Source organism: Saccostrea cucullata, unplaced genomic scaffold, assembly GCF_032062105.1.
Source record: "Saccostrea cucullata isolate Sc308-1 unplaced genomic scaffold, CSIRO_AGI_Scuc_v1 ctg4371, whole genome shotgun sequence".
Taxonomy (NCBI): domain Eukaryota; kingdom Metazoa; phylum Mollusca; class Bivalvia; order Ostreida; family Ostreidae; genus Saccostrea; species Saccostrea cuccullata.
The window spans coordinates 12,295-156,473 of NW_026921528.1; the positions used below are offsets into that span (position 1 = coordinate 12,295).

The 144,179-nt window shown below is 33.6% G+C and overlaps 8 protein-coding genes and 1 long non-coding RNA gene across 11 annotated transcripts in view; 5 read left to right on the forward strand and 4 right to left on the reverse strand.

Annotated features, from left to right (window-relative positions):
- The window catches only part of LOC134260195 (neuropilin and tolloid-like protein 2), a gene marked incomplete at its 3' end in the record, with an annotated part of 18,705 nt that extends 12,287 nt beyond the window's left edge, over positions 1-6,418 (reverse strand). Inside the window, exons 1-2 of the mRNA XM_062742783.1 lie at positions 6,200-6,418; positions 3,685-3,816 (exon numbers count right to left, since the gene is read on the reverse strand). Coding sequence (XP_062598767.1) covers positions 3,685-3,816; positions 6,200-6,377 — 310 coding nt within the window. The remainder of the gene's footprint in view (positions 1-3,684; positions 3,817-6,199) is intronic.
- Positions 6,419-17,046: 10,628 nt separating this feature from the next.
- Positions 17,047-30,042, forward strand: LOC134260203 (WD repeat-containing protein 75-like). Its single transcript, XM_062742790.1, has 19 exons — positions 17,047-17,174; positions 18,647-18,776; positions 19,112-19,177; positions 19,340-19,463; positions 20,388-20,482; positions 21,051-21,121; positions 22,253-22,357; positions 22,919-23,007; positions 23,517-23,672; positions 24,099-24,295; positions 24,714-24,901; positions 25,060-25,223; positions 25,702-25,888; positions 26,209-26,300; positions 26,678-26,764; positions 27,265-27,491; positions 28,662-28,784; positions 29,470-29,561; positions 29,792-30,042. Exons 1-19 carry the CDS (start codon positions 17,092-17,094, stop codon positions 30,030-30,032), a joined length of 2,517 nt encoding a protein of 838 aa, XP_062598774.1. The 5' UTR covers positions 17,047-17,091; the 3' UTR covers positions 30,033-30,042.
- Positions 30,043-32,802: 2,760 nt separating this feature from the next.
- LOC134260205 (perlucin-like protein) lies at positions 32,803-41,529 on the forward strand. The gene is made up of 4 exons (XM_062742791.1): positions 32,803-33,156; positions 35,353-35,432; positions 36,279-36,369; positions 41,235-41,529. Exons 1-4 carry the CDS (start codon positions 32,808-32,810, stop codon positions 41,444-41,446), a joined length of 732 nt encoding a protein of 243 aa, XP_062598775.1. The 5' UTR covers positions 32,803-32,807; the 3' UTR covers positions 41,447-41,529.
- A 5,578-nt stretch (positions 41,530-47,107) lies between these two features.
- On the reverse strand, positions 47,108-49,574 carry LOC134260199 (uncharacterized). The gene has a single exon (XM_062742787.1). The coding sequence runs from the start codon at positions 49,485-49,487 to the stop codon at positions 47,883-47,885; it is 1,605 nt and encodes a 534-aa protein (XP_062598771.1). The 5' UTR covers positions 49,488-49,574; the 3' UTR covers positions 47,108-47,882.
- Positions 49,575-58,663: 9,089 nt separating this feature from the next.
- LOC134260202 (tubulin monoglutamylase TTLL4-like) lies at positions 58,664-94,085 on the reverse strand. The gene is made up of 18 exons (XM_062742789.1): positions 94,010-94,085; positions 84,812-85,083; positions 81,414-82,728; positions 72,213-72,322; positions 71,168-71,428; positions 69,356-69,466; positions 69,015-69,091; positions 68,644-68,838; positions 67,791-68,002; positions 67,232-67,354; positions 66,982-67,080; positions 64,682-64,816; positions 64,105-64,245; positions 63,528-63,639; positions 62,949-63,159; positions 62,405-62,478; positions 61,918-62,018; positions 58,664-60,159 (listed from the first exon to the last, which is right to left on the reverse strand). The coding sequence occupies exons 2-18, from the start codon at positions 84,972-84,974 to the stop codon at positions 59,979-59,981; spliced, it is 3,621 nt and encodes a 1,206-aa protein (XP_062598773.1). The 5' UTR covers positions 84,975-85,083; positions 94,010-94,085; the 3' UTR covers positions 58,664-59,978.
- Positions 94,086-94,181: 96 nt separating this feature from the next.
- On the forward strand, positions 94,182-99,924 carry LOC134260196 (synaptosomal-associated protein 47-like). The gene is made up of 4 exons (XM_062742784.1): positions 94,182-94,230; positions 97,414-97,897; positions 98,376-98,910; positions 99,450-99,924. The coding sequence occupies exons 2-4, from the start codon at positions 97,454-97,456 to the stop codon at positions 99,788-99,790; spliced, it is 1,320 nt and encodes a 439-aa protein (XP_062598768.1). The 5' UTR covers positions 94,182-94,230; positions 97,414-97,453; the 3' UTR covers positions 99,791-99,924.
- A 1,137-nt stretch (positions 99,925-101,061) lies between these two features.
- Positions 101,062-108,916, reverse strand: LOC134260200 (3-ketoacyl-CoA thiolase B, peroxisomal-like). The gene is made up of 12 exons (XM_062742788.1): positions 108,619-108,916; positions 107,719-107,812; positions 106,936-106,990; positions 106,586-106,665; positions 106,427-106,469; positions 106,180-106,281; positions 105,562-105,642; positions 104,810-104,906; positions 103,488-103,578; positions 102,728-102,907; positions 102,170-102,371; positions 101,062-101,684 (listed from the first exon to the last, which is right to left on the reverse strand). Exons 1-12 carry the CDS (start codon positions 108,793-108,795, stop codon positions 101,606-101,608), a joined length of 1,281 nt encoding a protein of 426 aa, XP_062598772.1. The 5' UTR covers positions 108,796-108,916; the 3' UTR covers positions 101,062-101,605.
- An 11,495-nt stretch (positions 108,917-120,411) lies between these two features.
- On the forward strand, positions 120,412-123,915 carry LOC134260197 (xin actin-binding repeat-containing protein 1-like). Its single transcript, XM_062742786.1, has 2 exons — positions 120,412-120,536; positions 121,051-123,915. Exons 1-2 carry the CDS (start codon positions 120,428-120,430, stop codon positions 123,558-123,560), a joined length of 2,619 nt encoding a protein of 872 aa, XP_062598770.1. The 5' UTR covers positions 120,412-120,427; the 3' UTR covers positions 123,561-123,915.
- Positions 123,916-138,151: 14,236 nt separating this feature from the next.
- Positions 138,152-142,547, forward strand: LOC134260201 (uncharacterized). Of its 3 annotated transcripts, none has more exons than XR_009990486.1 (4): positions 138,152-138,234; positions 139,797-139,881; positions 141,499-141,649; positions 142,350-142,547. It is a non-coding gene; the product is annotated as an uncharacterized LOC134260201 (long non-coding RNA). The 3 variants fall into 3 exon arrangements; XR_009990488.1 differs by lacking the exon at positions 138,152-138,234 and adding an exon at positions 138,253-138,471; XR_009990487.1 differs by lacking the exons at positions 138,152-138,234; positions 139,797-139,881 and adding an exon at positions 140,854-140,912.
- Positions 142,548-144,179: the final 1,632 nt, after the last annotated feature.

The following is a 144,179-nucleotide window of genomic DNA, read 5'->3' on the forward strand; positions in this document are numbered from 1 at the left end:
AATCTCATTTGTCTGTCAGTTTGTACATTTTATTGACAGCTTTAACCTTGGTCATAACTTTTGAATAATAAGAGATACTGCTTTCCTATTTCACATGTACATTACCACAAAACTTTCTAAATATATTATGATTTTTTAACCCAAGTGAGACCTTGACCTTAAAGTTTTATTTACTTTCCAAAAAATAACATTTTAAATTGATCAATTTGAAAGAGAAAAGAAAGGGCATTCAAATTATACATGTTTATTACATGTGAAAAGACTTTTCTAAATATATCATTACTTTTGACTCTGTGACCTTGACCTAGAAGTTTAACCTACTTTTCAAAAATATTATATTGTATATATAAATTTTGATTCAAAAGAGATATGACTTTTATATTTGACATGTACATTACCTGCAACAAAATGTTTCAGAACATGCTATGATTTTACCCCTTTGACCTAATTTTCAAAAATTGATTATGATATGGGTGCATATTCAATGACATAATATGCCATAAATTATGGCATCCCATTCACTAAATCACAGAAAGCAGAGGACCACAATTCTTTGAATTTGCTTGTATAATCTTGATAGATGGAAACATCGTCATATAATGTAGATTCAAGTTTTTTATGCCACACCATGATTAGGAATACATGTATAGTTTTTGTCATGTCCATCCTCCACCCTTCCATCTGTCTTTCCATTGGGCTCAAAAAAACTTTCTAGATATTTTTATCAAAGTTCATATGTTGATGCATACTGATGTAAATATCCAACTGCAGCAATATTTTTTGACTTTGACTTTTCCTTTGACCTTCACGTAACTTTTCCTTAAAGAGGCTGGGTGGTTGCGGCCATTTTTAGACTATTTTGATCTCATTTAGAAGAAGAGCTCCATATAAAGGTATAATAAAAATGATAAAATGATCAAATTTTAAAACTAAAATTTATGAAATTTTTTTTTTTGACAAATGATAGTTGACGGCTTAAGATATCATATCCCCAAATTTAAGTTATAACCGGTGGTTAATAAAAAAATAATTTGTTGACCCCCTAGCCTCCTTAAATTACTGTTTAGCTTTATTTTAAAGAAACCATTCAAGTTGTGTAATGAAACTTTACATGATGATACATATTTATGTAAGCTTTACAATACTTCACTCTTTTTTACCTTGACCTTTCCTGTGACCTTGACCTCACTTTTCTAAAATTAATGTCTAAATCAGTTTTGAGTAAACAATTCAAAATATATTTATCAAACTTCATATGCTGATACATACTGCTGAGAGCTATTAATACATCAACTTATTTTGACCTTGAATTTTCCTTTGACCTTGACCTCACTTTTTAAATTTGTGTTTATCTAAGTTTTAAATAAACCATTAATTATAGTTTTATCAAACTTCATATGCTAATAGTAAATTCATACTGATGTAAGCTTTTCAACTGCAACATTTAACATTTTGGCCCTTACCTTTCCTTTGACCTCTCTTTTCTTAGAAAAAGTGTTAAGGTCAGTTTCATTAAATCATTCAAGATATTTTTATCAAACATAATATGCTGATAACTTCATCAAAAACTTCACCTTGCACATTCCTCTGACCTTGACCTCCATCCTTTTTTATTTGTATTTTGCTTAGTTTTAAAGAAATAATTTAAGACATTTTTATGTTTAGCATGCACTTATACATAATTTGGTGAGGATTTATAATCTATATCAAATTTATTTAGATTTTAGTTTCAATTCTAAAGAAACTGTTCAAGATATTTTCAACAAACTTAATACGCTAATACAAATTTTCCTGTAGCATGAGTGATATACATCCAGTGGGACATTCATGTCCTATAGACATATTTCTAGTTTTTCAAATCATAACCTCAAAGGCTAGGTCAGGCCACAATTAGACATTAAACATTCCGAAACCTTACTGCACATCTACATGACACCACCAACCATCTCCTCAAAGATGATTAGACTACTGTGTAAAATGTAAGAGGAGTTCAGGGAAGACGGGGCTTTTTGCATAAAAAAACGTCATTTTTCGACCCCCATTTGACCCCCCGGGGCAAAATCAAAATTCCGAAACCTTACTGCACATCTACATGACACCACCAACCATCTCTCCAAAGATGATTAGGCTACTGTGTAAAATGTAAGAGGAGTTCAGGGAAGACGGGCCTTTTCGCATAAAAAACGTCATTTTTCGACCCCCATTTGACCCCCCGGGGCAAAATCAAAATTCCGAAACATTACTGCACATCTACATGACACCACCAACCATCTCTCCAAAGATGATTAGGCTACTGTGTAAAATGTAAGAGGAGTTCAGGGAAGACGGGGCTTTTTGCATAAAAAACGTCATTTTTCGACCCCCATTTGACCCCCTGGGGCAAAATCAAAATTCCGAAACCTTACTGCACATCTACATGACACCACAAACCATCTCCCCAAAGATGATTAGGCTACTGTGTAAAATGTAAGGGGAGTTCAGGGAAGACGGGGCTTTTTGCATAAAAAACGTCATTTTTCGACCCCCATTTGACCCCCCGGGGCAAAATAAAAATTCCGAAACATTACTGCACATCTACATGACACCACCAACCATCTCCACAAAGATGATTAGGCTGCTGAATAAAATTTAAGAGGAGTTCAGGGAAGATTGGGCTTTTTGCATAAAAAAACGTCATTTTTCGACCCCCATTTGACCCCCCGGGGCAAAATCAAAATTCCGAAACCTTACTGCACATCTACATGACACCACCAACCATCTCTCCAAAGATGATTAGGCTACTGTGTAAAATGTAAGAGGAGTTCAGGGAAGACGGGGCTTTTTGCATAATAAACGTCATTTTTCGACCCCCATTTGACCCCCCAGGGCAAAATCAAAATTCCGAAACATTACTGCACATCTACATGACACCACCAACCATCTCCCCAAAGATGATTAGGCTACTCTGTAAAATGTAAGAGGAGTTCAGGGAAGACGGGGCTTTTTGCATAAAAAACGTCATTTTTCGACCCCCATTTGACCCCCCGGGGCAAAATCAAAATTTGGAAACCTTACTGCACATCTACATGACACCACAAACCTTCTCCCCAAAGATGATTAGGCTACTGTGTAAAATGTAAGAGGAGTTCAGGGAAGAAAAGTGTGACAGACGGACGGACGGACGGACGGACGGACGGACGGACGGACATGAGTAACAACAATATACCCGAACTTTCTTTAGAAAGTGCGGGTATAACAAATATAAATGTATTCACGATTTTTAGCTTACTTCTTACTTACTTCAATGCTCAATATTAAAATACAAAAAGGAAAAGTTTAAAATATGGAAAATGTTGCGGCAAATTACTGCTAATACCGTACTTTGTTCTTTGCATTAAGTACGCGGGATGGGGGTGGATGGGTGTGGGATGGGGGATGTTGTCCTCTCCTTTCTCCCATGAACCCAAACATTTTTTTGCGACTGCATGGTTGAACTTTAGGGAATATCCAAATTTGATTTACAAAAGTACCGATATGTTTGTGGAAAGTCCCCCTTCCATTCCCCCGCGAATTGGCGCGAAATAGGAATCCCGAGTTTTTGCATTTTTTTCTCCCTTTTTTGGATTGGAGTCCCAACCCCACCCTCTCCCCACTTTATAAAATTTGAAACATTTGAAGCATGAAGTTATTGGGAAAAAAAACTACCATATCCGTTTCCACAGAGTGTCTGGTTTGAGTTGGACATCGGTAACGTGCCGTTAATTTCCAAAAAGTCAACACATGTACCATTAACCTTATCAGCCAGGTCAAGGGTCACGATGACAAGGGCCTTGGAACCTGTTACAAAATAACAAAGTTTTATTCTAGATATACTCCGTAGCTTTAATGATGAATAGAGATTTTTCCTTTTTTTTTCTTATGTCTTTTTCAAAATGGAAAATGCTACACTTTTACACATTAAGAATAACCAGATAATACAGTGAGGTTGCCGATATCGAATCACTTAGTAAATTTGCTTGGATATTTCGTACCTGAGTTTGACATGTTTGAGTTAAATTCATTTTACAACATTGTTTGGTGGCACTATGTTTTACTTATAACATCATATATATTTTCCCAATAACCACTGATTAAATAAAAAATTATCGCTGTACTTGTATGAATGATGTTTTCTCCTTTAGCGGATCATTTTCTCCATTACCGAATCACGTGACAAAATAAAGCTGATTATTCAGGTTCGGGACCGTGTAAATTTAAAAAATACCCTTCTCACGTAACGTTTTACTATGCCTTAAAATATTCCACACCCCCCCCCCCCCCCCAAAAAAAAGAAAAGCTAGGAATTTTTTTTGAGTTGTTTGCATCCGACAATTAATGCAAAAACAACAACAATGAAATCATAGGGAAAACAAATGACTAATTGATATCAGAGGACGTAAAAACTATATGTGATGAACTGCAAACAGCCGAAGAATTAATTTTTGATTCAAGAATTGTACTCACTGAGCTACCGCGCCCCCTCCCCATAATTTTGCCGCTATTCATATATAAAATTTTTCGCTAAATATATAATTGTGCCCCCTCAAAAAAAAAAAAGTCCGATGACCTTTTTTTATGCTTGATTAATTAATTGTCAAGGAATTTTGGTGGTTGATAGTGCCTCCTCAACTGAAAATGTATGACTCTGCACCCCTCCCCCACCAACTGAAATTGCTTCCTACGAGCTTGGCTTCAGAGATACCTAAAGCTGAAAGGAACAATTATATTTTCAAAATGTCGAGACCCAACACCTAAATTTCCTCCAATGAGCAGAGAAAACTTTACAAATAATGATGTTGGGATTCATTTGCTGGATTTCTCCATTCCAACATCCACAGTAGACTAAATACCAGTATTGCGATTTATTAAATACTGGAATGGAGGGTGTCCTTTCACTTTATATGGGTTTACTTCAACTGTCCATCGTCTCTATAGAAACGAATAAGACAGCTCATTCTCCTCTGCTGCTTTCATGGTGCTCTTTCTTCCTTTTACGTGAAGACAGTGGTGGCATATATTCCATATAGGCAAAAGGCTGCAGTCTGCATATCATTTTCTCAATTAATGTGTAAGTTAAATCAAATGTTTACTAACTAGTATATGCTAAAAAAGAGGGGGAGGTATCACAAAACTCTGTTTATAGTTTATTTAGCTTGATGTTGAATTGAAAAAGTATTGTTAGCAATATGCATTTTATATTATACGAGCTTGATCTTGATCATGACAAGAAATAAAAATTGATTATTTGAAATAATTTTTTAGGGAATAGGAAAACTACAAACGTGGTATTGTTGGAAATAATGATTTAGTAGGGAAGTTTAAATTGCAAAGGGATAAATAAATAAAATTTCTAAATCTTAATTTTGTTTGGTAATCATGACAATTTTTATTTCGCTATCGTCGATGTCTTCACATTAACTTACATGCACATATACCACTGGGAGACATTCTCGAATCCACATGCTCTGCACTTCGTACTGATTTTGGCTGCTGATTTTGTTTATGTGTATTTTAACCACCTTTATTGTACGCTTTTGGTAGACATCTTCTGTTGTTTTCTTTTTATTGTAACTGGTTTGCAAAAAACCGCATATGCCATACGAAAAATTATAATTTGGACAGGATCCCTGCATGTCATATATTTCTTGAAACAGCGATTCGTTATTGGAAACCTAAATACCCCCAACTTTAAAGCGAATACTATTAATTTCTGATTTACAAATTGTTTGACGCTTTCAGTGCTTTTAGACACATAATTTTATTAAACATCTGCACCAAATTTGTTTACCTAGAATGTACGATTCACATTGGAGCGGTACCGAAAAGTGAAAGTAGTCTGCTTGCATGTACGCTTCTGGTCTGCGTCACAAAAAGCTTGTTCATGTTTATTTAAAAATTAGGACATTAAACGAGTTGAATTTAATAATTTCATGATAAATGATAAAAGCAAGAATAATTCAACATGACAGGGTAGGTTAAGCTAAGTATTGGACTTTGATAAGAAAAATACAGAATTTTCTTCTGAAAGTGATTCGTTAACGGGTGCGATTCGTTATTGGCAACCTCACTGTACCTTTTCACTTTTTGCGAGTCAATATAAACCCTTCCTGAAATGCATTTAACTTTGAATATACATTTTAAAAAGAAAACTTTAAAGTGAATGTAAATTAATTTGTAATACCTGGTGCTGAAGTCCATATCACTTCGCAATCTGTTCCGTTCGGGTAAGTAGAATCGTTTTGTGATACAATTTTACCACTAGGAATCGCATTTAAAGATGAATTTGAGCAACTCCCGTCATTGTTAACCATATAAAATGTTTGTGTGGTACTCGATACGATTGTTAAAGTGTAGGCCATATACGACGTTATAAGCAAGATCCGGCTGAATCTATCGTCCATATTTTTCAAGACGTGAAATCAACGTTGATCAACGTCAATTTATTATGACGTCATGAGGAACTGGCGGTAAATGTTGGATGCGATTTAATTACCGGCCGCCAGGAGGCGGTCGGTTATTGCCTGACGTCACGGCGTCAGGCTGTATAAGGATTGATAATTGCTTCATCCGAAACTAATAGATCATACCCAGAGAGCTAGATTTTGTACAAGCTGATTCACATTGGAAATCTTTTACCTGCATTTTAAAAGAAACTTTTTTCAGGGAAACAATGATTTTACTGATGCAAAATAATGCAGTATTTACTTTGTTTACTCTGTTTGCATGAAACAGATTATTCCATGTGATTTACCGTTTCAACGTGTCCGTGTATCTTTTTTCTGCATTTCTATACTACTGGATCAGTCCATTTATGTTCTACAAAAGGGGTGAATCGCTCTTTCGCGCCAAATATCACGAGTAAGCGATCTTCGCGCATTTTCTTGGATTATTCTATTGTATGAATGGGGGTGCTAACTTCCATGGAATTAAATAAAGTTTGTTATAATTGTAACCTCCATCTTCTTATGATTCAGAAATTCTATCTACAAATTATATCATTCTTAAAACAACATATGAATCGTATGTATCAGAATATGGACATGCAAAACAAAAGAAATGATTTCTCTCTGTTGGTTTATTCCATATTTTAATGGACTAGTCCAATCACCACAAACGATCGACGCAGTTCAACCAGGTTCCAGACGATTTGACGAAAGAAATTACCTGTGCGAAATCTTGGATTTCTTTTCCACAAAGGCCTAAATGTTGGTTTTACCTAATATTTCGTTCTCAAAAAATTATAGTACCCACGTTTCAGAAAAAAAGATAAATGAACACAAACTACATGTACTACTGTTTACTTCATTGGAGAAAATGCTTTCCCACAACATACGTATTTAGTTATATCCATTCTCTAGAATGTTCACAAATAATGATTTGACAACAGATTTCAGAATAGGTGTAGCTTTAAATTAAGATCCAGGGGTAGATCAATCTACTTGCAGAAAAGTCAATCGCATCTTCTCGGGTCGTCGAAAAACAAACTCGAATGTATCGACATCATCGGATGTTAAAAATTTCTACATTTCCTGTTCATAGTAAAAACGGAGTTAGAAGTCCCTTCTATAGTATATTTTAGATAATATCATTACATTGAATAAAGTTAACTTCATATTCCACAGAAAATATGTCTATATACATCATCCACGCTTTTATTTCAAAGTTTGTGTTAATTGAAAGCCTGGTTGCCCCCCCCCCCACCTTTAGTAATGTACCGAAAATGTAGTTTTAGAATCGGTACTAAAAGTTGTGGACACTGAGAAAAAATTTACCCCCCCCCCCCCCGAAAAAGGATTTTCGACTTCTTCTTTTTTTTTTTGCTTGTCATCTTTTTCAGGTAAGTAAAAATATTTTTTCTCTGGCTGCCCCCCCCCCCACTTTCAAAAACGATGCTACGCCACTGTATTTAAATTAACAATACATTTGTGGTCTCCTTCCCTAGATAAGGCCCGAGGAGTGGGAACGAGGAGTTGCGATTGGCAGAAAACCCACATACATTAACCATTCTGTTAACAACTCTTCAGAATGCAGCAAAGGCATCGTTCTTTTACAAGTTAAATAAGTAAATATTTTTACAAGGTTCTCAAGTAAAAAGACATACAGTGTATTTTAAAAACACAAAAAAGTATTGCTCAAAAGGTTTATCACTTCTCTTACAGATATTGATTAAGTCAGGCAAGCTTTTTGAAAAGCTGTTATTACTTGTATGATATGAAAGTTTTAAGTCGCCGTGCGTTTCTGCGGAGTTGGAACAATTTGAATAAAAAATATTTAACATTAATATAATAGTATATATTAAAAAGAGCGTCTAAATGTTTAACAAGAATGCACAATAAACATATATTTTTTTTTATAAAGAATGAGGTAAATATTTCATTCAATCCTGATTGAGAAACTTTGACATGTTTGATGTGCGGAGAAAATTAGGACATGTGTTGGGCATAGTCTAAAGCAAAGACCACGTTATGTACATTGCACAAGTTTACTTTCTCTATTTAAACAGGATTTGTTGTACGTATTTATTTTAAAATGACGTGTACACACGTACATATATTAACATTTTCAAAAATGTGGTTAAATGTTAGTTCATCAAAAGACCTTGCAGGCTACAGAATATTAAAAAATGTGGCCATTAGCAGACGAGGATAATGCACGTTTTACAATGTGCCAAGAATTTTCCCGCTACAACTCAAAGAAATTTGTAGTGGCGGATCTAGAGGGAGTATCATGTTGTAAATTTTGAATTTACTGGTTGGAGGTAAATGCAAAATTTACAACATGATAACTTTATTCACCTATTCATGCATTCACCTCCCACTAGTAAATTCAAATTTTACAACATTATAGGAGTATAGTTTTTACCTGTAAGAGAGAGCAAGGAGCCCCACATATTTGCTGCGTTTTTATACAATTAAAACTACACTTCATATCTAGTTGTAGATTACATTAAACTTTAGTTTTAAACTTTTAATATAAATGCCTCTTAATTATACAGGCCCACCGTTTGTTGACGCAGAGGGCCAGGGGTACTTTGCTTATACATGTAATTCTGAACATGCATTGTATAATTAAGAAAATCATGCAATGTCGTGCACAAGCGTTTAATGTCACGGATATATATTAACAGATAAATATAAGATATTTTAAAAACGGTTTATTCCCACTTAGCCAACATTTTGAAAAATCCTATTCCCACAAAGCCAACATTTTGATTTTTACACCTGAGTGATTAACAGGCTATAGTCTGTTTTTGTGAATGCTTTTATATGAATTACCTGAGAATTAATTCCTTTGGAAAATAAAAACAATGTAAAACTAGGAGACTTATTGTTCACAGAACAATAAGAGGTCTTTCCACCTTTTGAAATTTCTTATACTTTTATATTTTACTCTCTTATTTAATTTTAAGGGAAATAGCTTAAAAAAAGAAAATGAAAATTAAAAAAAAAAATTTTGAAATGACCTTGAACTTTGACCTTGATCAGATCTTCAAGGTCAAAGGTCAAGGGTCACATTGCAATTGACTCCATGCCTCTACGACTTTTAGTTCTATAGTTATAAGTTTACATTTTAAGTGCAAAGAAGTTAAAGGGCAATAACTCATAGAAGGGGTCATTAGACCCTTTAGAACTTTACAATGAAGGCGTGCCTAAAGACCCTTAAGACATAGTGAAGGTTTCATGCCTCTACGGTCTACGGTTTTGAAGTAGTAGCGATAACAATGTTTTTTGCATAAGGGGCAATAACTTTTGATAGGGTCAATCTTGGGGAACAAGAATGAAATCTTTGAAATAGTTTTAAGAGTACATATTAATGATGCAAAGACTGATTGCACATGTTAAAAGACAAAAGATATATAAAAAGAGCTTTATTTCTCATTTTTGGAATGACCTTGACATTTGACCATGACCAAATATTCAAGGTCAAAGGTCAGGGGTCACAATGCAATTGACCCCAGGTTTCTACCATTTATAGTTTTCAAGATACAAGGTTTAATAGAAAGTATAAAGAAGTTAAAGGGCAATAACTCATATAAGGGGTCATCGGATTCTTTAACACTTATACAGTGAAGTTAGGTCTAAAGACCCTTAAGACATTAGTGAAGGTTTGGTGTCTCTAGGGTCTACATTTTCGGAGGAGTAGCGATAACAAGGTTTTTCGCATAAGGGGCAATAACTTTGGAAAGGTTTAATCTTAGGGGACAAGAATGAAATCTTTGAAACAGTTTTAAGAGTACATATTAATGACGCATAGACATTAAGTATATGCTGAAAGACAAAAGAGATACAAAAAGTGCTAATTTTCTCATTTTTGGAATGACCTTGACCTTTGACCTTTATATGAATTTTAAGGTCAAAGGTCAATGAATCTTATGCAGTTGGTCCCATGTCTCTACGACTTCATGTTTTGAAAATTTTTGATTATTTGTAAAATTCAAAAACTTCCAGGGGCAATAACTCATGGATGGGGTCAACGAATGCTTTTGCAATGAATCAATGACGTGTCTACTAAATTAGTCAAAGACATTAGTGAAGGTTTTATTTCTCTATGGTTTATGGTTTCGGAGGAGTAGCGATAACAAGCTTTTTTGCGAAAGGGGTAATAACTCCAAAAGGGGTCATAGGTCATATACGCAGGGTCAACTGCGAAAATCTTTTATGGATAACATTCTTATGAACTTAAAATCTTTTCGATAAATCTTGAAACTCAAAATCACACGGCGGAAAAATAATAAAAAATAAAAACTAGGAGGCTTATTGTTCAAAGAACAATAAGAGGTCTTTCCAGCTTTTTAAGTGTTTCCGTGTCATTTGGGTTGAAAAAAAGAAGAAAAACGCCAATTAAAAAAAAAAAAAAATTAAAAAGTGCTGCCAGCAGGATTCGAACTGTGGACCCTCAGATTGCAAGGCGAACGCTCTATGCACTACGCCACAGGCTCCGATGAAGTTGCTTTCCGTAAACTAACAGTGTAGAAAAAAAGAAGAAATGAAAACACGTGGATTTAAATAAAAATAGAAATGCGTGAAGTTTTAAATAGTACAGAAACACGTGTATTTATTTGTTTGTGATGGAACATAGGGAGGAATAATGAATAGTTCTAAGAAAAACGATTGGTGAATATTGAAAATGGAGATTTCCTGTAAAAAAAAACATTCGAGTTTGTTTATAGTTTGAATAGATTGAGTTAATCATACAGAGCTTAAGATACATTCGAACTTCCGTGTCGGCACTGTGTTTACAATTTGTGAAAATATAGGCGCGTTTGTTTTGACAGATATGGTGAACTCATAGGTTAGATTAAATAATCATCTCTATTTGGATTGAATTAATAGTTATGAGCATAAATTAAACTTGAAATATGCATTTCATGAAGAAAACGGTGTCAGCGAGAGCATGAAAATTTATTTGATAGGAAAAATCCCTATTTTCGAGATTCATCCGATTAATATTAAATCTAAATAAATTTCAAATAAATTCCACATTCTAAAGAGAGCAAGAATATTTGGTATTAAAATGTCGATTTAGAGCAGGAGAATCAAATGCTATTAACAAAAATTGAAGAAATAGCCAAGGCAAGCTTTAATTAATTTTTATGCTCATCAGCACTTAAATTTTAGACAGAAAAAAAAAAATGTAGTTTTCGCCGATATTGAATAGAATTTCATTATACTTAAGAGACTCACCGTAAAACTCTCAGGACACTTTCTTTGAAGTGTCTTCTACATTTTAATCTGAATTTCATGTCGATGTGTTATCTCCTTTAAGCTGTACAAAATTTGTTTACGTCACTATTGATTTTTTTTTTATTGAGAAAGAAGGGGGGGGGGGGGATATAAGCATTTGTTTAAGAGAGAGTTGTAAATACCTCCAAGACCTTAAGCTTGATTGTGACCTTTGGGTCAATGGGGTCAAAGGTCAAGGTCATTCATCAAGGTCAAAGGTCAAGGTCATCAAAAAAAAAAACACTTACAGACTTGAGTTCTACACTTGAAGCTGAATCTAGGTAAAGGTTATGAATACATGTATACCTTTTTAACTTTTGAGAAAAGGTCAAGGTCTAAGGTCAAGGTCAAATATCAAGGTCAAAGGTCATTTTATTAAAAACCTGTAAATAAGCAATTTTGATACTTCCCAATGACCTTGACCTTTGACCTTGACCTAATCTTCAAGGTCAAAGGTCAAAAGATCTGATGCAGTTGGACCCATGTCTTTACGACTTGTCGTTAAGAAGTTTTTACTTCTTCGTAAACATCATAAACTTGCAGGGGCAATAACTACTTAAAACGGTTTACGAATTCTTTCACACTAATAGAATGAGAAGTGTACTAAATTAGTCGCAGACATTGTTGAAGGTTTTGTACCTCTACGGTTTACGGTTTCGGAGGAGTAGCGATAACAAGGGTTTACACTGAAAGGGGCACTAACTTTTAGAGGGTTCAGTCTTAGGGGACAAGCATGGAATCTCTGAAATGGGTTTAAGAGTACATACTAAAAATACAAAGATGTTTAGAATTTGGTTAAGAACAAAAGAGCTATAAAAAATGCTTAATTTTACATATTTTGAATGACCTTGACCTTTGACCTTGACCTAGATTTTAAGGTCAAAGGTCAAGAAATCTTTTGCAGTTGGTCCCATGCCTCTACGCCTTGTCGTTTAAGAAAAGATCTTGATATTCGTAAACGTTGCAAACATTCAGGGGCAATAATTCAATATAGGAGTTTACGAATCCTTTCGCAATGTTTGATTGGAGAGTATACTAAATCAGTCGTAAACATTAATAAAGGTTTGAAATCTCTGCGGTTTATGGTTTTGGAGGAGTAGCGATAACAAGCTTTTATTGCGAAAGGGGTCGTAACTCCGAAAGGGGTCAAAGCTCATATACGCAGGGTCAACTGCTAAAATCTTTTACGGAGTACATTCTTGTCGACTGAAAATCTTTTCGATAAATCTTGAAACTCAAAATCACACGGCGGAAAAATAATAAAAAAGAAAAAAAAAAACAGAAGAAAATCAATAGGTCTTTCCAGAGAAAGCTGGAAAGACCTAAAAAAAAACAGAAGAAAATCAATAGGTCTTTCCACAGAAAGGTGGAAAGACCTAAATATACCAACCAGAGGTAAAATTTGAGTCAAAATAAATATAAAATTAATTAAAGAAAAAATTAAAGTTCAATAATTTTTCAATGTAAAAAAAGTAGTAAAATTTTACCAGAGAATTAATTAATTAAATTTAATTTAATAAATAGAATATTAATATCATTTAAGTAACTAAAGAAAAAAGAAAAAAATATTTTTATTTTACCACAAAACATATTTTCATTGGAAAATAAATAAAAACAAGACACTCTGAAGAAACAATTATGTATAATCATTAAAAATGATTGTGTTTATACAATTAAACGCTGCATTTTCCGGAAATATGCATATAGCATTTCCAACATTTTTTAAAATTTCATTTCCGACATTTTTTTCTTTTCATTTTCGACATAATTTTGTTTTCATTTCCGGAATTTACCATTCAATGTTTTCTAAGTAAGTGAAAATGGCATTTTAAAAGTATTTCTTACAAAATATTGATAAAAATTTATATATATATAAAAAAAAAATCTACATATATATGCATACATGTAGCACTATGTCTAGGTAAAAGAGTTCAATGAGCATAAACTTTTTCACCACATCTGATGTGCACTAAATTTAATGTTAGTGACATCACCACACTTATGTTGAAGTCATTGGTAGATTTTAAAAACTCAGATATTGGATTTCAATTATTTATTTATGATTTTTTCTTTCAATATTTCATAAGTAAAGTCTTCAGATCTATTACCAAAAGTACTATATATTTATTTGAAAAATGTCAGAAATGAAAACAAAAAAAAATGTCGGAAATAAAAAGTTGATAATTACAAAAAATTCCGGAAATGAAATGCATAACATATTAACATATTGTACATAATATTACCGATCGATACACAAGTTTATAAGTATAAGTAAATTAACTTAGTTTTAATATTTATATTTCCAGATGAAAAAAAAAATAATGTAAGCATTTATTTTAGGTATCAATGTTCAGGTATATTTTTTTATAATTAAATATAATTCTTTAGAGAAAGAGAATTTGTTATTCATTTTATATTTTAAATAGGAAGACATCTAAAAAAAAATAGTGTTAAAAATAATGAAATATATTTTTTTAAAATCATAGTTTTAAAAAATTATTTCATATTTTTTATATGAACTATTTGCTACTTATGAGAAGAAAACATTTTATTTATTTTTTATATTATTCTTATATGAATTATTTACTGTTTATTTAGCATATAGCTAAAACAGACTATAGTCTACCTGTAATTTATTTCTTTTGTTCTCCACCTGCACCCCATTCCCACTTAGCCAACACAGATTTACCTGTGTTTTACCTGTATTTTTTCAAAATGTTGGCTAAGTGGGAAGACACCTTTAAAAACAGATCACCATTTCAGTCTTTAGTTGCTTCATAAAAGGAACAATTATTTGGTTTGCGGCCGATTTTTGACGCTTGCGTCAATATGTGTTTCTTGTTTATACTTTATACAAACTTCTTTGGGGGAGATTCCAAGGAAAAGAGAACCAGAAAACTTGATTTTCTAAAATATTTATTTATTCTCTTTTTTATTACAGTCTCCATTTTGATTTTTTGTGGTCTTTTTCTAATCAATTTGGTATAAATGTAGCTGCAGATCTGTAGCTCTCCGAAAAAATATTGACAGACCGGACTGTCAAAATATTTTTTCGGAGAGCTACAGTTCTGCAGCTAGATAAAAAAAAACTTTCCATATATTTTAAAACATGTACATAATCAAATGATGAAAGGTTGATGAAAACCATTATGTGAATATCTTTTTTTATGTTTTTCCCGCCATTTCACACACTAAGGGCTTATCCGGATAGTATATCATTACCTTTTGGCCGAGGCTATCCGCACGACGGTCGTGCCGATTATATTCGTTATTCGCACGACGGTCGTGCCGATTATATTCGTTAATCGCACGACGGTCGTGCCGATTAGAAATCTTATCCGCACGACGATAAAAAGAGAGATAACTCCTCTAAAATACCCACAACTTATTGTGCACACTGGTAAAACAAATGATAATGAATACAACAAAACTGTGGCAAAAAATAAAAAACTTCGTAATTAAAGCAACAATTTTGCAAAAATTACTATGCTACTATTACTTAGCTGCATAGGTAGAAATAGTCTTTGGACTGACCAATGGTTATGTACCACATTATGCACGTATAAGAGATTACATATTTCTTTTTCTTTAAAATAAACATTTTGTTCATGTAATTGTAATTCAAATGTTTTGTAAAATCAATAAATAAATCAATTTTCCAATTATATTCATCACTATGTTGCATGTCCTAAACATTAATTCAATGACATTCATAATTATTACTATACCTCTGATTTGGTCGAAGCCCATGTCCTTTCACTTTTTTCTTCTTGTTCTTCGGCCCGTGCTTACATTCATATTTTACAAATCTGAATCGAAATTTTTCATCATAAGGTCTTTTCACTTTTAGATTCTCGCTTTTTGTTGATTTGCTGTCTGTGATGGTGTATTGAACATTTTCTCTTTCGCAGTAGGCTTCTAAAGCTTTTTCAAAATCTTCATAAGTATCGAATGTGTCGCCTACATCCATCCCTTCCTCCATTTTTGCGCTATCTCATTTTCCCGCGACGGCATCCTCCGATCTCTCTGGCCAACTTCGGCCGATTCTGTACCTTGGGGCGGGCCATTGATCACCCGGGGAATTTTAAAAACGAGAATTGACGTGCAGTATCAAAAGCTATGACAAACCAGTACTCGAAAGATTTGAAGAATGATAATAATTCTAGTTCTGCTGATAAACAAAAGTGTATTACGGTTCTAATCTAAGTCAATTGACGTTTTAAACATTTGTCTTAATAAATGAAAAATTCCCCATGGTGCAGCCATAATAATAACATTGAAATATGGGGATTTTTTTTTTACTTTACGATATAAGAAAGGTTAAAAAGGTCCAGTGGTTGTATATTATATTTATCACAAAGAAATATCTTTCCCATAAATAAGTAAAGAAAGAGCGTGATATTGTGACAAAATATTTAATCAACATATTATGTAGAAATAACTCTTTTACTTTTTAAAAGGATTGTCTCAAAAATAACTCGAACTCTTAAAACATTTTGACTTCATTAATAGTCTTAAAGCGAAACCGTTCATATGTACGTGTTATATAACAAAAAACAACAAACATGTAGCACAATTTGTATAATAGCTGCAGATCTGGTCTGAAAAGGAAATGGGATGGATGACCCCAGAGGTACAGTGCCACACACTAATATATGACCCCTTGATTTTTTTTTTATTTTACAATTTATATTTATTACACTGTCTTTTCATGTTTTCAATGCGAAAAATTTAGTTAAAAGACTGAAGATAACCGTTCCATTCAAAAAATACTCCTCCATACATAATATTAGAGGGGTATTCGTTTGTGAACGTGGGTGTACCCAGAATTTTTTTTTTTTTTTACTTACCTGAAGAAGTTGACAAGCAAAAAAAAAGATAGAAAATCCTATTACATGGGGGGGGGGGGGGGGGTTTAAAGCTATTTTTTTTTTAATGCCACATTATTTTTATGATGACTTGCCATTTCACGCCATTTAACTGCCATTTTTAAAGCAAAACAGCGTGCACAATAAGTCATCACAATATTGTAGAGGAGTTCACAGGGGCCGGTAACATACCGTTTTTGATTTTACGTATTCACTATATATATACAAAAAAGGATCTCTTTTTGTATACATATAGTGATTACGTAAATTCAAATACAGTATGTTACAGGCCCCTGTGGAGGAGTTATCTCTCTTTTTATTGTCGTGCGGATAAGATTTCTAATCGGTACGACCGTCGTGCGAATAACGAATATAATCGGCACGACCGTCGTGCGGATAGACACTTCCTTACCTTTTTTAATTTTAGAATTTGGAAACCTCGTGCGCATGTCATTCAATGGCAGCCTCCATGCGAAAAAAGCATGGGCGAAGATAATTTTTCTGTTGTAAATGTCACGGGTTCTAGTATTGTGAAACACAAGCCTGCATTTTCCTCAGACTCAAAGTGAGTATATTTATTCAGTGTAGTTTACTTCTTGTTAATAATCCATATAATTGTGGGTATAAGAAAGGCGAAACGGAATTTACACATTTGTTTACATTTTCATTTTAACCCAATAAACAGGTAAACATCTGTGTTTGTTCTCTTACTGTTACACATCGAAAGGTAGACTGGGAGAGCAGATTTTAATCAGATTGAAATTTTTTTGGAGAACTTGAAGTCTTTTAACATTTTTATTGCTCAAATATTTCCATTTTATAAGACAAACCACAGGTACTTTGCAGGTCCAGCACAATCTCTTGATTAAGCTATATAGCTATATACACATTTATAAACCAAGACCCAAATACCTGTGAGGCAATCTTTACACTGAAGCTATTAAAACATTAATTCATTTGCTATAGAAATTTATAAAGTTTGACATTTCAGTTAGGGATGGGACGATATACCGATACACCGATACATACCGATATTTGCCTTCAAGATACGGTTTACGATACAAGCATTCAAATATCGGTACGAAACGATACACGAACGACCCATCCAAAAATTGAAAATGAAAGTACCTGTCCTTTGAAAATGGCGGCTTGTACGAAGTGAAGAGATTATTTTGATATTGAAGACACACTTTAGAACTAATAAGTCGTTGATTAGGGGTAAAATGTTTTCACTTTTAAGCAGGCTCGGGAGATTGGACAAGAAAAGTTCAGTATGAAATGCGTTCTATAATCTATACACAGAAAATATCGTTTCCAGAACATTTGATATTATAAATTGTTAATCTATCTCGTACTTTTTTTGTAATCTCAACTTTGCGACACACTTTCAGCAATGATGTAATAATAATGTAAATATGATCGATGTTTTTAAATGAATTTTTAGACCGTGTTCTCTGATGAAATACACAACTATTTGTAAACAAATTCTGAATAGTAATAATAGTATGTACATGTATCACTGTTTTGTACAGTTTTAGTCAATGAAATTGATGAACTTCAAGTATTAATTTCAAAGCAAAGTTAACATGATTTGATGTAGAATAATTTGTTGATTTAATGTCTAGACAAAAAAAATAAAATACTTATTATTTGGAATAGTTTTATAATTTATCATAATATCGAGATACGTATCGTATCGTGCCAATATATCGAGATACGTATCGTATCGCAAGATGTGTGTATCGTCCCACCCCTAATTTCAGTGATTCAAATTTAAATTTCTCGGTATGCATATTTTGATTGCCAAGGATATGCACCATTATCAGTCATGTTGTAAAGTTTGTGTGATCTGTCAGAGATTAAACATAATTGTACTAACCTGCTTTATATAAGATCTTGCCAATAAGAATAAAATTGGCATTTTAATAAAATGTTGTTTGAAATCAAGTATAAATATTTTATCAAAAGAAAGTAGTGAAAAAGTATATATCATTATCATTTATTGGTTGCAAAATCTTCCATGTTTCGTGTTTTCAGATGTTTGTTCGTGATATCTGGTAAAGACATCAAGGTTTACAGTGTGAACAGTGGAGAATGTATGCATTACCTGTCTGGTCACCATGACGAAGTCACAGGTGTCCTCGTCAATTCCAAGAATAAACTACAGGTGTGTATTTACAAATAATGAGTCATTGAGTTCTTGAAGGAAATTCACAGAAGACAAAAATTGATACTGATAAAAAAAAATCTCCTAATTAAGAGAAATAAATACTTTCTGTAATTATTAAAGAAAGGAAGAAAAAAGTTATGAAAACTAGGATGGTCAGGTGGATTTTTTTTTCGGAATTGTACTTACCTGTAGTAAAACTCATTACTAAATATCTTAAAGTCAGTGGGATGAAGAATAACATTTTTAAAATATCCTAGTGGTTGAAATACAATTTTTTTATTGGCAATGATTATTTAAAAATGTATAATTACCTGTATGCCTCTATTTCACAGCTCCTGTCCAGTTCCCTGGATGAGACAATAATTCTATGGGACTACGCAGATGGGGTCATTTTAAAGGTTTATTATTTTACAACTTGTAAAATTCAATAAAGTTCCAGCATTGAGAACAAGTTGCTCTTTTTTTATGTTCCAAATTTTCTGGTGTTTCTGTAAAAAAAAGGTTGAAATTAATATTTTATGGAAATGTCCATATTATTCAATATTGATTCTATTTTTCAGAGATATTCCCTTCATGCCCCTCTCTACGGCCTTGTTGGTTTTACAAGAGATGAGACAAATGTTTTTGTTATGGTAGGACGAAATCCACAAGGGATAGACACAAAGGACAAAAATTTCAAAGAATGTGAGTCTTTCTTTATGATGTATTTACAATGAATGCAAGAATGTAAAAAAAAAAAAAAGACTTCCATATTTTGTTAATTTTTTTAAATTCCTATTTTTTGCAAAATCTGAATATTGCAATTAAGTTTGTTTGAAGATGTCATATTTCAAAGATGAAGAATTCAAGTGCTCATTGTAATATTAATGAAAAAGAAATTCGGTTTGTATAACTTTAATCCGTATTGTTGTCCCACCCTACACCCAGGGGATATTAATCAAAATGTTTTAACAAGTGTTTTTAATCTATTTAATACATGATAATAAGTTCCATGTGCTTACTTTAAAGTTTACTGTATCATATTAAAATTCATTTATATATATATATATGTATATTCAATCAATTATTATTAAGAAATATCCTGTATGTGTACATAAATAGGTGTATTAAAAATTTAGTGCAATTACTGGAAATGGAACTGATGGTGTAATCATGAATTAGCTCACACAGATCAGGGCTTTATATTGTATTTATAAAATGATTTGGTAGTGGTTCTCATGAATTAGCGCATCATGTCGGCGCCAAAGCTGCTAAAATATGAAGGCTGCTTTTTAAGTACACATACAATAACCAAGAAAACGTACAGCATAAATTACCTAAATCATACATGTATAACTTACTGTAAATATATTATATTTGGCGTGTACAAGTCAGCATAGATTTGATTTAGCGCATTTCCTAATGTTCTTGTTTATGAGTATATGTGCAAGACATTTAGCGTTGTATTTGAATTAGCGGAAGTTTCTCTCTGCCAAAGGCGCTAAAAAAAATACACAGCAGCGAACCAAATATAATATGCTTCAATACAGTAATTGATAAACTAAGGATTAATTTTTTTCCCCTGAAAGTAATTGTGTTGAGACTGAAGTTGAAATAACTGAATTTCAGATTATGATGTTTGTGAGTACGACATGAAATCAGGCTCTCTGGACAAGCGGCTTAAGATGATACTAGGGAGGAAGCTGGTTGGTGTCGGTGCCAAGGTAATTTTTTCTGTAGAAACACAAATTTTCCTGGGGATCAAACTTCGATGATTTGTTTTCTAAAACGGCTTTTCTCGAGCAGTAAATTTTGTTGTTTCAAAAGTAACCCTATTCAGTATACAGTGTATAGTCATATGAAAATTTCGTTTGGGATTTAATTTGTTGATAATTGTTAGTAACAACAAAATAAATAAATTTTCATCCCAAACAGATTTTTCTTCCTTTACTGTACAGTAATTTTACAGCACTTTCATGAATAGAACCGGAGAATTGGATGTTTAAAACGTTAAAAAAAAATTACAGTAAAACTCACTGAAAGTGAAGTGCCAGGGACACATAATTTTGATTTGTTATATTTTGTTATATCCATTAAGAATACATTTTAAAACCACAAAGATTGAAAATCACTTCACTGCATGCAAGCATAAAGTTGTGTGTTTTACTCTAGAATACTGAAAAGAGAGAGAGAGAGGGAAATATCATATCACAATATGTAATCTCTTGTCAGGGTATTTTAAGAATTGACATTTGCCAGATCCAGTAAATAATGTTGTTAGTTTCTTCTTAGGGAAGGTACATAGTTGGGGCAAAGAAGAAAAAGATTTTCGTTTATGACTGCAAGAAGTCAGAGGTTTACACGTGAGTAACAATACATTCCAAAATATCAACAAGTTTACTTGAAGACTTTAATATTCTTCAGTTTTGAAGTCCTGAAGCATTTGAAATTACTGTACAGTAAAACTTGGTTATAGCGAAGTCACTGGGACCTTTAAAATAAATTTGCTATATCCGTAATTCATTATATCCATGTAAGAATTCGTTAAATTTAAAGAGCTGGGGATTCAAGATAACTTCGCTATATCCGTAAATTCGCAATATCTGTGTTTGTACTAAACGAGTTTTGCTGTACATGTATTTTACTCATAGATCCTTTTAATAACTTCTTAAACACTCTGCTGTAGCATATCCAGTTTTAGAGAAATACACATAATTCACAGGGGCATTGTATCCACTCTGCTCTCATTTAGACATATGATAATGTGTAATAGAGATTACGCATACAATAATTTATTTACATTCAGTGTAATTTTCCTTATGAAATCCATTATAAATCCATGACGTTCAAATTCCTATAACACACGCGAAACCTTGTCACCGCGCGTTAGAATACACAGTAGGAACTATATGCATTTTCAATACTCTAGGAACAAAAAAATGTTAAATGTTTTATTTCAATTTAATGAAAAACTATAACCCTGAAAAATTAACATAAAAATCATCGTAATGTGCGTTAAGAATTAATTTGTCAATTTTATTCCTCGCAAAGTTTGTTTGCGTTATTTATCTTTGCAACGTCATTTAACGTCATTTGACGTCATTAACGGTTCTTACATCTATTAACCACGGCAGTTTTGAAGGGCGCTAAATTCACATTTAAGATTATCGAAATCACCAATTAAGAAGAAGGAAAATTAGAGAATGTAAATACATGTATAAGCATTGAATTCATACTTTTGGATGTCTTCGGTCCTATAACACACCTGGCCGTTCCGACAAATTATCATACCGTGCTAACGCACGGTATTCAATTTGTCGGCACGGCCAGGTGTGTTATAGGACCGAAGACATCCAAAAATATGAATTGAATGCTTAAGTGAAACAGAGAACAATGCGGAAAAGATGCCTCAGTGCATAATTCAAAAAGTATCTCGATCACACTGCCCATTATCCTTCTTCATTGCGTGATAGTTACAAATTGTGATGTTATAGGCATGGTTTGACTGATGATTTTGAGAAAGCTATTACTTGTGTGGCCTGTCATCCCACGGTAGATTGCATTGTGACGGGGTGTGAAGATGGAACCATTGTATATTGGTAGGTGTAAATACAGTAAGGAACTCTTGGACATTGTCATTTCAATCAGAAGTTTATGTTTATGAAAGTTGATCTCTAGTTGTCAGAGTGTTTGTGATTTTGATTCTGAAGAAGTAACATGTAAAATTTTCCATTTTCAATTTTATTGTGTACTCACGAAGAATTATTAGAAAGAGAAAATGTCTCCAAAAATTAGAAAAGACTTAGATTTTCTGTGATATTTATCTTTGCTATTCACATAAGATATGCTAAATGTTTTAAAAACTGAACAATTAAAAAATAAAGCACAATTAATAATCATTTTTTAAAACATTTTCTAAAGAAAAACTTGAGTTTTGAGGAAAGGGTATGACAAGGCTGAGGCCCTTTTCAACCTAGACACAAGTGTGTGAAAAAGGAAAAGAGTATTAATTTCTGAAACAAAACAGTGACTGGAAGAATTCCAAACAGGGTAAAATTGTTAGCAAGTGTGAAAGGCCAACAATAACATGGGAAAAAAATAATATATTATGAGAAAAACTTTGGGAATAAATTGTTATCGTGTATATTTCTTGGTTACAGGTGGAATTTCTTACAGAGGGACAAAGTGGTGAAGTCTTCCTATAGCTGGCATGCCCTGCCTGTCCTAGATCTAGAGTTTACTTCTGAAGGTGAGAGAGATTCAGTATATCCCCAAATCTAAAGGAGAGGGGGTATACAGTTTAGATTTTTTGTTTGTGTCTGTCTGTTGGTATAAAATTTTCTTTGCCAATATCTCAGTAATAACTCTTCACAAATGCTTGAAATTTTAGTACATGCTTTGTTTTTCTTTTTTTAACTAAAAAGGCTGTGATAGAATACTGTATGTGTACTTTAAAAAGCGTGCTTCATATTTAAGCGGCTTTGGCACAGATGACAATGCGCTAATTCATGAATACCGCTAAGAAATCATTTACATATACAAAACACTGAACGGGCATGTGTAGCGCTAATTTATGATTACGCTAGCAGCTCCATACCCAGTGATTATGCCAAATTAAGTACACGTACAGTATGTATATGTAAACACTGCTGATACTGGGTAAACACAATGTATGCAAGGAGTTGATTTTAACTAATTCAAATGGATAAGCATTGAATTTTTTTAAATGGATATGAATTGATTTGATTTCTTTAATAGGCTCACAGTTGTTGAGTGGGGGTCATGAGAATGTATTGGTGAAATGGCAGTACAACTCCAAAGACAGAGAATTTCTCCCCCGTCTGAGGGCCCCCATTGATCATGTGATCTGTTCCCCTGACAACCAAATATTTGTGACTTGTCACCAAGACAATTGTAAGTAATACAGAGAAAAGTCTGAATTTCTTCTGTAATTTCTGTGTAGCTTGGATTTGCTGGTGATTTAATTGTTTTATTGATTTTACATTGTAAATTTCATTCTGCATATCAAAAGTTGTGAATAAATTTCAGATTCATCACTCAATAATGAAAGTACAGGTATTATTAGTAGGTACTTTAAAAAGTTATTTGACATAATTATATTCAAGTACCAGTATCTGATGCTTAGGTTTGCTTTATACATAATTTCATTGTATTTGAATAGCCAAGTTGCATCATCTTCGCTAGCCAAGTGTCCAATTCATTTCCCTCATCTGTGTGGGAATTGGACAATCAGATACTTGGCTAGCGAAGATAAGATGCATAAGCAGTTAAAACTCCAACTATGTCAATCTTAGGCTAATCTTGATCATATCTTTCCAGGTATAAATCTGATTTCTAACACCTTTGAGCTGATCCACGTGATTGACGGATTGTCGCTGTGTCACCTTCAGTCCCAGCTGTGGGTCAGGCGGTCCGTGCAACTGTTATACGATCCCCGGACCAAGGCCCTGGTCACTAACGGACGAGTCGGACACCTACAGTTCTATTCACTAGAGGCAGACAGGCAGCTCTATAATGTAAGAACTTGGTTATACTAAAAACCAACTGGTATCAGCAACTTTCGTTATTTTCAATTCTTTAGTTTTGGAATTAAGAAACTAAGGCAGCAATCTACATATATACTGTACACAAGAGAATAACTAATTTGAATTCGCCATTGAAATAAACTAAAAAAAAAAAAATTGCCCTTCGGGCCTCTAACAGTTCTTTCTCTCACAAAATGGACTGCTTTATGACTTTTTCCTTTACATTGAGCAACAGTGTACAATTGTGTCTAAAGATGTTAAATGCTATAAATTCTATAGTATTACAGTATGTAAACAGATGTTATTTTTTGTGTAGCTGTACAGTATGTAGAAGTACATTATTTGTATTTACAGAGGTACTATGCTAGATCTATAGAAATGTATGAACAGATGTTATTTCTTTGTTTAGCTGGATATTGTACAGGAGAATTATACATCACCAGAAGATCTGTCAAAGCCTCTCTATCCCACAGAGGTGACTAATGCTGCCTTCAGTAGTCATGGCGAGTGGCTGGCAACAGTTGACATGTGGGATGATGGGGTCATGACCCCTGACATACAACTCAAGTTCTGGATGTATCAAGAAGAGTCGCAGGAGTAAGTAGAAAATTGCCTTAGAATAATTTTTTTAACTCCTTGAACAAACCCTCCATGAATAAATCTTCAAACAATTTATTCAAAATAACCCCCCCTAGGAAATAAATTAATAAAGCAAGTAGCCTGGTTAAATTAACTATACCAATGTTATTTTAAAGGTACATGCTGAACACCATTGTTCATTATCCACATGACAAGAAGGTGGTCGATATAAAGTTCCATCCCCATGGAGATGACCTGGATTTGATTCACAGTGTAGTGACCTCCAGTGAAGAAGGCAAATTTAAAACTTGGGTGCTTGTAGATGATACAGATATTTATAGTGAGTTCTGTAAAAGTTCTTGATTTGAGAGATTTTTTTTTTTGCTGAATTCTTGATGTTCATGTTCTCTTTAACTTAAATAGAGATGAATATTTATTATTCTTTTATGTTTATGTAAGTCCATGTAAACAGCATTTTGAGGATATTTTTATGGTTGAATTTCCATTCAATTGTTGGAAGAAATATAGCACTGAAGATCATTACATTTCCAAGCTACCTTATTTGGCAAAAAGTTGTATTATAATATTTTCGTTAGAGAAACAAATTTTTCACAAATTTCAGTTTTCTATCTGTATAAATCTGTGAAAATACAAATTTAATTGAAAATGACATTTTTTTTTACCAGACAAAAAGATGTAATAATTAAAAAACAAATAAAAAAAAAAAAATTCTTGCAACAATAAAAGAAAAGCCTGACTTTCAGTTAAAAAAAAAAAACAACTGAATTTCCTAAATGAGGTCCATTTTTTATGAAAAGGGAAGAACTCTAAGTGGGTGTGTGACAGTGTGGGGTACTACCGTGACAGACCGGCTGGCCCGGTGTCATTCTCGGAGGACGGATCTCTTCTGGCCGTGGGATTCTCCTCCACCCTCACGGTCTGGGACTCCGACACTAACGTATTACGACACTGCTTCCATGGACAGACTGATGGGTCCAATATCAAGTGAGTGTATACACTCTAATTTTTCTGCTACAGGCAGACCAACATTTTATTTGCATATTTGTAAGCAAAAAGATTTGAAAATATAGATGTGCGTTTTCATGACATTTATGTATTTTTTTACCTTTTTGTGAAATATTGGAAGTTGTAAAGGATAAAGATCCCAGATTTCTTTTGAAGAGAATGTTTCAAACTTTTACATTTTGTTCACATATTTTAAACAAAACAACTGACATGACCATGTAGGTGTATGTTGTCTTTTGATTACAATTGTCACATTTTTTCTTGAATTAGAAATGTTTTTTCCCTTTTTTTACCATAAGACATTGTGAGTTTGGTCACCAGTCCTGTTGTCACCTGTTGGTCAGTCTGTCCTCTGATCTACTGTGTGTATGGAATCTCCTCACCTGCTCACGTAGGTATTTCTGTGAACATGTTACACAACTGTACAGGTATTTATTGTCGTTCAAACTTTGTAGTGTAAATATTTACATATATGTTTAGAAGGATTCTTTTGAGACTTAAATATCAGAATATATTATGCACAGATGTTAATTCAAATCACTGCCAAAAAACTTTTCAGGTGCCAAATAGTACTTACTTTAGGAAACTTGTACCAAAAGTACTTGAACATGTAATAAATGTACTATGTTATTTCTGAACCTGAAAATACTCAACAAAATTTAACAGTGGATTTGCAGAATATTTTTCTAAAATTAAAATACATCACAGTCTATTAATTGCATTCTATACTTAGCTGACATTAAGAGTGACCAATTCTTTATAATACAGTGGTGTGGTGTGTCAGTTTGGGTGCGTGTGTACTGACTGCTGATCCTCTCTCTCCATATATGGCTGTTATTGACACGGAACAGAAATGTAAGTACCACGGGGGAGCAGAATAGGGTTTTTCTGGTATTCAAAATACACATTGTCAATCCTTTTGACTCTGAATGATGAATTTGTAAAATTAGCCTCTCTCAGTAATACATTGAATAAAAGTCATTTGAATACTGTAAAATCACATAGTTTTGTGGGGTACAATTTTGGGGTTTTAGGGAAAAATTTGTTTATGGGAATTTGAATTTTAATTTGTGGTTGGAAAATGTTTAGTAGTACTGCATATGAAAATTTACATTTAGTGGTGGTTATAAATTTGTGGGTCTCTCCATAAATCAAAAGCAATGAAAATTAAGCCCAATGAAAATAAGTGTTTTCACAGTAGTTGAATTTTCTTGTTGATCAGTTGCTTTTTTACTGAAAATGGTGCTTTACATTCAAAAAGAATTGCATTGAATATAGGTGCAAAGTTCAGAATCTCTCATGTAAATGCTTAGTCTATGGTCTTTTTATACACTGAATGTTATCATTCATTTCAGTGTATGTCTTTAAGCCTTCAAGTTCAGACATAGTTTACTCCAAACCCTTACTATCCAAGTCACCTGTCACATGTGCAATATTTATACCTCAAACAAAGAAGACTTCCACTCAAGGGAAACAACTGGAATGGCAGACGTCCTCACAGCTGTATTTCTTTAATGAAGAGCAAGAACTTCTTACCATTATTAGTGAAGAAGAGGAACAGAAAAAGAATGCCATAGACTCGGTTAGTATTTTTGTGAAGTCTGTAAAGTTAGATATAAATGTTATATAGATTCACTTTAATGTTAATGTATACAGATAAAGATGGTTTTAATGAAGTGCCAGGGATGGATGATTTTGCCTCGATATAACCTTCTGAATGTTAACAATTTTTGAAATTGCTACTCCTCCAGCAGTTCTGGTCTGATTTCAGTAAAATGTTATATAGATATTTCAACATTTTTTGAATCGTCGATCACCTGGTCAACAATGATTCTTAACACGTTATAAAAAATAGTGCTAATGTACATTGACAAAGATATCCATTGTTAATTTTAAACTGCTAATAACACAAAATCTCACACATACATGTTGTTTTAACTTTGAATCAACAGAGGTTACGAAAAATGAGAAAATAAACAATTGAAACTAAGAGAGAAAACAACAACAAACGTGCACTGCGCGGAGTAAGATCCATTTGCATAACAACAGCTCGTACTATGAATTACTCGGTTTTGTATCGGGTTCATAATAAACCGTATACCACGCCTGATCATTTATTTTAGTCCCGTATAATTTACATGAACATTTCATGTATATAACATTTGTTATACATTGTGCCATTTATATTGGGAAAAAGTTAAAAACAAGGAAGTGATATTTATAAAAGTGCACATAATGAAAGAAACTGAAATAATTCAGATATGAAATTATATAATATTATTCAATAATCATTACTAGTAATTTCTATATTGACAATTAATCTTCCTAATAGTCAAAGAATAAAAATTAAAAAAGAAGTCAAATACAATTAAAATCAATTATGATTCACTTTAAATATCAATGAATTATAACCGATATATCTTTTTAAAAAAAAAGTTTTTCCTCTCCTGATCGATTGGCTAAAATTCAGAGCCATGGCTCAATTTTTTTAACCTCAAAAAACGTTAGTTATTTTTTAAATTCTTATTCCTGGATTATTTCATTCCCTTAACAGATGTTGAATATCTCCAAGAAAAAAAAAGTTTTATACCCTCAATGCGATGCGCCTCTCAGGCCGTCAGGCCTTTGATTTTTCTTTTTGTATTTCAATCTCATGAACTGAATCATCAGATATCTTGACATTACTCTCTTGCCTTTATAAAATTTGAAACATCAATATTTGACTGTATTTATTACGTTTTGGTTGTTGTAGAGATCCATTCAGGAGAACCTGCCCTCCACCCCTTTCAGCGTGTTTATGGGGAGCGAGAGGAGACCCCTACAGGACAAGGGGAAACAAGTAGAGAGGGTCGTGACCTCCGACCTCACTAAACAGGTCAGTAGGAGCAGAAACATGTGCTACTCTTTTTAGATAAGGAGACGTAATACTGTATAAGCAGAATTTATATTGAGGATTTAATTTTAGCATTAATAGCAAGGATGTTGAGATCGCTAAAATTGAAATTAAAAGCTTATTGTGTTTTATTTGTAATTGCTTCTTTAGTGAGCATTTTAAAGTTGTTAAAATTACCTTTTGCTAAAAAAAAAACAACAATTTTTAAGGAAAAATTACTAAATTTGCATCTCACTAAAATTTCCATTTATACAGCTCTTTAAAACTGTTTTGGTGTGCATTTGTGGGTTTGTCCAATTTCATATGAAGATATAAGGAAGGGTTGCATAAGGGGGGATGTCTGCCTTGTCTCTCTTGGATTTTAAAAGCTGTAGAAAATTGTATGTAAAAGGGAAATGCGAGTGAGCTTGGATGTCGCCCTTCAGGAAAATGTGAAGGAGCAGTATCTCAAGATTACTTTCACTCACAGCAAAAAATTGTCATTACAAACCATTACATTAAATTTTTTAGGGGTGTGGAATTATGAAAATTAATAATTGTGAATAGGTTTTGAATTGCAAATAAAAGATGACAAGTATAATAATTGGTTCAGATTATCTGTTTTAATCTGTTTTGTCAGGTTTGAGTAAGCTGATTATGGAAAGGAGTATTTTGGTTTTCTTTTCAGATTTTGGAATCTGCAGCACATGCACAACCACCAGTTACTTCCCTATGTTTGCCATTCTTGAACTCGTTTATCCATGGAAAACAAAAAGAAAGGTACTTTATACAAATTTACACTTTTTTACCAAAATATAATTCCCAAAAATCCTATTATTAGACTTGTTTATAAATTATCTTTCATCTTTTTCTGAAAAGTTCATTGGAATTTGCATGCAGATAATGCAAAAAATCAAAATTAAAATGCATTCTGGACATGAGAAGATAAAATTGTGATACATCGTCTTTATAAATTAAGTCTAACAACATGCTTTTGTGTTTATTTTTAGAAAAACAGAAAAAGAGGATGAAGAAGAGGAAGAAGATCATGTAACAGATGAAAAATCTCAAGACTCTGATTCAGATATGGAAATAGAGCAATCCCATGATGCCTCAAAAACTGATTCCCAAAAGACAGTTTATAAGAATGAATTTGATTGGCTGAGTGATTTGCATATTAATGAAAAGGATGAAGAGTTGAATCATTCAGTTCCCTATACAAAAGATTGGAATTTTAAAATAAAATCATGAATTCTTTTAACATGGGTTTATTTTTATTATGTCATTACAGTGCCTTTTTTTCAGCAAATTACTTGAATTGACTTGGATAAAGTACTCAAGACATGTATATTCAAGATTCAAATATTACTGGATATTATTTTCAAACATGAATTTGCAGAAAAATACCCCTGAATTCATCGAATACAGTTGGATTCTTTATTTTGAACTATATTTCATATCCCATGGATAATGCCATGACATCAAAGAGAGTTGGAAACAAGGGAAAACCATTGGCATAATGGGCAAAGTCCATTATCCATAAATTATCCCACATTTCCAAGTTTAGCAACAGGTTAAACAATAGGAGTGGGGACACATTGTCCAATCTCAAATATCCTATTTCATGGGCTGGGGGTCGGGGTCGACTTACAGCAGAAAAAAAAAACAAAGAGGCCCACAACAATGGTTTCAATAGTCAACTTACACAAGAGATATTTGTAAAACACTTATGCCCCCTCCACCAAATAATTGGAATTTTTTTGAAGTCCAGGGGACATAACTCTGTCAAAAATGGCTTGATCGTACCCAAGACAGAATATGACCAAGATGTTTTTATGATAAATCTGTATACTGAATTTCATTTCAGTATGTGCAACCTCTGCAAGGAAAATGAACGGAAACACCATATAATCGGAATTTTTCAAAGTTCAAGGGGCATCACTCTGTCCAAAATGGCCCGATTGTACCAAAAATAGAACTTAACCAATAGAACTTATGACAAATCTGTATACCAAATTTTATCAATATTTGCAACCTCTGCAAATTAGAAAATGAACGGAAACAGATGATGGACCGACCAATCGACAGACAGCAGCAATGCATATACATGTATAATATTATTATGCCCTCCCTTCTTTGAAGGGGGCATAAAAAATAAACTGACCAAAAACTAGATGGGGCCAACTTTTCAAAATAGTGAACACATTAGTTAAGAATATAGCATAATTATTTCAAGAAAAAACTAATCTACTGTCCAAATCCTGGAATTTGGCACTGCTTGCTCTTACAACAACAAAAAGTGGAGAGAGGGACCAGCATCTGAAGTTCATGAAACACTGACATTACCCAAGGGTCATGTCACAAGAAATATACTTGTGAAATATAAAAGCCCTAGTAATTACTGTAAAAAGGTTATGGCCCAGGTTAAAGATTTTTTTTTAAATGAGACAAACTTAAAGGTGAAGGTCAAAAATATTTATACCAGCTGAAAGTCCTAGTCACAATGAATACTAGTAAGCATTTGAAGTATGAAAGCCCTAGCACCAACTGTTCAAAGGTTTTGACCAAGGTTAGAGTGTTGTAAATGATGTTAAAGTGGATCAAGAGATCAAATTTTGTGGTGCCCCAAAAAAGGTCTTGTTACAAGAAATACACCTGTGAAATATGAAAGCCATAACCCCACTCAATCAAAAGTAATGATCAAAGTTTTTATGCGGACAAACAGACGGACGGACAAGACAAAAACTAAGTCTTCGATTACGGGGGTATAAAAATATAACAACGGTTTCAACTGTAAACTAAAAAAAATGGGGCCAACTTTTCAAAATAATGAACACATTAGCTAGTGAAATAACATAAATATGACATGAATAAAAAAAACAAACTTATTGACTGTCCAAATCCTGGAATTTGTCAATGCTCGACCTAAAGCGACAAAAATTGGGTGGGGCCGGGAAACAGCATCTGAAGGAAAATTTACCATTAAAAATGTCGTACTCTGAAAGGATTGTTTTAAAACATTTCCAAAACAATGATGAAAATCAGACACTTTTTTTGTAATTGGTACTCATCAAGGCGTGTTCTTCGAAATACAATCAAAAGCTACTCTATATATTATTACTAGTACATGTAAGTAAAATGTAGAAATAATTATAAGCAGCAATTAGGCGAAATTTTGTCGATATCAGATTTGAAAAAAAAAACTCTCAAATGTGAAAACTGTAGTCTTGTTCACTTTTTGTTTTACCCTTTTGTATAGTATGCTAGACCACTATTAAAATTCAGTACAGCCAGTGGATCCATGATCGATGCATTTCAATCCGTACACGTAACCATGACAGACAGAAATTGCGACTCTGAGAAATAGCAGTTGCACCAGTAACCATTTGAGAATTTGAAAATGATGGCATGGCTTAATTGGAAGAACCATTCTAGTTTTAATTTTTTTGAAATATGTTTGTTAATATTTAAATATCCTAATGACTTTCTGTCCTTTGACGTATTCCTTTTCGCTCCTTGGGAGCACAGGGCCACAAAAATATCTTTAAAGTTATAATAGATTGGAAAATTGAATTTTGCATAGGAAATACTAGATATTACGCAGGATTTGAAAATTTGATGACACTTTGGATGTAACGTTTTTAAGAGGTGCAATCAAACAATAATTGTGTATTTCATAAAGCGAGTTGCTTTTCAACCAGAACGACGTACACAATACATAGAAAAATCGACCCGCTATAAAAATGTTGAAAACGCTATTAATTTTTTTATTTTTATTGATGAATGTTAGTTAATATTTAAATATCCTAATGACTTTCAATACCAAAATAGTATCTTCAAAGTTAATAGATTCTTTTAACTGGAAAATTGAATTTTGCATAGGAAATACTAATCATTACGTTGGATTTGAAAATTTGATGACACCCTGGGTCATGTGGATATAACATTTAAGATTTCATAAAGCTGGTAGTTTTTCTTCGAGATTGACACATACTATACACAGAAAATATATTTAACCCCATATAAATGTTGAAATTTAAGTTATTAAATTCGGTACACCTGGTACCCAAGATTTGGAGACTAGTTTTCGGAGCAGTGCTTCCAGCTTGTGTGATGGCAGGAGACACCATACAAAAATCTCTATTCCAGACTGATTCTCTCCAGGACAGTTTTGTCCCAGAATCTTCGGGGGTGATTATCGCCAATTTTTCTGGGATAGATAAATTTATGTGCACGTATCAATGTGCTTTCAATCTTAAATGTGAGGGTTTTGGTTATAATCTTGCAAAGAAGGAATGTCATCTAATGATTATTTCTCTTTACGGATTAAACATTAAACAAAGTCCAGGATGGCGATTTTACAACATCAAAAACGGTACGTGATCATTGCTATTGCTAATTACTAGTTAGTATTTTATTTCGTATTCTCTTAGCATTTTTTACATTAACAAAAATATTACATGATTGTATCTTTACAAGAAATGTTTTAAACATCATTGGAATGGAATTTTAGGAGTGTGAAAACATTACCTTTCAGAAAAAGGTTATCGTGAAAAGTTCCATATTTTCCTGATTTTATCAATACTAGTGTATCAAAGCATTAACTAGTTACTTTTAGGCAATAATAGTTATTTACTATGATAAACTAGATTTATTTTAATAAAGACTAGTCAAATGTTATGATAGGCTTCCAGGAGCCTGTCAGTGTATTAATTTTAAGGAATCACTGTCTAGTTAGTCCCCCGCTTGAAAAGTGGGGGATATTAATTTGGGTTTGTCCGTCCGTCCGTCCGTCTGAAACGAAAGTGTTACACACAGACAGAATGTGTAAATTTCTGTCTGTCTGTAAAACGCTTTCGTTTCCACACGATATTGTTCGAGAAATTTCTTTTGCAAAATGAAATTTAGCATAGCAACTGTTATAACAGACAGGATGAACTTCTGACCTTGATTTTGACCTCAAAATCAAAGGTAAGCCAAGGTCAGCAAAAATTGCAAAAGCAAATTCTGTCTGTTAAAACACGTTCGGTTCAACACGATATCTCTAGAACCATTTGAGCTATCGCAATGAAATTTTACATAACAACTCCCTGAGTGTGGCCTAAAGAAGACCCCTATTGATTTTGAGGTCAAAAGGTCAAAGTTCAAGGTCGTAAATTTATACATTCTATCTGTGTGTAACACTATCATTTCCGGGCGATATTTCAAGAAGATTTTGAGCTTATGCAATGTAATTTTATACCAAAACTCCCTAGGACGTCTCTCGCCCCTCTCAAATTTTGCCCCGCTCCGTTTGTTTTAGTAGTATTTGTAGTATTACAGGTGGCTATTTTTAGCGGAGGGGCAGGAGGAGAGTGATTGCGGATAAAACAGGTTCTCGGCGGACTTTATGTTCTTATTACATCTATTATAACTGTTTAATAAAGGCTAAATAAATCAAACACCATGGATTGTGTAAAATTTTGAGAATACCGAACATGAAAACATGAATATATACATTTGTATGTGACTTCAGTTTGCATATACTTCACTCCATGTAAGCGACTCCGTGGTCTAGTGGTTATGTCTCTGGCCTCAAGTGTGACGTTTTAGGACCACAAAATTTGAATGAATCAGTCGAACCTTTCTTTTTTTTTTTTTTAAATACTTTTTTTTTTTTTACTAAATGATAGTATTAAGCATGTGAAATGAAAAATTTATGATTATAAAAAATTACAGTGTGATAAATATTCCATATAAAAAAAATCTTCTATACACATAATAAAGAATAAGCAATCAAATCTTTATATGCATATTGACATACATGTATTTTATTTCCTTCAGTATACATGTATACATTTAACACAAAATTCTACAAACTTCAGGGGGATCGACTTTTTCCCTAAGCGGGGGACACGAATTCTGTGAATTAGCTTGTTAGTATAGTATGCCAGGGCATCAACGATAGTGGGAAACATGGAATAACTTGTATAACGGGCGAAGCCCGTTTTGCATAAATTATCCCAGACAATGATTCCTTATATTTCCAGTTAATTGTAATTTTAATAGTCCTCGCCCGGAAACGATAGTGTTACACACAGACAGAATGTGTAAATTTACGACCTTGAACTTTGACCTTTAGACCTAAAAATTAATAGGGGTCTTTCTTAGGCCACAGGGAATTGTTATGTGAAATTTCATTGCAAAAGCTCAAAGGGTTCTCAAGATATCGCGCGGAAACGAAAGTGTTATAACAGACAGGTTTTATGAACTTCTGACCTTGACCTTTGGACCTCAAAATCAATAGTGTTCCTTAAGCCATAGGGAGTTGCTATGCAAAATTTCATTGCGAAAGCTCAAAGGGTTCTCGAGTTATTGTGTGGAAACGAAAACGTTACAGACAGACAGAAAGACGGACGGACGGACAGACTCAGAGGAAACCTATAGTCCCCTCCGGTTTCACCGGTAGAGGACTAATAAAATGTAAACACAAACATAGAATACATCGCTAATAATATATATGTCTTTTTGTGGGGGTGTGAGGGTTTGTAATCACTTTAAAATATTGAGATTTATTTTTGTGTTTCTGTAGCTTGTGAATACGGCTGGACTGAGAGAAGCGGACATTGTTACTTTTGTAACCAAACTCGATCGAATTGGAACGTTGCCCAGGTAAAGCATAACTAATTATTACGGATACTTAAAACAAACAAAATTTGATGGATGGGTTGATTTTTTTTTTTGACTGATTTTGAATAGAAATGACGTAAATAATATACCCCTAAAATATATAAAGAAATCGTAAGGTTTCTTTGGTCTTTAAGATATGAGACTTTATGTTGCTTTATATACATGTATAAATCTCAGTACACAAAATTTTGCACAACTTCTAACCCTTATGACAAAATCTTAAAAATTCATCCAGCTTTACCAAGTAAACATTATTCTGATAATTCAGGTTAGTGGTTACCACTTTAAATAAAATCTTTAAATTAGAACCATTTCCAGGTTAGTTTGTACTTTCCGTAAGGCGTGACATTCTCGACGTTACATAATTAGCTTCTGAATTTAATTTACACAGCTTTTCTTCACTGTTGAAATATACATGGGATAGAAATTCGGGCAAATGCCAATTAGCGTAATATCGAATAACCAATTACGTTGTCTCGTCCGGCAAAGACGTCTCATCGTTGTCAGCAACAATTTAAAGTCCTGATGTTATTAATTTCTTAACCAATGAGAATCTATTCGCCATTTGACAGACGCTAATTACGTAGCGCCGAGAATGCCACGCCTTACTGAATGTCCAATCTAACCTGGAAATGGTTCTAAGATTTTCTAAATTAAAATGAATTAAAATGTTATTGATAAAAATGGTTAATCTGGTTAATTTGGTGTACGTTTTACAACACAGTGCCCTCTGTTAAGGGAATAGGAGTCATTTACTCCGGAGGAGTTGTCTTTTTCCCGGTGGAATAATGAACCTTAATTAAATGCATATTTTTTTTTTTAATTTAGGCGACCTGCCAGACACATGATGCGTATCTTGTAGAAATCGGTGACCAAAGGGAAAATGAATGGATTACAGAAAAATTTCTCCAAAGTTTGGGTATGGAAAGTATATTGAATTCAAGGTATTCAATGTATAACGACCAATTTTTTTATTACCTAATTAATGATTGGTCAGATATTTTTGTGTCTTGTTTCGTCTGCAGAGCAGAGCGGCACTAAGGGATCACTTTATCCGGCGTCTGTCTGTCACACCTTGTATCTCAAGAACTGTAAGAGATCTGCACATTTATTGCCTGGCACTATAGCATTTGTAAATTGTCATGGTTACCGAATAGTGACCTCTTGATCCTCGACATTGTCGTTTGACCTATTTTAATGAAAACAAAAGTGCCAATATACAGCGTATTTTTGACATTCAAGGGGATAATTCTATGCTATTTAGCATGTGCACTGATTGTCATAAAACATAATGAAAAATACCAGCGTTACAATTCACATGGCTTTGACCTTTAACCTACTTTACAAAGAAAACCCCGGGCAAAATAACTTCAGACATTGGAATTTTGAGTGGCGGGTGTTGATAATAACATTTATACATGTTTATGAGCTCAAAATACTAGCTGTTCTTTAAAACTGTATGATATTCAGTTAACCACACAAACTGATAAATTCATCAGGATCGGGATCCCACCACGGATCGTGTAGAATCCTAAGAATGTAAAGACTTTGAAACACATATTAACGCATGTAAAATGATAAATAATTATTTATAATGATTTCAACGTGATAATTCATTTGAGGGTTGGGAATCATATTTTATCTCCTCTGAGCTGAAAGCTCAAGTTAGCTTTTCTGATCACCTGTTTCCGTCCGTCCTCCCGTCTGTAAACTTTTCACATTTTGAACTACTCAAGAACCACTGTGGTCAATTTTAACCATCTATATACAAAGCATCCTTCGGCAATGGGGAGTTTAAATTAAAATGCGGAGCCAAGTCCCCTAGCAATGAGAGATAATCAAGAAAAGACAAAAATAGGTTGGGTTCGTTAAAAAATTTTCTTCTCGAGAACCACTAGGCCAGAAGAGCTGAAACTTATGTGGAAGTATCCTGGGTTAGTGTAAATACAAAATTGTTAAAATCATGACCTCCTGGCGGGGGGGGGGGCAACAATAGGTACTACAGGGGGGAAATCTGGTAAAGAACGGCACCATCAAAGTTCCTCATGTGAGCGATGTTTTGATTGACAGACTCTATTACAGTCTGATACTATGTGTGGATGTTTAGTTTTTGATGCATTTGTGAACTACATGGATCATGCTCGATTTATTTGGCATGAAATACTGTATCTGCCAGTAGCATGTAAATAGCTGTCCACTCTTAGATTTAGTTACATCTTTAAAGAAGCTAAAAGCAGGCGACACATGCGTTCCTTGGAACACTCTATAGTTTAAATCATGGTATCAATTTGAAGGTGTTCTGAAATAAAAATGCTCAACCAGAGGAATTTGATTATTTTCCAATTAATCGCTCCTTGACTTTTACTTTGAAGTCTCTGGACAGCGCAATTATGGGCGGCGGAAAGGGTAATAAAGACGTTTATGCAAAACTAACAACTAATTTTATAAATATAATGAAATACAAAACAGACAACCTTAAAAACAAAATCAACAGACTCGTTTGCAAAATCAACAGACTCCGATGCAAAACCAACGATCACCAATGCAAAACCAACGATTATTCACTGAATTGTCGCTAGATGGCGTGCAAAAAACATACATTACCTGAATTAATGCTAGATGGCGCGCAAGTTTTTACGTCATCATTAATTTTGTACTTTCATAGGAAGGTAAATGGATCAGGGCCACAATTAAAGAGTGAAGATCAAAAGGCTGAAAAGTAGCACATGTAGGAAATTCGCATGCCTCCCTTTCAATGATAAAAATAAAAACAGCTCACATGTTTGTGTGACTTTCTAGGTATAGAATAAAAGTTTAATGTAAAAAGTTTACAATGATATGCATCAAGGTGCATTTCAAGCATAAATTATGCACAGAAATATGTATTGAAATGAGAGATCATTTGGTTTGTTTACACTTTTTAAGCCAAGCGAGAGCTATTTGGAGGTCATGACGTTAGAAGTTTATTAATAACCAGCTATTTCCACATTGAACACCCCCATTTTTATGTGAATATTTATCTGACACATTGCTCTGCCATGTGGTAAAAATATTTTGGAAATGAATCTTTCTTAAAAAAGTTACAAAGAAAACAAAACACATGTTTTTACTATATAAGTCTATATATGTAAGCTAATTGTCGTCCGGGTCCAAATACCGCGAAATTGTCTATCAACATCCATTAGCATCATTGCAAAATTCAAACATATTGAGCAGCAAGACATCTACAAATGACTGTAAATATATTACAACAAAACAGTAGCAGATATTGGTATTTTTCCCCAAGAAAAATATTTTGAAAGGAAAAAATCCTCTTACACTCTTAAAAAAGTTCATATAAAATTATTTTATTGTGTTTATGCATTACACAATTTGTTGATACATGAAAATTCACTTGACAAATTGTACTTGTATCATTTTTGCTTTTCTTTGTAGGACTAAATGAAGTCTATTAAATTTATTTTAGAATAAGTTAATTTAGGAAGCAATCTGATTAAAATCAGATCCTTTGATCTGCTCACATAGATCGCTACTTTATAGATCGCTACTAGTGTTTATTGTTTTTATTAGGATGGACCCCCCCCCCCCAAAAAAAAAGAAAAAAAAACAGGATCTGCGCCTTTACAGATATGAATTATATAATACAAAAAAGATAAATGCTCTGAGGAAGAGGATAATCAAGGTTGGTACTGATGCGCAAGGGAGATGATGATATTTTTTGCGCAAAGGAAGTGATGATATTTGGGGAGGGGGGGGGTATCGACATATCAATATCAATAACTCATGGAGTTTCAGTAAAGGTCTCATAAGATTTTGGTAATTTGTTGATTAAACATGAATTAAAATGTCTGATAATAAATCTGGAAAATATATTCGGAAGGATAGTTTTTATTTTATTTAAAAGTTCACTATGCGTTTCTTCTCCCTTTCAGTATAGTTGAAACCGTAAAAGAATTTACACTGTAGGGCTACAAGGATGAGACCTGTACATGGTGTGATGGCATCTTTGCCATGGTATGCCTTGCCCCATGTACATTTTAACTAACACAGAAAATGGTTCTGCGTTGCAATTTATGCACTCTAAATGGCCATAAAAAAGCATGCTCAAACTCAATGTCAGCAAGGGGCCTCCGCCCTCCTCACCCTGCATGCTCTGTGCCCCTAGGCCCCCTACTGATTTTCTTAATTTCTCCGAAAACAGTATATCCCCCAAACCTGGAGTAATCGCTGTCCTACATTCCTTCGCCTTATTTTAAGCATAAAAAAAGATATGGATACACACACATCTTGCCTTAATTTCTTTTCTTTATATTTTAAAGTACTCTAGTCATTCCCTAAAATATACACAGGGTCAATCTAATAGATAACAATAGGCCCATTGGCCACATCGCTCACCTGAGCACTAAGGGTAGGAAAAAGTAGAAAATGGCTTTTTATTGTAAAGTTTAAATCCAAAAGTAGTCCCATGACCAATCATGGATTTGCTATTTTTTAGAAAATGATTTTTAAAGAATTTTCCTATATATATCTTTAAAAACTTTAGTCGGCCATTTTGGCCCCGCCCTACCCCTGGGGGTCATGATTTGAACAAACTTGAATCTACACTACTTGAGCATGCTTCCATATAAATATGATAAATTATGGCTTTGTCATTCTTGAGAAGAAGATGTTTAAAGAATTTTCCTATATATTTCTAAGTAAAACTTTGGTCGGCCATTTTGGCCCCGCCCTACCCCCGGGGGGTCATGATTTGAACAAACTTGAATCTACACTACCTGAGCATGCTTCCATATAAATATGATAAATTATGGCTTTGTCATTCTTGAGAAGAAGATTTTTAAAGAATTTTCCTACATGTATATATTTCTATGTAAATCTTTGGTCGGCCATTTTGGCCCCGCCCTATCCCCGGGGGTCATGATTTGAACAAACTTGAATCTACACTACCTGAGGATGTTTCCAGTGATAAGTTTCATCTTTCCTGGCACAGTGATTCTTGAGAAGAAGATTTTTAAAATATGCCACCAAATTTTCATTTATTCCCAATTATCTCCCCTTGAATGAGGGCGTGGCCCTTCATTTGAACAAACTTGAATCCCCTTCACCCAAGAATACTTTGTAGCAAGTTTGGTTGAAATTGGCCCAGCGGTTCTTGAGAAGAAGTCGAAAATGTGAAAAGTTTACAGACAGACAGACGGACAGACGGACAGACAGACGGACAGACGGACGCCGGACAAAATGTGATCAGAAAAGCTCACTTGAGCCTTCGGCTCAGGTGAGCTAAAAATGGGTATACATGTATAATGTATTATATAGTATATGATCCCCTGTTATATGTATACCGATATACTAGTATACTAGTATCTGATTTCGATACCGGTAATATATTCTATCATACATTCCGAGGTTTGCCAACTGGATCCTGATATATAATTTCGCGAGATTTTACGTTCCTATGAAAGTACAAAAATAATGATGACGTAGAAAAACATCCGCGCCATCCAGCGTTAATTCAGGTAATGTATGTTTTTTGCACGCCATCTAGCGACAATTCAGTGAATAATCGTTGGTTTTGCATTGGTGATCGTTGGTTTTGCATCGGAGTCTATTGGTTTTGCAAACGAGTCTGTTGATTTTGTTTTTAAGGTTGTCTGTTTTGTATTTCATTATGTTTATAAAATTAGTTGTTAGTTTTGCATAAACGTCTTTTTTACCCTTTCCGCCGCCCATACGCAATCTAGATCAATATTAATTTATTATACATGTACATACAATTTTTTTAAGGAACTTCTATTTGGTCCGGAGGTCGTGATGACGTCACTGAAGGTGTATTTGTTTGGCAATATTCCAAGTCATCACTAAGTTTTACGAATTGGATTCCCGGGGAGCCAAATAACGGCGTATTGGCCAATTGCCTGGAGATTCGAAAACAAGGCGTTTGGAGTGATGCTTACAGCAGTGATAAACTTCCCTTCATTTGCGAGAAACTTGCGTAATTATACAAAAGCCGGAATAAACAAAAGGCTGTAATCCTTTTCAATTATTACCAGCTAAAAAATTATTTACACTTTTTCTACATGTATTTGAGGTATCTTCCAATATAGCTGCAGAACTGTAGCTCTCCGAAAAAAATATATTGATAGACCGGAGAGCTACAGTGCCACCCATTGAAAAAACTGTATATTTATTGCGCACAAAAAAGTGCGCTCGGTTCTGGATTAATTCTTCCAAATTCTGACCTCAGTTGCGAAAAAAAGCTAGATTTCAACAAAGTCCTTACTAATCTATCAGTTACTTTCGTAGTTTACATCTGAACGAAGCGCGTTGGGCTGAATTTTCCTGCAAACCGAAATGGCAGTATAAATAGACGAAATTTTCGATGATCTCAATTTCAGGACCAGAAGGGCTATTAAAAACAATTATAAGGAACGTTATGTTGTGGAAACAGTGAAAAATATGATAGGAACTCACGGTTAGTAATATTTTGAGATGGCAGTTTTAAAAACATGGAGAAAAAAATCGAGAAACAGCGCACTTTTTTGTGCGCAATAAATATACAGTTTTTTCAATAGGTGGCACTGTAGCTCTCGGTCTATCAAAATAATTTTTTCGGAGAGCTACAGTTCTGCAGCTACTTCCAAATCGGATGAATATTCATCTGAATAACCATGATAAATTTTATGCGACATTTCCTATGTATTACAGTGAAACACCTTGATCGCTTATTGTGACCTAATCGAATGCCAGAGGATCATGACAGACAGACAGATGGGGGATAAGGAGGGCAGAATGCCTAGAGCGTCAGATATTAAGAAATCACATTTTAAATGTAAACTGAGTATTTAAATTTACCTCTCATTATTGAAATTTATGAAATTACGAGAAAAAAAATTTCTGAGAGAAAATAAATCTCTTAAAGAAATTTCGGTTCTAAAAATATTAGATGGTATACGTGGGATCCGAACACCCAGCAATAAAATACCGAAGTATCATAACTGCTTTGAGACTAAAGCGCTAACCACTATATGCTACATGGCACATGGTGATTAGGGGCATTTAAATCATGTTTGTGATATGACCCTTGACTTAATGGACTTGAATTATTTCTCGGAAAGATGCGAATGTTTTGTCATAAAAGTGTACTTTTAAGGTATAGTGGGTCATCGCTCCATTTTTTGTAAACCAAAAAATATTTATTTTATATATCGCAAACTTTTAAGATTATCGTTCAAAAAAAGATGGAGCGAAGACCCACTCATACTGAAAAATTTTGTTAAAGTATGAAAAAATGATCGTTTTTTCTCCTTTAAGTCTGTGTATACTTTTTCATAGGCAAATATTTTCAGTCTTTGTGAGATTTTTATAAATTATAGAGATTTTACATTAAGTATACTTTAATATTAGATAATTTGGATATACGGTGTAGTTGAGATTGAATTTTTCACTTCTTATCTGTCGCGCTATAGGCATTCTGCCCGCCTTATCCCCCCATCTTCTTTGCACATCATGTACCTGAAAATACCTTGAAGTTCATATAAATAGGACTATATGTATAGGGCTTTGTTGTTCTAGAGAAGAGGAAAATGTGAGAAAATTGCAACAAAAGTGAAAACGATGAGGATGAAGACAATTTCATCCTGCATATTAACGATTTTCAATTGAATCTGCAGAAATCGCGTACCGTATTTAGAGCTGAACATGATGAAAAATTGCAACAAAGGTGACAACAATGAGGATGACTACTGCGCATGCGCAACAAGACAACGAACAACAGTCGACGGACAAATAGCTCATGCAGGTGGGCTAAAACGATAGAGAAATGCATTTTAGATTTTATCCTACATATTAAAATTTAACGAATTTCAATTGAATCTGCGAAAATTGCTTATTTAGAGTTGTACAAGATGGAAAATGGCCTTTCTTGGACACCATCATTTCTGAAGGGACCACGGTATCAAATGAATTTAGTGTTCACATGTTCATTGATACGATATTTGTATATGTGTAATAAAGGAAAAATGCTAGACTATAAGTGTCTATCTTTTGTATTTCAAATACACTGTAAGAAAAGATTTCAATATTTTTCTCCTACACGTTGATCACAGGTACTTGTGGACATGAACCCCCTCCCTCCCCCTCCAAATATGACCCCGGGCTTAAGGTAGATTCTTCTCTGGTTTCTGACTAGATGAAACATTCAAAGTATATTTGCTTAAATATATCTTATATATTGAGGTGTAAGGAATTTAAAAGACCACATTTTTCTTTCCTCATCACAATTGTACAACTTTAAATAGAAATGGTAAACTGCGTTTGAAAACTAGCAGGGACTATATTTTTGGCGGAATGTTGGCGTATGAAAATATCTTCTTTTCTGCCTCTCAAAATTATAATAGAAAAATGAGTTAAATTTATAATGAGAGACTAAACTTTAAAAAATATATCAAATAAATATGAATTTTCAAACAAACTAGAACTTTGTTAGCTTTTAAACGCTTCATATCAAAGTGCAGATTTAAGCCAAAAATCCACAAGCGCCTAGCTGTGGTTTATTTAATCATTCTCAAATCACAGGAGTTCGCGTACCTATTAGTTTTACCGAAATTTTCGGTAAATTAAAAAAATACGTATACCTATAATAATAATATTATAGGTACATGTATTATAACGTATTTTTTTTTTAATTTTCTGAAAATCTCGGTAAAATTGGTACCGAAGTTTTCAGTGAATTTAAAAAAAAATACTTAATACCTATCATTTTATATTATATGTATTACGTATTTTTTTTACTGAAAAATTCGGTAAAATTGGTACATATGTAGGTACGCAAACTCCTGCGTAAATTTGAAAATTAAGATTTTTGAACTAAAATATTAAATTTCAATATACCAGATCAGATTGAGTTTTTGAAAGTTAGAAATTTGAACTAATCTATTAATATTCTTAAAAACTCAAAATCATTGTATAAATTACAACTCAATCTGATCTGGTATATTGAAATTTAATATTTTAGCTCAAAAATCTAAATTTTCAAATTTCCAAACAGGTTTTATAATTTAAAGTTTTTAACCTTTCCTTTCATAAATAAAAATTATTGTTATAGAACTGGGGAAATTTTTATTTATGAAAAGAAAGGTTAAAAACGTCAAGCGCCTGTTGGTACAAACAAAAAGAGCCTCTTGAATCATTTCTGATATACTAGTATCTTTGTACGGGAGGTCAACATTACCGCTACATTGCCACTCAGGTGACCTATTGCTATCCGTTTTTGTCCGTCATCGTGCGTCGTCCGTCGTGCGTTAACATTTGAACATTTTCAGCTTCTTCTCTGCAACCGCTCAACCAAATTTGGCACAAAGCATCTGTGGGTGAAGGGGAACAAAAATTGTGAATTTCATGGTTCTGGGGCCTGAAATTAACGCAATCTTTAAAAATCTTCTTCTATACTCCTGGACATCAAGCAGTCACACTGTTGGCATGATAGTAATCAGCATTGAGTCCTCTACCAAAATTGTGAAATTCATGGCCTCAGGGTTAGGGGTTCTAGTGCTAGGGCGGGGCTAAACAGATTATAAAGTGAAAATGCATTATTTCTTTAAAAATCTTCTCTGCTCCTGGGCATTAAATAAACTAACAAGCGCATGATTGTGTTGAATTAGGTTGCCTCTTTCAAAATTGTGAATTTAATGGCCCCTGGGTCAGGGGTTCTGGTGTTAGGGCGGGGCTCTATTGGTTATGTAGTGAAAATGCATTAATTCTTTGAAAATCTTCTTCTCTGTTCCTGGGTATTAAACAAACAAACTAAGTACATAGTTATAATGACCAAAAATGCCTCTTAGAAAAGTGTGAATTTTATGGCCTCTGGGTCAGGGGTTCTAGTGTTAGGGCGGGGCTATATTGATTATATAGTTAAAATGCATTGATTCTTATTTCTTAGGGAAATCTTCTTCTCTGCTCCTGGGTATTAAACAAACAAACTAAGTACATGGTTATAATGAGCGAGAATGCCTCTACCAATATTGTGAATTCTATGGCCCCTGGGTCAAGGATTCTGGATCCATGATCCATGCATTTCAATTCGTACACGTAACCATGATACGGTAGGTTAAAAACTCAAAAGTTTAAAATACTATAAAAAAATTGTTTTTGGAAATTTGAATTTTGAATATTTAAGGGAAAAAATCTAAAAAACATAAAATTCTAAAATCTGTTTGGAAATTTGAAAATTTATATTTGAGAACTAAAATATAAAATTACAATAATATCAAATCAGTTTGAGTTTTTGAAATTTGAACTTAAATCTATTAACATTCTAAAACTCAAAATCATTTTTAGAAATTTGAATTGTTAAGTGTTACACAGACCTGCTACCACCAAATTTGACCTAGCTTATACTTTACCTAAAAATTTGACCTTTTACAAAAAATATCACACTGTTATCTTGGCTATAACTTTTGAACAGTTGGAAATAGGGCTTTTATACTTCATGTTTGTTCATTGTGACAAGACCTTTCAGCAAGTTTAAATATTTTTGACCTTTTGACCTTGATCTTAGACTTTGACCCACTTTTAAAAAACTTTAAATTTGATCGTAACTTTTGTATAGTCAGACCTAGGGCTTTCAGACTTGACATGTGTGTTCCTTGTAACAAAACCTTCCTTTGGATACTAACACTTCTGACCTTAACCATTGGAGTTTGACATACATTTGAGAGATTTCAATCTCACATTCATATTAATGAAAGTCAATAGCCATGGGTAGTATACAGTCTTCACAACAATCTTTTTTCAGCACATGCCCTTCGGGCATGTATACCGGTCATTTTAACCCAGCCCATTGAAATTTGTACATGCCCTACTCAAAATTCATTCATATACGTGATATAGCAGAGATATGATTGTTCAACAAAAAATAAGGTTTTTATATTAACTATAAGGAGTGGACAGTGTTTCTGTTTTAAATTCTCTCGATCTTAAGTTTAAATTGTTTCCAGAGTTTTCAATCAACCATGGCCTGCCTGTCTGCCATTTTCGTTTGCGATTTTGTTCACAACTTTTGACTTGCATGCTGGTCGTTAGTTAGCCGGTAAAGCTGAACTGAATTTCAGAAACAGGATCATAATCATCATGACAGCAGTCCACTGCACGTGGTATCAATAAACATATGGTAACATCGAGAAAACAAATCGGTTAAATTAAACACTTTAATGATTGTGATTGACAATCATTTGACAGGTCGTAGAGATAATGTAATGTAAGACAAATGGAGACTGGCAATTCACATTAAGAAATTACATAGCAAGTTTATGTGCGTAACTGGGAAACGACAGAACAAATAGCAAGTAAACATCGTGAATCGAAAGAAAATTCACACATGCCCTTCGGGCATATAATTTGAGAATTTTCACATGCCCGCTGGCAAATTTACCAGGTCCCGGGCATGGGGCACCCAGGTTATTTCGAAGACTGAGTATAGATTAATTTTGTCATGAACAAACTTAAAAAATATGTGTAGCAGCTAGGCCTATATATACTAGGTAGGTTCTTGAGAAGTGGCCCACATTCTAAGTTTACACACCATTAGCATTAGATGACACCGACCCGATAATTTGAATGTGAAATCAAAAGAAACAAAACAAAACTAAAGAAGTAAAATATAAAATTTCCAAATATATTATGAATTACATGCAGAATAAACTAATAATGTCAATTAATATTAATTAAATTAAAACTATACAGTTTTGTACTTATAAGCACTTGAACATTAAATTGATTAATACAAACACGATTCACCAATAAGCTTGTCAGCACCATAAGTATGTGATAATGGTACATAGGACTTTCATTTAATATCGACTGGCCACAGTGTAGTAAAGGTGAATATTTTCCTGATCGTTCACTCTGATGTGAGCTTTGTCACTTGCTATGATTCTATGAAGCATATGAGACGTGTATACAATTAAAACTACAATTTTTACCACTTCAACCTGATCCATTACTGTTCATGTTGTTATACAGGGTATATAATTTATTTTTTGCTTACTCATATACAAGATGCAAATAATTTTGACCCATTTTAAATTTGCCCAGGTCAAGTTGTGTTTACCTGGTAATGAATAATGCTGTAAACTTAATCACTCTGAATTTTCCCAATTTAAATTCATGCACTTGTGACAAAAGGACCAAAAAGGCAAAAATGAAACGGGGCAAAAATTTCCCTGCATACAGTACCTCATTAACTCAATTATGCAGGAATGTGAAATACATTGTTTATTTCCTGAAGTGACCATATAGAAAATGATACACTATAAGTCTAGTACCAATGAAGAAGTGGCCTTGAAAACTTTCTTGCAGTTTCTGAACATTCTGTGGTCAAATGCTTGGAATCACAACATCTTAGAATTATTTCATATGTGAAACTTCCACTACCTGTCAACTTTTGTTCAGTGAACTTTTCAAATGAGCAACACTGCCCTTAATGGTAACATTTTTATCATCAACACCGTGCTCATATTCATCAACGTCAGCCAAATCCTCATCTAAAGAACTCGACAACTGCTGCAGCAGTAGGTCTAAAGCAACATCACTGACCACTTTTTCGTGTAGCTTTTTCAAGGGCTGGTTTGTCATCGTTTTGTCACGATTAACGATGACATTGGTATATTGACTGAACAGCAGGTTCAACACCATGTCATCTAAGTATTTGTTCGCGTGATCACTTTCGTTCCACACTTTCCCTTGTCTGGATATAAGAGAAAGAAGATATTCCAGAGTAATTGATTCCAGAAGTTTGTCCTGAGCTTTTTTGGACACTTCTCTAAGTTCCTTTTTCTCAATCTTTGTATCGTAGTGTTCCAATACCTCCTTAGCTATCCTCGGAAGCTCGTCCTCCAATTCTTGTTCAATAACATAATCTTGAATGAACTCTTCCATCACCATTTCAAAAACGACATCATCTACCAGTTCCCTTTGAATGTCCTGCAAATGGTCAAGGACCAATTCGTCCACCACTTGGGCTGCTGAGCTGACCCTCATGTGGTCACTAGCTAATTCTCGGACCGTGTCTCTCACCACTTCGTCCACGGAATCGCGAATGGCATCTTCCATGAGTGTATCTAGGAATCTCACCAGAGGGTCTTTTGGATGTATATTATCATCATATCCCATGTATTCATTAACCATATCCCCAACACCGCCTCGAACCGCTTCTCTGGTCATGGATTTTACAACATCATCGATGATGTCATCTCGAACATCAAGGGCAGCATAGTGACTGGAATGATCATCTTGTCGTTCATTTCTGTATCGCTTTTCTTCATAACCTCTGTCAATATAAGGTATAAAAGGAGTATCCCTGGGATATATATACTTGTATTTCTTAAGAACACTATTTCTGCTGGGATCAAATACTGGAGGTTCCTTGGAGATTCTGTCTGACATTGAAAATTGTACTGCGGGGTGTCTGGACCTGCCCCCAGCAGGGTAGGACTGATGAACTTCTAGCCTATCAGCCGGCTGTTTGCCTTTGCCCCTCTTTTTCCCCCTCTCTCTGTAAACAGGTGGGGGAGGGTAATAGACCGGGAAAGGGTTTCCATATACCACTGGTGGGGGGTGCATTCCAGAAGGGGCTTGGTATGCCGGGTACCCGTACACTGGGTAGGGGTAGGGCAGGGGCATGAAATGCTGGTCCTCATCCTCGTTATCCTCATCTGATTCTTCGCCCCAGGAGTCATAGTCTGGGGTCTGATGGCGTACAGAGCGTCTATTGTTTACAGGGGGGACAACTTCGTATCTACTTCCTCTCAATTTTCCCCTGTTACGATCGTTATCTGGTGGTGTCTCCATTCTAGGTAACTGTGAAGGTGATGGCCTTCGGTAGAGACCAAGTGGGGAATGAGTACGTTTTAATCCATTGGCAGGAGACTTCCGTGGAGAAATCACAGGGGAATCTCGATCAGAGAGCTGGGTACGAATCCTATTCAAACTGGATTTGTGATCCTGCCAAAACATTTTCCTTTCGTTTGCTGACAACGACATTTCTAAAGTTATTCCAAATGAATTTTCAAAGTTATTTCTCAATTTAACTATCCTAGCTTCCACCTGTTGACTTTCGTCGCTACCATATTGTTTACATTGACGAAATTGTAAAAGAGAAAACTTTAACCGAAATTTGTATTCCCGGAAACGCAACCACGCCAAAAGGCAGAACTTTAAAATATTTTATATTTTCTTGACTGTGTTTATATTTATATTTCTTCAAACTCATTAAAGAAAATAATGATAATAAAAAGATTTAAATCGTCACCATTGTACTTATTATTTTATAGTGGAGAATTAAGCAAAAACAGTAGCGGATCAAGGAATCTTGAAAAGGAGATGGAACGACCAGTTTGGGTCTGAGGCAGGGTCCACACCCACGACAAAAAAAAAAAAAAAAAAAAAATTATGGGGCCTCTCAATCCGCAAATTACAGTGGAGAATCATTCAGAAAGAAATTTTAAATTTTGGCGTCAAGATTGTAAGGGAACTATAATATAGTATTATTATTTTCTACGCCTGCTAATCGATCAATTGCACAACCAGCAGTTTTGTATAACAATCAAAAGAGATCGATTTCCGGTTGTGCAATTGATGCGAATAATTCCAGTACACAGGTAGTAAATGGACCCGATTCAGGCAATAATTGATATTTTTATTAAAATATAAGAATGTGATTCCATGAGCAATTTATTTTTCTTTAATTTTACACTCTCATAAAATGCAGTGATTGTCGATTAGCGACGATATTTTTTTTGAAGCAAGGGCTGGTAGAGCGAAAACGCTGATTGAAAATAGTATTCGCCGACTAAAATTCGTTTTAATCTCAACTAACCTTAAAAATTCAATGTCCACCATGAGTATGCTACAAGTGCATCCTATCCACCAAAATTGGGACTTCGATATATGTATAATTTGACAAATATTCGTAGAAAATAACATTGCTTATGCATGCGATCATTCAGTTGTGAAAGAGATCTCGGGTTATGCATGAGATGAAGGACAAAAAGTTACGATAGTATTACACAATCTCCATAATTCACCTCTTATACTATTTTATTTTTGGTAATTATAAAATTTTAAATATTGGCTATAATATGAAGACGTTGCAGTGGCAGATCCAGCAATTTTTGAAAAAAAGGGGGGGGGGGGTGTCCAACTTTGACAAGCCAAACACAAACAAACAAACAAACAAAACAAAAACACAAACAAGCAGTAGATATACATAGATATAGTAGATATAGCTATACTTCTAGCACTAGTACTGGTAATTTTTGAAATTATAAACTTTTCGGCCGATTTGATGCTTTGCATCAATTTTATTTGGATAAAAGATGGAAAGGATCAAGATGACAACATCACATTACAGGTGATGGTGGACAGGACACCCTCCCCCCCCTCCGATATTCAACCCCCGAACTTGTTGGACACTGTTTTTTCTCACAAATTATATTTATTACATTTATTCATCTTGTATACCATAGGGGAAAAATCGTCAAAAAACAAAAAATAATCGTTCAATAAAAAAATACAACTATTAAAAAATCCAAATAAAATTGATGCAAAGCATCAAATCGACCGCAAAGTTTATAATTTCAAAAATTACTAGTACTTTCTTATTTTCAAAAGCATCAATGAGTCATCAATGAATCAATAAAAAAAGCCAATGATGAATGATAAGAATGTATGAATGAAGATGTAGACCTCTCAAGATGAACCACATGCTGAAACCCTGCAAGGATCTTTGCCTGACACGTGATAATACCCATGGTTTCTGCAGAATAGGCTACTCAAGGCGCGTAGTATGATGGAAAAAATGTAAGAAAAATCTTTGTTGTCACATCTGTAGCACATTCAAAACAATTTTTACTACAGTGTTGTTGAAAACTTTTTTTTCACCTTGCAACTTTTACCACTTCATTATTATCCGGAAAATCACGACGATTTCCTTTCATATCTTGAACACTCCCTGGTTGGGGAGTACCTATTGTACAAACTCTTTCTATATAACCATATATTATTAATATCCAATTAGAAATGACAATGAAATTGACACAACAACAATAAATGCTCAGTTTAAAGCAATTTTTTAAAATTAAGATTATTTTACAGAACTGATGAAAAGTAACGTTTCATTTCCCTATAGTAGAGATCGGCCGCTGCTGCTGAAAAAGTCAAAATGTGCTTGCAAAAAGGACTGAACATCATTGGCGGATCTAGAAGGTGGTTCCTGTGGTTGGATCCCCCCTTGATTTTTGCAGAGAAAGAGAGAGAGAGAGAAAGAGAGAGAGAGAGTTATGTAACATGGATATTTTATTACGTCTTATATTTTGAATAAAATAAATTCTTTGAATAAAAAAAATATTTCGAATAAAATAAATACACTGTATGTGTTGTTCAATCTCTGTCCTTTCTGATCGCTATAAATAGAGTTCCTTCGTTTAATATGCTTTCCTCCGAGTACCGTCACATGACATGCAATCCCAGCCCTGGATGGACTACCAACACGTCCTATACAATGTTTCACTTTGAAACCAATGGAAGATCCCAGCGAATTATAGCTACATGTATATCTACTGCCTGCTTGTTTGTGTTTTTGTTTTATTTGTTTGTTTGTTTGATTGTTTGTTTTTGGCTTGTCAAAGTCCCCCATAGAACTGTTCAAAACTCAGTGTTGCCAGGTTTGAAGTGCCTATATGCATGAGTGTTGGCCACTTGGACACCCCCCCCCCCTTTTTTCAAAAATTGCTGGATCTGCCACTGCAACGTCTTCATATTATAGCCAATATTTAAACTTTTATGATTACCAAAATTAGATAGTATGAGGTGAATTATGGAGATTGTGTAACAGGCACGTAGTATCCGGGGGGGCCTGGGGGGGGCCTGGCCCCCCCACTTTTTCTCCCAACATTACCTTTACTATAGAAAATGTCTAATGAAAAGGTGGTTGGCCCCCCCACTTGTTACCACGGTATATACATTGCAAGAAAATATAGGAAAAAATTGGAAGTGAAAGGAAGTTTGCCTTGAATAAAGTTGGCCATTAATCCCCCCCCCCCCCCCCCCCCCCCCCCCCCCCCCCCCCCCCCCCACGAAATCGGATTTTCGAGTTTGGGTAATTTTCAATTTTCGTTTTTTTTTTTTTTTTTTTTTTTTTTTTTGCTTGTCAACTTTTTTTTTTAGGTAAGTAAAAAAAATTTTCTCAGGTTGGCCCCCCCACTTTCAAAAACGATGCTACGTGCCTGTGTAATACTATCGTAACTTTTTATCCTTCATCTCATGCATAACCCGAGATCTCTTTCACAACTGAATGATCGCATGCATAAGCAATGTTATTTTCTACGAATATTTGTCAAATTATACATATATCGAAGTCCCAATTTTGGTGGAAATGCACTTTTCATGGTGGACATTGAATTTTTAAGGTTAGTTGAGATTAAAACGAATTTTAGTCGGCGAATACTATTTTCAATCAGCGTTTTCGCTCTACCAGCCCTTGCTTCAAAAAAAATATCGTCGCTAACCGACAATCACTGCATTTTTATGAGAGTGTAAAATTAAAGAAAAATAAATTGCTCATGGAATCACATTCTTATATTTTAATAAAAATATCAATTATTGCCTGAATCGGGTCCATTTACTACCTGTGTACTGGAATTATTCGCATCAATTGCACAACCGGAAATCGATCTCTTTTGATTGTTATACAAAACTGCTGGTTGTGCAATTGATCGATTAGCAGGCGTGTATAGGTGTATCCAGCGGGGAGGAGTTACTTTAAATACATGTACTGGAACAAAAAGGGACATCTTTTCAATGAAAAATTCTTATTCAATAATATACAGAATGTGTCACTAAAAATAATAATAATCAATAGTACTTTGAATGTTTTCAGTAAATATGCCAGCTTGAGTTATTAAAAAAATGTTTTCGTGTTCTGCGGAAAAATGGGCAAAAAATTATCACTTTCACAATTAAAAAAAAGTTCTGTCATATAATGTTAATGTGTTCCATTATCATACATCTGATGTAATATTGTATGTAGAAAACAAAAGGCGTGAATCGTTTTCCTGTCATCTGGAGTTGGTATTCTACCTTACCTCTACATATTTATTTACGAAAAGTTTTATTTCCGTTGGATCAACAAAAATTGTGAAAGAAAAAGTAATACTTATAAACAAAAATAATTTAATTCTGATTGTAACGCTGTATTTGATTGGATAAAAAATTTACTTTATATCGTATAAAATGGGTTGCCTACGTCACAATGGCTTGCGTCAAAAACGTATCAATCCGCCTGACGTTACATTCAAATTTTGCACAAATTGAAGTCATTTTGTTAGAACAATCATTTTTTTTCTTAGATCAAATGAATGAAAATTAAATTATAAGGAAATGAATTTAATAGCTACCCGTATAAAATGGGTAGCTATTAAGGTCAAGATCTAGTAAATAACTTGAGACTAATTTTTTGGTGCTAGATCCATCATAACGTCAAATTCAATTTCAACTTTCTTTTCCCGTACTTTACGGCTTTAGCAGAATTATGTAGAAAATAGGGTATTTTCATGTCATTCAATTTGAAATCATATGAAAAGTAAACCGGATACCTATATTAAATTTGATATTGATTTAAAGAAGAGGCCATGAACATACTAATTACCGTTTTCTGAGAGACTGTAGGCAATCTGGGTACATTTTCTTTGCCGAATACGAAAAAAACTCCTATACTCATGACTGGTTTTGTTAATTTTTCATTGAAATTTACAGTTTAAAATACAGTTAATCATCTTGTTTACCTACAAATTAAGCCCCGAAACACCTTATTTGACCAAGCTAAAGTTGTAAAGCATCAATAAAGGAATTTGTTTCTCAAGTTTGATAAATCTGTAGGCACCTTTCATTTAATAGATCTTGACCTTAAATTCACTCCTTAAATACTGTTTTAAAGCCATCCAATGTCTTTCAAACAATTTATCCTGCATTCAAAACTTCTTTTCATGGGATTGACTTCATTTGTAAAACGAATCAAGCTATTGGCAAACAAGTTGATGTAACAAGGATATCAACTGTCCGTTTCCTAGATTCTATAGTCCATACAATGATCTTGTGCTCAAGTACAATCGATCATAAAGTCGAATGCAGACTGACGTTAATTTACCAACTGAACTGTATACAAATTTTACCGTTGGCCTTGTTATGGTAGGAAGCACAAAGCAGATGTGATCATGCTCTTTCCTACATGACACTTACTCCACCTCCAAAGTATTTGCTTCGCCTCCAATTTGTATAGTTTTGAGATTGATTAAAAACGGCAAGGTTACCTCTCTATTTCATTTTGATACATACATGTATAAGCTTTCCAAGAGATTCATTTTAAGAAGTGTGGGAGACTTTTAAATACTTGGGAAATAAGTTTAGTGCAAGGAATTATAATAATTAAAAAACGGGAGGCTTATGGACCTCAATAGTCACCTGTATGATTTTCTGCTAATATGACCACTTTCAACCCATTCAAATTTGAAACACTAAACAGAACCCTTTTAATAGTTTTTGAATTTATGATTTTTGTTGAGGACAATCTTGTCATAAAAATCGTTTTTTTTCAATATAGGGCTATTATTACACTTCATGTATGTTCAACCTCTCTCTTACAAGCTTCATATTTTTGCAGAGAATAAGCCAAGTAGTACTTGAGCAGAATTTGAAATATTCAATTACATTGATTTAGAGAGACAGCAAAGATTGATTGATGGTTTTCCTATCGTGTATTTTACTGCGGAGTTATTCCCCTTGGCTGCCATCTTATTAGCAAATTAGTGAATTTTCCTCTTTGAGCAACCAATTTTAAACATGCATGCCACAAATATATGGGGAAAATATATGGGGAAAAATATTTACAATCTTGAAATTGTGAATTAAAATAGGCTTTAACAAAGGTATATTGGAAAACCATCTATAGGTCACATAAGTGAGAATAAAGCCCCCCCCCCCCCCCCTTCTCCTAAAAACAACACCAAATACAGAGATAAACAATTTGTAACATTTATTTCAACATTGATCAAACTTGGCATATATGCCCTTCTACATGTAACACTTTAAGTACAGTCTGGTAAATCATACAATATCATAACCTACATAGTACTCCTAGAAAATCACAGTACAGGGGGATACAATAAACATTAGTCTGTGAGTATAGTGCCTTGCTGAAAAAAAATATTTTCCACAATAACATTTTGGAAAAAGTGGCATTAAGTGATTTTTTTCCCATCATGTTTAGTAAACATTATACAGATGCATTTGAATTCAGTAAAAAATTATCAATTTCCCCTACTGATTTTGCTAAATCTAGTGTGGTTAATTTATTTTGAAGAACCGTTTTGACACAATTAAAAATGTGTTTGATCTTAAAAGACACATACAGTTTATTCTATCAATAAATAAAGAAAGAAATAAATAACAATCAAAAAAGTCTAATTGATTGATTGTAGATATTTCTGCCCACTAAAATTCATAAACTTGCATTTATTTCAGAGAATCAGAGTTACAAAAAAATCACCTGTTATTAATTTGAATGATTTAAATATAAATAATTATCAACCTTAATTATTTGAGACTAGTATATTCTATGAACTTCTGATATTTAAGCAAATTTCACAAATAATAAATAAATAAATAATATCTTAAAAACTAAACATAACTCAGGTATCCGCTTACCTCCCTTAGTCGGCTCCCAATGGAAGTTTACAACAAATGCATGATGTTTTTGATAAAATGCTCTGTGGTAATATTAAAATGACAAATGATATACATCAATAAATGGCCTTAATCAACAAGATAACTATATCAACTAGCTAGCACCAGTAAAACTGACTCTATCAGGGTTTCTCGGAACCAATTCTTTTTCACTTTTAACTTTCTCTCCTTGTTCATTCGGCAGTTCCTATAAAACCCCATTCAAAAGTACAATAAAGTAAACTGTACAATTTTGAAATTGAAATATCAGATCTGTTGACTGATTTATTGTAACTTGTCTTTTTTAAACTTATAAGATATGATTCCAAATCCTTAAATTGTCCAAACAAATCATACATGTGCATTTAACACATTGCATTTTTAGTAAATGTAGCATTTTTAAGCATTTTTAGTAAATTTAGACTTCATTTTGCTTAAGAATCCTTCTCTCTAGATAAAAAGCATGTCACATGATCACTTAACTACAATGTCACATGATCACTTAACTACAATGTCATATAATCACTTAAAACATCATGTTATATGATCACTTACCAGGCATGTCATGTGATATATCAATGGCATGTCAAGTGATTATATAACTATGATCTTGTCATGTGATCACTTAACAATCATGTCATGTGATCACTTAACAATTATGTCATGTGATCACTTAACAATCATGTAACAAGCATGTCATGTGTCCATTAACAATCATGCCATATGGTCACTGAACAAGCATGTCATATGATCATATAACTAGTACTGGAACTGGTCAAATAAGTAGCATGTCAAGTGATCATATAATGAGCATGTCATGTGATCATGTCACATTTCCTGAACATGTCATGTGACTTCACTAAGACTTCTAACATCATAAATAGTGTGTCAATAAATGACTTAACATACAGGTGTACATATATATGTTTATCACATTTATTAAAATGATTAATGAAAGTTTCTCAGAGAAAAAAAAACATATGGGTATACCAATACAAATACCCAAGTATACTCAAAACTCTCGTTAAAATCCATCACTTGACACTTTTGGAATGGAATTCTGTGAACAAGACAAACATGCTTTCAAAAAACATGAAGAATTTGCTACTCATTGTGGAACAAATATAGGCATATCAAAACTGATCGTCTCAACATTTACTAGTTCACAACTCTAGGGAGTGACCTCTAAAAGAAACACACTTCTACTTAGTATACACAGGGCTATAAACTAACAAGTACATATTACATACAGATGTATATTCATTTTGTGGCCTTACAAAAAGGCATTTAATAAATTCTATTACACAAAAGAAAGATCAAAAATGCCTTTCTAGACTTTTTTCATGATGAATTGTATACCAAGCAAATATCAATTCCCTTTAATTTGCATAGCAACTTGTATCAACTGCAAGGCAATCAAGTAATTTAGTCAAGTTACTTTTATTATCACAATAATACTCCAGAAAAAAAAGACATACCCAAAATTTTTAGGTTTCATTTAAAAGAATGAAATTGTTTTAAAAAATTGGAATGTGAATAAAATATGAATGGAATAAACAATATTAAAGGTTTTTAATTTAAACTTTTTTCTTTTTGTCATCAAGTTTGCATTAAGAAATAGTATACAAACCCTATCAATGTTATCATATTTTTAGTGTAGATTTATACTGGAGAATTGAAAAGGAAAAATCTTCAAGGAAATGAGAAGATACAACAATTATTGAGAATTATAGATTATTATTTTCAATCCATACATCACAAGATACTCTTCTTTGATTTAAAGTTGGAGATTATTTTGTACACAATTAAAATTGAAATAACGATCATAATTGAACTGCTCAAAAAGCTTCCAAAACGTGATATGTTTGTTAGTTAAAGAAAAGAAAAAAAAGAATTTAAAAATTGCTTGTCCACTAAACTACATGGTGCCCATAATTTCCATATTTCCAGTGCCATAATAAGAAAAAAAAGAGCTCTATTATGAATTATTTTCATGGGGGAAAAAGGACGGAGATAAAATAATGAAAAAATTGCATATTTATTTTTCCTGTCAGATGCTACTGGAACAGCATCCATGTGCAATACTTTTGTTATTTACTCAATGCCACTTAAATTGTAAAACATAGATTCACCAAGTCCTTGAATATAATGCCAATAAATATTCATGTAAATAATAACGTTAAATACTGAAAATTGCATATTATCAACATCATAAATTGAGGTGTACAGATTTTAATATATAAATTTCATCCGAGATGAAACTCGCCATGACAATTTATTAAATTGTATAAAAGTGCCAGACAACCTATTTCATTATCAAGATAAGACCCAAAATTGCTTGATTTTTTTAATTTCTAACTATTTCTTTATTTGATCTTTCTCTTCGAGAAGGCCTGTATGAATTGAAACAGATTTCGGAGTTTCACAAGAGGCGCTCGCCAGTGTGACGTGATCTTGCACAATTTAGAAGCGTTGTCATCGACGTCGTCCTCGTCGTCGTCTGATGGATCGGCGTCTAATGAAAGCGATGAAGTCGACTCCGAGTCCAGTAAAGTCACGCTCTCTGAGGTTTCCTCACAACTGAAAAGGCACGCAATTAAAAGTCAAAGAATACAACATCTTTCATTTTCAGTTCTTTGGATGACTCTTAAATTATTTATAATTTTTTCGTGATCTCCAATTTATTAAAATGTTTGCTAATGTACGTTTACAAGTTTTTCATTAGATTTGGGGGGTAAAATTATGGGAAAACTATGATGCAGGTACTGCATCTACAGCTATGGGGGGAAACTGGTTAAAACAACACACATCATGCACTATTTCAACACAATACATGCAGCTGTGGTGATCTCTGTGAACTCTTGCATGGGATTTCCGAATTCACTTCCTTTAAACGATGGTCACATGAATTTGGCACATTTCCGTATACACAATACAGTAAATAAATTGTTCTTCACTGATATTTCATGCTGTATAATCACACTGATTTACAAAAAAAATGTCCTGAATCCTGTACAAATGGAAATTCTGAGGCACTTGTAAAAGAGTTAAATTTAGAAAAATTTGAAAACCCTGCAAATCAATACACCCTGAACAATCTCACAATTGAGCAAGATCACGTAGACCTTCTACTTTGGTCCTAACAAATTGTTGGAATGTAAAACCCTGCATTCTAAGACACCATAAACAATTCCTTAATTGAGCAAGATGATTGAGAACCTTCAAAACAGATCCTAGCAAACAACCTTTAAATAAAAAACATTTACCAAGAACAAAAGCTAACTAACGTGAAGTTCCTAGGCAATGTTTATTACTGTATCACAGAGTATATCGATAGCACTTTGTAAGCACAGCTGTCATGAGCAAATCCAATGACACCCTGGCAACAACCCTTAAAATCTATAAAATTCAAAAATCATAAGGACTAAGGCACATGCTTAGGCTTTACAATGAAATGTTAACTTAAATGCTGAGGTAAAATGAACATATGAACAATGACTCTGAAAAACATGGTAAAATGTACAACTCCATTGCTGAAAACATATTTTTTGGTCCAGACTAGAAAAATTTTTCAGATGTTCTCAGTTGAATTCGTTTTTTCTTCCGATTCAACTGAGCTCTCCGAACGGCATCCAAACTGGAATCGGCACTGTGTCGAACTAACGGTTTCAGCACGTGCCTCTGGTATCGGGTGGAGTTAAACATGGGCATACTTCCATTGAAGAGTTCTTTCAGGGGAGGTAAGCGGACCGCCAGTCATCTGGAGGAGGCGGCGGTTTTGTTGACAGTTTGTGTTGGCGTGGGTGAGGTAAGGGAGGTAATTGACGAGGAGGCGGAGCTACACTGTGAGACCGTGCGTGTGGTGGCGCCGGAATGACCGTGACTTGGTGCCTTGGGAGGCTTTTTGGCCATTTTAGGCAGGCCAGACGTCGATTGACTGTGAAGAGACAAAAACATACAAAGACTAAACATTCAGGATCTAATAACAAAAAATAAAACATGGCACATGCATTGCCTCCTCTCAAGCATATCTTGACTTTAATTTGTTCTTTTTATAAATCATCAATTTTTCCAAAACCACACTATGATGGAACTAAAAATAAAAAAATTTCAGAGGCACAGTTCATATACAATTTCATCTTTTATTTTTATTATTTGATTTTCGAAATAAAGTTTACTCAGATATTCCCTTGACCAGATGAAATGTATTTCATTAACAGAGAATGATTAAAAAGAGATATTTATTAGTTAATGGACATTATCTAATAAGTTGGAGGCAGAACAGTGAATACAGTGAGGATATCCAATGAGAAGCTGTGAATGCACAAGTGAAAAACAAAAAAATAAAAATCAAATCTCATTGTTTGTACAGATCCACATTATTCCAACTCTAAACATTCAACTTTTTTATTTCTGTCATTTCAGTTTCTTTTCCAATTAACCCTCCTTAAACTATCAAGAAGTTTTGCAAAATAAAACCATTTTGTGGACCCATACAAACAATTGTGCTATATATTTCTATCTCCTAAAACAGTTGAAGATCGTAGAGCACCGCATCACTTCATGTCCACACACGCAATCTTAGTCCAAATCTGTGACCATTTAATGACTGCAAGAAATGTGCTCTTGCTGCAGTAGAAGACCAGGAAATTCTAGATACTAAATATACTGACTATATTAAAAGCAATTCTAGATACGGTTAGTTTTTTCTTTTCTCGTTAGTAATAATATAAATCTATTTGCTGGAGCTAAACATATAAAGATAGAAAATGTTAATTTAAGCATTTGTAATACATAAAGTTGGGAAACAACTTCAAGACTATTAATCTGATTTCCTAAAATTTTATACTTAATGAAGTCTGGCTCTAAAAGGCAAAAATTGAAAAGTCTTTAACATGTATGGGTCAATTAAACGCTGAAAAATTTTTTGACAAAAAAAAAAAAATTATGAAAGTTGAATAAATTTACAAATGCAGGCTTTTAAGTAAAAAAAAAAAATTATGCAGAAATGCAGCTGGGATGAGACATGCACCTGGTGCATGTGTACTGCATGAGTGGGAATAATTCAATGACTCTGCATGTGTACTGCTCATGTGGTAAAAAAAATCTAAGTGAAACATCTTACAGCAACAAATGTGTAAGTGAATTTTTTTCCACAGAATGGTTGTTTTTTTTCCATTTTTAAAAATAAGCATCTCACAAGGTGTGGGACTTACATCAGTTTATACAAGGGAATCAAACTACATGCTGTCCTATATATGTACATACAACACACTGGTATATAAATCATATCTACACACACTACTTTGGGAGAATCTTGTTAACAACTGAGGAATGTTAGAGTTCATTAAATGACACACATTACATGAGTTCATGCTGGTTAAAGTTATATTTAGGCCATTAAATGGTTATAAATATCTATCAAGCCCAGAAACAGGTTATAGCAATCTTCATTTTTTTTTCTTTTCAACTTGATTCATGAATGTCGATTCGGAATGTAGCAAGATGTGAAACTAAATTCCGCATCAGGAAACCATAAAATCAGCTTGAAACTTCTTTTACAATAAATATTGGACCAACATCTGTTGAGAAATACAGTATACAATCTTGTCTACACTGTCAAGGGCCTTGCTGCCTTCGCTGCTTTCAGAAGGCAAAGAACCACATTCTATTGTACTTAGGAGGGTCAGCGTACCTGTGCTTCAGACTGCTCTCCTTCTCCAGGTGGTGTTTATTGGGGGCACTATGTGTCCTCGTGTCCCCTCGATGACTCAGTAGACCGTTAGGAGGGCACCACTGTTAAAAATAAGTTTATAATTAAGTCTTAAAGGACAACATGTAGATCAAGTTAGGTCGTACTTGTTCCCTTCTTGAAGTGCATGTGGATCTGATTTATGAATCTGTAAGAGAAGCTTCATGTTTACTGTAAAAGAAATTTCAAAAAAATTTTAAAAATTAATTAAAAAACCTGAATTTCATGTTGAGAAATACATGTACTTGGACACTTTCCAATAAATGTTTAATTCGCAATTACCATATGCAGAAAAATATACATTGTAATACTCAAAATCCAGCATTGCACAATTATTATAATTTTTTTTATTATAACCACTTTATTTTCATTCACCCTTTTTGACCTTTTGATAAGTATTAAGACTTCGGACTGCCATCTGAAATGTTACCTGGTGACTTGGGTCTTCCGTTGGATTCTGCAAATGAATTCCTTCCTCACAAAATCCTTCCAAAACTGCTATTCCTGTTCACACAAGTAAAATACAAACAAATTAAAATATACTATGGTACATTTCATTTTTCAATGTACAGCTACACTTAAAATCTTTCCTATCCACAACTGCTGGCTAAAAGTTCAATATTAAATAATTATGGCATTATATAAAACAGAATATTTTAAATGTTATTTTGTCTTGTTTAACTGGTAAAGATAACGCTTCACATATGTCAAGAAATTAACTTGAACCAAAGCAAGACACACTTGAGGCCCACTATATACATAATTACGGCATTAAGTGTAAGTCAACTTGTGGTTATAAGGACCCATTTCAATTAATTTTCACTGAAGACACGCTTTCATGTCAATTTCTCGAAAGAACAAATATTAAGCCAATGAAAATTACAAAAAAACAATCATCCCATAAAATACATGCATTATAAAATATTTTTCAAAATATCCACTTAACATTTCTTAAAACATCAATAACCTCTGACCTTTCTGTTCCATCCTGTTGAATCTCTGGACCCACTGACTGACCAGTAGGTTGTAGTAGCGCGGAGCCTCCATGTAGCGGAGATACTTGTGGGAGGAGGGGGTGGGGAACACACGCTGGAAACAACCCTTCCTACTGTCCTCGTCAATACACTCGGTCAGAATCCGGACATCGTCCGGGGTCAGGATGTCCAAGATTGTCTGCAACGTTTGCTGTTATATGACAGAAAATGATGTAACTCTTTTGACTGTTTGTCAACAAATGGGACTTTCTAACTTCTGAGGATTTTCAGTCATTTACATGTTTTCAAACACAGATTTACATGTAGAGAGAAAATACCTGTTGTATGCAAAATAATGTGTTGTGTACCTAAATATTTATTGTAAAAATCCAAGTTGTGTACATGTAGTTTGATTGTTTGAACATTTTTTTTTTGTAAAAATTGTGGTCTTTAAAAACTGCATTTTGTGTTCACAGCCCAGAATTAAAATGCTATAAACTTTAAATTAAGTTTTCAGAATGAAAATACACCAATTTCTAAATAGCTGTTTCACAATCTGTTTGATATAGACCTGTTTACCTCATCTTGGTGTCTTTGGCAGTAGTAGGCGTGTTTGGCACGTTCGTCTGGGGCCAGAATACTGGTAAACAACCTCTTGTCCATACACATATCATTGGGGGGCATATATGAACTGTATAGAAATAATTTTCTTTTTTTTAATGGCCTTTCAAGACGTCTGTGGCTCAAGAAAATCTTTATTTTTGTATAAGAATACTGTTATAAGCAACATTAAAAATATCTTTTATCAAGTCATGAAATGTGTTATACGATATTGGTGTCAGTGATGTCAAAACTGGAAACAAATCAGATCATCAATGTACTGATTTTCTTTTTCTAAAAAGACTCACAAATTCTTATGACCTACTTTGTCCTTTTTATTCGCGAGAACTTTATTTTCGTGTAATTACGCGAGACAGTGTGCTCGCGAAAATTTGATTCTCACGTATAATAGCAAAATTTAAAATTATATAGAGCAATACCCACAATTGGTGAAAATTTTGTCTCGCTAATCAAGAGTTAATGACTCGAAAATAAGGTGTCGCGAAAAATTAGTGATTAGTGATAGCGATATTTTGAAATGGTCCCTTGAGCTGACCTGAATTCTGTAGCACTAGGTGCGACTGAGTTGCTATGGAGAACGTCGGCTTTGTCGGGAATTCGGAATCCAGCGATATTCATCAGGTCACGAATCATCTGTCCCTTGATGTTTATATCCAGCTGAGAGTTGGAATGTAAACTGTCAGAAAGACGAAACACTCAGTTTAACAATATCTACAGTACATCACACTTGATTACTCTGTAACTTTATCCTAACCATTATTTTACATCTTTCTTTTGTGTAGAACATCTTCTCAGTCGCAAAAAATTAAATGAAGCCCAGAGATATCAAATGCATCATCAATAATACAGTAAACTTACTATTATTTGCGTCATCTTTAAGTCGCAATTTGTCAGTTTGAAATCAAATTGTGGCGATTAATTTTCGTGACTGAGAAAACATTCTCTAATTTTAAGCAAAATAAATGGTTCAAGGTGGATAAATACTTGCAAATTAAAGTAGGTTGCGAAACTTGCGAATATTTCTTGCATGCAAATCAAAGTTGGTTTACAGTAGTTGGTAACTGCGACCAACCTAGTGTGCGGTCAATTGACCTCAGTTGACCTAGCCTTACCTTGGTGATATGTTGACCTCTAAAATCCACGGCTTGAGATTCTCATCCAACAGGACATCAAAGCCAAACAACTCATGGACACAGTACCTGCTGCGGCAGTTAGATTTAATCATGCTATTGATGGGGGACTCAGCACTGAAAGAAAGATGGGGGACATATATGGGCCATTTTCAAAAAAAGTCCACTTTTTTGTCTTTTGATCAGAATAATAGGAAAACATTTTTTAGAGTGAAATTTTTTTTCCCGTTGGTTAATATACATGGTCATATAGCTTATAAGTAATTTTATGATCATCTCCCAGGTGTTTTATAAAAAATCTTCTCTGCATTCGAGTAAAATTTAACAGTAAAACCATGTCACATTAACAAAAATTTTATAACGCGCTTATTTAAATGATAGAAAATATTACCCTGTGAAGATAACAAATTTTGCACCTCATTTTAATTGAATTCATTTACAGATTAATTTAATATGATTGTTTTACTTATGCCGCCCACCAAATACAAGTATCGTGCATTTAACATTCAGGAAGTGACATGTCCCACCAGTTTATGTCATTCCTGTTATCAGAAAGAAAATGTTAAAATAAAGGTTATCTCACTTTCCTAGGAACTGTTTTCATGATCCACAATATATCATCATTTTCTGTTGTCTCAAGTTTATGAGCGCCATGATTTGAAAGTGAGTAAAGAAAGGGTTCAAAGGTCGATAAGTTTGTCTTATTGGTAGAGTATAATGAAAATATGTCCTATCTGTTACCTTCATAATATGCAAATACTCTTTAAATTGTTTATTCTGCTAAAACAATCAGATTTACTAAGTTACAAAGAAACTGTTTCAATGTCTTGATGATGCAAAAAGAGTACGTTATACTAAATAACCGGTGATTTATATGAGAAATGTCCATCCTGTTACTCTCATTCCTGTTACCATTAATATGGTAACAGTAAGGAAAACTGGACTTCATATCTTGAGTTTTAACAATAAAAACAATTACTTTTATTTTTCTAAGTAATATAAGTTTAATAACACATGTTAAAAAACTTCGTAAATCATATTGAAATAAGTAAGTGCTTCAAATTGTGCCATTATAACTTAAACATGCACTCTTGTAACAGAATGGACAAAAATTGTAACAGGAGGGACAAATTATCCTGGTATTTATATACCTATTTAAGTTTCATCATTTGTTTTTCTTATAATTATGAAAAATTCTTAGTTTTGCAACAGCATAGAGTACCTTTAATAAACAAAAATTGAACTGATAAATATTTTAATAGCACTTCAGAATTAAATTTCGTAACAGGATGGACATAAATGTCTTTTATTGTCTCAAATTTGCCAGATTTGACAAAATCATTTTTTTTATTCTACATTTATATCTCTTTTCCTAACCAATAAAGTTAAAAAAAAGTCAATTTTTATTTAAAATGTAGATTTCATTGTCCATCCTGTTACACTGTTTTGTCCATCCTGTCACTGTTTTGTCCTTCCTGTTACCCGAGTCCTTACTGTTACCAGTATATTTTCCTAGTTTAAATTGCTTTGGCAGAGCACCTGTTTAAATAACTTTCTGTAACTGTTTATTCTAATCACAAAAATAATGTAAAAGAATGTTTTTTTCAACTATAGCATATAAACATTCCGCAATAAGGCTTTTCATGAAGAAAAACCCGTAGATTTTGCTTCTGTTTAGTATATGGTAGTTTGACAATTGCTTTTAAATGCTCATATATTAGATGAATGTCAAACATCTTGGCATTCAATGATAATTTTTTCATTTATTAACGGTATACAAAAGATAATTTGATGAAAATTTTGAAATAGAGTTTTACAGCTCTTTTTATGAAAGTAACAGGAAGGACATTAAAGTTTAAATGACTAAGATAAAATGTCAATATTTTTTAAAAGAAATATTTTCTTTTATGCAATGCAGTGGATTTTAGTAGTTTATTACTATATCATTCAAATAAAGTTGAAAAAATCATAGTAAAACCACTTTCATTTTTCAAAATATGTCATTCAAAAAATAGACTTTTTTTGAAAATGACCCATATAAACACCAAGCCACTGAGCAATCAATGGTTACATTTGTTATGTACTAAAGCTTCTTTTTGACATTCATGATAGCATTTCTTTGTGCTGCAATTCTCATCTTTATGCAGTTTTCAATATTCTCACATTTTCTTTACAAAAAGAAATAGGTACATCTGTAAATATGCAAATATATTATAGAAAATGAAGAAAACTTTATTTATAAAATAGATTTTATTCCACAGTAAGTTAAATGATGGTCCTACCAAATAATGGTTTTGATGACCAGATCTTTGATGTTTTCCCAGACTTGAGTTGTATTTATTCCTTGTCTCTTCATATAATTCCACAAAGCCTTCAAACCCCTGATTAAAAAAAAAAATCAAAAATGTAAAACTAATGAAAACATTACTGACACTTCAATCTTCCAAATTTTAGACTTTTTAAAAAATCCAATTTCTCCATACCAAGGATATTGCTATTTTCAACTCGACGCTGATTCTTAGATGACCTTACCATTTATGACCTTGACACAATGCTTCGTCCCCATTGGCCTGATATTCTGCATTCTTTTTATTGACACTGTAGTTTGTCAGGTGCATGAACTTATTATTCACATTCTTCATAGCAGTGGAATACCTACAGAATTATTAAAACCAATCAGTGTGAATCAAAATTTCAACCCCAAAACAAACTTAAAAGCATGCAATGTTTTGTCATAATAATAAATTCTAGATTTACCAGAAGATGTTAAACAACCAAAATTTTGACCCACAGACAAACTTCTAAGTATGCAAGTATTTTATCATAATACTTAATGCTTATAGATTAACCAGAAGATGTAATACAAGTTAGTACAACCAGGGTCACCAAAATTTGCAATCAAAATTAAAAATTCATGAGACATTCATTTTAAACTGATGAGTATTACTGTAATACACATATTTATGAAATTCTTTAGATTGATAATTTTCATTCTTTCAACCTTCTTTATTCAAAAATGCTTTCATCTTTTAAAATGAAAACAAGATGTATTTACAAGAACAGTTTTTATACAAACAACTTCGAAACCTACTTCATGGAAGCAAATCTTGCGAGTCCATCCTCAAATATATAAATCCTGAGAGGGTCATAGCTGCTAACGTATACATAGATACGCATGTCAAACTTGCTGTCGTTGATGAGGTATGGACGACCTAGATATTTCTGGACAATGACAGGCCGCTTCCTTGGTATCTGTGTCCATTTGTTGATGACCTTGATTCCTATTCCTCGGGCAGAAGCGGGCTAAAAAGAAAATTCCAGATATTTGTAGTATTTCTTGCATCAAAATATTCATACTCTCTTTGTTTAACATTAAATCATTTCATAAAATCACTTTTCATTCTAAACTGATTGAATGATCTCCCTTGTTTTAACACTGAACATGTATCACCAAATTATTGCATATTCATTTATTTTTTTTTTTTTTTTGTTTATTGAAGACTGACCAGAATTCTTAAAGGTTCAAAAATCTGTGAGATTTAGTATAATGAATTTTTTTTAAAAAATTGATTCCTTTTAATTTGTGGCAAATTTGTATAGGATTGTTTTCATCAGCTATCTACATACTGGCCAAAAAAATTCTATGATCTTACTATTAATTTTTAATGAAATATGAATATCTTTTTTATGTTTCTAAGTATGATGAGTGATTTTTCTATTGCATCGTGCATATACCAACAACATATATCTCAAACTTGATCAGACCAAGAGAAAAAAACACTGTAAGATATCCGAAAATTTGAGATATCGGGGTATAAATAAAGAATAAGAGGTTGGAACTTTCAAATCACTTCAACATATCCAACGTATTCGAGATATCAGTTTTTGAGATACCAAACTTCAACTGTACATGTCTGACACTTTTTCTATCCTCATTTACTTACCGGCTTCACGATCCACTTTTGTTTTGTCCCCCCATCTTCCCAGGCTCTCTTTAACAGCTTCATGTCCGACGGTAAAATAAAGGTCTGGGGAAAGAATCCAAACTCCTTCTTACCGTTCTGCACCTGAAGCTTAGACAGGTTTCTCCAGAGCCGATCCTTACGGCCGATTTGGAACGAACCCGGAAAATGATTGAGCTACAAGAAAATTAGCATCTTATTACCTGATATTCAATCATTTGGTTTTTTTTTTTTCATTTCCAGTTTAGTTCATGGTACAAATAACAGAACCAACTATAAATCTCTTTTGATTAGTAAGAACTTGATTTTCGTGGTATAACATTTCTCTTACTTATATTGTCATGTTGTTTTACCTTTTGGTATTCCCTGACAGACTTAAATCCCTGAGATTTCATATGTTTACCCCAGCAGCCTAACCAGTCATGGTTTCCTGTACATAAAAATTATACACATCATTTGGCATTTTTGAGAAAAAAAATTATACATCAATATGAAAATAACCCAAGTCTTTTTCGCTGAACAGAAAGCTAATTTGTTGTGTTTAACACATTATGTACTTCATGCATTCTTCTATTTTTTCAATTGTATTTTAACTTAAGTGATTTTATCCATGTGCAGTTCTTCAAAGTAGTAATTTTATTTGCAGTCTTATACAGAGTGAGTTTGTCAGGATCATCAGTCCAAAAATACATACGTTTGGTGATTCTGAAATGTGACCTAGCCAGCGTGTGTTTTACAATGTTTGGGGTAATTGGACTCATCCTCCATTTTAAGAGTTTGCGTAAATCCCATGGCAGTTGTTCCACTGGAAAACAAAACACAATTTTAGAAATTACAGGACAAATGCCATAGTGGTAAATAATAGCAAAGATCTTTTGACAGTTAAAGTTTAGAAAGAAATATTTTATTTTCTGCTTTTCAGATCCATCCTAATATATAAACTTTGAGTCCTGACTTTTAAAAATATTCTGCTTATAAAAAATAACATCCTCATGTATAATTGTATTGATACTGTCAAGATCATGTACATTTATAATCAAAATATGGTGAAAATTGGGAATTGCTAAATACCCCCATTCCTCTCAAGCAAATATAAGGTTTCATGAAAATTCTCTGATCTAAAGCACATTTTCTTTCTATGTTCAGATTTATTGCCTTTTACTCTTTTTGTTTTAAAAAAAAAATACTCTCAAAGATACCCCCTCGCCCCTTTCTTGGAATATTACAAACAAATTCTTCAATCAGCTCTCTGTAAATTTTTCAATGTATTTTTCTATTAAATCATTTGGTATATTTGGCAGTACAAAATGCAGTTCAATCTCATGTTCTCAAAACTACCAGCCTTAAAATCAATGTCTGCTTTTTTATTCGGTTACATCATGCTAAGCAAGCTAACAAATATTGACGACCATTCTCCATAGGAGAAACTTCATTTGATGCCAAAAATGAATGATTAAAATCGACATGTTCAAATACTCTGTAGTGCCAGAAAAACAGCCATTGATTTACTGGTTAACTGTAAAAAGGCCTTCTTCTTCACGGAAACCCGAAATCTGGCCAATTAGCCCCAATTGCATCGCTCTGACCTTCCGTCAATTAGATTATACGTTTTCTGGGCTTTCTTCCTTTGCCGAAAATTAAGGCTTTTGAACACGGACTGATTTTGATGGAGCAGCCAGAGCTAAGACATCAATCATGCTTGAGAACATTTATAGAATATCGGTATTTTTTTTTTATTTAACAAAAAAAACCAATGTCGATTTTCCCTATAGCACAAAAAAAATTTCCAAGGAAACCATGTACTCAAAAGCATCCTATCAGAGGAAAGTCTGACTAATTGAAATACTTATAGCGCACACAAAAAGCACCAAAGGGGTTTATTAATTGAAGTGCTCTATACCAGCTGCTCAATGGAAAAAAGAAATATGTTAACGTAAGAAAACTTATTGGTTGTTTTTATAATTACTTATATGTTGTTATTTCCCGTTAACGAAGACTTTTGCGGCACTTTGTGGGATTCCCATCATCTGCTCGTGACTACAATTACGTTTTATTACAAGATAATATCTGGTGCACTGGTTAGGGGTGAGAGCAGTTATCTCCCTTTGGAACAAAAGATTCAATCCCATACACCTACATAGCTGCTCACTAGGTCCAATAATTTTCTGTAGTGCAAGGAAAAAAATCTAAAGGCCCATGGGCTGTAGACTCATCAGGGTCACTTGAAACCTTGTGCACTTTAAAACAGCACTATATATTCATCATGTTCACGTATATAATTCTCAAATATCTTCAGGGTGAAAATATATGAGAATCTGCAAGGTCTCAAATGATGTAAAGTTCTCAAAGAGATAATCAGTTCTAACTCACAGTTAATAATTTTGTACTTTCAGGTGTTACGATTTTCCCATACTAAAAATTGAACAAATATTTCTCTCAAACAGAATTACTCAAAAACAATCTCCAGAGGCTGTTTCAAAAATCTGTTATACTATAATAGAAGTACCTTTGAATCCCTCAGTCTCGAAGCTAATGGTGGGAGGAATGTTAGGAAACAGACTCTGAGTGAGGGGAGGTCGAATCGTGGGTTTGGCGGGGATGGCAGTGGCCGGTCTGACTGTTCTGGGGCGTATTTCGTCGTCGCTGGGCGTGCTGATGGGTCTCGCTGCTACGACGGGTCGTGTGGTACTGGCTGACTTGGCCCGCGAACGGGACGATGAGGAGCGACGTGACAGACTGCTGGTAATGGAGTAACCATCGGACTCTCCTACAAAAAAAAATAAACATGATGCAGTAAGATAAAACACTGTAATAGAGTAGTTGTAAGTGAGACTCCCCTGCAAAATAAAATTACTACTCAAAATAGTTTAATGTATTACTCCTTGCCTATACTATTCATATAAATTTTGACATCTGCTTCCTGTGTACATGGTGTAAAGTTTGTCTTAAAGCTTGAAAAAAAATTTCTTTTTTGTTGAACTATTTAAAATATCTGGGTCATTCTATCCCCCCTAATGCTCTCTAATTTGAAGTTCTGTCTTTCATTACATCAGAAACCCTAACCCTGACCAATTCAAACCAACTTATAGACAATTGCAAGAAAATAAGTAAAACATAGTACATCTTTGTTTAAGGAATGAAGCTTATTTCAACTTATGTTATCCGATATAACATAACTTGGGGCAGTTTACGCTTTATAAACCGCGAAGCGGTTTATAAATAAGTGTAAAAAGTTTTGTTAATTACACAAAGTTGAAATAAACTGTCATTTCAATAATATAATTTCAATGTAGATAATGAGACAATATCTTCTCTAGAAAAAGGCTTCAAAGTGAGCATTATTTTAAAAGTAACATCAAGCGGAGTGATACGTTTTTGACGTAACTCATTGTGACTCTAGGCAAGTTATGTTATACAAAATGAATAAAACCGTTAAACCAATCAAATGACACGTTAATATAAATTAAATTATTTATCAATAACAACTATTAACTGCCCCTCAAATATTTCTATGACAATAATGTTTGTAGGAAAGACTGGTTTGTACGTACCGTCGGATCCTTCGATACAATCATCGTCCAGGTTATCGATTCCATCATCGTCGTCGTCATCGTCTACATCACCGTCCAATGACGCCTCCCCATCTCCTGGCTGTCTCTCCCTATAATAACAAGATATTGTAATTACATAAAGTTGGTAAAGTATAAACTGTCTCCCTATAATAACAAGTTATCAGGACAGTGAAAACTGTCTAATACAACTCCTGTGCAATCCTTTTTATTGTTTATTCTGGCCTTTATAAAATCTCATTTTATTGGGCCATCTTTAAAAAAAATTGTTTGGTTGCCATCACCTGACCAACTGACTAAAAATGGCCGGAATCAAAACATTTATTTTACATTCCAGGAACAAAATACTTTCTTCTTTTAACTCCTCTTATCCCGTCAACAAATATGTTGAAAATTTCTGGAAAATTTTCCACCTACCTATCGATCCAATAATTTTACCCTGAGTCAGGAGAGGACAAGCAAACATTATTTTAAAGATGGCCTTGCTTTCTCTATGTTCTTTACACTCTTCAATCAGACAACTTGTGTACCAGGGTATTCTGTCGTAAAACATGTCTCCGAGTGCATGACAGTTTATACAGACTTCACTGTACATGTAAAATCAAAAGTATACTGTGGAGGTGATTTTTTTTCCTGAGATGAACATTTGAACTATCAACAGACAAACAGACAAACATACAAAACAGACAGACAGACAAAAATAGGAAAACCTTCATTTTAATAATACTTTGTAAGCAACAAGACATAAATTTTTAAAGCATTTTTCCATACAAAGAAATTGTTATTAACCATTTTGAGTACAGAATCATCAGAAGAATATTAAACATAAATTCTGATAAACTAAACTATTTTAATGCATCATCAAGGTTATAATTTTCAGGAATAAGATTAATGCTCTAGTCAATATTACAAATATCTGGCCAAATATCAAATTCGTCATTTATCCAACTTCAAATGAAATATCTATTTTTCTGTCTTTGTAATTTGGAATACTGCAAATAGTCACTTTTAAAAAAGGCAAAACTAGATTTATTGTATTTCTAACTTCAAAGCTATGAACAAAATAACAGTATTTAACTGCTCTACCACACTCTCTCTCTTGCACGCAGGACTTAATAGAGTGTCTTACAAGCATATTACATCAAATATTGATTAATATTATCGGGTAAACACCAATAAATACTACGTCCAGTAGGAATATTACAGTAATATGTTTTTTCCCGTTATGGCCGATTATTAATCCCTGATGGGTATTGACAAGGCCAGAATCGTAATTAACGTCCCATTCATTTCTCCTGGATGAGAATTTTCTTTACGAGTGTCAAAGCATTCCGATATAAATCTGTCCCGACTTCTATGAATTGTGGGTAGTACCCTGTTATTCTTTAGCAAGTCGACTGAATTTCACTTCTAATTACTTGATAAGAGATTATTTACACTTTTGAAAGAGCACTAGAAATTGTCGATAAAGCAGCAGGGTTCCTAAATGTATGTATCGCAACGTTTAATATGCAGTAAATAGCCTGAACTTGGGAAGTGAAGTTAAATATTGACAAATCGTCTCGTAGAGCCATATATAAACCTCCGAAATCAGCCCCAAGAAGTGGATGTCAACAAAATGTGTGACTTCTCCTAACTTTTTATTCCAGAACAGTTTTTTTTATCTGTGGGTATACATATACCAAGTACACACGGAGAAATATTGCATACATTTAAAGCCTCTGTCTCCTTTTTATTAAAGTCTTGGGATTGATTTAAAACAGCAAATCAAATTCTTTTGGAGTTTCTCAGACATCTTAATGCACCTGTACATGAAATTACAAATCCTCTAGCCCTCTACATTCACGACTTAAGTACATAAAATCTAGAAGATACATGCAAATTTTGCACAGCACCTAAGTATAAGAACATATTATTAAAAAGTATTCTTTATGCTCTTATAGACTTCATTAAGGAAATCCGGAGATCAATATTACGTATATTGCATGTTTCACAAGATAATAGGGAAGTCCTATTAATTCATATACCTGTAGGTACATTGAAAAGAATTTAACTTCTATTGCATTGCTGTCAAGTTGTATGTTTTATAATAGTCATTTTTTTCTAAACTGAATGGAACATTCAACATTGTCAATGAGCTTTAAGAATAAGAACCCACCTCCAAGGAACCTTCTTTACATTCATCCAATCCGGATTTGCATCGTACAACTCGTGAATGGACACCACCTCAAATAGGTCCCAGACTCGGTCGGGTAAATCCCTACCCCCCAGGTCCACAGATGCCATGTCCCCCACACCCACCCGGCGCTTGAGGAACAGTTTTTCTGGGTGGTGCCCATGAAAGACTGTGAATTTACAACCCATCCAGAAAGTATCCAACGCATAGTTATATACAGAGCTGTGTACGTGGAGGAATTATTAGGGATTAAATGTATTAACCAAAGTTTAACTGTATTCATATTTCCAAAATAAATCCGGGACTGCCTTTAGAAACAATGTGTTTAACATTGTGGTTAAAGTGTGTTAACTCCAGTTATGTAACAGAGACTAAAAAAATTCAAATAAAAGATATATTTAGTGGATATTGTATGAATTGATTGAATTTCAAACATGAATCGGGTCTTAACTGAAGGGTGAAGGATGGGGGGGGGGGGGGGGGCATTTGGCAATAAATTTCATTTGATGTGGAAAAATACCCATAATACAGATACCCGTAATATACGCCAGAATTCATTTGAACTAAAAAAATCTTTAATTCAACCAGGCTTAGAATTGTTTCTTTGGAAGTTAAAAGGAAGCAAAGCACAGTGAAAGCATTTTTCTTCAACCAAAATACCCAAAAAATCCATACCATTTCAATTTTCACAAGAATTAGGGAGTGTGAAGAACAAATTGCCTGGTATCATGTTCAGCACTCCTGAATATGACTGAGCAATTCATCCAGTTGACAGAAACACGGCCTGGCCATCAAGGGGAAAAAAATGATAACCAAGATTCTATCTCATACTATAATTGTGGACCGTCATATATAATGCTGAAGAATATGGAATATGCGATTATTACTTAAGGGTTTTCACAAAATTTCTGAAAGAGATCTTCCAAAAATGATAAAGCAAAACCTACTTAATTCTCAAGAGATTGGATTTAATGGAAATGCCAATTTTTTTTTCCAGGAGATTTTATTTATAATAACTACTTTCATTTATCTCACATCCAATATACTAATATATGTAAAACAAATTTGAAGAAAATTTAAAGATCTACACAATGATTTAAAAAAAAACTATTCAAGAATCCTTTTAATACCTTAAAAGTTTCAAACACATGTAAATAATTTTCCATTTATTGCAAAAATTAATTCAAGAGTTTTGCAGGGATTATTGCATGTGCTTATTCAATATTTCTTTACTAAATATCTTGAAAAGAGTCAGAATTCATTGTATACTTAAACCAGTCAAATTGGGTAATATTAGAAACTAAAAAAGAACTCCTTTAAAAGACTTTGACACCAGACCAATAAATTACAGACATTTAAAACATCACGCAAGTCCCTGCAAATTCCAGCATTTAAAAGTTAGATGGTATCTGAGGGACCCCTATCAAAGTCAACTCATGCCATCGCGGCAATATGTCATTTTATTTAATAACTGAAAAGTATACAGCACGGAATCTTCCTATTGCCAAAGGACTGGCCATCTTTCCTTTTATAACGTTTACTGAGCTAATCACAGATCTAAATCTTTGTCTCGAAAACATGTAATATTTGTTTGTTTTTTGGTAATTTTTTTTTTACGTAACAGTCTGCAGGGGATCTTCCATGCGTTTGATGAAATAGACCACATACTCAACATGCCCTCTAATTGGAAACCTTGTTACTAAATTCAAAGACATAATTGAATCTGATTCACACGAAAGTGCCAACAGCATTGGTAGATCAGTGAATAAATTGGTTGGAGACCAATGTTTTATCAATTATGTAGCAATATGGACCATAGCATGTGTTATGTAAAACCGAGAGAAGGACAGAAAAAGCCTATAGATACACCTTTGAAGGTATTCCATCAAATGAATTAATCACGAGCGGTTTGTAATATAATTAAAACTGATCATGACACTAACTTACTAAACACAGTTATACATGCATTTAGATAGTGCTAATGTGGGGTTCCTTTAAAATTATCAAATAAAAAACTCTGGGCTAAAATGACTCAATTTTGGCATGTTTGAGAATTTTAGTAAATTGATCAAATATGAATTAACTAGTTCTGGTGGATCATGTAAAAGAGAGCTTTTAATTAGAAAATATTTGAATTTTTAGATACAAAAATAAGACAATTCAAAGGCATTTTAACTGAGAAGAAACATATTTTAATGTGCAGAACCAGTGGCCGATCCAGGAATTTTAAAAAGGGCAGGGTCGGTGTAGGGACCCACAGTCACCAAAAAGAAAAATACTTATGAAATCTTATGTATTTTCTGGGGGGGGGGCTGAGCCCCCTATAAATCCCCCAGGGAGAACCCTGGACTGAAAAAATTCAAATAAATAAGAAAGACAGAGAGGGGTTTCTCAAGTAACCAACACGTTTCCTCTGCTAACGACCAACAACGCTACTTGTACAATTTCTGTGAGTATCAGCACTGAGCTTAAAATCACATGAATCTGTCGGAGATACGCATAAAATATTACCCTCCTGCCAATACCAACCAATCACTTAATACACGTTACACAGACAAAAAGCATGTTCACGTCATATTTTGTCCATAAAAATTTGTGTTCTTTGTACGGGGCTGAAGAGCTCTTAAAAGTATTGCGATAAAAGAGAGTTGCAAATCATGTTTAAAAATTTCAACAAGCCTCTTCAAAGTGGTGGGTCCCTATATTCCTGATCGATACTTGGCCAACCATAGATAAAATGGAAGAGAAAAAATGCCCAGGAAATCCAATATTCAAAACAGATATCATCAAGTTTTTCTCTACTTTTTACAAGTTTTATGCTATGTCATTTAAAAGGGTTTCATTAAATTTTCTTTTAAAGCAGGTTGCAGGATCTTTGTAAGTTTAAAAAAAAAAACTGTCCTGAGGCTCATAAAATCTTATATATAGGAATAAATGGTTTCATCAATAACAGGTATTTGTAAGAGATATCAGAGCATGTATTAACAGGATTAAACATATTTAGCACGATAAATTTTCCTGAATTTTGACCCAGTAGATCTTAAAGACCCAATACTGTTCACACTTAATTAATTTGATAAAAAAAATTACAATGACATTGCAAATTACTAAATGATCGAGCTATAGGTATCTGGTAATTGGTGCAGATTAAGAATTATATTACACACTGAAATACTTTCTGTTGACAAAACAACATTTTAAAAAATGTTCAACTAATCACTACAATTTTCATGCAGACAATTTTTTCTGAATTCTTAGTAAATGCACATATATTATTAGTAAAGCAAAATATAAACATTATATATATATATATATATATGATTACATGTACTTTTAAATCTTATTCCAAAAATCAAAAAGAAAATGATGGAAATACTTGTCTATAAAGAAATAAAAAAAACCCTTGCAACATTAAAGTCAAGAGGAATCGGTATGTAAAAATTTACAAGTCGCAAAGTCAATACAAGTACTTCATTGACATTGATGTATTGAACCTCAAATTGATTCCTAAATCTTCTCCTGTTCTCTGTACAAACAGGACCAAGTTCTGTCACAAGCGGCTCTTGTTCTTCAAATACCATTGTAACCAGGGACTTACTGAGAGAATTGCACTTAAAGATGTTCGGCCTTCCAAAGACGGTTATCTCCAGACATTGGGATTCTTGTCTTAGGAGTTTTTCTACTGATTAACTGTAGATCTTCTCTAAATCTCTCGCCGGGTCAAGAGGGTTGTCCTTTTAAGGAAAATCGGGAAGTCCTGATCGGAAAATCGGGGAAATCTAATAAATGTCACGGATTCGCATAGATTTCTCGGACCTTTTCATTGCAGTTTTAACTTGGTACTCAGTAACCAACCAAAATTATGTATAAAAGTTAACTTGATTATAGATCAGATTTACTTACAGATTTGCGGACTCCAAAAAGTTAGAGATATAGACTGAAATGTTGCCCATGTCAGAAACTTGTGAAACAAAAAACATTAATGGACTATAAACTATTTGCAAGTCAATTAATATAAAATATCAATGAATATATTCTCTTCGCATTGTGATCATGCACTGTATGCTGACTGGCCTACTTATTGTCCAAAATTCTATAAAATAGAACTCTCTTGTACTGGGGAGGGAAAAAAAATCAATGCCTCTATCATTATAGAGCTTAATTCTTCTGATACTTCATTTGAGTGCTTTCAGATTAAGCAACTTTATCTAATAACATGGTAGCAGGAAAAAAAGCTAGCCACTCCGCAATGGAAAAATTAGAAAGAAACCATATATTCTCCCTGCTGCTAGCTACTTAATCTAAAAGATTCCTTCTACATAAGCCCGAAAAGTGGGCATTTCAGTTATTTCTAAGTGGTAGAGAGCTTTACTGAATGACAATCCATTATACTTGTTCACAATGAAGTGGACAGGTTCAAACCTGGTCATCTGTTAGACAAAGAGACTAAGGTCTCACAGTTCACTTTCTCATTAAAAATTGACAGGTTCCTTCAACTCAGTGACCGCTCTGTGGTCCAGACTTAACTCTATTACCTAAAATTGACCACTGCCATTTTCAACATGAATGCTGAATCTTATATATCCTTTCTGATGGCAAAGCAAGGACACATGATTTTAACCCTGAAATTTACACTTCAGGGTTCACCACCAATAACCTTCATGGCATTGGAGAATATTAGATGACCTTGACTCCAAAGGATTTAAAATATTTGAAAACAAAAAATAATTTTGCCTTCTATTAATCATGTTAATTAATAATGGATTGGTATTCAATTCTGATTCTCCTTTTACAACTGGAAAATTAAAACTTTTATCATCACAATCAAAATCAATCAATCAAAAATTCAAAGCAGTAATTTCATCAAGATCAAATAACTAGTACTACTAACAGATGCTTAAGGTACAAATCAATCAAAAATATTCAAAGCAATGGTTTATGTAGATCAAACAATTACAGTTTCTTGAAGATGTTAAAGATCTAAAGTCATGATCCAGAACTTCTACTTAATCATGTTAATATATGGTTGAACTTTGATACATGTATTTTGAATACCAGGGATGTGTCAAAGAGAAATAAAAGTCCAAATAACCTTTCCTACATGTGTTTTGACCTTGATGTATGGAATCCTTAGAAATCTGTTTTTTGTATTTTTCTATAGAAGTTGACATATCAAGTTTTGACTGTATTCTCCTCCCTGTGACCTATCCTAATTTTGACCTTGACCTCAATATCACTTTAACAATCCTCTCTGTGACCTCTCCTAATTCTGTCCCTGACTTTCTTATCACTTTAACAACTTTTTCCTGAATTTTCCATGACCTCTCTTAATTCTTACCTTGACTTATCACTTTAACAACCCTTTCTGTGACCTCTCCTGATTCTATCCTTGACCTTATTATCACTTTAACAACCTCCTCAAATGACCCAATCTTGACATGAATTATCTAAAATCTCAGTAATCCCTATTAATCCCACACAAGTGCTGATCCTGTGTTAAATGTATTAATTCTTATCCAGACCTATACAAGATCAACATTCAAATTAAATGTATAATCTCTTAATACAACCCTGTAAATGCACATTTGAAAGGTCCTAACCTCAAATCTAAACATTTATCTGAATACAAAGACCGCTGAAAAAAGCAATTGTAGTGCAATACACAAAGAAAAAAAATGTTTGTATTAAAGGTGCATACATATAATAATAACAATGCCCCTGTCACTGAATGTTGAATGCTGCACATTTAACAGACTCAAGAAATGAAATAGTAACAATACCTCCATTGCATAAAGAAGCTCCATACAGCCGGCATTTTGTAACAGACCTTAGCAGACTACCAGTCAAAGTGTACCTCCAAGAAACAAACAGGGGGTACCTGAATAGGCTAGAAGTGATGGCGCGGGACAAAACAGCTATGGCCATTTGATACAGTGGGTCACCGTGCCCAATAAAACATTAAATGGTAGGAAACCCTTGCCCTGCCAAATAGGAATCTGATCTTGCACTGATTTTCTGTCAATGTCTTGTTCTTCTATTGTTCTACCAAAATCCAGATGATTGTGCATCAATTTACAGGTTAGCTACTTTGTTTTTTAATGTGCATTACACAATGTTGAATGGGACCCCCGATGAGGCATTTAGCCAAATAAGTTTTACAAAGCAATGAGATTCCTATCAATCTGTATATATGCATGTTTATAAAAAGTGCTCTGGAAACACTTTTAAAAGCAACTGATCTGCATGCAAATTAATGTCAAGGGAAAATTAAAGTAACTTAAACAAACCAGATAAATGACTCCATTTTCCTATACATCACTTAAGCTTGTGCTAATCCACCCACAAAGATGGAGATAATTGTCTTTATATAACCCATGATCAAATGAAATTACAATACTAATGTTGTGCAATCAATTTTTATGGAACTAATCTCTCCATGATTTCAATCACTTTTTCCCCACAAATTGACAAACAAATTAAAAAAAAAATTTGCCCATTTAGACAAGGAAAGAAAGACAGACACATCGATGATACAAGGCAGTGTTTTCCCTAAGAACCGGCTACCGGCAAAATTGACCGCTTCAACATGTTCAACGGAAATGCCGCTTTGAAATAAAAATTTGCTGTAAGGTCCAAAGAGAATTTGGTTTATAAACCTTAGTCCAAAGCCTGTTACAACTGATCTATAACCTTTTACTTTGACATAAAGGGAAAACACTGACAAGGACAAACTGGTAGTTTGAAAACTTACAACAGACACAGATGTACATGCAGAATGACATCTAGACAAACACTGAAGACAGACATATACATTCAAAGAAAGACAGCCATGCAGACACATACAGCCAAGCAGACTGTTATGATAAAGGCAGACAGATACACAGGTATGAAGACAGACACAGACAGACACACAGACTAACTCTGGTGTATAGGTATGAAGACTGACATCCAGACTGTTATGATTTAAGCAGACACACCCTCACAGACAGACACACAGACAGACTTACCCTGGCGTGGATCCCTCCTCTTCTTCTTCGTCTTCTTCTGCATCATCCTCCACATCAACTTTGTCCAGAATTTTCTGGTTTCTTGCCGGAGCTCCCAAAACGGGAGGTCTCTGCTCATGCACCATGACCTCTGACTTTGACCCTTTACGATAATACGACGTTCCGTCACGGCCCTGAATGGGCACAGTAGACGACACGGGCTGCTTCAGTTGTTGTGCCCATGTCTCTTGTTTCGGTGGCTTCTTTTCGGAGATTGGAGTTTCCAATGTGGCTGGTTGCTGCTTTGATTTCTTCTCCTCTTCCTTGATGGATTTGGGGGTGGGATTGGGATCTTTGACTTCTTCATAAGGCTTAGTGGGGGTGTAGTTCAGATTGCGTATTTTACTGGGGGATTCTTTGGTGTTGTTGTTGTTACCGGTCATTCCTGGTCTGGGGAGAGAAGAGGTGGAGGAGGAATGCTTCAGGGTGGTGCTTTTGGAAACAGAACTGGCTTGTGAAGGTTCTACTTTTGAAGACTCTGTGACTTTTGAAATAATGGTGTTGATCTGAGTTCCAAAGTTTGGTGGGGCAGCCACTTTCTGTATAACAGTGACCCCGTTCTGGCCTTGTCGTGTGATGACTTGGTCCCCTTGTTGTGTGACTGTTTTTTGACTCAAGGCTGCAGACTTGGGCCTTGCAGGTTCACTGTCTTTTTCATCTGTGTTTTGTTTCACAGCTTTCTTCACACTGTCAGTATTACTCACTTTAACATTTTGATCCTTTGTTGAATTGCTCGAACTTGAACTCTCTTTCTGAGCCTCTTTCTGAGCTACAAAAACCTCTCTTTGAACAATATGAGCCTCTCTCTGAAGTGTACCTATCTCCTTTGGAGGAATAATATCTTTTTGGATCACCTTAGTCTCTTTTCTAACAGCGCTCTGAGGCCTCATAAAAGAATTCACAGGAAATGTGGACCCCCCACTGTTACTACTTGAAGCACTACTGGCACTTCCCAAAATAGAAGATGAGGCAGGAACTCCCGAATTGGGGGTGGATCCGAAAGTTTTCACCATTTTTTGATGATTCTGGTTCAGCAGATCAGACACAATGTCTTTGGCACTGAGTGGGCGGTTGTAAGGATTGGCATGAGGTTTGGCAGCCTGGGAAATGGGCGGTTTACCTACATTGTTGGGGGATATGTAAGTCTGTCCCCCCGTTTTGTTGAAGGGGACAGGAGCAGGATTGGGGTGGCGACTGACTCTGAAGGGAGTTGGGACCATAGGAGAGGTCAAGGCTGCTTGGTTGAGGTTGCTATAGGCACTGTTTCCATCGGGCCCTGAAAAAGATCAAAACATTTTATCAAGTTTTGCTAACTAACATCTATTCTGTAGTTAAATACAAATCTTGTTTTCATAATTCAGCCTTAAGACAAAGATAGCCCAATAACTCTGCCGATTTATTTTCCCTTCTAAATATTAAGTACTGGTTTTCTTCTTCATGTAGAAAAACACATTTACAGTAAAACTCGGTTATAGCAAAGTCCTGGGGATCTGTGAATTTTATTCCCTATATCCGTAATTCGTTATATCCGTATAACGAATTTGTAAAACCATTATCGCAAATTCACAATATGCATGTTTTCCTTCAAGTATTACTACCAAATATGTTAGGGAAGCAAATATTACAAAACATATCTTCGATAACTAAGGTTTCATTATAAATTGAATTTTATATAAAAATGCTAAAAGGAAATAAAGTCAGTTCAATTTATCATTTTTTTTTTTATAATCCTTGAAAATTCATTATAAAAGATGTAAAATTCATTATATTTAACCTCAACGGGACTCAGAATCAGTTCGCTATATCCGTAAATTCGTTATATCAGAGTTCGTTATAACCGTGAAATTTTACAAAGATTTGTTAAAAATTTTGCCAGGGACCGAGAAAAACTTTGCTATATCCGTGAATTCGCTATATCCGTGTTCGTACTAAACGAATTTTACTGTAAACACAAAGTAAAATTTTTTGAAAACCATACATCATTTAAAAAACATTTAGAAATATCTTTACAGATTGAAGACGATAAATTCTGGATAAATTACCGTACATCCAAAAGTGAAATATTATCTTTCAAAAAATCCTATTTGAGACAAACAAAATTTCCAAACTAAAGAGGAACCATACAGTCTAGAGTCTTCTTCTACCAATAAATGTCCATGAAAGCTAAAACACAGATTATGCTCCAAATTGGATTCATCATGAAACCCCCCATAAGCCCACTTTGGATAATGGTTGAATATCTCCTAAAAACGTTTGTTGTTGAGCAACATTATCGCAATCTCCCAAAACAATCAATGTTCATTACCGATTTTCTTGTCTTTGTCCCCTCCTCATTGACTGGTGTAGCTGAGGGCATCAGAAATTAATTGATTTACAATTACCCAAGATTTGTGTGCTTTAGATTCCGTCAAGAAGTTGACAAGTCCAACAGGATGGGAGCGCTAATTAGAGCACTGTCCGGCAATGATTTCCAATAGAAAGTCGATATCTTGCACAATTAACACAAGATTAATAACTCTCATATAAGGGCCCTGAGAATTTACTGATTTCCACAAGACATACTCCAATTTCACTGGGTTTTATTTTTACAGAACTTAATTTACTTTTCATACAATGTTATCTATAAGAGGAAAGCTGGCAAGATTTCTATTTTTGGTATAATTTGCTGAGCCAAGGTGTTTTTTTTCAGATATATATCATTTTCAAGGTCAGAGAAAAATTTAGTGCAAGAGTACATTCTACATTATAAACTTTTTTTTTTACTTATAGAGAAAAGGCATATCATGTTGAATTTTGTGTTCTTTGGTGTTTGTTTTTTATTGCTTGTTGTTATCGGGTTTTTTTTTCTTAATTTTTTTTTTAGCATACTTAGATAAACTTAAGTTTCGAGGTTTCAGAATGCAAGAGACAAAGTTTGAATTTTTTTCACCAATTGAAAAATTTCAATACTTGAAGGACTGATGTTCTTGATTTCTCAGTGGAATGTCATGGGGTCAGTTTGGGAATGTTTGACCATTCCAATTAGGAAAGACCTCTCTAAAGTCAAAGTTACATTTAACTTCTATAGTTATCCTTCTAACCAAGTCCCTAAATAACTACATCTAGCTATTACTTACCTGTGACTACCAGCTTCTAATGTGTAAAACTGATTCTAGCTGGGTAATTCTTACCAGTTCGACAACCAGCAGAAAGTGTGGCTATCACCTACTGCTGGTTTTAGAACTGGTTTGTTCTGGTTATTACTCACCTATGGCTATCACTTTCTGCTGGTTTTAGAATTGGTTTGGTCTGGTTATTACTCACCTATGGCTATCACTTTCTGCTGGTTTTAGAACTGGTTTAGTTTAATTATTACTCACCTATGGCTATCACTTTCTGCTGGTTGTAGTACTGGTTTGGTCGGGTTATTTGTTGGTTGTACTTTAGAACTGGTTTCTGGGTTGTCTGCCGCAGGGGGAGCTGTTTCTTGAGGGACAGCTCCTCTAAGCTGGCAGTCAGGTTACTTAAATTAGTGTCCCCCATTGTGGAGGTCCAGGGTCAAAGGTCAAGATAAACTTATGCTGTGCTGCTGGTCCATCACGTGACCTAGCTATGGGACACCCATCAGTATCCGTGCCGGACTGATAAATTCCTGTAAAGAAAAATAGATTTGATAAAAGCATTACTTTTTTTTCAAAAAGATTTGATTTGCAGTATAATTTTGTTTTATTTGTGAAGTTGTTTCTTTGAAATTGAATGAAAATTTAAAATCAGATCTATTCAGAATGTTGCAGATCGAACTTCACTTTCTTTTTTTAGCATTCAATACTAATGAGCCATTTTAACAACAAATATAATTTTTGATTATCAGTATAAATTATTTTAAATAAATTATTTCTGAGAATTATTACATGTAACAGTTTAAGTTCACTAGAGTATGTAAATGATGCAAGTACACATATTTTTGTCTTTCAGATGCACAGATTTAGTGGCATTTACAACGTCATTAAGGCCTAGAAAAAAAATATGTTTGTTTCCGCTTTCAGGCTGAAAAAAATATAGGGTAGGTAGGTAGGCAAATTTTTTTTTTTGGAAAATTTTTTTTTTATTTCTTTAATCAAAACTTGTACATGTTGTATAGAAGTAACATTAATGACAAAAGAAATGGTGTTTTCAAGCATTTCTCTGACTTAAACTTATAATAGAAAGGTGACTCAAACTTCTTTCTGTCTTAAAAAGCATGCAAAGTTGGAGACTATAATTCCCTGGGTGAAATCTTGCACTTCATGGGACAAAAAGCATTAAAAAAAAGTTTAGGATCGGCACCATAAATTAGGGTCGGTCGGGAAAGCTGAAACAAACATATTTTTTTTTCTAGGCCTAATTAATATAAACTTTGAAAGGGTTGTACATGTATATTATCATTGGCTTTTTGCAAGTTAACCAAACATAGACTAGTATAGTCTTAGATAATGTAATATATCAACTTGGACAGGAACATTATAGGGCATACTGGCATGATGATTTATTCTCTAGATATTTAAAAATGAAATCAAACAGAAGGAATATATAATTAAATATGTACTCAAAAGAAAAACAAAAAACATCTTCAAAAAATCAAACTGGAAATGTAAATACATGAATATACAATTAATGTATTGTGTCAATTTGCCATCTTAACAAACTAACCAGGGATGAAACTTTTGAGTTTTATGTTAATGACCAAGGTTGCTAACATTAAACTAGCATGTTATATTTCATAATTCTGTCCAACAATAAATTGTCAATGAGGGGTGTTTAACTTACAAAGCCAGCTTTTAAAGTGATCTCTAAAAGTACCCGCATTTCTCACATTTACATAAGGTTCTTTAAAAGGCTATAGTGATGAATGCTAGCAGAATATACTATCACTCTACTGAAATAATTTTTATTTCATTGTTTACCTTAGTATTCAAATATTTTGAAAGAAATTGAAAGAAATGTTTACAATTTTTCATTAAGAAATAGAAAATTTAGTTTATTAAATTTAGAAAAAAATATCTGTGGTCCACACATAATTTTATACCTTAATTTATTTAATTTCTTTCTTATTTTTAATTAAAAAAAAATGCTTTAATTCTTCTCCCTCTTGGCAAACATTACAATAATGTAGTGATGTAGTCTAAATATACACAGAAACTTCATACCCCCCCTTCCCATCATTACAGACATGACCCTATAGTCAACAAGACAAACAGAATCAGACCATTATTTTTCTCCTACTAACACATTTCTTTCTGCAGCAACGTGTTATGAGTAGCGCTGACAGAAATAAGTGACACATCATACAAGAATCATTGCACTGCAGATGAACCTGTCAGGGGCAATAACTCTTCTGTCAGATTTATAATTATCAAGGACAATTCTTGCGTCTATCACATGCTGTGCCGTCCCAATCACACAAAGAAATTAGCGAAGGGCATATATTGTGGATTGTTTTCTTCGGTAAATCTCAAAAGCTGAATGAGATATATTCATAATAGGATGGAATTGATATCATTTGTAAATTTTTTCATTATTTTATTAAGAATGACATTAAAATGTTAATTCAGAATTAAATTTGATAACAAAAAACTATTGACTAATTGTATATTTCATTTTATAAAGAATGGAATAAAAATAAGAAAAGTAAGTAATATATATAAAATTTACCTGTCAGTGAATATTATTACCAAGAATGAAATGGCACAACAAAACTTAAGTTTGTAGGCATATAAAGAACTCCATAAGAACTAAGTATGTGTCATATTAAATTTTAAGTTCTACGGTGTGTACTCTAAGCCTTAGGACACTATAACACTTTACACACCACAGGCCTTTAAATTCTCTCTAAATTAAAAATCCAAATTCAAATATGAAATCCAACGGTTCAATTATTTGAACACTTTTCAAAGACATTTAACTGGCATTCATGGTATATAAATTCAAACTTTCTTCTACGTTGTTAACCAGTTCAAACTCATCTCCTTTTAAAAATGTTTAAAAGGGCCGGATGTACGATGGAAAAAAACACAAAACTGTATTTGCCATGGTCACAAATCCTGAATTTCATTTTCCCCTTGACAACTTTTAATCCTGCATGTTACATAAGCAGATAGATCAGAACAGTACAAGATATATATGCCCTCTAATGGGAATCTCTCCCTCACCAAGCTCACAATCAATTATTCCTGGCCAGAGTTTTTAACGACTAGCATCATTTATTCTTTATACCCCTCTCCTTATGTCTACATGCGATCACCAGATAGACCATATTACACTTTTTTTTTGTCCCAAATCCAAAACTTTTTTTTTTCTCAAACCATGTGTTCTAAGCACTGCTACTGGCTACTGGTAGTCAATTATGAAATGCTGGGCTTGGTTCAATATAGAATTCACATTAGGCCATCCTTAAAAAAATGTTTGTTTGGAATTGCCGCCTGGGGGTTTTAAGACCCAGGAGGGAGGGAGGGATTTTATTTTTTTTTTCTACAAATTGAAGCTAAATGATAAAAAAAGAAAATCTCAATGAATAGTGGTAATTTCCATTTATTATCCTCTTTCTTTTATTTTATTAATATTATTTGGTCCGATTTTGAAAAGAAAAGATATACACAGAACGGCACTGACTACTCAAATATTAATCTCATTTGCATTGGATATTAAGATCTGTTCATTTATTTATAGTTAAATTTCAGCATTTAACTTCTAGTTTATTTTAGGAATCTTTATTAACAATGCTTTTATCATTTTATCATTTACCCCTTTTTTCATTTTATCATTTACCCCTCTGTTTAGACAACGCTTGCAAACAGTTTGAAGCACACAAAATTTCTTAGGAATAGCCGAGATGTTTTGTGGAAAACCGGGAGGGGGTGCTTAGTACGTTCTCGAGTTTTCACCATGCATCAGTTTTAACATTACGTTTCAAAGACTTGTCATAACTGACAGACAACATTTTTCCTTTAGTATTTGGGATAAAACGTTTCTGATCCATGTAATTTTTTAAGTGGGAACTGAACGACCATTTTTTCAACATGACGGACTTAACTTATCAAGTTCAATCTGCTATCTGTTACGATAGCTCTTTCCAGGTATCGATGTATCATTCCATTTATTTTTTTATTCACCTTTTATTTTTATAGAGATGCGTAAATGTTCTGCTCTTCAACACAACTCTTGAATGTTTCCAACATGGTCTGACATTTTGGCGGCTTTTATTTTGTCAAATTGCAACCTATAATCGCTATATCATAAATACTATGAAGAAAGGGTTTTATTGACCCGAGTTATTAAATTAATGTGAGCTCAAACCCGACTTTAAAAAGCTATTTCGACAAACGAACTACCTAGAACTAAACAATGTAAGATGATAAAACGATAAAAAAAATATTGTTAATATTTTGCCAATAAAATTTTTTGAGCGGGGGGTATTTTAATGAGGCGGGCGGCAATTCCAAACAAACTATAATTTTATTTTGGCCTTACATTAATTATTGTGCAAAAAAAAGAGCAAAGTCTTTTACCAATTAATGAATAAGTCATTGCTCTGGTTCTGCTAACAATTATAACTGGTGGGTCAAACAAGCTAAAATCTCGCATGTTTTTTTGCAATGCATGCATTCATAATAATGATTGTCCAAAGTATAGTGCACATATCTGGTACATATTATATTATATACCTAGAAAATGTACAAAGCTCTAATTGAATAGAGGCTGGAAATTTAATAAGTCCACCATATATATTTTATTTGGGGGTGGGGTTAGGTTTATATGATTTGCCTGCATGATCACCACACAATGATCAATAAAATATCAATGAAGCCGAATTTATGTTCTCTGTCAAGAATACACTGATCTACATGTAGATGACATACAAAATCAAAATGCTAAACAATAAAGGCATTGCCAGACCACAAAGTTTTAATCTATGAAATGTACATTAGATATGTGCCAATGAGTTTTGGGTGTCTCTTGGTATTTTAGCAAGCATAGCAGTGACTTTGATCAGTGGTCTTTGATGTTTTCTGCAAAGATGACGTAAACTCTTTCTAAAGGAACCCACTGATGCATAATTCAGAGTTACACTTTCCAAAATAAAACACCCATTAATATGGTAGAAATAGCAGGAATTTGGGAGTGGATTTTTTTTACTGCTTGGAAATGTGTTATATAAGCAACAAGATAATATTGATTTTATTCGGGAGTTCAGGTGATGTCTGCCAAAAACGTGATAATCAAATCAGAGCTTGGTCCATCAGTTTCCTATTGAATAGACGGAGATTATTTTTACGAACTTTTCATGACATTCAAGATTCATCAGGGATTTATCGAAGTTTTGGGTGAAACTACTAACTCTTTCAGTCTGGAGAAACTGGGAAAATCAGTCAGGGGTCTGGGGGCCCCTCCATAGCCCTGCTGGGGGCACAATTGAATTTTAGCATATTACTTGAACTTTCCTATAATTATAGCAAAGTAAACCATATTTAACATCTGATGAAAAATTTTTAATTTATATTACCAGCTTTTATGAAGGAAAAAATACTGAAACTTTTTATTATTGTATAGGGAATTTTTCACCCATAAAAAAGTTCAGAGGAAATTTTCTCATTGCAAAAAATACCAAATATCGGTAGTAAATATGCCTAGATTAATCCCTCAATGACATCCAATTATACCATTTTCTTATCAAGAGACTTTCAGATTCAAAATTTAAGCAGAAATATTGATCTGAATTTTATGGTAGTGATACGACATTTTGTTTTTACATACAATCAAATTACTCCCCAGTTAAAACCAATAAATAATATCTCAACAATCTCAGATATTTAGTGTTAATTGATTTAAGTGGTATATAGCAGTTATACATGATTAATAAATTTTCCAATTTACAGCTTCCGGTTTCCTGTTGTCTTTAATCTAGATCAGGGCTGCATGAAGATATATCTAGAAAAACATGCAGGACAAGTGACTGCTGAAGAAACAGTTGTAGAATTTCTCCTTTAACCCTGCAAGCTTAATAATAATCAACTTTTAAAAAGTTTATTACAGATTTTTTAACATGTTTTAAAGTTATTTAAAATGTTTTTTGTAGAAATGAAAGAAAAAGTGAGCTAGCTCACATACCCCACGCTCCCCCAAAACTTGACGGTGAAACACATAATTAAAGGCAAGTGCTTTTTAAATACATAGTATGATCAAAAAGTGTTTGAAAAATCTTCACATTAAAATGTCTTACATATGAGGACATTTAAATGAAAACAATGAGAAGTTTCTAGATAAACAATGGAATCAAAATTTCTTGGCATTATACAAATCCAAACATTAATTTGAAGTGGTTTGAAGACACTTTTGGGGAGAAATTTCACAAATTGACACAATAGGCAAAACTCTTTGGGATAAAAGAAACTATATACAACAGTTTAAGAGGAGCGGTTCTGACAAACTGTTCATTTCTATATTCAAAATATGGCCAAAAAGTCTAAGTTGGAAAGTGTGGAAATTAAAACACAAAATAAATATGATCAGAATTTCCTTAATATGCACATCTACACATTGTGTCCTAAATATCTGCAAAGTTTGAAGAAATTCTGTGCAGTGGTTTATGAGGAGTTGCGCTGACAAACTGTTCACCTCTATATTCAAAGTATAGCCAAATGCCTAAGTTAAAAAGTGCGGAAATTCCCAGAAAAAATGATGGAATCGGAATTTCCTGGTAATATGCACATCTACACATTGTGTTCTAAATACCTGCAAAGTTTGACGAAATTCATGTGCAAAAAAAGCGGTTTATGAGGAGTTGCGCTTTTGACAAACTGTTCATCCCTATATTCAAGGTATGGCCAAATGCCTAAATTAAAAAGTGAGGAAATTCCCGGAAAAAAAATGGAATATAATTTCTAATAATATGCACATCTACACATTGTGTCCTATACCTGCAAAGTTTGACGAAATTCTGTGCAGCGGGACTGAGGAGTTGCGCTTTTAAACAAACTGTTCATCTCTATATTCAAGGTATGGCCAAATGCCTAAGTTAAAAAGTGCGGAAATTCCTGGAAAAAATAACGGAATCGAAATTTCCTGGTAATATGCACATCTACACATTGTGTCCTAAATACCTGCAAAGTTTGACGAAATTCTGTGCAGCAGTTTATGAAAGTTGCGCTCTTGACTGACGGACTGAATGACTGAATGACGGACGGGTCTTTAAAAACAGCTGTTTTTTTACCTGGCCCGCAACTTTAGTTGCGTGGGGTATAATTAGATCCATTAACTAGAGGGTTTTACATGTTCACTGCCTTGGATAGTAATTATGATACATGTATATTATGCAATATGTTATACTATATGTTCGAAACAATTGTGTTTGAACCATGTTCATTGTATTAATTCTTGGCATATCTGTTACAGAAAATGAAAACAAAGAGAATTTCTCTAAATAATTCACAAGAAAGCTACAATGTTTTATAAATTTGTCATAATTCTGAACATGTTAAGTGTTTGAAGACAATTTTGCAGAGCCAACTAGTTCACAAATTGACACAGTAAAATAAACCATTTCGAGGTCAAAAGTTGGTAGTGTATTCTTTTAAATCCTTAAATGATCATATTCCCATGCATGTTTAAATTTTTTTTAATCTGCTCATTAAATGGATCAGATCACTGACACAAAAGAGTAAAATATTAAAACACAAAATAATCATATGATCACAATTTATTCCTTATCTCTGATCATTGTAAACTTTGTCAATATCAACAATGCATTCTTGTACAAATCTGCTGTCTCATGGGTTATTTGTATATCATTCGAATGCCTCTCTTGCAGATTTTAAAAAATATGAAGGTCATGAATACATACATCATCATGCAATTAGGAAAAAGCCAACAACATTGAATCTTTCTGCTACACTACCATGCACTTGCTATCTTAATATGCTTAAAAGTTTTTCAAATACATTTTCAAATATTTCAAAAATGTGCTCTACTAACTGATATTTCACTTTTTTTTTATAATTAGAAAACATTTATTAATAACGAAAACAGTGTCACCACAATGCAGAGCACCGATCCCCCCAACTAACAGCATATTGCTCCTGATATAAAATAAACCTAAATATTCTAATACATGTGTCTACTCTATAAGGCATATATATGAGCGCATTAGAGTACTATAACCCTTTCAACAAAATTTGTAGCAAAGGGATACTAACAAACTATATAGTACAGCTGCCAAAGTCAAAGATAGAAAATTTTAGCATTCAGGAGTATTTAGTTCATTTTACTTCATTTGACATGCAAAAACCCTGCTTGAAAAAATGCCAGAGCTCGGAGACTTTAACTTGATGTACCCTTTTGAGAATGCAACATTTACAAAGTGGGACACCCATATTTTACTCCTGTAAAGTGCACTTTAAAACTGACTTCTACTACAAAAAAGTACACTAACCATATAATCTGAATATATGACTCATTTTAAAATTCTGAATTTTTTTATTTCGCATTGCATTGACTCTCAAAGACAGTCCTATGATAAAGTAAACTCATAAGTCAGCACAACTATTTAAAGCATGGCCTTGCAAAAGAGCACTTTTAATGATCCAACAGAAATCATTATCTGCCCAACTTAATTCTAAAAGCAACCAGCCATTTAACGTTACATCTAAACATGGAATCCAGGATTGAATGCCATCACTAACACAAACAGCTAGCATTCGTTATTTCACATAAAAATTAATTTAATGTAAAGTGTTAAAACTGTAGACTTACTATATTTTTTAATTTAAATAAATTTTAACATTAAAAATATATTTTTTAATCTGAATAAATTTTAACATTAAGTGTTGTCACAGTTATAGTCATAACTCGTCTATGAAGCAGATCATGGTTGCTGCATGTGATTTTTTTTTCTTAAAATTTCAGCAATTTGGAAGTAAGAACTTAGGCTACAATGCCGCCTAAGCCAGCCTTAAAAATGAAACACAATATATATTCAATAAATTACTTTGGAAGTTTGTCAAATAAACATTGGGTTTAAATAGTATCCAGCTGAGTTATCTTTATTTATGTTGTAAATTTACATAATGGGGATTCTGATATAATCAAACTGAATTGTCAAAACAAATTTCAGTAAATATGCTGAATTTTGTTTTCAAGCAAATGCCACACTGCATCAAAGATGCTAGCATTATAATGTTAATGTGCTGTCATAGGATCTAATTTTTTGTTTTATTCAGAAATATTACAGATCAAAATTTTGTTTACAGTTATAGTATGGTATACTCGTCTCGATTCCCCTTTCTTAATCGGGTTTAGAAGTGAATGATACGAAATGCAAAGTAATACTGCAATGATCACTCATCTGATCAGCTGATATATTGACCAGATGCAGATCTTTTTCTTCTCCCTCTCATATTTTACACGTTTTTCACAAAAAGTGGAAACAGAAAACATAACTTTTACTCACCGAAACGGTCTGGGAATTTAAAAGGACCATGTTTATTTAAATCTGGCCATTCATTCAGAAAAACAAAAGTAAACAATGTAAATCTCCTAGAAGTTACCTGTTAATACTTGACAGCCACATGCTCGATACTATGGGAAACACATACCGCCCAGTATCCACCAATTAAACCGACCGTTACTTTGACAAGACTGGCCAATGGTGTTCCATGATTCAAACACTTCCGGTAAGGTACATAACTCTTAAATTATTTTTGGAAAATGAAAGTAGACGATGAAGAATAAAGAGAAACAAACACTCAGTGCGAGAGGACGGTAAAAAGTTTGTTATTTTCAGAAAGAAATATTTATTTGAGTTGACCTAGTGTCCATGAGCTGAGCTTTTTGCCAAGTCAATACAAAAATGTAGCTTGACATAAAAATATTTTATGCATTTATACCAAAACTTGTTCTTTTATGTCTCCGGACATACTATGAACTAGTCCGAAAAATCTGACGTTTTCCTGGCTTTTTTACGATTTTGATATTTTACATGCCAGGAAAACGTCAGAACCGGTGTAACGTTGAATTTTGACCCGGGTTGAAAATTGACCCGGGGGTCATTTTTCAACGTTGAATACTGAGACCAAAGGTGTTGAATTTAGACCCTAATCCGTTGAAAACTGAGCCGGGTCGTGGAATTTTGATCATGAAACCGGTTCAAAATTCAACAGCATAAAAACACATATTTATGATTGGGTTTTAACTACTGTGATTTAATTCATAGGTATGAGGCCCCGTTTTGGTATTTGCTGCAAAAAGTAATATCCCCTATTTGAATAAGTGATATCACCTGTTCCAATAGATATATCACCTATTTGATTTGAATTTTTGATATCACCAATTCGAAAAGGTGATATCACTTATTCGAATTGGTGATATCGCCTATTCGATTGGGTGATATCACCTTTTCCCGTCGAACAGCTGTAATTTTTTTTGCTTGCAAATTAAATTATTTTACTTATATATCATGTATACAACAAGAAAATCGTAGAAAACGCATGAAAACTGGGTAGTCCGAATTTTCTTGGTTCCAGTGGTAATCTATAAATTATTGGGAGCATTCATTACTGATTGTTGTAAGAAACTCAAATAGGTAACATTACCTTTTCGAATGGGTGATACCACTTATTCAAATAGGTGATAGCACCTACTAGTATTTAGCAGTAAAAGGTGATATCATCTTTTATTCTAAGCTCTCTGATTGGCTCAAACTTTATCACATGATAAAGTATAACAGCATAAAGACTTGAGTTACCATTTATAGAATCTGAAATGCATATTGACTTTATGTTTTTTTTTCTTGTGATCATATGTTATATTGCATGAGTCCTTTTAGAAAATTTTATAAAGTGGGTGACATCAAATAGTATTGATTTCTCAATTAATAATACAGAGTATTACTTGATGTTTCTGAAAAAAATTACTACAACTTGTGTTAATATTTTTTAATGTTCCGTAATTGATGAGACGTAACAATGTCTTGAAGTCTTGAATTAGGATCTACATGTACTTTATATTAAAACATATTGGATATCTTTGTCAAAAATTGATACGAGACATAATCAAATAATTAAATTAGTATTCTGAATAACTAAATCCTCTATAATTACTCCATCAATGTATAAAACGAAACACATTTATTTAATATTAAACAGCAACAGCTTGATTTATGCTGATATCTAGTCTCTAAGTCTTGAAGAGAGAAAACTTGTGCCTTATTCCCATATTTTCAAATTTTGTTTTGTCAATCTATGTGATAAAATGATTCATATCCGATAATAATGTTAAACTTTACATTCCTGTTTAATTGAGTTTACAACCAATTCTAGTTTAAGTTGTCATTTTCCCAGAATGCAATCATGGCAGTAGCCGACACAGGCTACTGACAAATAAGTTAATTGTTACAGGGATTTCAACAATTTATTTAAAGTCAGCATTACTTACATGCTATGGTCGCTATAATATTGCTCTTTTTCACAAATATAACCTGTCATTGGAATCATTTTGGTCAATGTGTTTCATTCTAATTTTTAGGCTATTAATTTTGTTATTTTTATACTGAATTTGACTAGATGGGATGTATCACTCACCTGATCAAAATATATAGGGCTCACTTTCTAGACAGCAGATTTTTAAGATTTTTGTTTTATGGCCTATTCGTTGTTTTGTAGTTATTTATGGATGCCATGGATTTTAGAAAGTATTTTCAAAAATAAAGTTGTCATGCTTGAAGATAACTGAAATCGTGCACTGATCAAAATGTACATATATACACGGGGTGATACTGTATGTTTATTTCTATTACTCTTGAAAAGGGGAAAAATTGAAACCGAAATATAAATAAATTGATATTGCATGATAAATACCGTAAAACAGCTTCCCAGCTAAAAAAAAATGTTCAAACTTTGAGGTGGGGGTCAATATTCAACAGGGTCAATTTTCAACTTGTTTACGTCATCAGGTGTAAGAAAAAAAAATATCAAGCTGTTGAAAAATGACCCCGGGTATAAATTCAACGGCTTTTGGTCTCAATATTCAACGTTGAAAAATGACCCCGGTTCAATATTCAACATTGAAAAATGACCCCCGGGTCAATTTTCAACTCGGGTCAATATTCAACGTTACACCGGCGCCATTACGTAAACTGGGAAATCGCCGCCTCCAACTGGAGGCGGCATTCTCGAGTTGATTTTAGATACTTGCGAACTGAATTAGATTTTAAAGTCAAAAGTTATCAATAGTACAATACTTAACGAACTTACCAATACAGTTTTTATGGTTCATTTATGAAATAAATAATCCGTTGAAAAAGTTTTTATCACACTGTCGAGATTTGTCTTCTTTTTATGCATTTTAAAATCTTGCAAGTCCTGTTACGAAATGTGGAGTGATATTTTCTTTTCATCGATATTGGTGAGTACTAGAGGCATTGTGCTTTTGATAAATTTTAATTTCGGCATTTAGTTCGGTTCACAAGTATCGAAAATAAGCTCCAGTTGAAGACGGTGAAATTCCCAATTTTCGTAATGGCGCCGGTTCTGACGTTTTCCTGGCATGTAAAATATCAAAATTGTAAAAAAAAAAAAAAAAAAAAGCCAGGAAAACGTCAGATTTTTCGGACTAACTATGAACATGAAGAAAGTTCTAAGTATTTGCTGATCAAACAGATGGCAAATATTGCGTGACAAGTTTATGTGGTTGCCCTTCATAGCACAGGAGAAAGCAGTCTTTAGAGAGCTTGTCTTGAATGTCTTCCAGATTATTTACTTTAATTAAACACACATAAATAGTCATTTCAATAAAGATTTTGACATATGACAGACAAGATATGCTATGACTTGAAAACGTATCACACCTGTATACAGAGTGATCACATCTGCTAATGAAATTGAGTCATATTAGTCTTCACTGTACTATAATACTAAACATACAGTTTAAAATATGACACATTTTCTACTTGTAGGTTTAATTCCATGGAGCTACATTGACTTCAATTTCTTAAAATGTCTTCTACTCATGAGACTTACATTATCAATTCGTGGCCATGCAGTTTTTATGACAACTCCTCAAGAAAATGGATCTACGGGACTTTGTGTATCATGGGCAATGGCGTAAGATTTACAGCGGATCAGGAAAACACACTAAATCTAGATATACTTTATTCTGACATTGTTCAAGTGACAAAATCTATGACAGGTTTAATATTTAGAGCCATGGTTTTGGAAACAAATAATGGGACTAAACATTGGTTTTCTTCATTTTCTGATATTCATACAGTTGTGCAATATATAAACTTCTTTCTGAGGACCAAATTATTAAAGAAAAAGAACACCTCTACACAAGATAAAGGGATAGAAAGGCGAACTGAAATGGGCCGCAAGCTACTGAGTGTTGCTGTTGATTCAGAATCTACACTGAGAAATGCTGCAGAAACCCTTGTAACACAGGTACAACAAGTTATAACAATTGCTGATAAAATAATTTTAATTGGATTTTATATTATGATAAAAAAGCATACGAATCATATAAATATTGTGGATTTAACCAAATACAATTGAAAGAGCTGTATACAGTTGGACTTTATTATCCTGAACTTGTATATCTTGAATACCGTGAATAAGCTGAAGTGCACTTTTAACTTTGGTTGGTATTTTGAATCTTTTGATGTTTTTGGGGGGTCATATTGAGACAAGTTTTGAGCATATTATACCTGTATGTAGTACAGTACACTTGTATCACATTAACTGGTAAATGTTTTGATTGAACATGTTGGATATCGTAAATGTTTTCATGTAGATGTAACAATTACCATCAGGCAGAGATTAAATGAATCTAGTTTCCAAAAAAATTCATATTATGGAAACTTGTCACAGAATGTGTTAAGTATGGACTCCTGACTATAAGTACCTAATCTATATCCTGTAGGGTCATCAGTTTGATTCAGCACTGGCAACAATGATGGACCTTCATTCTGACTTGGATGTGACGGAGAATCTTCTTTCAGGTTTAGAATCCTGGCTTGGCCGCTGGTCACTACCAGAAGAGTACAAAACCAATGACCCCTTAATGGTCAGCGATGCTGACCTCTCCATGGAGATGGACTTCGAAATTCTGTACACGAAACTGGAACCAAACAAACTCAACGCACAGAATTTAGGGACCTTCAGAGTGGCTCAGGACGGAATTTATCTGATGACAGAAAAACAGAAAATGGTTCATAGCTTCAAGTGGAAAGATGTATCTCGAGTTCGCGTCGTTAGTTTGTGGGAAATCACAATGACCCAGTTTCAAATAGGGAAAGCTGATATATTGTACAGCCTTGTGTTTACGTCTGTGTATAGTGTGCTCAGTATCCTGGATAAGCGACTTCGTAGTAAAGTGGAATATTCCGAGGATGCTTTCAGAGGAGAATCGTCAAACATGAAGCCACTTACAAAGACTGTCAACACCAACTCCTCTAGTTAGTAAATGTATACATCATTACATGCTTCTTGAATATTATCATAAACACTGTGCTTACATTGAACGTTTTAAAGACAACTTTATCCTAGTGATAGTAATATAGGTATTGCAAATTACATGTACTAGATGTACTTGTTTCCAACTACATGTAATATAGGTAAAGAATTATGTTCACTTCATGCATAAAGTGGGCCCTGTCCTTATACTGATTAATTTTGTACACCAAATACTGCAAATATTAGTACACTACCATATAGTTGAGACTTAATCAGTGCTTTCATTTCCCAAAACAAAATTTCCTTTGAGAGGTCCAGATATCTTGAACTTTTATCCCCCATTATCATGATTATGATCCCAATTAACCTACCGCTGGAGGATGGCTTGAACAAACTTGAATCTACAATACTTGGGATGCTTCCATATCGTTATGACGAATCATGGCTTAATTTCCCCCCACTGAGGCCCCACCCTACCCCTAGGGATCATGATTTGCACAAATTTGATTTTATACTAATATTTTTTTCTTAAATCTTACAGAGGAACTGTTTCATCAAAAAACTGATATGTTGGACAGTAATATATCTGCAGTCAGAATTCTACTATCTGGTGATCACATGACAGGAAAATACCAATCAAATCCAGCGATAAATCCAAGGGACCAATCACAGGAAGTGTCATTACAGGCCCCTCAGAAAATTGTGAGTGACCAGGAAGTGTCTGAGCTCAGCAGCATTCTGGGAGATTTGAAATCTCTGGCTCTCGGAGTTCAACAGGAAATGGTGGATCAGGACGAGAAAATTGATAAACTTACAAAAACAGTAGAGGATGCAAATGTTAGAGTAGAGAAAACACAAAAACGTGTTCAGAAACTTTTATGAATGCTTTGTAATACATGTATTTCTTAATTTATTCTGTTGAGTATAAACTTATCTCTTTTTAGCATTATAAACATTTATACATTTTAAACTTGTGCATGTTGTGAGAATACATTTTAAGTACTAAATTTCAAAATTTGTATTTTGTTTCTCTGAAAAAAGTAACCAATACAGTAAAATAAAGTTATAATGAAGTGTAAGAGAAGGACTATTCTGCTTTCAAAATTATATCATGTTATAATTATATTATCTCTTAGGTTTACAAAATATGTTAAAATGATGGAGAATGAAAATAACTGAAAATAACTTGCTTTAAGTATCAGTTCAATATATGCACTTTTGTTATAATATAGGAAAAACCTTCTCAAGAACCACTGAGCCAGGAAAGCTGAAACTGTATGTGGATCTGAAGCATCCTGGGATTGTGTAGATTCTAAATTGTTCAAATCATAATCCCCCTGGGGTAGGATGGGGCCACAATAGGGAATCCAATTTTTACATTGAAATATGTAGGAAAATTCTTCTCAAGAACCACTGGGCCAGAAGAACTGCAACTTTATGTGGAAGCATCCAGGAGTAGTGTAGATTCTTAATTTTCTAAATCATGCCTCCCCCCTGGGCATTGGGTTGGGCCACAATAGGTACTACAAAGGGGAGAATCTGGCGAAGAACAGTATGGCCAAAGTTACTTTGGTGAGCATTGTGCCCCATGGGCCTCTTGTTTTATATACATGTATATGGTTCTTTACTTTTACATTTTGTAAATTCTGTTCTTAGATTTGTTAGATTTAAATGTTGTTAAACATCCCACTGGAGAAAATTTTCACTCATATGGAGATGCCACCACTTGCCCATGAAGAGTTGCAAATTTTGTCCTATACTCTGCACTAATGACCATTGAGCAGTGTGGGATCTTTTTCATGCCTGCACCTAATGTGACATGGGACCTTGGCTTATATGGTCGCATCCTGAAGGACTGGTCTCCATGTCCCACATTGGGATTCGAGCCTAGGGTTGAAGGATCAACTCCTTACTTTATGACTCTAGAGCAGACAACAACACAGGTTTTCCACACTGAGCTCTTTCAGCCATTCAAACCTTGTTAAGTACAAGTATCATTATTAGCCTCAGCCAGTTGTGGCACTTTCTGGCAAATTTACACATCTTTGTGAAATGCAAGGCAATTGCATCATATTCATAGAATAATCTTTTTAATTTACTTATACTGTAGTAATCAACTAATCATGCCTTCAGTTTCATTGAAACAGACAAACTCTGGAATGAATAGTTTATTAAGTAAGAAAACATATCATGATTAATGATGATTGATGTTACATGACAAATAAATTAAAAACAAATTAAACATGAACTATTGTTAGTAATGATTATATTTTAAAGACTCGGATTGATTTCTAGTTTTTAAGAATGATTGAATTGCGAATCAAAATCCTGTCTTAATCATTCAGTTATTTGATTTAACCCACTGTAAAATGACTATATAATTCCAATCAAGCATATAAATAACATTATATCATCTGCATATATAAATTTACATCAAAAATAAAGTATCAGTACACAAATTTAACATCAATTAAAAATGCAGCACCAATTTTTTTCCCTGTTCATTGTTCTTATGATGGCCAATAAAAATACAAGATTGTAGAATGTCTTTGTCCAAGGAAAATCCCAAGTATATGAGGATTTCTTTGATAAATATCACAGATGCCTCCTCCTTTCACAAGCTCCTCCCCCTGACTCCTCCTCCTTTTACAAGCTCCTCCTCTCTCTCCTAAGCCCCACCTCCTCCACAAGCACCTGTTAGGCTGGGCCTGGGTACTCAATCAGACAGGCCGCCCCCATTCCTGTCCCCATACACATAGAGACCACACCAAAGGCCCTGAAAAAGACACAAAGTAGACCTCATTTTATTTAATTTTTTTGTACATGTACATGGTTACTACCATTTTCTTTATATGCGGTTAATTGGTGTCAGGAATGTTTTGGAAAATTGATGCTATTTTTTTTTTTTTTTTTTTGATTTTAACATTTTGTATCTAGATAGATTTTGAATGTAAGGAAAAGAATTTTAAGTATTCTGTAATGTTGCTGCTTTTTAAAAATATATTTTCTTCTTGATTAATCAAAGTCTGTAGGTATTGATGAAAGTAATTTGCTTCAATTCAGGTTTCAGTCTGTTTAAAAATATCTGAGTGCTGATTGAAAATTGGATTCCTTTGATGTTTATGTTTTATGAAATCAAATTTAATTTCACAAATTTCTGACAATTCATTATAAAGAATTCGAAAAATATTTTTGACATGTCCTTAATGGCCTCTCATAATTAAGAATCAAGTGCAATCAAGGATTAGGAAAAAACAAAACCTTTTTCCTCTTCTTTCTAACTCATGTAGGAGTGTTGCAATCTGTCTGGCCCCAGTACAGCCCAATGGGTGACCCAGAGCTATAGCGCCACCTACTGGGTTCACTTTCTCGGAGGGAATTCCCAGCTTCTGTACAGTGTAAAAGGCCTGACTGGCAAACGCTTCATTGATCTCAAAAACATCAATGTCATCAATAGTTAAACCTGAAACAAATCAACTGAAGGTTACGTTACTGGATTTATATATCTTTTGATATCTTTATTCTTTCAGAAAATTTGGTCAATTGAAATCAACTGCATTCCTCCGGATTTTATAAAATGATTATTAAGATTCATTCCATTTGCTTTGGCATTTTTATTTCAAATCTACTGATCAACTTTCTTATTTCAACTACATTGCTCACAACAGTTGAAAAATATTCGTGATTTCAACTACACTGCTCACAACAGTTGAAAAATATTCGTGATGACAAGGCTCCTGGAACTTCGTGAAAATTTCTTGCACACGAAAAAATTTGGTTTACAATATTTGAAATTAAATTTAAGTAAAATTAAAATACCTGTCTTTCTGAGAAGCTCTGGAATAGCCACAGCTGGTCCGATGCCCATTATATCTGGGGGACAGCCCACCACAGCGTAGCCTCGGATCACCCCGAATACCTTCATCCCTCGCCGTTTGGCTTCTGACCTCCGGGCCATAAGTACGGCAGCTGCTCCATCGCTTACCTGGCTGGAGTTCCCTGCAGAACAGAATACAGTAAATCTGAATCTATAGTGTCTTACAGTGTATCAAGGGAAATTCTTGATATAATGCATTAAAAATGCTTACTTAGAACAAGTTAGTATGGTTAACATGAAAATAACTTTACATCTATTGGAATATTTAGAGGGACAGTACAAAAAAAGCTTCAGAAAGTATTAGATGTGTGAAAATTAAAAGGAGATTTAAAGGGAGATAACTTTTCATAACTTTGGCTAGATTTTCCTATAGAATAGAATATAGTGAAACCTGAATCTAGTGACTTATCAAGGGAACATTCTTAAGGGATAATACATGAAAAATGTTTGCTTAGTACAAGTTAGTAGGGTTTATATTGAAATATAATTCTATATTTATGAGAATATTTAGTGGGACTGTACACAAATTGCTTCCAGATATGTATTAAAAGTTTAAAGCAGATTCAAAGGAAGATAACTCTTCATCCCTTTGAAATTCAAGATGGCTAAGTAAAATCTCAATTGCAAATAGCAATTGATATACATTTAGTGTAGCTAAGAATCAATGAAGAATACAGGACCACAAGTACTGTGATTCACAACCTGCAGTAGTGGATCCTCCCTCTTTAAAAGCTGGCTTCAGTTTCAGCAGTTTCTCTAGTGTTGTGGGTCTGGGCCCTTCATCTTTAGTGACCTTTTAAAGAACAACAGCAAAGTCCTATAGACCTAAGCACAATTAGAGACAACTCATACTCTTCACATATTTGCAAGCCATACATTATTATTCAAGTTTGTTGACAATATGATAAGAGAAAAAAATCTCTCCCTGGAAAAAATGAGTTAATTCATATTTTTTTCCAAAAATTGTAAAGTTTAAAGGCTATACATGTAATAATTATTGTCCAATTATTCCCCTCAAGATTTTATTTTATTATTAATATAAATGAATGACTCATTGAAATATATTTTGCCATTTTTGGAAAGTCATCAAGATTAAGGTGATTTTTATATGACGAACTTTTCTTTATGATAACTTTATGGGTGATGCATAGTATAGAATACACACCACCATACATGCTTTGGATGATGCATTATATGACTTAGAGTTCAGGATAAGTGAAAAGGAAAGAGTTTTGGAAGTTGCATCATCCATGACAGTCTGGTTGAGGTACATGTAGCAGTGCTTAAAGTTACATTAAGGAAGGACATCCTAAGAAGCTAAGATTTTAACCATATAATACACTCAGTGATAAATTGAGTCGTTCACAAGTGCATGTTTCAATTCAAGTCAGTCGATGTTTTCATTCAAGTATAAAAATACACAGATAAAAACAAAAATATATTGTTATACTACACTGCTATAAATTATCAAAGAAATTGCAGCTTGTCTGTCTGAAGTTTATGATACAAAATATCGTATAAGTAGAATTTTTAGCGAGGATTTAATTTTGGCATTATTAGCGAGGGTGCTGACATCGCTAAAAATTAATTACGTATTATTTGTAATAGGTTCTTTAGTTAGCATTTTAAAATAATCGCTAAAATTAATTCTCGCTAAAAATAAAGTACTAGATTTTAGGTAGAAATTGCTAAATTTGCATCTCGCTAAAATTTCCACTTATACGGTATGTACAACACAGTTATCATATTCCATTACTGTATCTTAGTTTAAGGAAAGAAACACTGACTTACAATTAATTTACTGTAGATCACTAAATTTTCGCGACACCTTATTTTCGCGAGATAGTCATCGACTCTTTATAAGCGAGACATAATTTTCACGAATTGTTAATATTTCTCTATATGATCTTAAGGAATACTATTATAAGCGAGAATGAAATTTTCGCGTGCTCACTGTCTAGCGTAATTACGCGAAGATAAAGTTCTCGCGAATAAAAAGTGATTTACAGTAGTTTTTTACTCACAGTGATAGTTTGCTCATTTCCATCTTTATCTGTGACCTTGGTTGTCACGGGGACAATTTCTCTGTTGAAGGCCCCCGTCTGTTGTGCTTTTCCTGCCCTGTAAATATTGAACGGAAAAACCTGAATTAAACAACTAAAGTAAAACTTGTCTGAACAACTGTAAACCAGCTTTCTTTCAAGTGCAATTAATATCCTTGACTTTTTTTATCTTAAACTCAAGACTATTTTATTGCCAGAACCATTCATTTTGCTGTTAATTTCAAGCTGCCAATAAAAGATGACACTAATAATTATTAAATTACAGCATAGGTTAATTGTTCTACTCAAACTTCCAAAAGTTTCCAAGAATTCAAAAGAACATACTCTTGAGAATTTTTTTTCTTCTACAGGCAATAGAATTGAAATTCTTGTATTTCTCACAAACCCTGAATGGTAATCTTTCATTATATGTATACAAAGAAATATTTTTTAGGCATCACAACTTGTTTTGAATATAAAATTTTTAAACTTAGTCTTAATTGTAATGATTTGTATAATACAAAGCACTACTTTATATTTGCTAGTTTCCCTTGAATACATTTGTTTAGCTTAACCTCTGACCTTTTGTTGAAAGCCTAACCTCTGACCTTTGTTGAAAAACATAGCCTCTGACCTTTATTGAAAGCCTAACCTCTGACCTTTGTTGAAAAAAATAACCTCTGACTTTGTTGAAAGCCTAACCTCTGACCTTTGTTCAATGCCTAACCTCTGACCTTTGTTGAGATAGCAGAGCAAATTTATCCTGTTCTTCTCTGGTGATTCCATACTTCTCTGCAACATTCTCAGATGTTATCCTGAAAAAATTAAATTTATTCATTTAATAAATGGTAGACATACTTTTTTATGGAATTGGATTAATTTGTTATGCTATATCTGTTGTCTCATCCTTTCTGCTGAAATCTGTCACCATGTACTTAAGTGAATTCCATACATATTGGCAATTCAACAAATTCATGCAATATATTTTCTAATTTTGAATATGAAATATGATCCTGTTAAAAATATGCCCATATGTATAAAAGTAAATGTTAATTATATGCATATCTTAACAATATAAATGAGTCCTCAATTTAAGAAATACAAGCCTCCCTTTCTCATAATATACTGTATACAGTCAAACCACATAATTCTTATAATGCTTTACTGGAAGAAATTAACATCTTCCAATTTCCAGTATTCCAAATGCATCGTTAATTAGGACTACTTGCAAATGAGCACAAACATCAAGAATAACAAGGTTAGACTGTATTAGTTCTTGTTTTACACACTGTATATATTGCTATTCACTGTCTTTTTAATTTTCTTGCTATTACAGAATTTCATGGTCCTACCCCATAGGGATGAGAACTTGTCTGGCAAGATCGTGGTCAAACACTGCTGGGTTTATTGGAACTGTAGAACCCGTGTTTCTGTGCATCGTCATAGATTCCACTCTTTTCAATAATACAATAAACAAATACATCTTTTTCATATATCAATGAAAATATTCTTTTCACTGTGTTACATAAGTTGATTTTAAATAAATAGCATTTATATTCTGTTTTCATCTAAAACAAAGGGGAAGAACTGCGTATTTACCCTGCTCCAATTCCTAAGTCAATCTGACCTGTTTTTATGGCACCTAGGATATGAAAAAAATCAATTCATATAATTTGTCATTTATTTGCCCCCTTGTGCTTTATTCATACAAGCCTACCCCCCCCCCCAACCATTCCCCCAATGCACACACCCACTCACCTGCTATATTCATACAAGCCTGTAATCCAGAGGAACATTGTCTGTTTGTAGAGTGTATAGGGGTCGTTTCTGGTATTCCACTGAAAATCGTAATTAATGTGATTAATAGCAAACATGCCTTTGAGGAATTAAAGGTCAAAAACTTTCTTCGTAATTTTTTTTAACAACCTTTTTAGTGTTATCAATATCTTATCATTTAGAAGTTCAAACCACTTATAATTCTTACAGTATTAATTTAACCCTTAATCCCAAATCCTCAGATATATATCTGAATTTATTTACTTGGTCCAGTTGTTTTCTAAATAATTAGGTTAGACTGTATATTAATATCCCCTTCAAGGTTAACTCACCTGAAGAACTGCCCAGTTCTGGCTGAAACAGCTGGTCTGGGATCACCAACATTTCCTACAAAAAAAGTACGTCAAATTCATTTCTCTTGAACTTCACATAAATAAAGATTGTCATCAATAGTTCCAACAAAATGAAAAATACAATTAAATTTCATTGTTTTGAACTCCCTATTAAGATATCCTGGAATTAAAGAAATAATATTAGAGATATCAATATTCTGCTGTTTTAGTAATTTTAAATAATATAATCACAACAGTGCAGTAAAAAAATTATCAGTTGTGATCTCTTAAAACTTGTTTGTAAACATTTTATTTATGAGACAACTGACTCCAAAATGACTGACACAGATATATCATATGATATCTGATAAATTTCTGACTGACAGACACAGATATCTAGTAAGATATCTGATTAATTTCTTACTGACTGACTGACACACATATCTAATATGATACTGTAAATCACATTTTATTCGAGAGAACTTTATTTTCGCGTAATTACGCGAGACAATGCTTTCGCGAAAATTTAATTCTCGCGTATAAAAGTATTCCTTTCGATTATAAATTGGAATAACAACTATTCGTGAAATTATGTCTCGCTTACAAAGAGTCAATGATGACAATCTCGCGAAAATAAGGTGTCGCGAAAATTTAGTGATCTACAGTACCTGATTGATAATTTATTGACCCACATAGATATCCAAGATAAAGGATATCTGACAGATATCTTACTGACTGATACAGTTATCTAATATGATATATCTGATTTGATATCTTACTGACCCACACAGATATCTTGGACGTCCTGGGGTGCAACATTGGCCTCTTGTAGAACAGCTTTAAATACTGGTACAAGTAGATCATCTGGAAATGTTTCCTAAAAAAAATACAGTAGAACACATTTACAGGGATCACACTTCTTCAATGGATTAGCGCTCACAGCAAAGCAATTTTTAATCTCTGTGGCTTTGAAATATATTGTAAACTTAATGGAAATAATGAATAGCACTTATAAAGAAGCAAAATTGTCATTCCCTTGCACTTCATCATAAACAAGTTTTACTGCAGAATTAATCATGGGAATAAATGAGTTTCGATCATTAGGCCTACTCTTCATTTTCCCCATATCTTTTCGCCTCCACGTACTTCACAATCTACATGTATAAGTTTATTTTGGTAGAGACTGAGAGTCAGAAACTAACCTACAGCTGACCACAGGCGCTTGTTTCATAGATACCTAAAGCCTTACATGTTGTTTACAGGCGCAGATCCAGGAATGGAAGTTAGAGGGGGTGCCAAAAGTAGGCAAGGGGTCTGGGGGCCGCCTTGAGGCCTGGTGGGGGCCCAGGGGGCGAAGCCCCCGGAAGCTCCTGGGTTCTGGAGATTTTGTAGGGTAAAAATGAGGTCTACCATTCAAGTAGACATATTTACATTTTCTAGGCGAAATTGTGAGTTACGTTATCTTTGACAATTTTAGGGGGGGGGGGGCGCCGGGTGCGCCCCCCTTAAATCCGCCACTGGTTAACTACTATACGCTGCTGTAGTAATACTGCTATGCTGTTGTAGCCCCCCTAAATCACAATAAACTACATGTAGCATTCTCAATAATGATTCTGTATGAAACAAGCCTCTGAGTTGTGAGGGGTGCCCTATATAGAAAACAAGTGTCTGTACATAAAATACCTTAAATGATCCCCTATTTCCTTTAGCAATCGGTGTCCTACGAGCAGAAATAATTACGACATCATCTGGACTGTCGGGGAACCTTTTTGCGGCTGTTTCACAGGTCAGAACTGTTTGCTGGTCACTCTGTGATGCTGTGGTGGACAGATGTCCGAATGTTACTTGAAGCCGCTCCATGTCTTAAACAAGTCTATAACTCAATACCAGTCAAAATGGGACAGCAGAGTTCATTTTCTGGGCCAAAAGTCTAGATTTTGACCGTTCTGTCGTCGCCTGTTCGAAGTCCAATAAATAGGAATGTCGATCCCGATGTAAATTGATGGTGCATGAACGTCACCTTTTTCCCCAGGCACAGTAATTTCATTAATTAGAATACAATGTATTTGGCTGGAATCAATTATTATATATATAAGAACAAGGGCATTGCCTTTTTTTAAATATAGATAGTTGACTCGCACTTGTAAAAAAAAAAAAATAAAAATAAAAACATGCTTAAGTAATACATTAAAGATTGGAAGCATCAAAACTTGCACAAAAATTGGCATGGTTTATAGCAAGACTACAAATGCACTTGTTTCGATAGTAAATTTTTTAATCCATGTTATTTTTATACTGTGGGTTAAAAATTTATTACCGAAACAAGTGCCTGTGCATGACTAATAAAATTTGTATCGAAATGTGTTTTAAATTGTGCCACAGATGACATACCTAAAATGCTTTTTTAAAAGAGGGGGAGGGGCCTTTTTTTAAATACATAGGCTACGGTAATCAAAATAATACGAACGAGTCACAGTTCTAATCAGATCATCATAGTTCTCAGGAATTATAATTATAATACTTCGCCATTAATATAATTGTCATCTTTTTATTACATTTTTACCCGTGATATACTGTAATTTATTCATTGAATAAAAATGATATCCTGTCACAGTATGAAAGGATATCAAAATGATATCCTGTCACAGTGTGACGAATATCAGAAGTGCGGGAAAACTCGAGATTTCCCTTCCCATAACGAAGATTGTTGTAAAAAAAACTTCCTTGACATAAAATAAGATAGATGGAAATAAATAAACCATTCTGACAGCAAATGAAACTGTCAAAAATTACCAAAATATTTTGCTAAATCCATGTTTACAGTGTTTTCACCTCACTTAGCTATGACGTCTCAACCGCTCAACTATGACGTCATGTAGCCTATCATTGTATTACAAAAAGGCAGAGGCAAAGGAAAAATCAAAGATTTGTTTTTAAAAATGTAATACATACATGTAAGCAGAAAATTCAATGTTTCGTAGTTGAATATGGAATTTATTTCACTCATGAGACAGGATTTTTTGATATTTTCACTCGTGCTTCGCACTCGTGAAAATATCAAAAATCCTGTCCCACTCGTGAAATAAATTCCATATTCAACTACAAAACATCGAATATCCTCTATATATTCATTAATAGCTCCTTTAATACACTATTTCAGTTCATAAAATATACGAGTTGAAAAGAACAACCCAGCAGTGAACTACTGGAAAGGAACAATTTCAACAAAATTATAAACCAAGTATAGTCAGTCGTTTATGCTGTATGTGATGGTGACCAACATAGAAAAATATCAGCACCGCCTTATTTGTGAAATTTTTAAAATAAAAATAGATCTGCCTATTGTTGTTGTTCCGGTTTGCTTAAGTCTTTTCAAATGGTCAAATTCACCAATGCAGTGCATGTACATTCCTCTAGTAGTAGTATTTTTATGTTCAACAATGAATGCCACAATCTAAAAATTTGGAGATAAACACTTTCAAAAGCTTCACGATTGAGTCTACCCATACGTCGTTGTAAAAACAACATATGGACATTGACATGATTGAGTTCTAAAATTGTCATAAATACTTTTGAAACTTAAAACAAAAAAATATTCCATTATAGTATTATTTGAGATTTATTTAAACCCATGTTATATGTAATGTAAGACGATCTCATTCAAAATTGAAAGAAATTTTCTTGTATTACAATCATAAAATTGCTGTAAAAACATCCACGTAGGATCCACGTTCATAGTATCTAAACTAAACAAATGTTCAATAAAATGAAAACAAAATGTTCTTTTCTTTTATTATCCGTGGTTCAGCTTTCAATGTTGTTCCGCACCTGTCAAAGTAATCGTGTATAACACAGCATAAACAGTCACCCGCGTCGTCGTCAGAGTTAATACCGTCCAGTGCAAGAAACTCGCTGAACTCTTCGGCGCTTTCATCCGATTCGTCAGTTGAATCGTAGTCTTCCATCAGGTCGTCGCTGTCAGACTCAACGAGAGCCGAGTTGTTAAGATTTCCAAGCGTTAGGACTTTGTTTGCTCTTTGTTGTTTCTTTCGCTGCCGCCGAGATTTATTGGAACTGTTTGCGTACGACTCGCTGGCTCCATATCTTTCTCCCAAATCCCCGCATTCGTTCTTCTTTCCTACAATTACTGTACTTGGCACGCATTCAACATGTCTAAAGTCGGGCTCAGAAACCAATTCCTTTTCTAAATAAGTTTTGTCGCTGTTTTCTTTACTTTTGCTAGTCTCGTTAATGTGGTCTCCAGAATTCTCAAAAATCTCATGACTGGCAAAGACGTTATAAATACCATCGCCTGTGGACAATTCCGGAGCATCTTCAGTCACGATTTCCTGCTTTAGCGGTGCAATATGTCGGTTAGCAACACCTCTTGTTTTCACTTTCACCTTTGGCTCTTGAAACTTTCTTTTTGCACCTTTGCCATACTTCTTAGTTCTTATGCGATCATCCAGCGACTCGACAGCATCTTTTTCAAAAGTCCAGTTTTCCTGACTCAAATCTTTTCTCCATAATTCCGTTGACTTTCTGTTACCCTCTCCTTCATCCTTCGTGCCCATTCTTTCTTCGTATTTTAAGCCCCCATCTACATCAGAATTAACGTCTTCTGATTGATTATAATTGTCGCCCGAACTTTCTTCCGGAAACATATCAGAAACCTCGCTCTTTTTCAAATCGCCCGAATCGTCTACAGATTGGTTCGTTTCCTCCGGAACTTGCCGGCGGCTAGTTTGATAGCTTTCTTCACCAGTTTTGCCTTCCGGTTTAGTTTCCCCGGCTAACATTTTCAATGGCCTTTTCTGTCCGTTTTTGGAACATTTTTGCATTTTATGAATCTTACACGTACTAGAATGAAATGTAGGATCCTCGTTGGCCAGACAGAATTGAATGTATTGCTTGATGCTTCGTAATTTTCTTATTTCTTTTGAGTAGTTTGGGAATCTTTCCTCGAAACATTTTTCTTTGATGAGAGCGCCGTATAACATAAGAGCAACGTATTTTCGCCTTACATTTGGACACTTCAGTTGCTTTTCCTTGGAACGGACATAATCACCAAAGGAAACTAATTCTGGAAACCTCTCGTGCAAGGCGTAAAACTCAAGCTTGTGGAGATAGCTTAATAATTCTACAGATTTTGTCATCTTTGCAAATTTCTGCTCCATCCAAATTGTGTTGTTGATTTTTAGTCCCGATATTTCGTCCCGTACACGGTTTGTTATACCAGTTCTATAGAAGGATTTCTCGAGCGCTTGCATGTTCTCGATGTCTTGTTTAGTCCCGTCTCGAGCCATGAATTCTTCAGAACACATCTCAGTATTCTTCAACACTCGTGTCAGACGTGACATGATAACATCAGGATCCATTCCTCGGCTTCTACTTCCGCTGGCGTTGTTTGGTTTCGGATTTGGTTTTGGGTTAGGTTTTACATATGGTTTTGGACTTGCACTGGATTTCCGTTCAGATGAACTCGGTTTTCCTGCGATGTTTGGGGACACCATGGCTTGATCGACAGTATTCTCGGTACTTTTCTGTATAGGAGTTTCACTGATATTTTTAATCTCCTTATTTTCATGACTTTCTGCCCATGTTTCTTTGCCTACACTACTTTTATCTGTATCTGGTTCAATCTTTTCAATCTGACTGATTGGTTTCACCGCCGAACAATCTGTATCACTCATCGACTTGATATTTACTTTTTTATTCCGCGAGTTTTGTAAGTCATCGGGATCTGGTATGTCGAAATGGAGTTCGGAACAATGCTGAAGTTCATGTGTTTCTACGGACGCAGTTGCAATATCTGAATTGGTCGGCTCCTCGATAGCTTGCATGGAGGCATAACTACATGTAGGAACCGTTTTCTGATTCTCACAATGCACCAGGCTTATAGTAATATTTATATAGTAGTTAGCCACCTCGTCTTTTACTTTTGAGCTACAAAGACGCAACAGTTTTGTACAGATATTGCTTATGTCTTCCATGTTGACAGACATTTGTAATAACAGAGTACTCTTCACTTTTGACTCGTCAGCATCCTCTCTGGGTATTCCTGAAGCTGCTTGAAATTCCTGCAATTCTCGAATGATTAATTCCACTTGCGCTCTTGTTACCTCTCCTTTGTCTGAGAAAACTTTAACTTCTATTTGAGGATCGAGAACATTTTCTCTTACCCACATATTTTCCTCCGGATTATTCCGTTCCTTCTCTGGATCCGGATTTTTCTTGAACAAACGCCGCCATCCGTCAGCTAGTGTCCGGAATCCTGACCAGAGTCTTCCCATTATGCGTATAATATTAGAAGACTGACAGTATTTGGTTGTATTCCGTTTGAAATCTGTTGTTTGTACGTCGTTTTCTATGACGTTCTACCAATGACGTCATAAACGGAGAATTTGATAGTATTTTCAAAAGCGCGCTTATTCTTTTGACGTTCCAACTTCCAACATCCAAATACAACAGAGAGAGAGAGATAGAGAGAGAGAGAGAGAGAGAGAGAGAGCAATGTCGAATGGTTTCGGAGCTCTAGGTAAATTTTAATGTTTTATATATATATATATATATACAGATGTATTAAATTATACCGTTTTAAATTAAAGAATGGAAATTAATCACAGTAAAATATGAACGTGAATTGAAAAAAAAATAAATTAACGTTTGAAAACATTGATCTTGAATTGTCGAAGTAAATAAAAGTAGGACCATACCAAGTTATTTCTATGTTTATCGTCAACCCATAACATGTAACAAATTATTTAAAGACAATTATAAATGATAAATTCGATTTATAAACCCTACGAATAAAAAAAAATATTTTTTTAGGGGTGACGAAAACTTCCGAATGAGGTGAGAATGAATATGATGTTTGTTTAAATGTTATCATATTTTTTAAAAGGGCGTAGGACATGATACTACTGCATAGCCAGTGTAAGATGCCTATGCCTAAAAAAAATAAAGTCAAGGTAAGCCATTACCAATAGCACGCGTCGAATATAGCGCCATGAGAGACAACATAGACAATAAAAACCATGGACATAAATAATAGATCAGGCCCATTATTAGTTTTATTTTAAGCTCAGAGCGGGTCCCGTAAAGTGAAAATAGACACACATTTCTCTTTATCAGTACAAGGATTCTACCCCAGAATTTTAATTGTGGTCTAGAGAATTTGATTCCCTTTCGGTCTAAGGAGAGGATCTATTATTCGTATTATGAATGTTCTATATCTAACAGATTTTCTTGCATTTGGATAATTTTTGGGAATTATAGTTTTTATTTTATGGAGGTAAGCTACATTAATATATATATATATACTAATGTGCATTTGACATAATCAGTTTTAAAATTTAACAAAATTGAAGCGCGGAAAAGAAAAAAAAAAGAATAAAATTCTAATAAATTAAAACAAAATCAACAAAAAAGAAAAAAAAGAACGCATGGTTTATTAGTCAAATTGCCGGATTTTTCGTAGTTGTTTATAGTACAATATTTCATGGAAAAATTTAACAATAGTTTGAAATTATTTTCTTCATCCAAATTTTATTTACTTTTAAATCTGCTGTTCGTTAATGAGAGACGGAAAGCCCCAAACGGAATAAAACCTAAACCGTAAAAACGTGTGTGCCTGATCTTTTGCAAAGAATTTTAGGAAATTAGAAAAAAAAATATTAACAGTCAAAAATCAATAGATCTTTCAAAAAAATGAAAAAAAAATCTTTTCTTGATTTTTTTATTCATAAGACATCGCACTTTTACAGAACCCGTGCTATGATAGGAATTTATTTGGAACTGTGTCAAGAGTGAATATAAAGACTTGATTTCCTATATGGCCATATAGGCGCTTCGTGATTGATTCTATGAATATCGGTGTATTTATTTCGTGGTTATCTCTATCATCGATTGACAGAGAGTCATTATTTTGGTTTGGAGGTGTCACTTATGGCTATTTTTCTTTGAAGTGTGTGAATAATGTTGCTCGAATGATGTACAGTGTTACTTATATATATAACATCGACCAAAAATATATTGAAAATCGTTTTATTCAATTATACAGTGATATCACTGTATTGATCTCTAATTTTTGTTTTTATTTTTGCGTTGCTCCCACTTGGTAAATATAAAATTTAGACCATGACATTACTTTAATAAAAAAAAAATTAGAAAATAATTTATAAAGCATGACAACGATTTACTGGCCTAAATGATTTATAAGTTACAACGAATATACATTTATAATAAGTATAACAACATCCTTTTCTATGAGAGGTTTTTAAACAAACGTTTAAAGAGAGGTTTTTGGCCCAAAAGTACCAATATTTAAAAAAAAGGCTATGTTCATTTTAAGAAGAAATATACCTTTATGCGATTTCATTGGTCTGTATTTTCATAATCGTGCATTAATTCAATTTTTGAATAAAAATCAGTGAACGACACATTCATTGATGAACTGTATAAGGTTTATTCACTTTTCGTGTGGAGAAACCACCGACAGAAAGCGATTATTATGAAACAAGTATTTCTTTATTACCCGATCGACTGGTACGAAAGACCCATATCAGCATTAATCCTTGATTAATTATGCAGTGTGGTCAAATAAAGAGAAAAATAAATCTAGATCAGAACATTATTAGCACAAGGATTTATGTGTTTCAGGTATCAGACAAGAAGTTTATCAGTTTATATTTTGTGTATATATTGGCATTCCTCAAGGTGACCCGGTTAGTGTGTCTCTTTTGCTGTTTAAAAAATTCAAAATATCACTTTTACAGATGCGCAGTTTAAACGATACTGTGTATATTTTCGACATGCAGCATTAAATAAAGATACAGTACCGATACACATAAGTCTGTGCCCTCCGAAATGCAAGTGCATGCAGTCAATATCTACCTTTTAGCTTTTAAATGACTTTTGTCGCATGCAAAATTGAAATAAACTGTCCTCACGGTCTATGGGGCGAAAAATATCTTCCCCCAAGTCACACAGGAAATTCTTTAAAATTATTATTCTGAAGAAGCCTAGATCTCAAAATGTCCTTAAACTTAAAATCTTTTTGTGCAATTTGTCTTAATATGATTTAAGGTTCTTTTTAGACTTACAAAAAGTTGATGTTAATTAAAATACCGTATATAAATATGGAATTTCTCTAAAATCCTGGATACCTATTATCAAAATCAGAGCAGATGCTTTTATCGTGTAATTAAACAAGAAAAAAAGATATTTGATGATTTAAGTTGTATAAATGCTATTAAAGAAAACCTTGAGGAAAGACAACGGGTTCATGCACATGCATTTAAGAATTCAGACTTATTGTGAGCATTTTCAATTCCTCAAATCTGACTACTTAGTATCTTACACTTTTTTTTATATTAAAAAGTAATTGAGAAACAATTTAATTATAATCAGATAAAAATATCTCTACAAGGAATTTGCCTTCAATTGTGCTGGCAGGCACGAAGCACGTGATCTAATGGCTTCCACTGTAAGCTTAAAAAAGACTGATGTTGAACATAAACCTGCTTATAGATAATAATAAAACATACAATTTATGTTAGCATAATTACAGAAAAACTTAGTGATATCGTTGCATCTTTGGAGTCCCCTTTGTGGATTTTGTGGCGGGACCTATGTATGTGGACATATGAGAGTTGGTCATTGAAGGAAATGTTATTACATGGGGAGTGTGCCTGTAATTTTTGTGGTTTTATGATGGATCTCTGAATATTGATGAGGGTAATTATGACTGTAATTGCTTGTAGCATTGTATTTTATGCCAAAGCAAAATAAATGTTACATGTATACGTATTCTATATACACCTAAAAAGTTCACATTTTCTACAGTTATGCATGCTTTTTTACACCATATTCAGAGTTACCACTTTACATACGAGTTCGTTTAAAGGACAAATATACCATACACATACTAATGTATATTAAATGTACTTTCCCATTCTTCATTAGTACATATGCATGAAGACTAAAACAAAGAGGAGTTTATCCATAGGTCATAAAGATTGCAATTTTTGAACTTACCGGGTGGTAGTAATTTACTACCACCCGGTTAATTAAAAAATCACAATAAATTAAGTTTCTAAATCAAACTGCATGCATGTCCATGCGAACAAAAGCAACAGAGTCCCAAGGACAGGAATGAGTCCATAACCTTTAACCATTTTCTTTATAAAAGATAAAGAATAAAAACAGTGTTGGAATTAACTAGGATCGAGTTATATTTAAACAAGCACAAAGTAAATCAAAGGACCCTGATCTACATTTAATTATCATTGAAGTAGAGGTTATGTTTTGAAGAACAATGAAAAAAATTACATTAATGTGCATTTGTATGGATTTATTGGAAACCATTTATTTATATCCTGACTGTGGCGTTCGTAATTTTAAAATTAATATGATTTGCAGAACTATATGGTCTACAAATTATTACTTGAATGATTTCGCCATATTTTAAATTAATATGTCTGAATTCCATTCGAACACTTGCAATTGGTTTGAAAAGGAGACCAGGTAGCTAGCATATCAAAATAGTAATACATATGTAGTTTTCCTCACATGCCCTAGTTTCGTATACGGGTCATTTTTAAGCCATAGTTTCGTATATGGGTGTAGTAGTAGTAGTAGTAGTAGTAGTAGTAGTAGTAGATTTATTCAGGTAATTCAGGGGTCAGCCAGGCTACCTTTTCCTTCTCTTAACACAAGGAATATAACTCAGTTTTAGACGTCCCCGATTACAGCAATATGAGCTGCAACTTTGATGTCAGAATTTTTTGTTGCAAATTTGTAAATAACTATTTCAATGACCAAAGAAATAGTGTTAATAAACTTCTGTTGTTCATAATATGTCATATTTGCTATGAAAGAACCATTTATAAGTTCGATTAAATCAAAATTGCATTATTGTCGTTCTGTATACAATAATGACTTCTCATATAAAACTATGTATTGGATTGTATATAGAAGTCTTTTTTCTGCTTTATTTTAATTGATCATTACGGTTCAAGTTACATACAAATTTATCATAATAACACATTTTAACAACAAAATAAAAGTTTTCAAAATGCACACTACAGCTCATATTGCTTTAAAAGTAAAAATTTACTAATTTTTTCAGTTATAATCCTACTTTAACATAAACAGTTCGCTTCTAGATACTTTTTTTCTTTTCAAACAAACCGTTCCAAACGTCCTTCGTTTTGAAGCCTTCTTATCGTTACTGAAATTACTTTATGATATTTAAAGTCTTTACAGATACCTCAACTTCCGGTTATGTTTAAAGCGTAGAATAAAACCAGAGACCTCAAAACTCCTCTTTCTGAGACCTCTCCTTTTTAATTGTTTGAATATGAGTTAGAAATCTTTCGGAAGAGACGTCTGTCCAAAAGTTTTGGTGTAGACGAATCTGGCTGAGATTTCTATCTATGGTCTCTAATCTACATTCCTCATGTTCCTTGCAAACCCAAAGATTTTTAAGCAGAATTGCGAGAGTATCAGAATCCCTTGGCTACCATAGATGGGTTTTTTTAAGAGGTCTACGCTTTCTCCTCTTCGAAATAAAATGCGAAAAATGCTTGAATGGCATCTATGACGTGAACAAATCCATGTACAAACTTTTGAAGTTTTTATTAACAAAGTTAATGTAAGACAACGATCCACGTCAGTCATTTTTTACTTGATGAAAAATTCAGATGACAACCTTATGCGTAAAATATCTTGAAAAACCATTAGATTTGTAATTATTTTATTTCTCTTTCCTGACTTGGTCGCGTTTGAACATTCTGATGCATGACTCTTTTGTTGTTTTTTCTGGTGAGCTCGTGCCGACCTTAGATGTTATGTTTTGGCCTCACGCCGACCTTGTTTAATGTCATCATAAACTACAAATTAATTCCAGTGGAATAAGGTTACGCTCGTGCAGTTTGGTCATTATTAATTTATAACATCAATTTGTTATTTTCATTAACTCATGTCACCTACATGTTGTATTCATGACAAATATCTATCTTTAGACGTTTTATTGTTGAATTTTGTTTTAAGTCAAATTCTCTGGACGCCAAAGGTAAAGAGAGCTGTACTTAAAAAATATTTCATTTAAGGCTATTTGAGAAAATAATTATTCCTTATTTTTTATTTATTTGTGTAACTTTTTTTAATTTAGAAATATTCAGGTCTATCCTTTCTGAACATTTTCTACATTTTTTTCATTTTTTTTTTTTTTAGAAAAAAAACTTTTTTGCAAATGCATAAATAAACCATTAAATATCAAACACATATAATAGTAAATTTCTTCTAACTTTTTCTTTTATTGATATGTAGTCGAAAATAAAAAAGAAAAAAAAAAACCCAGATGGATTAATAAACAAATGATTAAACAAATAAATGAATAAAGATAATCAAACGTCCATTCTATTTCTTATTTCTGATAATTATCAATGACCTACTCAGCGATTGGAATGTTTATGTTTTATGAGTTGTGCATGCGAACAATCTTCGGGTTTATGGATGATCATTACTCACTGTTTATATCAAAGAGTGCACACATTTCCTGTTTTACGAATGTCACCTGCTATGTAAATTTCATTTTTATACTGTCTAGGTCATCTGTCAATGGAATAATCAGCAGGTTTGATAAATTAATCATACATGTACATGTACATGCATGTATTATTTCACATGCATATGCAGGATACAGATTTATAAAACTTCCAAGTATGCATAAAATAGGACATACGTTACAGATAGACAGACTGATCAAAAGCGATGTAGCAGTTTAAGACATAAGAAACGTGGTTTTGAACTTTATATTGTCTTATTCCCTGCGTAATTTAATAGCTCCAATAAATGAAGGATCTTTGGGCAATTCTATTATTCCTGCATGGTAATGCTGTAGATCTTTTCTGAAATAAATAAGAAAAAACAAGCTGATTAATTTTAATCTTCAGTAACTTTTTCTTTGAAAATACAAGAATTTTCATCAGTTGAAATATGCTTCAAATGTCTGGTAATGTATGCTGATTTTGTGTCCAAGGGCATCTAATGATACTTTGATTTTATATTAAGAAAATCTCGGAAAATTATCACTGGGAAAGGTGCACTGCAAAAATCTTGTACATGTTCCTATCACCATGCACAAGAAAAATGTAGCCATGTTTTTAAAAAAGAAACCGAGGTATGTTGCAATCTCCACTGAAATAACGACTGTTTATGAAATAATTATTTCAATAGTGGTTGAGAGTGCATTTCAAAATGAACATTATTTCAATAGTGGCTGCAACATGGTTTAGGTTTTGAAATTATTTCAACAGTGAACGATTATTTTCAACAGTCGTTACAACCTGTGCTTGGTTTTGAAATGCACTCTTAACTACTATTGAAATAATTCTTTTAATAGTGGTTAGTAGTTGTTATTTCAATAGTGATTGAAACAGATCTCTATAACAACTAAGATTCTGATTTATTTTGTATTTAGATCACAATGAGAGTCCAGTGGCATTTCCTTTTTATCCTTCTTGCTGCTGTTTGTATTAACTGTGCTCCTAACAACATATCAGATCAGAAATCCGAAGCAACACGTGCTATCCAGGGTAGGAATCCTTTGATTTAAATATTTTAAGTTTATTATCTTCTTTAAATAAATTGCATAAAGAGCAACATGAAATATTTTAAAATGCCTCTTAAACGTTGGTTATGGTTTTGTTATGCATTCAGATATCATTTAAATATCTACATAACTAGACCAAAATTTAATTTTTCTTGCCATTTTCTGCGATAAATTTATTTTAGCTATTCTTTCCAGATTATATTTTTTAAATGATTAAAATGGGATTCATTGTGAGAAACTTTTACTTACAATTTTGGAAAAGAAAATTAAGACTATGAATTCGATTTTTTAGTTTCATTTTTAGATCTTCTTGTACATAAAAACCTTTCCAGAAAAAAAGATTTCATTGCTCTAGATCTTGCATCCGCCAAAAATGCTAGATGCAAGAATTTAAACATGTGTGTATTTGTTAACTCACAATAGTTTGTGAGACTCTTTCGCTGAAAGAAGTATTCAATATAGACGATTAACAAAATTTGCTTGATTTTAAATTCTAGATGCCAAAGCCAAAATATCCAAAAGCAGTGCCAAGTTTGGGAAACCGTCATTCAAGTCCTATTTACCACCAGCACAACCTGTGTCTATGAAGGAAATCGGCACTCATCTAAAAAGTTCGAAACCAAAGACGTTCGCCTTCTCCAGCAACAGTTTTAGGTTCAAAGCACCCGTGTTTTCGCAAGCAAATCTCCAGCTTAAAACAAAGCAAGCACAGAAGTTACCACGAAAAGAAGTGTTTGCAAAACAAGACATTCAACAATATAAACCTCACACAAACAAAATAATAAAGAAGGTTATGATCAGAAATAAAAAGCAGGGTCCAGTTAAGACTATAATTAAAAAGATTATAATTCGACGAAAAATAAAAGTGAATAAAAACCTTATGAATGTTAATAAGAACAATCGAGGCATTGGAGGGTCAAATAATGGGTGGAAAATAAGCCATTACCCCGGAAAAGAGTGGAATAAAGCAAACATAGTTGAAAACCATAAACTCCACGGGAAATTTAGAACACAAAGTAATATGGATTTCTCATTACAAAGCACACATGAAAAAGTGAAGGATATTGCAAAGGATGAATCTAGGTCAGAGACTCATAAAAAACAAACCACAACCCCAAGGCAAAATACAACACCAACAGTGGCTGATAAAATCAAGAATACACAATCAATGTCGACTGGTGGCGAAGTAAAAGCGAAAAAACACGAAAGCAAAGTTGACAAAACTTGGGTGAAAAATATAACAAGACTTGATGCTGTTCAAAGACCGATAATGAAAGAACCGACACCGAATAAGCCACAGTTTGCAAATTTGGGTCTGAAACCTGCACCAATGTCTGTATCGTCCAGCTATAAAATTCCTTTTCACAAATCTGCAATTGTTTCGAAGAAAAATGAACAGAATCTCTCAACTCAGCAAGAAGCAACAAGAAACATGATTATCAATTCCAGAAATGAGGCAAGTCAAAAGAGTAGCTATAAAATTCCTTTTCAACATTCTCAAGCTATAGTTGTTTCGAAGGAAAAGGAACAAAACCTCTCAACTCAGCGAGAAACAACAAGAAACATGATTATCAATATCGGAAAAGACGCAAGTCAAAAGAGCGATATAAAATCGGAAGCAAAAATTAATATTGGAGCTAATACGATTACTTCTGTGACAAAGAATTCAGATCTAACAAAACTAGACGAAAAGAAAAAAGTTAACAAGCCACCCATGGTTGCTGATCAATTGATCACAGACTTTCAAATTCCCCTACCCCCTGGTGAAATATTTGAGAACGGAAGTCTATTTATGAACCTGCCAAGAAAGGAATTTCATAATCCAGCAGAAATAGTGGTCAATTCAATTACAAATGATAGAAAATTTCCCGTGGAAACCCCGCCAGAAAAACATAAAAGCTTATTTGATAAGTTTCAGTCTGTGCAAAGAAAAAGAGGAATTGCAAAAAGCGATATTATTCCACCAGATTTGCATCAAGCTATCACCGTTATACAGCAACAAACGAAGAATATAGAAAAGAAACCTTTGGAGCCACATCCTATTGCTAAAAATACTGGCCTTTCGTCTGGTGCGATTCACAATATGCGTGAACCAAGCCAGCCTACTGGAGTAAGCGTAGGAGTTTCGCTTTCTGAGCATTTTAACCAACACCCGCCGCCCCCGGGACATTTTAGACCCGGATTTATACCTCCCCCACCACCTAGTGGATTTAGAAGACACCATATCCCTAATCCACCTGCTCCATGGAATGTACCTACTCCGCCTCTTATTACACCAGCGAATAGAATTCATACCCAAACAAACCATTTTGGAAGCAATCAAAATACACTAAACCATAGAGCTCAGATGAATTACATTCAAACAAAAGTTCCACTGAGTGGCGTTATACCTCAACCACCTATCGTTGCAAGAAAACATAGCAGATTTTCTCGTCCGAAGAACATAGCACCTTATCCACAACCTCCTCCTGCGTATTTGACCAAGGCACCTAACAAGTTAAACCAGGTCCCTGTAGGCGCGCAGGATCATGGTCCGTTTGAACCCATGCATGTTAACTATCCTCGAAATCGTCACAATGGAGGTCCACAATTTAACAGAGATTCCATGCGGAAACCACCGACACCACCAACTCAGAACTTTGTGGATACCACAGTTATTCCAGTGGTGAATAAACCAGAACCTAGACCAAGAAAACGAAATCTTCCCAAGCCCGTCAAGTTCGATCCACTAAAGCATATAATGAAAAGGAAACAGGAATTAGCAGCGAAGAAGGCTAAGAAACCAACTAATGTCAGGAAACCACCAGAGCCACCTGGGGAGAAAACAGCAAGCCCAGATCCTGATAGGAAAAAATTAAATCAGAAAATATTTAAAAACTCTTTCCAAAAAGACTATGTGAATGAACGCAGAAGCAACCAACCTATGAAGGAATTCGTATCTGAATTTGAAAGGTTTATGAAACAAATGGACTCGTTCATGGACCTGGCTGGTATGCTAGAGTTCTAAAAATTAAAAATTTGCAGATCGTTAAATGTAATAAAATGTATTAATATGTAAAAATGTTCAAACTAATCAGTCATGGTGAAAGCATATCCTTACACACGTATGCTAAGAACATAACAAAATTTGAAAGAATTAAGGCAATGGTGAAGGTCTGTTGTGATGCATATTTTTTTTTACAGGTAATATCTCAGGTATTTCACAGTTTATACACAGCACAAATCTTCTGTGGTGTATCTAAATTTTAAAAATATTGAGAAGGGTCACTTTATGAAAAAATACGTTGTAGCACATATTTTTAAACTTAGATCTGTTAATTAAATTTTATCACATGAGGAAATCAAATCACATCTATTTTCCTAACAGGCATTGTGTTTTTCGGAAATGAAATGTTTTATGCTTTCAAAAATACGATTTTTTAAATTTATCTTAAAAAATTGTATTTCAGTATAATCTTTGAGGCTTTGGGTTATGTACTTTCAGTAACTTTAATTAGGAGATAAGCATACAGGGCAAATAAATAAATATTTTTCTTTTTTTCGAAAAAAAAAGGTAAAGCTTTAGATTATATTACTTCATTGATTAGAAAGGACAAGGTATGGTTACTACCTATTTTGGCCCCTAATTTTACTAAAAATCAAAACTCAGCTAAAATTGTTTTAATTTGCGGTTAGGAACTCTAATGGTTGCGTAGTTCAAAACCAGTAACAATTCAATTAAAAGAGTACAGTTAAGCAAATGGAGGGAGTCAAGTTGGACAACTTACCAAATTTTATCAATTTTGATGGAATTTCGTGAAAATTGAGATACTTTTATATAGCACAATCTTAAGATTGCTTATCTGAGATTATTGTACAAAAACATCTGAAACTAGTGCATTAAAAATATATAAATATGGTAGATAGGCGAGTTAGTGCTCTATGTTTTCTGAAACCAAATGTTATATAAAGTAAAAAAAAAAATGCCTAAAATATGAAAAATTCGGAAAGTGACATACTTTCTTACCTTTCTGGGATCTTTGTGTATATCCCATTAAACTGTGCACGTCCTTTTGTAAACTTGACATAGATTTATTTATTGCAATAACAGTGCTATTTAATGTTACAATGCATCGATGCTCTTCTTAAAAAAAAAAAAATTAAGTCCACTTTTTACTTTTTGTATTTGTGAAAAATTTAAATGATTATGTATGTATATCTTGTTGCTCTTTGTTCAGAATGGTGTTTGTTGATTAACCTCTGAAGGACATATTGCAGTTCAGCTTATTCAGTTGTATTGTATTTTTAACCTACCTGTCGAGTAGTTTGCCAAGAAACCTTAGTTCTTTTTATATTAAGAAAAAGATGGAGAAAAATGCATATAATTTGAAGGATTTCATTGTGCGGGACTTTTTTCATATCATTAATACCATATGAAAATCATTGAATTTTGCTGTAGACATGTACGTAAAAAAGTTAATTGTACTTATTGGAGCCTAAAATACGACCAAATGTAAATACCCTCGCACCTACACAACTATTTCTTGAGTGTTTGATTCACAGTGACTGTTGATTGCACATGATGTTTGAAACATATTGATATTGATTTTAAAATTGGTGCACGATGTTAATTTTTTTGTCTCATAGTCTGTTTGTACATATAAAATATTTTTATTTTTAAAAAATATTTTCCCTTTTGCCATGTACGTTCTATTATCATTTAAAATGTCACTGTTAATTTATCCAGAAAGGTACACACGAAAACATCTTTTTACAACAGAAGTGTCTTAGTGTCACAATGAAGTTGGAAAAGAGCAGATAAAAGTTTGGAAAGCAAAGATAACATTTGGTAAAATTTGAATTTAAGACATTTTTTTATTGTAAAAACTATAAAGTGGCACTAATGCGCTTCCATAATTCACAGATTAACGGTAGGACAACCTCTGCTTACTAACTTATCAGCACTTCAATTTTGTGAATGTAAATAGAACCAATTTTTAAGTAAAATGAAATAAAATCATTGGTAAAGATGAAAATTATGAAAGAAAATTATTTTTCTCCTTGAACAACAACAAAAAAGGTTGAAAATAAATATAAGATGATATGTCTTTGAATGAAAAGTATTATCCTTCACATGCAGATTTCAAACTTCCTATTCACGAGTGCAAAGAATAAAATTAAGTCTTTCCACAAGGTATACTTGAAAATTCCCAATTCATAAAAATCTGTTTTTTCAAAACTTTCCGAGAAATCTCGATAAAAGGTGTCATTAAAAAAGTACTTTAAGGTAATTCCAATGTAAATAATTGGAATGACTCTAATATCTTTCAGTGAAGAATTGGTGATATAGAACAACGAGCTGGGATTCTATAAAAGACAGTGAAGAACAAAAACCAAATGTTCTTCACGTTTTGAACAGATACATCAAAGTTAGCAATGCATACAGTCTAGACATAATAATTTCTCATATACATAATCAAAATCCCATCAAGACAGCAGATTGTAAGCAAACTGTTTTCCCTCATCCTTTTCTTCCCATTTGATACACGTTAAATTAAAAGAACCTTCCCCTTTATTCTGCGTTACCATCCCTGAGAATGGAGAGGCAAGGGTTCTTAAGGTTTTTCTAATTGGATTGTGTAACTTTCGATAAACTCCTCCGAGCAAGTATCCTGGAATGAAACGCACATAACTTACAGGATTTTAAATATAAAAGGATGTTTATATATGAAAGTATTCAAGTTCAATAGTCCATTTAACAATATAAAAATAAGAGCAGAGCAAACATGGACCTTTTAAACATCGATCTGAGGTGGAATCAGATGCGATGGAGGAGTGTGCATCCCCTGTCGACCAGTCACACCCGCAATATGCTTTGTCATGATCGGAAAATAACGGAAAATCCGTTGATAAGTCAGTGTGTATAAAAGGCCAAGCAATTAGTATGAAAAACTTCAGTCTTCCTTGGGTGATAAATTGTATTTGCTGAAAATGTCATTGCATCTACCGTAGAACTTACAAATGATGACTTTCAACGAGACTGCTGATATTCTTGTTTCAGCAAATTGTTAGTCAACTAGGAACGATCTCGTTGCGAGCAACGAGAGGTCTTCCGTCCGATTGCAGCTGAAAATCTATTAAACATTTTTTTCGACACACTGTCATACTGTCAAACGGGTCACTAGCGTGAAAATCCGATACGCTTATCGATTACGCTATTTGAACAACTTCTCTAAATTCGCTTGTATGAACATGTAATTCTGCAAATCTGTCTTGGGATTATGAATGGAGGGTCACTATTCATAATTTCGCGCCAAACGCCACGAGTAAATCTTAGCGCCTTTCCCTTGGAATGTTCTATTAAATAGGTGAGATGGTTGATTTTTTTTTTAATTTTCCTGTTAATCACAAAGTGAATTATTCCGGTTACCTACACTTTCATGAAAAAGGTGGTGTGTTTCACCGAAAAAAAATGCCTCGATCGCCCTACGAGGGTCAAGGAATAAGATTCAATTATGTTCAAAAACTTGCATTGAGAAAAAAAAATGTTTATATGAAGACAATTAAACGGTCTTTTAAAAATAGTTGTCCTTTTTTTTTTTCTTTTTTTAAAAATTCTTATTGTAACAATTGTCTTTTCTATTCATTTAATATGACACAAGTGTGCATGGGAAAACAGTGGTCACGTTTTATACTTACTATATATATATATATTGTATCTTGAAAAACTATTACTTATAACTACATGTACGATTTAAGCTATGTGTTTCCATGATGCAAAACAAAAGATAGTAGGTATTGTACTTCATTTGCATATTAATTCTTTTCTATTTCTATTTTGATAAACAACTAAAACCAATTAAAGAAGACGTGTAAGGAGGCCTCGAATTATAAATGTAGGTTGACACAGAATTGCAACGAACCTATGTCGTGACAATCCAAGTATTCCTTCACATTTCATTGCTCCTTATGTTACTTTTGTTCAAGCAAACGCTCGGCTGCCTCTGTAAACCCCTATTGCGAAATGTCGGAGTTGACAGAGACCTCCGCCATTTTGGCCCCGCTTCAAATTTTTGATTGTTAATATCTCTAGTTTGGATTTATCAATTTAAAAACAAATTATATATTCAGCCTAATTGAAAAGGTTTCTATTCACCATTTTAATATAATTCAAAAATATTGAAAAACAAAAAGTTGAAAAATTCGACTTTTTAAATTCGCCTGCAGTATCGACAGGAAGTAGAGACGACGTACAAAAAATTGCGTCCTGGGTAGTACTTATCACGATCTATAATCCCTGAAAGTTTTACAGTGATATCTTTTACCGTTCTTGAGATTAACCGCGGACAAAATGTCATTTTAAAATCAGAAAATTGTCCGTAACTTGGCACCAGACAGGAATTTCCAAAAAATCTCTCGGATAAAATAACTTCAGATAACAACACATTGTTCCTGCAAATTTCATGAAAATCCATCCTGTAGTCTTCGAGAAATCGCGTGCACAAAATTAGATGTACGGAAAAATAATAATAATAAGAAACAGTAGAATCACTATAAGGTCTTCCGTGAAGACGGAAGACCTTAATAACTTACCTCGTTTTAAAACTTGTTCATACGTAGAAAATACAGCCTACTGAATCAACTGAGAGATATAAACCCTGTCTAATTATGAAATAGATTTGTCAGACTCTGTTTAACAAGTATCTTATATTTCAAGCTCACCGGGATATATCGTATATTTGGATGTTCTACTGACATGAGGGATTTTTCCATCGTCATTTTTGATAATTTTAAAAGTAATATTCCGCTATCACCTCTGTGGTGTTTACATCTCCTCATTTATTAGATACCTGAGAATATGCTCTAAGTATATTTTTTAACCACGGCAATCTACTGAAGATACTTTGACGTTACAGGAAAAAAAATGTAAGAATGGAATCTTTGACGATGTTAAACGTACAAGACGCATATATTTTTTTGAGCTTAAAATTAAAAATTACAAAATAAAGTTAAGGACAAAAAATCAAAGATACAGCTACAAAAAAGCAGCTCTAAATATTCCTTTTCAAAATTCTCAAGCAAAAGTTGTTTCGAAGAAAGAGGAACAAAATCTCTCAACTCAGCGAGAAACAACAAGAAACATGATTATCAATATCGGAAAAGACGCAAGTCAGAAGAGCGATACGAAATCGGAAGCAAAAATTAATATTGGAGCTAATTACTTCTGTCACAAAGAATTCAGAATTCTAACTAAACAGACAAAAAGAAAAAAGTTGACAAGCCACCCATGGTTGCTGATCAATTGATCACAGACTTTCAAATTCCCCTACCACCTGGCGAATTATTTGAGAATGGAAGTCTATTTATGAACATGCCAAGAAAGGAATTTCATAATCCAGCACAAATAGTGCTCAATTCAGTAACAAATGATAGAAAATTTCCCGTGGAAACCCCGCCAGAAAAACATAAAAGCTTATTTGATAAGTTTCAGTCTGTGCAAAGAAAAAGAGGAATTGCAAAAAGCGATATTATTCCACCAGATTTGCATCAAGCTATCACCGTTATACAGCAACAAACGAAGAATATAGAAAAGAAACCTTTGGAGCCACATCCTATTGCTAAAAATACTGGCCTTTCGTCTGGTGCGATTCATAAAATGCGTGAACCAAGCCAGCCTACTGGAGTTAGCGTAGGGGTTTCGCTTTTGGAACATTTAAACCAACACCCGCCGCCCCCCTGGACATTTAAGACCCGGATTTATACCTTCACCGCCACCTAGTGGATTTAGAAGACACCATATCCCTAATCCACCTGATCCATGGAATATATATCTACTCCGCCTCTTATTACACCAGCGAATAGAATTCATACCCAAACAAACCATTTTGGAAGCAATCAAAATACACTAAACCATAGAGCTCAGATGAATTACATTCAAACAAAAGTTCCACTGAGTGGCGTTATACCTCAACCACCTATCGTTGCAAGAAAACATAGCAGATTTTCTCGTCCGAAGAACATAGCACCTTATCCACAACCTCCTCCAGTGTATTTGACCAAGGCACCTAACAAGCTAATTAAAACCAGGTTCCAATAGGCGCGCCAGATCACGGTCTGTTTGAGCCCATGCATATTAACTATCCTCGAAATCGTCATTATGGAGGTCCACAATTTAACAGAGATTCCATGCGGAAACCACCGACACCACCAACTCAGAACTTTGTGGATACCACAGTAATTCCAGTGGTGAATAAACCAGAACCCACACCAAGAAGACGAAATCTTCCCAGGCCCGTCAAGTTCGATCCACTTAAGCAAACAAGAATTAGCCAAGAAAGCTAAGAAACCAACTAATGTCAGGAAACCGCCAGAGCCACCTGGCGAGAAAAGAGAGCCCAGATCCTGATAGGAAAAAATTAAATCAGAAAATATTTAAAAACTCTTTCCAAAAACACTATGTGAACGAACGCAGAAGCAACCAACCTATGAAGGAATTCGTATCTGAATTTGAACGGTTTATGAAACCTTGTTCATGGACTCGTTCATGGACCTGGGTGGTATGCTAGAGTTCTAAAAATAAAAAAAATTGCAGATCGTTATATGAAACAAAATGTATTAATATGTAAAAATGTTCAAACTAATCAGTGATGGTGAAAGTACATACTTAGACACTTACATGTAAGTTTAGTACAAAACATAAATTTTAAAGAAGGCAATGATAAAGGTCGGATGTTATGCATATTTTTTTACAAGTAATTTCTCTCTGGTATTTCACCTAGTTTAAATGGTACTCTTCTGTGGCAAATGTAATTCTAAAAAAAATATTAAGCAAGGTCTCTTTATGACAAAATAAAGCGCATATTTCTAGTTTTAGATCTGTTGATTTTATCACATGATAAAATTAAATCACATCTGAATTCCTAACAACCATGTGATGTTCGGAAATGAAATGATTCACATTTCCAAAAACGATTTTCACATTTTATCTTTTACAGTTGGATTTTAGTATAATCGTTGAAGCTTTAGGGTTTTTTTTTACTTTCTGTAACTCTAATTAAGAGGAAAACATACAATGGGTATATTTTTTCTTTTCTTTTTTTTTTGTAATCAAGATAAAGCTTCAGATTATATTACTTCATTGATTAGAAAGGACTACGTAACTATGATTACGGCCAATTTTGGCCACTAATTTTACTAAAAATCAAAACTCGGCTAAACTTGTTTACTTTGCGGTTAAGAACTATATTGGTTGCATATTTCAAAACCAGTTATAAATTCGATTCAAAGAGTACAGTTAGGCCACGGGAGGGTGTCAAAGTTTGACAGTTTTCCGACTTTTCTCCAATGTGATGGAATTGCAAAAAAATTGAGGTACTTTTTACTTCGGACATCATGTAGCACAAGCTTGCTTGTTTGAGATTGTTGTGCAAAAAGCATCTGAAACTAGTGCATTAAATATATAAATATGGTAGATAGGCAAGTTTGTGCTCTATGTTTTCTGAAACTAAATGTGATATAATTAAAAAGAAAATACATAAAAAATGAAAAATTTGAGAATTGATATGATTTGATCTTTCTAGGACCTTTGTGTGTATCCTATAAAACGGTGCACATGTCATTTTGTAAATATAAATTTATTTATTGCAATAGCAGTGCTACATGTATGTAATATTCTAATGCATCGATGCTCTTCTTTAAAAAAAAACCCCTAAGTCTGCTTGTTACTTTTCGTATTGTGAAACACTTAAACGAATAATTATGTATATATCTTAGTGCTTTTTGGTTTGAATGGTGTTTGTTGAAAAACCTATGAAGTGCATATTGCCTTTCAGCTCACAGGATATCACAAACCTGCCGAGTAGTTTGCCAAGAAACATTAGTTCTTTTTATTGTTTTATAAATTAAGAAAAAAGACATATGAATTATATAATATGAAGGATGGCATTATGCAGGATTTCTTTTTCATGTTTTTTTTCATATCATTAATACCACGTGAAAATCAATGAATTTTACTTTAGCCATGTACGTTTAAGAATGATTTGTACTTATTGGAGCCAAAAATACTACCAAATGGAAATATTCTTCTACCAATAGAATAATTACCAAGCTAATTCTTTGAATGTTTGATTCACAGTGACTGTTGATTGCACATGATGTTTGAAACGTTTGGACATAGATTTTAAAATTGGTGCACGAAGTCTATTGTTTGTCTCATATTCTGTTTGTAAATATTGATTTTATTTAAAAAATATTTTTTTCAATTTGCCATGTATGTTCTAAAATCATTTATAATGCCATTGTTATTTACCTAGAAAGACACACGAAAACATCTATTTACAACGTAAGTGTCTTAGTGTCAAATGAATAAATTCGGTAAAGAGGAGATAAAAGTTTGGAAAGCCAAAATTTAATTCTGAATTTACGACTTTTTATACTATAAATACTATTAAGTGGCACTAATATTAATGTGCTTCTTTAATTTATAGAAGGACGACCTCAATTTTGTGACTGTAAATTAAACGTTTTCAATAACTTGAAATAAAATCATTGTTAAAGATGAAGAATGATAAAAGAAAAACTGATGTTTTTTTTTTCAATTTGAACCAAAAAATGTTGAAAATATAGGGTAATTTGTCAAGTCTAGTGAAAACGTTAATTCCGCTATAAAAGTGGAATATCATTATTATGGCGAGATTTGGCTATATTTTCCGCCGCTTTTGTCCTTGATTTCATGAGATAACATGCTTGCTGTTTATATATGACGCAAGTTATGGTGGATATAAAACTGGACACAAATTGGCATTCTTACTTGTTATGAATTTTATTGAATATTCTGCCAATGCGTCTAATAATGCGAACACACTTTTTAAAATGGAAGTTTTTTTTAAACTCAATTTCTCTCTGCAGACAAAAATGATCTTTTCTGTTGTAAATTCGACAATCCTAGTTTAATGCGGATTGAAAGTTATTCTTCAAGCATTAAATTGTGCACACATGTGAGAGAAAATGAGAATTCTTGAAAGCTACTGCATTCACTCGTTGCTATGTTAAAAATGTAGCTTCTGTTTAAAAAGTGTTTTCGCATTATTAAACGTATCGGCAGAAAATTTAATTCTTTAATTAATGCACATGATGAAGGTATATTGCTGCATATTAAGGGGAGTTGACGATAGAAAAGTTTAAGTCATCAATGAGCTTGGTTGTTAGGTAATCATTCACGTCTTTTCAAAGTAAATTATATAAATATGAAATAGATGAGTCAGACTCTGTGGTATTTTGTTTTTCAAGCTCACCGGAGTATAGCGTGTCAACCTCAGTTTGGAAATAACTATTATAGTTCATTGACAATACGTCCTCGATATATCGAAATGTCGAGTTGAAAGCCATATCAAGTGTTTTTTTTTCTTTTCACGTTATAGTTTTGAACAAATTCTACTTTATATTAATACAAAAAATAGGACATCTAATAACGAGGCGGGACGATTGGTACCCATGGAAATTCAAATACATTTTTGGAAGACTAAGTCTCTAAAAACCACAGAGATATTGTCAATCAGAAACACGAGCAGTTATTGTGTGTACAATCAGAATGTTTTTAACAATGTAATTCTGATATGACAACTAACAAGGTAAGTAAATTTACGAGTTCCATTTTTATGGCAAAAAGCAGCCGTCAAAAGAGTTAACTATTATAGATCGGCATATTTTCCACTCGCAATGTTTCTCATGAGGGATTTGGAGATAACGAACAGTATTCAATATCAAAAGTCCATAAAACAATACAAAATAGGGGCAGAGCAAACACGGATCTCCAAAACATCAGAGGTAGGATCAGGTGCCATGGAGGAGTAAGCATCCCCTGCTGACCGGTCACACCCGCCGTGTGCAAACTCGTCAAACTTTCAACCCTTCAATAATACTTCTCTAACAATAAGTGCATAGATAATCAGTGATATTAATTACAAAATATTCACGATTTCTAATATTCAACCAAGACATACTGCCGTATTCTAAGAGCAGTTCGGGACAGAGGATGAAAAGCCAGGTTTCCCAAATTTGGAAACCCGATGGAAACATATGGGAATCGTGACATCAGTAGTTTCCATATAGTTTCCATTTTATGGAAACCACATAGTGGTTTCCACATAGATTCCCGACATGGAAACAATCAACCTGTGGTTTCCCGTAAGTTTCCCAAGATAGGAAACCATGGAAACATACCCCGGTGGTTTCCACATAGATTCCCGACATGGAAACAATCAACCTGTGGTTTCCCGTAAGTTTCCCAAGATAGGAAACTATGGAAACATGCCCTGGTGGTTTCCATGTAGATTCCCGATATGGAAACAACAAACCTGTGGTTTCCCGTAAGTTTCCCAAGATAGGAAACCATGTAAACATGCCTCAGTGGTTTCCATACAGATTCCCGACATGGAAGCCACCAATGTGTAGTTTTCCCCATGTTTCCCAGGCAGGGAAACTTTGAAAGTATATCTCAATACTAACCCACCTACCTTTTATTTTACAAAAAGTTAAATATTTAATTATGTTACCATATTTTTACCAATGATAGAAATATTTCACATGCTGTATCAAAATAATTAACTTCAAACAGTTAAAATAACTAGATGTGTATTTCTGTGTGATTAATTTAATATTTCAGCACCGTGAACGCAATTCAATTTTAATTCAATTTTATTTTACTGAATTTTATTTAATTTAATTTAATTTTGAATTTGATTTATCACATAAGTTTTGGTAAACTCGTATAGAATGCGTGAAGTGGAATAAAAAAAAGTAAGTGCATGCAGTTATGTAGAAATCAATCATTTCCGATCCCACTTTCTTGAAGCTGTCTATGATGAATGTTCCTTTGAAAAAATGGAAGAGCTAAGGAAGGGTACATTTAATGAAATTATTTACAGAAAAGGTTTACTAAAAAGATCGATTAAAAAGTAAATAAAGAAATATGTCAAGTTACGATTACTGATTAAGGACAGGTGAGACGTTCCTCAATAAAATAATTAAATTTTTTTCCAGTATTTTGCAACTGACATTGAAGAATTATTTTTACATAATTACATGTATTCACAAGACATCAAGGTACCTTACCAGGCATTTGTGTTAGATACCAGAGGTTGGCATTTCTTATATACCGGGGTAATCCGTCAGGAAAAAAATACTTCAGTTGGTTTGTCAAAATTACATTTTTAGTGTTTCAAGTTTTTAAATACAAGTTTAGAAAGTGATAAAGATTTTGTTTTAATATGAATTAATATATTAATATAAACTGGTCAGATAAGAATCATTCATCGAATTGGCTGGGGGTTGAGTATTATCATACTAGTATTTTACTATTAATAGTGAATATTGTTTTTTTTTTTAATTTATCAAATTATTATTTTTATTATTGGGGGTGGGTGGGTTGCTTTTCATTTTTTCCTTGCCCCCCCCCCCCCCCCCCCCCCCCCCCCCCCCTTTTTAAAAAAAAAAAAAACGCTTTTGAAAAAGTCACTATGGTCGGCCTGTGTAATTAGGGACACCTGTCCTCACGTGCCATTTCAGGTGGAGACACGTGCCGCGAAGACACCTGTCACTGTGTATTTTTTGTATATTCTATGTGAATTGAGACGGTTTTGTACCTAAAGGGAACAATGGGCTGTTGTCGAGCATGTACACACACAGTCTCCGACCGAAAATTCTTTTAAATTAAGATGATGATTCGTGTTTCTTTTATCATTTAAAAAATTGTATATTCCATAAATAAAGTTATACAAGAGAACATATTTATAAAATAACCTACATTTAAGAAGTTCAATGAAAGAACAAACTATTTAGAATTTTTATTTCAATTTTCATTACTGATTTAAAATAAAACTATCCTCTTTAGAAATTAAATAATTTTCTATAGGTATTGAATAGATCTTAATTCTCGTCGTGTATAATTATATTAAATCAGAATGACGTTAATAGATCAATGTGAAATCAAAACTGTATTTAATATTGTTGATGGGTTTTTGTGTGAAATTTGTAATCTAACGTACTACAAAGACATTTATTAGATAAATGTTTATAATATAATTCATCACATAAAACGTTTTCTTTTTTTTTGTCTTTCCTTTTTTTGTTTAAATATGTACGCAGATCCCCGTGTAGTAAACGCCTGCACTTTTCGCATGAAATTACAATGTAGGGTCCTAAATGCACATACATTATATTTAACAAACTTTAAAATTTTCAGCCATTTTTTTTTCTCCAAAGGCCATTGCTCTAGATAAAGAAAAGTCTATAATATTTTGCATGATTTTGTTTTCCTTAAGAACAATGGATTTTAAAGTAGTGCATGATAAGGCAATCTATTAAAAGAATTAATTGTATAATTAATTCATTGTATAATTGTCACGATTGTATTTTTGTGCACTTTTTGTTGATTTCATTCTATAAAGGTATGAAGTTTGTCAATACTTCAACAAACATTTCTTTATCTATGTTGTACACTACTTTATTTTTATTCGCCGACATGCTACTCTTTTAAAAAAAAACTTGCGTGACTAATAGACTTGATCTTCAGGCCTGTAGGAAAGTAATTTCCGTTAGAGTAATAAACTAACCGGGATTTTATTTTTACTAGCATACCTTACCAGATTTCTTAACGAAAAAAAAAAAAACATTAAAGAATATACAGGGCGGGACCAGCAGCTAAAGCTGTACGCATAAGTACAGCCCTGCACATCAACGAGTATAGATGACTTTCGACATAATCTTTCCCATGACTTCACTTATACCAATCACGACTAAAATACTGAATTAAAATACTGTTATATTTTCCTGCCTTTGATAAGATGTTAGTTTTGTTCCACCTAGAGATATAACTCTCCTAAGAAAAAGGTTTTCAACATATTCTGATTCATTTTTAAAACAATTTTACGTGTTAAAATGATGTGTGAAATTTTTTTAGCTAAAAGCCAAGGAGTTTAAAGTACAATGTACATGTAGCAATTAGAGAAAAGTCTAGCAGGTCCACCAGTAATATTGATAGCAGGCTCAAAATCTAATTAAACCCCGAAAAGGAGGGAGTTCAATTTTTAATTTAATCCCCCCCCCCCCCCCCCCAAAAAAAAAACACAACAATTTATTAGCAATGAATTATTAATCACCGAACTTTTCAATCATCACTATTGAAATAAAAAAAACTGTTCTTGATAATCATATTATAATTGTAGCTCATTTTCATGCCTTTTAGGATTCCTGTGGAAAGTTCACAATAAAAAAATGTGCTCACTAAAAAATTGTATGTGTTGCTTTTTACATCTATGAAATGTTACCCAGAAGCTTCTATTATGTTTAGGTAAACAAAAAATGGATGTCCATTGTTTTGAGAAAACTAAAATACGTGTCGAATAAAAAAGTAAAATTGCACAATGGCAATATGTAATAAAGATTCTGTGAAAGTTTCATTTAATTTCACCTTAGATTATGGAGATAATCGTGCCCAGTAGTATAAGAGGAGTTGCGGATAAGAGAAAAAGCGTAACAGACGGACGGACGGACGGACGTACAGACGGACGGACGGACAGACAGACGGACGGACGGAAATCCCGATCACTATATACCCTCCCGCTTTTCAAGCGGGGGGTATAAAATGTGCTTTTAAAAATTTAACATCTTTTAGTGTGACATTATAAATTCATAATCATACATGTAACAGTTAAAAGAAGCGGGGACAGGGGGGGGGGGGTACTTTCAGCAAGGACGGCCACTAAAAACAACCAAGCCCCGAAACCCATATCCCGAAGGCAAATAAGTTGAGGTGTCGAGCAAGAAACATTTTTTTTTTCTGCTCTTGCCTCATGTATTTAAGCGCTTTTTTTTCTAAATATACTAGGCCTACACATCATATCGGCAAAAATATTTAGGAGCCCCTCTTTTTATTCCATGTAAAGGGGAAAACTTTTTAATTCTAATATAAGATCTCAACAGTTTATATTTCCCATCCTGCATCGCTCTGTAGGCGCTTTATTTCATTGGTCAATTTCCCGAGGCGCCATTTTTGGAGGATCGAGAAGGACGAAGAAGAAGGTGTAAGCAGCTGGTAAATGTGAAAAGTAAAGATGGTTTCACCACCCAGTGTCTTTAAGACTGTGATAAATGCAATGGCCAACTATGAAGGATTAGTGTACGTATATTTTTGTTAACTTTTTCATTTACGGTAAATAGTTGTAATATTTTGCAACAACAAATCTTCACTATCGGAGGCAACTTTTGTTCTGACGCCATTTTGAAAAGTTGGATACCTAAGTTTTAAATTGTTAAGTGTATATATTGCAGAGAGAAAGAGAGAGAGAGAGAAAAAAAAATTTGAGACAGTGATATAGCATAACATAGATTATGGAGGTCCCAAAGGCACCGTGCATGTGCATGCTGTATGTTGTAAAATGGCAACGTTTCGCCTATTATCATGTTTATTAAAATGTATGCTCCATATGTATGTTCTCTCTCTATATATAAATGAATACTTTTCGGAAGAAAAAATTAAAAAGAAATATTTTTAACCCCGCTCAAATTATCCGGATGATAATAGTTTCACCGAGCATGGTTTCGTAGTTAAATTCAGACCGTAGAACATCCGGTTTGAATACATGTGTTTTCTGACTTTTCGGATAGCCAACTCTTGTTTTTTGGAACTTACGACTTATGGCAAGGTATAAATTAAGTATTTTTGGTTCAAAACTTTGATAAAAGCATCGATATTTTTACAAAAAGTGTCTTCAATCTCAGCTTATCCGATTATTCATGAAGGATATCCTCATCAGAACAGTTGGAATAGATTGTAGGGAATAGCATAACCTTAATCATATGCATGACGATGATATGGAGGAAAAATATACATAAAAAAGTGAATGTAGGTGAAAGCCTGTCCACTTTTCTGAAGAGATTAGGTTTGTTTTATTGTTTATTGAAATAGTTTACTGCTCAAAAGATTTTTTTTTGTAATGTCTAACCTGTTGAGATGAAGATGTAAAAAAAGAAAAGCCTAATAGTGAATTAATATTGATAGTATGTCAAGAAATGCAAATGAATCATCAGCTTGAATTATCAGTTTTTTTCACAATTATTGACCTGAGTAGGACAATGTATAGCGAATAATACATACTCTTTTCCATATCACATCCTAGCCCGAGACACCAATATCAGCCAGAGGGACAGAGGCCCTAGGGCTGATATTGGTCAAAGGTCTGATACAGGATGTGATGTGGAAAAGGGTATGTTTCATTATGTTTATTACAAACTTTGGTTATAAAATACAGAACACTTCAAATTGAGAAGATCAAGAAAATAAGTAAATAATCATGCACAATAAAACTACTTACATACATGTACACAGTATTGTCTTACTGAACAGATTTAGCTGTCATTAGGTCAAAATTGCAAATAATAAGATGCTTCTTATATCTGTATATACAGGTAACTCTTGATAGCTTGAACTTCGATTTCTCGGAAGTTCTTGATCGCTTGAAGTGAGTCTCCGGTCCCGATTTTTTCCACTATATAACTAAGCAGATTTGCTCTTGATTTCTCGAACTCCTGATCTCTCGAAACCCTTGATCCCTCGAAGTCAAAATGCAGTCCCGCTGTGCTGTGAATTTTACCCTTGATACCTCGAAGTGGCTGTGTGTATACCAAGTTATAATGTTCAAACTTTTGCCATAACTGTATATCTGTGTGTCTGTCTGAGTGTCTGTTGTCAACTTAAACCTTCACCATAACTTTAGAACTATACGAGATAGTGGCTTCATATTTAGTATGCATACTCCACTAATGAAGTGCTTTCAAATGGCAACAAGGACAATGATTATGTGATCTTGACAGTGACCTGTAACAGTATGCTAAAAAAAATTGCATTTTCGAACTTTGTTGCTGTGTTTCACAAGCGCATCTTGTTTTTAGCTCTACTTGTCAGAAACCAGAAGAGCTTATGCGATAGTAATGCGTCCGTCCATCTGTCTAGCTGTCCGTCCGTCTGTCTGCAAACACTACTCCTCCTTAAATTTTAGTCTGATTTCAATATAACTTGGCACACAAGTAGACTATACTAAGATACATAATTCTGTGCATCAGTTTTTGATAAGTACAAACCAGTAGAGCTACAGTCTCGACAGAGACTTCTGGTTATTTTTTCTTCCATCCCGGTTGTTGCTAATGCTATTACATAATTAGTTTAAATTAGAATGCAATAGTACCTGGACATAATTTATCATTTCAGAGAGAAGAAAACTGTGTGACTTTAAAAGAAAACCAGTGAGATAAAATTATAGAAAATGTATGATGATTCAGGATGTGGTCATTTGGTAAGTGGTAATTCATTCATGATTAGTATGTATATGACAATTGCCTAAAAAAAAAGATTGTAAAAAAAAAAGATTCTAAATTTTATTTAAATACTGAACTGTGGTATATCAGCTGTGAGCTACAAGAAGTTTTATGTAAAAGCTAGGGCTGAAACAATTTGCCCAGTATCAGCTGTGAGCTACAAGAAGTTTTATGTAAAAGATCCTCCATGTTATGTGTGTATTGCTATGATTGACATACAATCAGTTCTCTAATACACACACTTCAATAAAACTTTGTCGTCTTGAACCTGAATTGAACAGGAAAAAACTCTGAGATCTCTACAAAAATTTGAATGAAAAAAAGGAAATGCTTATTAACTGATTTCTTGCTGGTCAGTATTTTGATTACTTAAAGGAAGCTCTAAAAACTGCACACTAAAGAGTTCTACTTTAATATCAGGTAGTTTTATGAAGTTAAAGTGATCTGCCCATAGATTAAGATTATGAAAAATGTTATTTTACAGTCAGTTAGATTATTTTTAATAGATTAAATTATTTTTAGCATTATTTAAAAAAAGAAAAAAAAAAATATTTTCATAAATTTTCCAATGTAAGTAAACAGCAATGATTTCTGCTTACAGTCATAGTCCATTGTCTTTGAAAATTTCTTGGGGAAATGAGGCACATACTATATGTTCTAAATGAATAAAAAAGGCTCATTATGCACATATTTATATGAAATATGATAGATTTTTTTCTCTTCAAGGAATAATTTCTGCAAGTCACTAAGTTTTTAGAGTTTCCTTTATTTTATAGATATTCAATGAAATTATTTGAAGTATTAAATTTTGGTAAATTTTATGATACTAAAAGGTTATATGGATGAAAAAACAGCATGTGTGTATGACAATAGGGCTTAAATTTTTAATGTCTCTTAATTTTTCAGTGACATTAAAACAGGAATTGTCATCACCAGTAGACGAATTTCACATTCCTAAGAGCTTTCTCCAATTGTCGGCGTATCGCTCATTTTCCCCACTTTGTCCTTTGTAAGTTACTTGTTAATATTTTCAATCTTCAAAAATATTGGACAATTACGATCTGTATCTGTATTGCCAGAGTATGGGGGCAACATGAAAGTCATAATGAATATGTTCATACAGATTTTATTTCTAAGATATTGTCCCTCAAAGTTGATACGGTTAAAGAGGGAAAACAGCGTCTTAAGCCGGTTGACCCCAGATCGACCCTGCGAAGGGGAATAACTTTTGTAAATGTGAAAGTCCTTTGTGGTATATCATATAGATCTAAAACTGACTGAATTTTGATCAGCCAATTCATGAACATGATGAATGGATGTAAATAATGTTGGTCAATATATGTAAAAAAAAAAAATTAAATTACTTGTTTATATATACATTTGTGGTATCTCTCCCATTGAAGTTTATAAACTTGTTATTTATTTCTTAAATAAACTGAGTGTACATGCAATACCGGTATAAAATTACTCATAAGATACATGTATACTTAAACCATGATAAAATCATATGTGTCCAATGCAGCATATGATAAATCATTAACATACAAGTACATGTGTATATATACTGTAAAACATATATATTGCATTATTTTTAGGTCCTGTTCTGTGGATGCCCTTAGACAGTGTCTACCCATCACTCCATCTGAAATCACTTGTTCTGTGCATATTTCTCTCTCAAACTTAAACTACAGAGAGCCTGTGGATAGAGGATGAAGAGTGACCTTGGACTAATTTTCTAGGTCAAAGGTCAGTATCAAAATCTACTGTATATCTTTTTTTAAAATCGTAGTCCAAAGTGTATTTCTCCCCTGGTGTAATCTAGCTTTTGTGCAATGGGGTGGAGGGTCTGCAATGATCTTCAACCAATTTCTAGGTCGAATATCAAAATTAAAAAAAAATCTCTCCCTAATATTTTTGTTATTATAAAGGGTACTGTATACAGGGAAATTTTCGCCCCCGTTTCATTTTCGCCCCTTTCGCCCTACCCTCATTTGGGCGAATTTAAAACGGGGCGAGTTCAAAGAATACAGTAATATTTCGTTAACAATAACTATGACTGGGCGAATTTAAAACGGGGCAAAATTGTTCGCAAGTGTGAAAGGGCGAAAATAAGACGGGGCGAAAAAACCCTGTATACAGTATGTTTTCTCTCAAACTAATCAAACTGAAAGCAGGGTTCTTAGTATGAGATACATGTAGTAATATATTCTCAATGACATAATAAGGCTGAAAACATTATTTATATTATGTTATTTTTTTTCACTTATCATAAAGCATTAAATATTAAAGAGATACATTAAATGCTGAAATCATATGTATCATGGTCATGGAAAGTAATTATTGATATTGGTATATTAAAGGACATTGACTGATCTTTCAGATTTCTAAGTTATATTCAAGCATTATAATTCTGACATCATATAATAATTTTGTATGAATATTGCAGATCATAGGTGATGTGAAGAAAACCAGGAAACTGATGTTGAAAGAAGTACTTAATGACCCTTATGAATGGACTTAAATGTGAAAGACTGTTCCATTGTTTATCTAAGATATATGAATTTATTTAATATTTTGATATCATTGAAAAATTCAGTTACAGTTTTTGTACATCAAATGAATTATTAAACATATAAAATGGTAATGCTTTTTTCTTTTACATGTAATAAATTTTTTTGATAGATTTTTAAAGGAATACGCATTATTTCACATTGCTTCCTTTAGAAAAGTTAGGGAATCTTGAAGTTTCCCAGTAATTTCCACCAGGAATGGGACTCCAGATAATTCCACCAAGTTTCCGCCACACAGAAAGTGCTACACAAGTTCCATATAGTTTCCTGAGTCAAGGAAACTTCAGGAATCATAAGGTTTCACGAGCTTCCATGTAGTTTCCCATAAGAGAAAACCTTAAGATTCCATCAAGTTTCCATTCCACGGAAACCACTACGCTCACATTCCATATGGTTTCCTGAGTCAAGGAAACTTTAGGAATCGTGAGGTTTCCCGAGCTTCCATGTAGTTTCCCGTATAAGGAAACCTAAAGATTCCATCAAGTTTCCATTCCACGGAAACCACTACGCTCCAATTCCATATGGTTTCCTGAGTCAAGGAAACTTTAGGAATCATGAGGTTTCCCGAGCTTCCATGTAGTTTCCCGTAAAAGGAAACCTAAAGATTCCACCAAGTTTCCATTCCACGGAAACCCCCTACGCTCCGATTCCATCAAGTTTCCTGATTCTGGAAACCAGTGGAATCTTCAGGTTTCCCATTATGGGAAACTACATGGATGTTCGGGAAACTTCAGGTTTACAGAGGTTTCCGTGGTTCGGGATACCTTATGGAATCGGAGCGTAAGGGGTTTCCGTGTCATGGAAACTTGGCGGAATAACCTAGCATCCGCTACGGAAACCACTGGGAAACATGATGTAAACTTGAGGTTTCCATGTGGTTTCCATAAAGTTTCCCATGATGGGAAACCACTTTTTTCACCCAGTGAATATTTCACTCAGATGGAGACGCCTGCACTTGCCAGTGGAGAGCTGCAGAATATTGACCTATACTCGACACTCAGGACCATTCAATACTTAGACATCTTATTTGGCCAGCACCAACAAACCTCGGTTTTTACGGTCTTATTCAAAGGACCGGTCTCCACGTCATACAGTGAGTGGGATTCTGAACCCGCGACTTATGGATCAACTCCCTTCTCTGCGACTCTAGAGCAGACATTTTATCACTGCGCCACGTGGGCGACGAAAGCTACTCGGCAAATTTTTGTTCAGAATAATTTTGTCTTCTGATAATCAAATAAAAAAAAACATAATACAAGTTTATAATTTCCAAGAAACTAAGTGGACGTTAAAGTGTCACATTTTGGTTGTAAGTATCTATTTCAATTGTGTCAACAATGACAATTTTGTTTCATTTCATAGGTCAAATATGTTTACAAATACATGCCTTCATTTTCTGGTAAAACCAGTTATTGGATTGTGCACAAAAACAAATTTTGTACATGTTTTCTTTTTAGGGGACTACATCTGATGCATATTATCCGTGAAACGAGCTCAGAGGACCACATATGGACTTGCATGTCCTCAGGGAACCCAAATCATTACATAAACATAGTTTGGACTGCACCTGTATCATTTATCATTGAGTCAAATGCAAACTGACGTTTTCCATACTTACTTAGACCATTATTTACACACTTAACTCTCAACGGATTTTTCCGTATTTTCCCGATCATGAGAAGGAGCACACGGCGGGTGTGACCGGT

Coding starts and splice junctions, on each gene's coding strand:
- LOC134260196 (XM_062742784.1), top strand. CDS start 97,454: ATGTCTTCTACTCATGAGACTTACATTATCAATTCGTGGCCATGCAGT. Junction 97,898..98,375: donor CAGAAACCCTTGTAACACAG/GTACAACAAGTT, acceptor TATATCCTGTAG/GGTCATCAGTTTGATTCAGC. Junction 98,911..99,449: donor TGTCAACACCAACTCCTCTA/GTTAGTAAATGT, acceptor TAAATCTTACAG/AGGAACTGTTTCATCAAAAA.
- LOC134260197 (XM_062742786.1), top strand. CDS start 120,428: ATGAGAGTCCAGTGGCATTTCCTTTTTATCCTTCTTGCTGCTGTTTGT. Junction 120,537..121,050: donor AGCAACACGTGCTATCCAGG/GTAGGAATCCTT, acceptor TTTAAATTCTAG/ATGCCAAAGCCAAAATATCC.
- LOC134260205 (XM_062742791.1), top strand. CDS start 32,808: ATGTTGAAATTTAAGTTATTAAATTCGGTACACCTGGTACCCAAGATT. Junction 35,433..36,278: donor CGAATTGGAACGTTGCCCAG/GTAAAGCATAAC, acceptor TTTTTAATTTAG/GCGACCTGCCAGACACATGA. Junction 36,370..41,234: donor AAAATTTCTCCAAAGTTTGG/GTATGGAAAGTA, acceptor AATTTTTTTAAG/GAACTTCTATTTGGTCCGGA.
- LOC134260200 (XM_062742788.1), bottom strand. CDS start 108,795: ATGGAGCGGCTTCAAGTAACATTCGGACATCTGTCCACCACAGCATCA. Junction 107,813..108,618: donor GAAATAGGGGATCATTTAAG/GTATTTTATGTA, acceptor TATTTTTTTTAG/GAAACATTTCCAGATGATCT. Junction 102,908..103,487: donor GGGAGGATCCACTACTGCAG/GTTGTGAATCAC, acceptor TCTGTTCTGCAG/GGAACTCCAGCCAGGTAAGC.
- LOC134260202 (XM_062742789.1), bottom strand. CDS start 84,974: ATGGGGGACACTAATTTAAGTAACCTGACTGCCAGCTTAGAGGAGCTG. Junction 68,839..69,014: donor CTGTCAGGGAATACCAAAAG/GTAAAACAACAT, acceptor ATTTTCTTGTAG/CTCAATCATTTTCCGGGTTC. Junction 63,160..63,527: donor GCCAAAGACACCAAGATGAG/GTAAACAGGTCT, acceptor GTCATATAACAG/CAAACGTTGCAGACAATCTT.
- LOC134260203 (XM_062742790.1), top strand. CDS start 17,092: ATGGGCGAAGATAATTTTTCTGTTGTAAATGTCACGGGTTCTAGTATT. Junction 21,122..22,252: donor AAGAAGTCAGAGGTTTACAC/GTGAGTAACAAT, acceptor GTGATGTTATAG/GCATGGTTTGACTGATGATT. Junction 25,224..25,701: donor AGATGATACAGATATTTATA/GTGAGTTCTGTA, acceptor TTTTATGAAAAG/GGAAGAACTCTAAGTGGGTG.
- LOC134260199 (XM_062742787.1), bottom strand. CDS start 49,487: ATGTCGTTGTCAGCAAACGAAAGGAAAATGTTTTGGCAGGATCACAAA.